The sequence below is a fragment of the Pristis pectinata genome, chromosome 27, assembly GCF_009764475.1.
Source record: "Pristis pectinata isolate sPriPec2 chromosome 27, sPriPec2.1.pri, whole genome shotgun sequence".
NCBI lineage: Eukaryota > Metazoa > Chordata > Chondrichthyes > Rhinopristiformes > Pristidae > Pristis > Pristis pectinata.
Window position 1 is genome coordinate 23,874,287 of NC_067431.1, and position 120,132 is coordinate 23,994,418.

Below are 120,132 nucleotides of genomic sequence, written 5' to 3' on the forward strand. Positions count from 1 at the left end.
CAGATTATTTGTTGCTCCAGGTTCCAGCATCTGCAGTCTCTTGTGTCTCTACTGTGTTCTCTTGCCTACCTATATTTGGCATTTTAATTATTTTTCTCTGAAATTTTCTCACTTTCTTATAGTGTTTCCGTGTTTGAGTGTGAAGTGCATTCAGCATCTGCAATATTTGAGATTTGTGTTGAGATACTTGCCTGGCAACCAACAGACAGTTTTGGAGACACACAAAACAATTGGGTGAAGCTAGTCAAGTGTTAGCACTGTGAGATGTTACATGATAGCTCGAAGTGACTAGTCCAGCCTTTGATGTGATTAGAAGCATCAAACAGGGTCATGCAACCACATGACAGCTTGTTTTAGTTGTGGCATTAAATGTATGATCAAACTCAAATGAGATAAACCCTCCACAGTGTAGGAAGGGTTCAAAGTGCTATTTTGCCTGTGGGGCTGGAAAATCAATGTCTCGGAGTCTGTGACTATTTAATCGGGCAGTACCACACCTTACGTGTGCCCATTGGAAACTATACCCCACTTGTGCCTTGATGCAATATTTTCTGACTGTCGATATGTTTAAAGCACTGTAAAACTTGTTGTTGCTTATTGGGAAAAATTACATACGTCGCAAACTAAAGAAGGAGGCTTTGTATTAATATTTCAGACTTCACTTCGACGTGGAAGGAGGCCATTCAGCCCATCAAGCTTGAACCAGCCCTCAGAGCCACCCATCCATCCCATTGCCCACATTTCCTTGGAGCTATTCTCTCCCACATTCCCATTAATACCCTCCTGATTCTCCTGCTATCCACCTACACTGGGGGGGGGGGTGCAATTTACAGCAGCTGTTTAACCTTTCAGTGAGCTCATTGTTGGGTTCATGAAGAGGGAGTGGATAGTCTGGGTTTGCTTTCCTTGAAGCAGAGGAGGCTAAGGGGAGATCTGACTGAGGTATACAAAGCTATGAGGGGCATAGATAAGCTAGATAGCAGGGAACGTTTCCCCATGGCAGAAGTATTTAAAACTAGAGGGCACTGGGTTCGGGTAAGGGGTAAGAGGTTTAACATGGACCTGAGGAAGCACGTTTTAACCCAGAGGTTGGTTGCAATCTGGAATACACTGTCTGAACGGATGGTGGAAGCAGGTACTCTCACAACATTTAAGGAGCATCAGGACAAGCACTTGAAACACCAAGGCATAGAAGGCTACAGACTGAGTGGTGTCAAATGGGATGAGTATAGGTAGACACTTGAGGGTAAACATGGACATGATGGGCCAAAGGATTTGTTTCTGTGTCTTATGACTGTGTATCTACAGCTCTATAACTTGTCATGTAAAAGATGGCTGCTGTGTCTCCTACATCGTAACGGTTACTGAGTTATTAAATAGCTCAGCCTTGGTGTTATCTAAGGAGGGACAGGCTTTGGTTAATTGGTGTGGTCATGTGCCTATATCTTATGTTCTTATCAAGTGTAGCAAGACCGTGAATCAACAATCATATAAATCCAATCTCGTGTATTAACTATGAAAAGCACGAACTGTTCCCCACCACCCTAGGTCTTTCAGTACTTGTATCATCTCCCATGAATACCATTGCATTTCAGAGTATATTTCCCAAGGCATTCCCATAATAATTAAACAACCTTAAGCAATAACCTGCGTGCTTGGCAACTTCTAATGATGCCTTTGTCTTTTGGTTGCCAAATGTGGATGAATCTGGCAAAGTAATATTTGCTACCTGTTCCTAACATTGTCTGAAAGATAAGTCTGGACTTAGGAAAGGCAGTGCTTTCATTCCCTGAGAGGATATTAGTGAACTTATTAGATTTTTAATGACACTTATATAATGTTCATAATTATTATGTGGACACACAAATGTCAAGATTTATTGAACTTTGCTCCACAACTTGCCAAGGAGGATTTGATCCTTAAACCACGAGCCCAGTACAGCGAAACATTAGACTTCCGTACGTTTTTAGGGAACCCTTTGCAGAAACAATAACATTTGAAGGGGAGGGTATATTCATAAAGGGAGGGCATACATGGGTGTATTTTAGACTTAGAGGCAGGGTTGCAAATATTTTAAACCGAAAATGTGTTGCCTTGAGTTTCACTTCAATTCAAGCTAAACCGTGTCATACATCTCTCCATATTATTCCCAGGAGGGATGGGAGGGCACATGTTGACAAATTGAAATTAGCTCATGTTTTTGATGCATTCAAAGCCTATAATGTGTCCTTGATATAAGCAATGCATTTGTGGGACAAATCACCCTGAAAGCCTTGTGAACAAGTGACATACATTAGAAGTGAACAGAGGTTGTTAATCAGTGTGCCAAACTCATTTGACACCACCACAGCCACTTCTAATCTGAACACCGTTTGACCGTCTCTTAACCTCACAACTGAACACACATCCATCAACAGGAAATATACACCACCAGCGCTATCGAAAGGAATCATAAACTAGCTACAGCATAATTGCTATTTTTTCTAGCTGTTGATACGATTCGATAAATGTTTGGTGCTTTCTATAGTTGTTTCAAGTTGAAGAGCAGCGTTGTAGTGAGTGCTAAATGACTGCTTATTTTCAAACTTTTGTACACACCATTTCCTCTCAGGCAGGAGTGTAATGGTAAGGGTTTGCTTGGAACACAGTGTGACCTGAAGATTGGCCAATGAGCAGGACAAGTAACAGAAGACTAAGGAGAAACAACGAGCAGAGCTCTCTGCAAGAGGTCCCATCCACAAAGGGTAATCGGAGTGCAATTGCCAACAACCTCGGCAAGCAGCAGTGTGCAAAACATCAGCACTACAATTAACACATTTTTGTTGAAATCTGCCACTTGTTACTGCCAGCAGCTAACAAGGTGACAATAGCAATGAATGTTCACGATTCCCTCTCCTACCAGTTTGAGCTTAGAAGAACGAGGGGTGATCTTACTGAGACATACAAGACCCTAAGGGGCATGGCAGGGTAGATATTGAAATGTTTCCACTAGAGGGAGAATCTCAAACGACGGGACATAATTGCAAGACGAGAGGGGAGGTCATTTAAAACTGGGTGTGTCAGAATTTCTCGTAGACGGTGGAATTCTCTGCCCAGATGGATGTGTAGGCTAGATCGTTAGGGATACTTAAGCAGGATATAGATGCATTTTTGAAAGATCTGAGGGGTATGGTGAACTGGCACACAGGAGTTGAGGCCTAGGGCAGATCAGCCATGATTGGTTGGGCAGGATTGAGGAGCTGAGTGGCCAATCCTGCTCCTATTGTATTGCATTATCTTTTTATATCCTACCAAGCTGCAGCTGCAGATGTCTCCAACATCTCACAGTTTGCCATCCATTGTTGTGTCAGGAAGGTCAATGCAGCTCCCAACTCAGAGAGATCTAATTGCCTTTCTCCCTCTCTCCAGAAACCAGCAGGTGAAGGAAGCGCGTGGCTTTAGCTAACCCATCACACGAAGGGTAGCTTCTGCTTGTGCAGCAACAGATGCTCTGGCACCAGGCGGCTGATGCTGCCATCTCTTCCAAGCAGGAATGGATGGGCTCCCAGCTCTGTGCAAAGCCTCTGCCAAGTTGTTGTCAAACTCTTTCATGAACCTTGACGTTTCACACATAAGTTCTTTCAGACTTCCAAACGCACTGTATTTACCTTCAGAGCTCTTCTGCAGGCTCGCTCATCAAATTCCTTAGCTGAGTCCTTGGCAGAACTCTTGCCACAGGTGAACTGTGCAGCTGTGCCATTCATTTGGTTACGGAAATGTTGGCCCATGCCCAGCGGCACACCTCTGTGGTGTCTTCCATGCTATGTGTGTGCACTATCCAAATAATGCACACAGTCAATAAGTTAGCTGGTGTCTCTGAGTGTGAAAGTGAGTGTACCTTCATCATCTCTTCCTCTGAGGGCTCCAGTTTCCTCCCATGTCCCAAAGATGTGCAGGTTGGGAAGTTAATTATAATTCCAAGCAAACTCATCTACAAACTCCTCGACCTGGGACTCAACACCTCCCTCTGCATCTGGATCCTTGACTTCCTGACCAACAGACCGCAATCAGTAAGGACAGGCAGCAACACCTCCGCCATGATTATCCTCAACACTGGTACCCCACAAGGCTGCATCGTCAGCCCCCTACTTTACTCTTTATACACTCACGACTGCTTGGCCAGATTCTGCTCTAACTCCATCTGCAAGTTGCAGATGACACCACCATAGTGGGCCAAGTCTTAAAAAACAATGAGTTGGAGTATAGGAAGGAGATAGAGAGCCTAGTGGCATGGTGCTATGACAACAATCTTTCCTTCAATGTCAGCAAAACAGAAGAGTCGGTCATTGACTGCAGGAAGGGGGGCGGTGCACATGCACCTGCTTACATCAACAGTGCTGAGTTCGAGAAGGTTGAAAGCTTCAAGTTCCTGGGAGTGAACATCACCAATAGCTTGTCCTGGTCCAACCACGTGGATGCCATGGCCAAGAAAGTACATCGGCACCTCTACTTCCTCAGGAGGCCAAAGAAATTTGGCATGTCCCCTTTGACTCACACCAATTTTTATTGATGCACCATAGTAAGCATCCTATCTGGATGCATCACAGTTTTGTATGGCAACTGCCCTGCCTGAGACTGCAGAAAACTGCAGAGAGTTGTGGACATAGCTCAGCACAGCACGGAAACCAGCCTCCCCTCCATGGACTCAGTCTGCACTTCTCACTGCCTCAGTAAAACAGCCAACGTGATCAAAGACCCCACCCAGGATATTTGCTCTTCTCCGCTCTCCCATCGGTCAAAAGATACAAAAGCCTGAAAGCACTTACCACCAGGCTCAAGGCCAGCTTCTATCCTGCTGTTATAAGACTATTGAACAGTCCCCTAGTATAATAAGATGGAGTCTTGACCTCACAATCTACCTTGTTATGGCCTTGCACCTTATTGTCTGCCTGCATTGCACTTTCTCTGTAACCGTTATACTTTAGTCTGCATTCTGTTATTGCTTTTTCCCGTAATCCCTCAATATGCTGATGTGATGAAATGATGTGTACAGATGATACGCAAAACAATGTTTTTCATTGTACCTCGGTACACGTGACAGTAATAAACTCAGTTACCACTATAAATTGCCCCGATGTGTAGGCAAGTGGTAGGATCTGGGGGGATTTGAAATGAATGAGCAGAAACTAAAAGAAATATTGGTGTGAATGGGTGCTTGACAGTTGACACAGACTCAGTAGGCCCGAAGGCCTGTTTCCATGTTGTGACTCCGTGGGGAGAGGTTGTGGAGAGAAGTGGAGGAGGGTTGGAGGAAGGAGGTCGAAGGGTGAAGATTGCGCCATCTTGAACAGATTCAGTCCCATTGCTGGTTCCAGCTTCAGAAACAGCTGCTTCAACAACGGCCAGCATCATCTCCTCCATGGCAGTGAAGACACACGGGATTTGGCTAAATACTTTCCCTGAATCTTCTACACAAGGCAACCTGCCCTTCAAATAACTGTATTCAATTTCAAATGGCTACTTCCTAATGAAAAGGATGTAGACTGGAAAATGATTTGAAAAACTTGAGATGTGTTAAAAGATCCTCGCTTCCATTTTTTTGGAAAATGGAAATGCATGGCAATCGAGAATTGGTCGGATTCCATTCATCACTGCACCCGTCTCTGCTCCCTGCCAGGGAGGTAACAGAGATGAAAGTCAACCCTCAGAAACTAAGTGAGGAGGTGGTGGGTTTTCCTCTGTGTGAGGTCATACAGTGGCCACAAGTACATCTGCCATCAAATGCTTCAGTAAGATGTTTTGAAAAGGCACCTTCTGCAGCACTGCACTGTTTAATGCCTTTATGATTTGGATCTGTTCTGGGTCAGACATTGACCCTGCCCTCTCACGCACCCAGATAAATGGTATTGCTTAACCCCAGTGCTTGCACTATAAGGAACTGTGAACTACTTCAACAGAAAATAAAATCTTACACCACTACTAAAACTATTGACTGCTGTTCTTTTCCTCTAAAGTAGCGTATTTCCTCTGCCTCCACCAATACTTTCTTAAACATATTTTTTTAAAAAGTGGAAATGCATAAATAAATGCATGGAACCTATTTGTTCCGATATTATCAGGAGACTAACCTAAAAAAAGTGCTTATCTTTTCTTTGTATTTAGCAATGCACAGCAGAAGTGGTAGACCACAGTGGACTGAAGTATTTAACTCTGATGATTTTTTTCAATGTGTTGAGTCTTTTTATGTTCCTTGTTTCTCTATTAATGACTTTTATAAGGAAAAGAAAGTTGGAGGGAAATCAAAGAAAGTTAACTCTTTCATCAACTTTTGGTAAAGGAGAGAAGATGAGAAGGGAAGATCTAAATCTCACTCTAGGAAGAGGGCAGGAAAATGAGATTCCATTTTCCTTTGACGTCACAACCACTTTGAGAGAACACACCTGTCTGCTTGTAAAATGGTGAAGTTGTTGAAGCAGAATGGTGAGACTTGCTTTCCCAAAGGCTGAAACACTAGTATTGAAAGGGATAGATGTGCGGACACTCTGTAGACTGGAATCATACAGCAAAGGAGACCATTTGGCCCATCAAGCATGTGCTGGCTGTTTGAAAGACTGATCCAATTAGTTCCCTCCATCTTTCCCACGTATCTGCAATTTGCTTCTTTCCAAGTTTATTCCATTTCCTTTTCAAATTATTATTAAGTCTACCTCTTTTAGGGAATCCATTTCACTGTGAGTTGCTGCATACAAAATAATTTCCTCAACCTTTTTTTAGAAGTAGACCATTGTGCCCATCGAGTCTTGGCCTGCTCTTAGAGCAATCCCATCAATCCCATTACTCTCCCTACCTCCCTGACACCTCTTCCCTTCCGCAAGAATATTAATACCTCCTTGATTCTCACACCAACCACCTGCACCAGGGGAAATTTACAGTGACCAATTAAACTACCAAGCAGCACATCTTTTAGGATATGGGAGGAAACTGGAGCACCTGGGGAAAACCCCCACCATCACAGAGAGTACATGCAAACTCCCCACAGCCAGCACCAGAGGTCAGGATTGAACCTAGCTGGCTGGAGATGTAAGACAACTACTCTTGCACCACTACACATCCCTAAAGTCAAATTGCAGAAATATCTTCAATATAGGTGAATAAGGACATTATCAAGATAATGACAGGAAAAGTAGGCCTTTTGTAATCGTATGTTTTTACAGTGAAGTACTTACCCTAGTTTGCCCATATCCCAAAAATGAAAGCAAACAAGCAAAAAGAAATATCTTGGTTTCAACCTGGCTTCTGCATTGAGTTAACTGATCTCTGCCAAGACCCCAAGGAGAATGATGAGACTTGACTCTGCAATTCTGGGGCAGCCCCTGTTCGTAATCGCTGTGCTGTGATTCCTACTGGGCTTACTCATTGATTTAGTTTGAGGACAAGATGAGTCTCAGCTGCGATGGCCCCGCAATTGATAAGTTTTACTGTCTGGGCCTGTTACTGAGAACCACAGTCACCTATTGGATGAACCCCAGGTGTCACTAACTTCCGTCTAGAGGAGAAGGTTGGATAAGAAATGAGGGAAATAACATCTGTAGCTTGCTTAAGATCCAAATCCACACATTTACTTATTGATCAAAATGGAGATTCAAAGCATGATTGATTTCCATTCCTACATCTAGGGATCATATATACAGGTGAGTAGTTTTCCTGTCTCTTGAGTCAAAAGATTTAGCAACTCCCACTCCCAGGGTTGTAGACAAGAACAACAATATAATGGGTACATGGCTTTGCCAGAGATGGGACCTTATATACGGGAGTCCATCTACGCTCTAATTTGATGCACAAATCCCATAGCACTATTTTGGACATCAGTGAAATTGTCCTTGGTGCCCTGGCCAACAATTGCAGTTTGTGGGAGCTAGATGTATGCAAATTGAAACCTGCATTATCTATTTTAAAACAGAGAAGACACAAAAGTAGTTGATTTGTTTTCTTCATTAGGAGTGACATGGTGGTGCAGTGAGTAGAACGGCTGCCTCACAGCTCCAACTAACAGGGTTCAATTCTGACCTCCGATGCTGTCTGTGTTGAGTTTGCATGTTCTCCCTGTGACAATGTGGGCTTCCAGTTTTGACCCACATCCGCAAAATGTGTAGGTTGGTAGACATTAAATTACCCCTGGTGTGCAGGTAGTGGCAAAGTTTGGAAGGAGTTAATGGCTGTGATACTGCTGCAAGCAAGTTTTCATTGTACCTGTACCTCACCGTACTTGTGCACATGACAATAAGCTCAACTTGACTTGGAATGTAGGGAGAATTTCAAAGAAGTAGGATTAGTGTAAATGGGTGCAGTGGACAGATGAGCCTGTGTCCCTACTGTATCACTCTCTGTGCATGTAAATATGCAGTCAGAGAATGTGTTATTGTTTATTCAAGTTTTTTCAGTTGCCAGACAATGAGATTATGTCTTTGAGCTGAAGAAGTCAGGATGAAATTGCAAGGCTGGATGTGGGGATGTATCTCACACAATAGCAATGTAATCGAGTCCATGCAAACAAATAAGGTTGTCAACTGATTGAGCATATGAGCCTAGACTTGGATGCAGGTTGAAATCTTGGAGAAAGTAAAGTTGTTTCGGATCCATTCACCGCTACAGACATATATTGGGGATGGGATATGCCACCATGCCTTGTCCTTGCGTGATGTAATCGTGCTCCACATGGAATGATCATCTGGTAAATTTATGTTAATTCATGTTTGTCATGTTTGTGATGTGCTCTGCCGCTGCTACAAAAAGCTAGCTTTCATGGCATTTATATAGGTATGTACGCCCATGGCAATAAACTTGAACTTGAATTTAAACAGGCCATGGGCAGAAATATACAGCTTTTACTTTAGTTTATTAAATGTGTAGATTGTATACCAAACAAAACTTACAGTGGTGGGCATTCGCACAATACTCCCACTCCAACATCACTGCACATAAGATGTCATAGATGACACAAACGTTTTAGTCCTTTCATGGTTTGTGTATACAATGAGTTGAAATCGAGGGAAAATTAGGATTATACTGCTATATTGTTCACTTTCGGTTGCAACAGTAAAGTTACTTCATAGAAGTGAGATCTTTGATTATCAAATGACACAAAGATGGCAGTTGTAATGATGATGAACTTATTTATACTTGACGTCAGTGTCCCATTAATCTATGGTTGGGGTTGGGGGTCAGGAAGCAGGCTAAAGGTCAGAGATGTTGGGGGAGGGAGGATGATGCAGTGAAGCGATGGGTTGGGGGGTGGGGGTGGATGGGATAGGGGTTGGCTAGAGATAATTAAGTAACTTAGTTAACCTGCAGGCTGCCAGTTCAGCGTGGCAGTTGGGTAACCATCTTGTCCCAGGAGTTCCTAATGACTGTAGCACAACACAGTGCAGGTTCCTCTGCAGCACTCCAAAAGGAATGTTGTATGGGGAATGATGTCATCCCATGTGGCCCTGGAGCGGAAACTACATTGGAGTCACCGAGGTGCGTCATGACAGGAGCTCCCCAGTTGAATTTTCCAGCTAAGAAGTATGCATGTGGGGAATTGAGTGTGCAAAATTCGGTGTCTGTGACTCCTTGCTTCTCCATGAAGGGCAGTATTTTGTTGTGTTCTCCAAAGTAATCTTGACATTAGTGATCTGATGAGTACTTCAGATATCAATGAACCACTCTCATTATAAAACAACCTCGAAGTGTTATTCATTTCTGAGAGTGAGTTTTTCAATGAACATCACCACTTGCAAGTTCCCCTTCAAGTTCCCTATCCACTGGATGAGCCTAGACCATTGACAGCTGAATGTGTAATATAACACAGGCTCTAAGTTATATTTTATTTCCAAATTCTATATCGATTGACTTATGAATTTCAGAAGAAGAGTGCAAAGCACAGCTGCCATTATATTGCACATCATGTGTTGGAAGCAAATGACAAGTTTCTCCTCCAATTCTAATATGTCCAGGGTCTTTATAGATTGAATTGCTATATGGAGCAACAGTTTGCTGGAGGAACTCAGTAGGTTCAGCAGCATCTGTGGGAGGAAAGGAATTGTCGACGTTTCGGGTCCAACCCATGGCGTCGACAATTCCTTTCCTCCCACAGATGCTGCCTGACCCACTGAGTTCCTCCATCAGATTGTGTGTTACTCCAGCTTCCAGCATCTGCAGTCTCTTGTGTTTCATTTGAATTGCTGCCCTTTCTTTTCCTATTCTATACAATCACAAGGGATTGTTTTGTTGAACCCAAACTAAAATGAACAAGAGCACCAGCATGAAATGGGGTAGGATTCAGTTTTCCCTGCTGGACTATTGTTGAAGACTGGTACTGATTTGAGGAGACAAAAATCAAAAAAAAATCTGAAATCAAAACAGAAAATGCTGGAGGTACCCAAGAAGTCAGGCGGCACCTGTGGAAAGGGAGACATTAACTCTGTTTATCTCCATAGATGCTGCCTGACCCACTGAGTGTTTCCATTACTTTTTTTATTTTTATTTCCCATTTAAGGAGAGGTCTTGAAGCAGAGCCTTAACCAAACTAGTGTGCAGAAGAAAATATCGATAAACACTTGAGGATTTCTTTCACTGATAAGGAAATGTACACTGAGGTGTTTATCTACCTACATGGAAGATCAGAAGCCACTGACATCAGTTCTCGGAAGTGTCAGAATAGCCCACATCCCGGAAAAGCAAAAGATGAGGATAGGAGTCACTTGCTTCCACACATTTGGTATCTCACATCATCTGATTAAAAGGTCCAAAAGGGGTGAAAAGGATCATTTCATGCCAAGATCTGAAACACACTAACCTAGAAGGAGGTAGAAGTTGATTCCAAGAGTAAAAGGGAGCTGTGTGTGTTCTTGAGGGCAAGGAATTCATTAGGTTACAGTGGAATGCAATCTTCAAATCTAATGGGGGCATCAATGACTGCAGCAGTATTTTCATGTAAAAAAAATGGTGTCAGGTATCCACAGCTTCCCAGCAGCATCTAAAAACCTTGGCTTCTTAAAAACGAGACAACCAGCAGAGGATGTCTTCTTGCATAAGATGTGCAATACCTGATTCTGGGGTCAGATCTTGTAGGCCCTGGAATTACTGACCACAGTCTCCTCACACCCATGTTCACCTGGTCCAGAGGCTAGAGATCAGCCTCATTGTCATGAGACGTGTTGGACTGCATTGGCATTCTCTGAAATACAGCTGAGATCTTTAGTCAACCAGCTAAGCCCTGAATCCTCTTTGCTGGCTGCAAAAGATGTGAGGGGTAATTGATAATTTTTAATAGACTTTCGGAAACATGTAAAATAAAATTAAATATCAAATAAATAATTAATATTTAATGATTATTTACAATTTAACTGAGAACACTTTTGAAAATAGAAAATGGAACAAAATAAAGCACAGTAGTGTAGGACAGGCACGATAGTGTAGCGGTTAGCGTAACGCTTTACAGCGCCAGCGACCCAGGTTCAATTCCGGCCACTGTCTGTAAGGAGTTTGTATGTTCTCCCTGTGTCTGCGTGGGTTTCTTCCGGATGCTCCGGTTTCCTCCCACATTCCAAAGACGTACGGGTTAGGAAGTTGTGGGCATGCTATGTTGGCGCCAGAAGTGTAGCAAGACTTGCGGGCTGCCCCCAGAACACTCTACACTAAAGATGCATTTCACTGTGTGTTTCGATGTACATGTGACTAATAAAGAGATCTTATGTTATCTTATAATGTTCTATATCCATCTGAGGAGCAATGTTAATTTCCCACTTTGGATCTATAACACAGTACCTTGGAGAGTGCAGCACATGTGGACTCTTACACCTGTGATGTAGTCCAGACTTTGTGCTTGTTCCTGAACAAGTAAACCCATGGCCAACCCTTTTTGTCTCCTTTCTAAAAGGTCCACACTCTCCTTTGTGGGAGGAACGTGGTGTGATTATGAGCTCAGACCCAGAGCGAACACTGTAGGTTACAGGACCATTAAAAGGGCACAGTTCAAACCATTCGTATCTCATCTTTTGGCACCAGACATTTAAAAGGCCAAATTGGTCATTCTTTTTAATAACGAAGTCCCCAATACAAATCATCATGAGTCATCGCTGTAAAGGGAAATGGTTATATAGTCAGAGTCAAAGTTGTGTAGTCAGGCACATAGCCTCATATGAGCAGCATTCACGAGTAAAACATAAATTAAACATAAATTATACAGAATTTTTACAAGAAAGAACTCAATTAGAGCAAAAAAAAGTAGCAAATCCTTTAAATTATAAAGGTTCAGCCAGACACTCTTACCTTTGAATTCTGTACCTCTGTTAATAGCCAAGGATTGCAGATGATATTGCAACAAGAACATACTGTATAAGAACATACAAAAGAGGAGCAGGAGTCAGGTACCCAGTCCTTCGAACTTGTTCTGCCATTCATCAAGGTCATGGCTGATCTCCTACACCAATACTATTTTCCACCACTATCCCCATATCCCTTCATTCTCAAGAAATCTATTAATATCTGTTTCAAATGAACACAACAACTAGAGTCTTCCAAGGCAGTAAATTCCAAAGGTTTGCCACCCTCTGAATGAAGAAATTTCTCTTCATTTCAGTCTCAAATGGCCTACACTTATTCTGAAACTATACCCTCTGATCGTAGACTCCTCAGCCAGGGGAAATATCCTCTCTGTATTGAGCCTGTGAAACCCTTTAAGAATTTGGTAAGTTTCAATGAGATCTGATCTCCTGAACTCCAGAGGATACAGTCCCACTGCTCAATCTCTCCTCATATGGCAAACCTGCCATCACTGGAACCAGACTAGTGAACCTTCACTGCACACCCTCGACATCCTTTCTTAGGTCGTACTCCAAGTATGGCCTCACCAAAGCCTTATATAATTTTAATAAGACCTCTTCACTCTTGTATTCAAATCCTCTCATAATAAAGGTCAACGTACCATCTGCCTCTGACTTGTTTATTGCTCCTGCATGTGATTTGAATATGTACACCCAAATCTGCAGCAACACCACACAATCCTTCACCATTTAACAAATGCTCTGCTTTTCTGTTATATTCCATAATTTATGAAGATTATCAATGACCTAACTCCATATATTCAAAACCTTTAATGCCTTTGCATAACCATAATTATCAGTATCAGACAAAGTGAACAATTGATGGAGCATCAATTGGATTTGCAGAAGAACTTTGCAGATTTCTACAACCTCTGAGTGTATAATGTTTCCAGAAAGGCTTGGTTCTAATGTTTGGGCTCTTCCCATAGTCCTGTGGGATTGGTGACGGCATGGGAGAAAAGGAGCACCAGTGAGAGTGGGAGCCACCTTTTTGAGAAGGGCCTTGAGGTCAAAAATGCTGCAGTTGAAGTCAAAGTGCAGACTTTGGTGAGCATCATGTCTCAGTGATGGGTAGTGATCAGGTAAGGTATTGTTTCTTTTCTTTCTTTCTTAGTAAAAGAGTCTGCGATAAAGGAAATGGAAGATAGGGCACCAGAAGAAATAACCTCTCTGCACTGAGATTGTGAAACCCTTTAATAATTTTGTAAGTTTCAATGAGATCTCCTCTCATGAATTCTAGAGAACGGTGGTGTGCTCCTCCTGCAGAATGTGGGAGATCGGGGACATATCCAATGTCCCCGGTAACTACACCTGCAGGAAATGCGTCCGTCTGCAGCCCCTGTCTGACTGAATAGAGGAGTTGGAGCCACAGTTGGACTCACTCTGGAGTATCCCCGGGATGTGAAATATGCTGTAGATAGTATGTTGAGTGAGTTGATCAGTCTACTGGCCCAGGAAAAAAGCAAATGGGTGACCATCAGCAAGCGTAATAAGGAAAAGCAGGCGGTGTAGGAGTCTTCTGAGCTCTTTCCCGTGTTGGATACTGTTGAGGGGAATGGCCTCCCAGGAGAAAATGGCAGCAACAGTTCATGGCACCATGGAAGACTTTGTTGTACAGAAGGAGAGGAATAAAACTGGGAGAGCAATGATGTTTGGGCAATTCATTGTTAAACATTTCTGTGGCCACAGATGAGACTCCAGGATGGTATGGTGCTAGGGTTAAGGATGTCCTGGAGTGACTACAGGATGTTCTGAAAGGAGCAGGTGAACAGCCAATGGTCATGGTGCATATTGGTACTAATGACATAGGTAAGAGAAGGGATGAAGTCCTCAAAAGAGCAGGGCCTCAAAGGTTGTAATCTCCGGATTGCTTCTGGTGCCATGAGCTTGGTGGGTAGAGGAATAGAAGGATAAGTCAGATGAATGAATGTCTGAAGGGATGGTGCAGGGGAAGGGCTTTGGGTTCCTGGATCACTGCGACTGTTCCTGGCGAAGGTGGAACCTGTCCAAGAGGGATGTGCTGCATCTGAACCAGAAGTGGACCGACATTCTAGTGGGCAGGTTTGTTAGTGTTATTAAGGAAGGTTTAAACAGAGTTGGCAAAGGAAAGGGGCTCAAGTAGATGTCCAGATGGGGAGGTACAGTCAGCTGGAGGAAAAATGATTAGCAAGTCCAGTGGGCAGAGCAGGTGGGTAAATGCATATGAGGAGAAGACAAAGCTAAATTTCATCTATTTTAATGTAAGGAGTCTAATTAACATGATAGATGAACTCAAAGCTTCAACTAACACACAGGACTACAATATTGTATCACAGAGATGTGGTTGAAAGTCAGGCAGGAGATGGCATTGCGCTGTCAGTCAAGGAATGCATTACTTTAGTATTGAGGAGGATACTCGAGGAGGCGCCTCAAGTGGAGGGCAGACACGGTAGTGTACCAGTTAGTGTAATGCTTTACAGCGCCAGTGACCTGTGTTCAATTCCGGCTGCTGTCTGTGAGGAGTTTGCATGTTCTCCCCGTTTCTGCATGGGTTTCCTCCGGGTGCTCCGGTTTCCTCCCACATTCCAAAGACATATGGGTTAGGAAGTTGTGGGCATGCTATGTTGGCGCCGGAAGCGTGGTGACACTAGTGGCTTGCCCCCAGAATGCCCTAAGCAAAAGGATGCATTTCACTGTGTGTTTCGATGTACATGTGACTAATAAAAATATCTTATCTTATCTTAAATGAGGCTGTATGTTGCCAGACAGGATTAAGGTAAATCCGAAGGCGTTTTATAAGCATATTAAGGACAAAAGAATAACCAGGGAAAGAGTAGGGCTCATTAGGGACAACATGGGAAATCTGTGCTTGGAGCCAGAAGGTATAAGTGAGGTCCTAAATAAATAGTTTTCATTGATATTCAAAAAACGGAAGCAGACTTTACAGTTGGAGAATTCAGTGAAGGGGTAGTTAAAAGTCTAGTCCAGGTCTCCACAAATAAAGAGGAGGTTCTTGATGCCTTAGCACACTTAAAGGTAGATATATACCCAGGCCAAATGAGATTTATCCCAGGCTGCTATGGGAGGCAAGGAAAGAGATTGCTGGGCCTCTGGCTGAGATTTTCACATCTTCTCTGGACACGTGAGGTATCAGATGACTGGAGGACAACAAATGTGATCTCCTTTTTCAAGAAGAGCAGTAGGGAATTGCCTGGCAGTTACAGACCTGTGAGCCTAACATCAGTAGTAGGAAAATTATTGGAAACCATTCTGAGGGACAGAGTTAATGATCACTTAGAAAGGCAGGGACTGACCAGAGACAGCCAGCATGGCGTTGTCAAGGGCAGATCATATCTGACCAATCTGATTGAATGTTTTGAGGAGGTAACGATGTGTACTGATGAGGACTGTGTGATAGATGTGGCTTACATGGACTTCATTATGACCTTCAACAAGTCTCACATGAGAGACTGGATGTTGGTGGCATGATCAGTAAGTTCTCAGATGACACGAAGATTGCTGGAGCTGTTGGTAGTGTGGAGGATCGTCTTAGGCTACGGGTGATATTGATGTGTTGGTCAAATTGGCTGAGAAATGGTAGATGGAATTTAATTCTGATAAATGTGAGATGATGCATTTTGGGAGTATTAGTGAGGCTAGGACTTACATGAGTAGCAGGATTCTAGGGAGTATTGAGCAACAGAGGGACATTGAAATGCAAGTCCAAAGATCCTTGAAGATGGCAACACAGGTAGATAACATGATTAAGAAGGAGTATGAGATACTGGCCTTCGTTAGTAAGGGCATTGAATACAAGAGCAGGGAAGTCAGCCAAATTATTGTGTGCAGTTCTAGTCACCACACTACAGGAAGGATGCAATAGCACTGGAGAGGGTGCAGAGGAAATTCACCAGGACATTGTCTGAGATGGAGCATTTCAATTATGAAGAAAGTCTGGAGAGGCTGGGTCTGTTTTCCCTGGAATGGAGGAGACTCGGAGGCAACAATTATGAGGGACAGAGATAGGACAGACTTCAGGAAATTTTTCCCCTTATTAGAGAAGATATCTTTATTAGTCATATGTACATTGAAACGCACAGTGAAATACATCTTTTGCATAGAGTGTTCTGGGGGCAGCCCGCAAGTGCTGCCACGCTTCCGGTCCCAACATAGCACGCCTACAACTTCCTAACCCATACATCTTTGGAATGTGGGAGGAAACCGGAGCACCCAGAGGAAACCCACGCAGTCACAGGAAGAACATACGAACTCCTTACTAGACAGCGGACGGAATTGAACCTGGGTCGCTGGCGCTGTAATAGCGTTACGCTAACCGCTACACTACCATGAGGTGAATATAGCTAGAGGACACAGATTTAGGTTAGGGGGTAAGATATTTAGAGGGAATCTGAGGGGGACATTTTTCACTCAGAGAGCAGTAGATACCTGGAATACACTGCCGGAGATATTGGTAAAAAGTCCCTGAAGCATTTAAGAAGTGTTGAGACAAGCACTTGAATCACCCAGGCACAGATAGCTGCAGGACAAATGGTGGAAGGTGGAATTAATATGGATGGGTTCCCACTGGTCAGCGAAGATGTGATTGGCTGAACGGTCTGTTTCCATGTTTTATGACTCTATGAAGCCTAGATTCCACTTTCATCAGAAATATTTCTTCTCTATCCTATTAGTCCCCCTTAATATCTTGAAAACTTCAATTAATTCAACTCATAATCTTATGAACCCCAAGGAACATGAACCTAGTTTCTGTAATACATCTCTTGGAGTCTTGGGTTATCTTCCCACTTTCAAAGATACATGTACGTAAAATTGTATGATTTCATTTATGAAGTGACTGGATTACATTTCAAGTGCCACATGCCTTCACCGTCATCGCATTACCAGTCTTTCTAAAGACTGTCATTAGGAATTTACTACGTTTCTGAGCTTGGTATCTCTCCCAGATTTTGAAATTAAGTCCTGGTAAACATTGGTTTTTAATTTATATCAAAAAGAGCAGTGCTTGCAGTACAAACCCCTAGCAAATGACTCTGTGTGCTTCTCTCCAGTCTGAAATACAACCCTTTTGCTCAGTTTCTATCACTTAGACACATATCTACACATCCACAGTCACTTTAGCACCCTGGGTATTAATTTTTATGTTGTCTTTTATGTAGCAAGAGTTCTATATGCTCAATGCAAACATAATGCATCTGCCAGAATAAACTTATTCAATCTAAAGCATTGGCTTTCAAAGAAATCTAAGAACAGCCTGTGTAAACTTATATTTAATATCAGAGATTAATAAACTTGTGAACATACTTTGATCTCAATAAATAAAATTACACAAACTCACTGAGATAATAGTTTAATAATCCTTCAGGTATGTTTCTTTATCACTTTTAGTGATAAAGAAAATTTCCAAGAGTGAGAACTAATTTTGCAATCAGTTTTAAAATCAACCCCTCATGTGGGTTTTGCCCTATAGATACAGGGAAAGTACTAATACATTGGTAAGATTTATAAAGGTTTTTACTGAAAGGGAAAATAAAAGTGTGACTCATCTTACTTAAATTCTATAGTATTATGAATGTTTCATCCATTATTTGACACCCAAATCTAAGAATTTTAGAAAAATGAGAATCAAAACAGAAAATGATGGAAATACTCAGCAGGTGAGACAGCATCTGTGGAAAGAGAATGAGAGATAACATTTCAGGTTAAGTAGGCAAAGACAGTATCTGTCTTAATGTTGTGGTCACAAACAAAACAGGCACAAAGACCCCTTTCAGAGCCCATTTTAATGCACATTTTAAGCAGAGATGAACTTAAAGCTCCATGTTTTGTATTATTCTTGGATGAAATATAAAATAAATTGTCACTGAATAGTGAAGGATAAATATAAATCACCAAGACAAACTATATGGATTTATTCTACTTCATTTATTATGTTCAGCATATAACTTCTGTGTATGGGATGTAAATAAGCAAATAATACAGGTTTACTTTTTGAGTAGAATGAGTGAATGGGGGGAGGGGGAGCTAGGAGGAATACATACATGATATAATACATAATCGCTGATAGAAATTGGGCCATTTAGCAAGGTTGAGTGGGAGGCTCCAATATGTGCATAGCATGAAACGTGCCCGTTCTCTGCACAGCATTTACTTTGTTACAGATGAGGAAAAAGTTACTTAATGGCATTCAAACTGATGACTTAAATTAGGTAATACCTTTTTTAAAGAAAGAAAAATCATATTAAGATTTAAGAGAAATCTAAAGGTAATAAAAGTTGGGAATAGCTCGGAAATAACAATAAGACCCCTTTTTAATACATTGCACTTCATACTTGTTGTCCCTTTTCTTTCCAAATCAAGGACAGGAAAATATCTTTAGAACAGGATGTACTATTTCAGAAAGACTTCACAGGTGCTTCCTTTCAGTATGTCTTTAACTCGCCACTGGTAGACCTTCATTTGTCTGCCGAATTTGTAAACGAGAAGCAAATCTATGCTTAAAACACGGGCTAGTCATTAAACCCATCGTACAAGATTCTCCTCTCTGCATAATATCTTCCAGAACCGGCTGTGAGTGACATGTGCCGTTCAGCTTCTCTCTGTGGTTACGTCGTACTGAGGAAAAACAATGGTGGCCACAAGAGGAGAGATTGGAGCGTAGCATGATGACATCAGCCGCAAAGCGGGACTTCAAGTCTTAGTATTCTGCTTTGCAGTAGTTTGTACACATCTTCCACTGAAGCACTTTGTAAGAACTTAGCAATGTCAACTCTGTCTGCATCAGAAAGACTTGAGAGAGACTACAACATGGCACAGAAAGTGCACTGGCAAAAATGTGAGTACAATTTTACTTTCTTCAAAATACAGAGCAGTTTATGAATTTAAACTTAATTCATTTGCATGTCTCAGGGATTTAAAAGTTGTCTTCAGGTCCAGTAGTTAAGAGCTATGAAGTGTGTCAAATAAAATAAGGAACTTAGCACCTGTTTGACAAGTTACTATATGTGTGTATCACAGTGCAGGTTTGTGCATATTGATAATTAAATAATTATTTTTGTTATAATAAAAACTTTGAAATGTTGTATTGTGATAGGAATACAGCAGTGACTGAAACAATAGCATTCTTGGACTCAAATTTAATATTAGAGATTTATAAAATTGTGAAACTACTCTCTAATTTCAATAAAAAAAATTAAACAATCTCATTGAGATAATGGTTTAATGACCCTTCAGATATGTTATCTGCAGATTTATTTTGTTGATTCGAGTTCATCTTAAATCAAGAAAGATACCTCAAGAAAATACTAAGTACTTTTTAATATACTTTGACAGAATATAGTAATATAGCAGATATGCAGTAGAACTAACAGATTAACTATGTGGATTACACAGCAGCAGGGCACCCATGAATTTTGATAAATATTGGTGGGACAGAAGACATCTGGGAGTAGTCAGCAGATCAGCGAGCACCTTAAAGAGGTAGATTGATTAAAACGTTGGTTCAGAGTTTTGAACACAACAGGTAAAGTCTAGGAGCTTCCTTAATGGAACTCCAGTTCAGATGTAGGTTTCCGCTAAAAAAGCAGGACCCTTTATCTCTGACAGCTCCTGAATGATCTTATGTGAATTGCCACTGTTTGGAGCTTTAATTATAAGCAAATGTTTTGTAAATCTGTGTACCATCGTCTTAAGAAAAAATCACCAGCTATTGAACTCAGTGAATGGTTTTATCTTTCAGTTAGCCGGGAAATTATACCCTTTGATATTAGCTGAAAGACACTTAATGCATTTGTATGGAATAACAAAGGCATTTAATCTATCTATAGTAATTGGAGTAATGTCCCTGTTAAAATACCCAACAGAGTATTTTAATATGGATGAGGTAAGTTTTCGTATCACTCCATGTAGTGTTCCAGTCTTCATTAATCAATTGTTTTGAATTATGGAATATTCTATATTTATTTTTCTAATATCATGACAGTGTGTTGTTAGATTTCTGCACGACATCATATATAAGTTGCATATTTTTTCTGGAAGGTTATTCATTTCCAAGAAGAATGCACGTTGTAAAATTGTATGTCCTTTGCTAAAGAATGGCAAAATATAAATTACCATCTCATATATTTGTCTATTATTTTTAAAAACTTCCACCAGATTTGGAGCCAAGTATGAAAAAGATAAAACATAGAATGATTTCATTATCCATGTTAACACTGATTCTCTGCAGCACTTCTGGGGAAAAACTCTAGTAAAATATGGGTTAGAGTTTGAAGGAAGCTTTACTTTCTGAGTGGTTGTCTTATTCTGCCTAGGCACTCACTGAGTCTCTCAATGTTTTCCAATGTAAAAGCTTAGAAAATGACTTCATTGATTTTCTCTGATAAGACACTTTATCGCATCAAACAGCCACTGGTAAATGTACAATTTTCATTAGTTGATATTTTACTTTATTGATTTTGTTTCCACTATTTTATTCAATGCTCTCTCTAAACAAATATGGAAGACTCTGAACGATCTCCATTAATGAACATGGCCTGTCTAAAATGTTGTCTCATGTTTAACAAAATCATCTGGAATTGAAAGATCTAACTAGCCAAATAAGCAAAGAATTACCCAAATTGAGAGCAGCCAACGTGTCAGCAGACTTCCACAAATATCCAAGAATCATTGAATCTAAAAGTTAGGACTAGTGAAGTGGAAATATCATTTTATGCATAGATCAGTTCGTGGAAGATGCATTAATTTTAGTTTAACTCAAATGAACAAAGTATATATTTAACTGTCAATCAAGTTCCATTGTGGGGTGTTAATATTTTATTTTTCCCCTTGGTTATTGAGGTATGATTCGTGTTAACTCCGATCTATAACATGGTGATCAAATAACACTTGCTTCTCTTAAGCTGAGGCTTTCCATTCTTCTCTATTTCCAATCTGCTTTAAAAGAATTTTCCAGAAGCAGAATGTGCACATAGGAAAAAGATACCAGATATCAAAATGGGTATCTACCGAGGCAAATTGTCATGGTTGGCAAGGACCACGTTCATTTCCAAACCCATTACAATTCAACGTACGATTAAATCGGGCAGACTTTTTCTTGGTGCTGAAAAGGAAGTTCCCTATTTGAAGTCTAAAGTCTAAAGGCTGCACTGAAGTACCTTCCTCTCACAGTCTCACTGTCAAAGCATACCTTCTGTGCAGTTTCAAAGAAACAATTGGACTTTTCAAAGATTGTTACAGCCAGAGAACTTCATCTAAGTTTCTTTCAAATATCACTGCTTGACTTTATTAATTTTTTCACAAAAAATTAGCGAAGTAAATCATATCTGTTTTCACATTAGTTTTTCCAACATTTATCCACTTTTTCCCAACTACCCATGAAGCTCCAGGAGAATACTTTTTGACTCCTTTTCCTCATTCCCCTGCTTCTTACTGGTGAATTACTTCAACTCATCCAGATGTTTTGATCAAGACTAGAAACTCATATCTTGGAAAGCTTGAGTTCAAGTCCACTTTACACATCTCCTTCCACCATGATGTGCATACTTTTAGGAGTGGGAGTGATACTTTATCAGAACAAATATGAATCTAAGTTGGCCAGTTCTTATCCATTAGGAAAGATTAAATGATCACCATTACTGATCCATTGGGTTTTGATCTATTTTCTTCCCAAATGGACAGTCCAGTGGTCCAGCCACTGCCTCATAGCTTCAGTGACCCAGGTTCAATCTTGACCTCCTGTGCTATCTGTGTTCTTAATGTGGCTTGTTCTCCAGTTTCCTCTGAAATCCCAAAGACGTGCAGGTTGGTAGGTTAATTGGCTACTGTTTATTGCTCCTAGTGTTTAGGTGAGTGGGGTGTTGACGGGAATGTGCGGAGCATAAAATGGGATTAGTGTAGGATTGGTGTATATTGGTGCTTGATGGTTAGCATGGACTGGTTTGGCCGAAGGGCTTTCTCCAAGGTGCATGACTGTAATGTGATTAACGGCAACAATTAACCTCCTGATATTGCTAATAAAACCACTCATCCAATTACAAACTCTAAGTGCTCATTTTAGGCACACAAATTTGAAAATGTTATATCAATACTGTGTTCTATATCAATTCTATGTTCTATGTTCAATACTGATCCAAAGATTACTGGGGGAGATCTCAGCCCTTTGCCTTAACTCTTACATTGGTTTATTTGTGGGGAAAAGTTGAGAGGACAAGAGACATGCCCTTTACATTAGAGTCCCATGGTATTGAGCCCCCAAATGTTCAGAGCTGTGGTCACCTGAAGGAAGAACTTGCTACGTCATATGAAATCATGGTGGATGGGAATTGCTTCAGGATTGTTTTAGAAGCAGGGGATCAAAGTACCTGGTTGTGCTCATGAACAGGGAACAAGAGATGGAATCGGTGAAGATTCTAAGAACAATCCATCAAAACTTTTGACTCATATCAAGAAAGGACATTGGCATAAAAGCTTACTAATTTGTATACCAGAAAACTCACTTACAGCAAAGAATAGGAGATAACCTGAAATGATTAGAATGCAGTAACTGTAATTCAAGTGACATTGTTAACAATGAAAGCAGTGAAACTATTAACTGCTGGACACACTAGATTGCTCAATGAAAATTATTTCCATTTATCTCTTTTGTAATAGCTGATGGACATAGCTGCTAGACTGGTTCTATATCAGGTAGTTAGTGAACCAACATAAGGGATAAACCCACTTGGTTATCAATCTACCTGTTGCAATTTATCTGTCCTTGATAGCATTGGAAGAGTGACTATCACTCAGTCATTGTTGTAAGGATACCCATCATTGTGTTGTATAGTACTAAGTGCCAATTAGAATAGAAAAGATTAGGAAGCACAAATCTAGGTATCCTTGAGGCAATGTGGACCATCAACATTTTCAGAATTATATACTACCACAGTCTGTAAACTCATGCCTGGCATCTCCCTCACTCTATCAATACAATCAAGCAAAGGGATCAACCACGGTTTAATGGGGAGTGTAGAAGGGCACACTGGGAACAGAACCAGGTATACTGAAGATGAGGTTCCAAACAGGTGATGTTGCAAAAACAGCATGCAACAGACAGAGCTAAGCAATCTCACAACCAATGGTTCAGAACAAATCTCTGGAGTACTCTTACATCTAGCCTACAGGAGGATGAGACTCCAAGAGCACCCCTTTGCTCAATGATGGCCAACCTCAGTGTATGAGTGCTGAAGGGAAGGTTAGAAATCCCAGATGGCTAATCCATCTCTGTTTCCTCCCGAGAGCCCCACCATCACAGAGGTCAGTCTCCAAACAACACAATTACTCCACATGACAGCAAGAAATGATTGAGAGAAATGGGCAAAGCAAAGGGTTTGGAATCAAACAACATTCTGACTGTAGTGTTGAAGACCAGTGGCCCAGAACTATTTGTACTGTTCACCAAGTTGCTTCAATACAGTTTCACCAGCAGCTGCCTAACAATGTGAGAAATGCTTTGTGTATAAGAGCAGGTCTGAATCTGGATATCGTGCAGTGTGACTTACCTCCTAAGCACTCCAAGCCTTTCCACAATCTAAAAGGCATGTCAGGAACCTGACAGTTTACTCTGTACTTGGCTGAGTATAGCTCCAACAATGCTCAGGAAGCTGAACACTATCTAGAATAAAGTAAGCTACTTGTTTGATAACCTGCCCACCAACAGATATATCAATTGGCTACAGTTTGCACCATCTACAAAATGCACTTGCCTTGGCCAATCTGTTAGTACCTCTCCACCTTGTGACTTCTACCACAAGGAGAATGGGAGTAGCAGGAGGATGAGACCATCACCGTCTGCAGGTTCTCCTCCAAGTCACTTACCACCCTGGCATGGAAATCTATTGCCATTCCTTCATTGTCACTGGGTCGAATTTGGAATACACTATCCAACAGACTTGTAAGAATATCCTTACCAAATGGACTGCAGCAGTTCAAGAAGATGGCTCGTCGTCATCATCTCAAGGGGAATGAGGGACGGCAACAAAAGCTGGTCTTCCCAGCAATGACTGCATCAGGGAAAATTAAAAATAAAATGAGTTGATTGGGTCTGTTTTGTCTGGTTTTTTTAGACACTTCATTCTGCCAGCTATATTATGTTTCAGCTCAACAGTTATAATTTGGCATAATGTTTTTGCTCATGTAAGGATTAATGAATAAGACTTAATCTGTGAAAATAACCCATTGATTAAGTAGAAGTAATGAGAATGAGTAGACCCGGACACCTTGATTATTGAAGCTGAGTGTGATGGTGACTTCTACCAATCCACTAACTTGAAAATGTCAGTACAATGGCAACGTTGTCATGATCACTTCCATGTTACCGTCTGAAACCAGAGAATGAACGCTTGTGCAAAACAAAAAGAACCCGCAGGTGTTCCAGTTTCCTCCCATATCCCAAAGATGTGTTAATAGATTAATTATCTTACTGTAGATTACCCTGGGTGTAGGTAAGTGGCAAAAGAATCAAAGGCAAGTTAATGGGGATGTGATGGAGATAGAATAAGTTGCAGGGCTAGAGGGAAACAATGAGAGGGGAATGTAACTAGTGTGATTGCTCTGCTGGGAGTTGCCAAAGACCAATTGGACTGAGTGGCCTCCTTCTGTGCTGTAATGAGTAAGACTCCAATAATTTTGAATGCATCTTGGCAATGTTACCATGAATTTCAATATGTGAATAACCAGAAAGTACAATGGTCTGCAGAGGTCTGTATGTGGAATTTACTCATACTCCTTGAATGATTCAGTTTGTGGCTTACATCACAATCCCAAGTGAAGATCACAAGGTTCCTTTTCATACACTGTCCTCAACAACCCACAATCCAAGAGGTGTGCAGTTCTAACTGCTCTCTAATTCTGGGACATTTTGGAACTTAAACATCATTCCAGTTTTTACACAGTTAGCATGATAATTAGTGAGAATATCCCACTTGCAAGTTACGGGTGTAAATGTGCTTAATAGTTACCCATTTGAGGTGTCAGATAGAATCATAGAAGGCCACTTGGCTTGATCCATCCACCTGAAACTGCTGCCAATTCATTCTACTTCCCTTCTCTTTCGACATTAGCAAAACAACTGTTGGATATGTTAGCTGCAATTCAGGACAAGCTCTTGTACTGTGTGCATGGATCGCAGCAGTTCATGAAGCTGACTCACCACCAAATTCTCAAGGGAAATTAGGGATTGATATTAACTGCTCGTCTTACCAGCAACATCTTCATTCTGTAAATGAATCAAAATAAACATTCAATACATTCCTAACCTTATATAGAAGAATAATTTGGCCAAGAGCTCTATCCTGATTAATCAGTGGCTATTACAACACACTTATGTGTATCAATTTCAATAAACCAGAGCAAATTAATCAGCCAACACTGATTAGAAGATTTCTCTCTGAGCCTTGGCTTCAGTTCTTATAGCAATGTTTTCTGAATGGTGTATGACCCGAAAATAATATTGACACTTTTTAGCTGCAGCAATTATTTGGGTCTGATGAAAGAAAAACTGGTATGCTCGCACTGTGATATTCAACATGTTAGAATCATACAACGCAGAAAGAGGTCATTGTGCACCTGCCAAATCTCTGAAAGCCTTTTCCCATCCCACAAGGAACACCTGGTCACTAATGGAAAAGAGTTTCTTGGGAATTACAAGGCATTCACCAATCCAGTGATCAGGTTTATTTTTTGGTATCTTGTTAATCTATCTGCACACCGAAACCAGAAAGCAAAAAGTGGACAATCCCTAACCTTTTTTTTTGTTCTCTGACCAAAGTTATCTGTGGTTCCATAAGGAAAAGCAAATTGATGGAGATTGTATGAGAAGGAAAAGCCAATCACATCAACGTTACATTTGGTTTTTGAGATACATATTGCATAAATTATGCAGAGTTTGGCTACTTTGACCATAAGAGGGCTTTAACTCCTGACTTGCTAAACTGTAAGTGTGTGCAGTTTGAGTTTGGTTTCTTTGCACGTTCGAGTGGTCAGAATTACAGTTAAACATGCCTGATGCTGTGCAGAACCTTTCCCCTTGGGAGATCAATTGACGACACCTGCATTGCTGGCTACTGAGTTCTGTTTACTCATCTGTAAGCCCTTCCTCTTTCAGCCTAACTCAAGTGTTCATTCTAATATACTGGACTTGGGGGCGGGGTACATTTGAGGGAAGTAGGTTTAAAAACTCAATGTACTAATGAAAACAATGAGGTTTCTTATCTATCAATATTTTTGAACTTTAGTTTTGGTTGGGTTTCATTTTCTTAAAAACTGAATTCAAAATGAACTCCATTTCTATGGTTGAATGCATTAAGGGAAAATGATACCTGCAAGGATACATCATAACTTCACGTTTCTCTTTTTAATTTGATACTTGGATTGTGTTTCCTCACTTACTGTATCCTAGACGTGTTGTTTTTTATTGCTGTTAATGAATGTCACTCTATGCTTCACATAAGGTGACATTTCATTAGTAACAATCAAAACACAGTGTTAAAGAGAAAGGGTGATTTGCCTGCAGTTGTCTGTACTTGTGGATTTTAATTCAGTTTCTAAGGATGTAAATGGGTTTGTCTTCATGCCAACTGAGTCAATGAAGTCTGATTATAGCATCAGGACACACATAACACTGGAACGCAACAGAATAACACTCCCTGGAGGTAACAGTCAGACTCTACTTTGGTTGGGAATAAGTATCTAGTTTGGGATCTGACTTACATTCAGAATATTGAGTCAGAAGAACTGTTTCAACCTTAGTCAGGTAGACTATAACTAGATGGTTAATTTTTTTGGTTCCATGTTATAGCTTGATTCAGAGATATTGGCAATTCAGATGCTTAGTGCATGTCTTCAGTGTGCGAGCTGATTGAATCCAAGCAGAAAGTTGATTGGCATTTCCAAGCATCCTGCAATGGGAATTACAGCTCAGGTGCAAAACAATCAGCGTCCAATCCATGCTTGACATTTTTACTGCACCATCCATGATGAAGATACAACATAGGCCATAAACAGGAAAGCAGGCTAGAGCCTTATGCGGCAGTCCTTACCTGAGGTGCTGTTGGGGAATCCAGTGAAGAGTCAACAATGGATTCCCTCTGAAGGACCAGATATATCTGAATTCTGCAGTAAAGGTCTTCCACATTTTGGTGAGGGGGCGAGGAAGGGGAATCCTGGCCACTCAGACTGTTTGTCATAGGCATCAACTTCTCTGCCACAGTGTCAGAGAGGCTGGGTGTCTAATCCCAAGTCCAACCCATCACTCCGGCACTGGGTGAATCAACCCCACTGCTTTCAGTCTAGAACCACTGGAAGAACTCCCATCATGGCAGAAGATGGCAAAGGTTAGTTGGTGCCTTTCACACCAATTTTGAAATATTATGTGCTTACTGTGCATGATCACGCAAAAGGCCCAAGCAGTTGCCATCGACATGCATGACGGCTTGCATATTGCGTTTTAGAAATTCCCTCCCTCGAGTCCTCACAAGAAACTAGCACCGCACCATTTTAATGTGCGTTTCTATATGTAAAACAAGTGCTCGCCCAACCTGCCTGAGTCACAAAACCTTAGCTCGTTGTAATCTGCCTGGCAACAAGCCACCAGCGCCCCTCCTTGGAGTTTCATTCATCAGCCAGTTAACTTTAATATTAGGCTAATGGTGACTGCAATACAATCAACTTTACGGACCCTGGGGACAGTGGTTGCTTGTTTGTCATCCTATTTTTCAGGATGAACCATGTTGCGGGATGAAAATTTGACAGAAACAATATTGGGGTAGCTTGTAGAGCTGCAACTTCTCAGCACCAGCGACCCAGGTTCAATCCTGGCCTCTGGTGCTGTCTGCATGGAGCTTGTACATTCTCCCTGTGACCACATGGGTTTCCTCCAGCTCACTCCACATCCTAAAGATATGTGGATAGCCTCAGTAAATTGTCGCTATTGTGTGGGTGAGTGGTAGCGTCTGTGGGGTATATAGAATATAGAACATTACAGCATAGTACAGGCTGTTGGGCCCACAATGTTGTGCCGACATTTTATCCTGCCCTAAGATTTATCTAACCCTTCCCTCCCACATAGCCCTCCATTTTTCTATCATTCATGTGCCTATCTAAGAGTCTCTTAAATGTCCCTAATGTATCTGCCCCCACAACCTGTTGATGGAAATGTGAGGAGAATGAAGTGGGATTAGTGTAGGGTTTGTGTAAATGGGAGCTTGATGGTCAGTGTGGAGTCAGTGAGCTGAAGGACCTGTCCCCATGCTGTATGGTATAAATAGCCAAAAGTTATATAATGCAAATATTTGCCTGGAAAATCAATGTGATTGATTGTGATAAGTACATAGTTCGGAAGGGGAATTACATTGCACTTTATATTGTCCCAGGGCACCCATGCTCAATACAAAAGGGCATGGCTGTAAAGTAATGAGTGGGAGGTTCAGGGGAGATTACCCAGAGAGTGGTCGGGGCATAGAATGCACTGCCTAGGGCGGTGGTGGAGGCAGGTACATTGGCCAAATTCAAGAAATTACTAGATAAACATATGAAGGAATTTAAAATTGAGGGATATGTGGGAGGAAGGGTTAGATAGTCTTAGGCGAGGTTTAAAGGTCGAAACAACATTGTGGGCCGAAGGGCCTGTATTGTGCTGTACTGTTCTATGTTCTGTGTTCTGTGTTCTATGTTCTATGTATGACTCAATGGTCCTTGCCCATTTTCTGCCCAAGGCTGATACAGTTTGGGAGATGGGAATCTGGTTGGTATGGACCAGTTGGGCCAAAGGGCCTGTTTCTGTGCTGTATGACGATGACTCTGACTCCAATTTATTGAGTGGGATTTTCTTTACGGTTCAAAGGCAAGCAGGGTGAACGTATATAAAGGTTCTAGTGTTAGTGTTAGTCTGCTCTAGTGTTAGGAAAGCAATAACTTGCTCTTAAATTGCAATTTTATATACAATATACTAGGGGCAATGAGGCCATGGATGGATTTACAAACAAGGATACAAATTTCAGATTGAAGCTTTGCTGCACCAGGAACCAAAGTGTGCCAGCTGGTGCACAGAGAAAGGGAGAAAGGGGATGGTGCAGGTTAGGGAAAAAGCAGCAGACCATTAGATAAGTTTGGGTTTAGAAAGAGTTCACGGCCCAGCTAGATGCCAGCCAGGAAATGGTTTTGCTTGCTATCTGGAGTGCCATCTACAGTTCCTCAACTTGTTCACATATTGTGGGTGGAATAAATTAAGATGTTGTCACCCTTAGTCTTATGAAAGGAATCCTCAACTGAGTGAAACGCTGGAAGGTTTTCAAAGAATTAAATTCCATGCAAACGATTTTCAGAAGTGCGATGTATGTAATTCCACTTCCGAACTATGTACTTATCACAATCGATCACAATGACTTTCCAGGCAAATATTTGCATTATATAACTTTTGGCTGTTTATACCATTTATAACGCTTACCATTCCTGGACACCGTTCTGGCTTGTTGAAAGGATTCCATTGCATTTTCAACCATGACGGTCACTGTTGCGGGAGAAAGAGGAATAGGAAAGAACCGCAACCTTAAGGAGACCAGGTGCTGGTAGAAATCTTTACCACGCTAAAATGCCTACGTTTCTCAGTGAAGAAGAGCATGCCAAGGCTGTATTCTTTCTTCAGAGACTGACACAGAGGCTGTATTCTTTCTTCAGAGACTGACACAGAGCTCCTGCTGAAGAGCTTGTATCCAAGGTCTGGCACAGCATTTCCTGTTGCCACTATAGTCACTGCCGCCCTCAATTTATTTGCTTACATTTCTTTCCAGGGTGCTGCAGAGGATATCACCAACATCAATCTCCCCTCTCTTCTTGCTTGCATCATGAAAACAATTTCATTTCAATCCCTGCAGCCTGAAAGCAATAGATAGAACTGACATTCAAAAGATTACAGACAACACCCCAAAGTCCAAAGCCTCCTGAACAGTATCCATGGCACCAGATGAGCTCTTTTCTAATTATGTGCAGCGGGAGTGTGATGGTCAATGGATATAATGCCCAATGCTCCCACAAATGTTCCTGCTTTCTAGACAGTTGCCATGACATTGTCACCTTGTGGAAATCCTTCAAAGCCCCATTCTTTGATCAGCTTGGGGACAAAACTTATTCTTTGCACAGTTTGTCATGATCCCATACTCACTAACTAAACAATACTACAGACAGATCAACTTCCCCTTCTACAGCCAACAGACTCCTTAAGTAAAGGTTCTGTTGGTCTGCAGGTGTCTACTGACTTCTGCAATGTAGCACATAAAGAGTGTCCCATTTCACGGTGGTTTGTTTTATGTTGTGCAGTGTGTCCTATAACAAGTGATATTGTGGTAAGGTCTTTGGAATGGGAGGGGTTAGAATATGTGAAGCCAATATATGAGGAGGATCGCTAGCCACCATTGGAGGAAGACCATACTGATAATACTGATGATGGGAGTCTGAGAGTCCTTCACCAACAATTCCACAAGTTGGAGCAGTTCAGCTGAAGAATCCCAGCTCTGTTCTGTTACCAGTTCTGTCCAACGTCTCTTCCAGGTCTTTTGACTGCCAATAACTGCTAATATCTGGAGGCAAAAGAACAATAACATATTAATTTCTTAGCAAATTATGCATTCAAATTCCAAAATGATTTGATTTTTGTGCAGTTACATATTTTTCAAAATATAATAGAACAACATTAGAGCTTGTTAAGAACTGATTTCTGTGTCTGGATATTTTGGAAATGCTTCTGATCAATACCAAACAAGTAGCATCTTATAGAGTCATCTAACATTTTGGCAATAGGTGTAAATAGGAAATAAAAGGGACATTATGGGGAGACTTGCCGAAGAGTTTTCACCTAAACTAGCCCCAGGAATTACAGCTTACATATACAGAGGTACATTAATCCAAATCTATCCACTTTTGAAAGAATATACAGGCAAGACATTGGTCATTAGACTAATTAATATATTCTACAGTAGGGCTAAGTGATCTCAACCAATGGATTGAATAAGCTGTGTACAAATTGAATAGTATGCTTTGTATTGATTAGAACATACATAACACAGTTCATTACTTTGCATGAACAGTGAATAAGAGTAAGACGTGTGAGTTGAATTGCCTGTTATTGTGGATCAAAGCTAATTAACTTGCATGGAGCATGTGGGACGCCTGTTTGAAACTATTTGAGGGGGCATAAACATTGACCTGATGGAAGTTTATAAGATTATGAGAGGCATTGATGGACCACCGGTATCTTTTTCCCTGGGTCAAAATGTCTAATACTAGAGGGCATGCATTTAAGGTGAGAGGGGGTAAGTTCAAAGGAGATGTGCGGGGCAAGTTTTTTACGCAGAGAGTGGTGGGTGCCTGGAATGCGCTGCCAGGGGTGGCGGTGGAGACAAAAATGAAAGAGATGTTTAAGAGGCTGTTAGGTAGGCACATGAATGTGCAGAGAATGGGGGGATATGGACATTGTGTAGGCAGAAGGGATTAGTTTAGTTAGGCATCTAATTACTAGTTTAATTAGCTTGGCACAACATCATGGGCCGAAAGGCCTGTCCCTGTTCTGTACTGTTCTACGTTCTATGTTCTGTATTCTAACTATGGAATACACTGTACATCACACAACCATATTGACTGAACACAGTATTGATTGCAGTGCACATGATGAAAATGATTCTTTACTTCAGCAAGTTTATTTTTTTAATACATTAGCTATCAACTTCCTGTGCACCTAACGTGGTAGTACAAACATCTTAAATGCTTTGTGTGCGACCAAAACAGATATTTTAGAATCAGTGCCTGGCCTGTACCGTAAAAATCAGAATTACTGAAGAAAGGTGAGGTGGTGGAAAACAGACGTCATCGACAACTGCTTACACAGAACTCACTGTGTGAAGGAGAACTGGATTTCCAGTGCTGCCCCAGTTCTATTGCTACCTCTCCTTCTGTGTTATCAGAAACTATTATACTATTGATATTTGTTTTACATCTGTTCCAACTGCCCTGTTACAGCTGTTTCCAACTATGTCCTATTAATTTACCTATTGCAGTGATAGGAAATTAAAAATGTTACCCGAGAGAGAGAGAGAGAGAGAGAGAGAGAGAGAATGAACAGAGGAATGCATGACAACTGTTTTCAACTATAAATAAACCAAAGCTAGCTACCCAAATGCCATTCATAAGCTAAGGCCATTTTCTTGAATTTCTAATAACATTTGGTACAAATGAATGTATTGGAATGTTCCCTGTCAATGATCCTTGCTCATGCCCAGCACCTAGAAAGAGCAAGCAGGATCAGAGCAAATGACTCACAACGATCGTACACACAGCCGTTATCAGTTGAAGCTGGAAACAGTTACTTTCATCACTTTTGCTGCACGCTTGTCCTTTACTCGACATGTGACAATTGCCATTGGAGACGACTGACCATTATTTTCCTTCGAACCCATGAATCACCATCATATTGATTGCCTTGTGAAAGCGGATAATTCCGATGGTGAACGAGCGTGGTGGAATGGATCATTCCGACAGCTAAACTGTGCACACACCTTTTCTTCCATGAGTCGGCACCTTTGATATTGTTCTGAGGGTGTACCACAATATTGCTCAAAGTAATGACCTCCCATTTCCTGCTCTTGAGGGGATCCTGTGCCAAATATGGTTCGTGGTTATATATTTCTCAGAATCATCTATACTTATTTCCTATAATCGTTGCTGGCTCGGTCTTGCTGCTGGTTTGACTTAAGATAAACAATGAACAGGCCCAGTCAACAATCACAGAAACTTAACAAGGATATTATAAACATATTTGGTGATCAGGCAATCTGATAAGTTTCATTGAAAGACTGTATTCAATGAAATTGACAGACTTACCAATATCCGCTTGCTTTTAACAATAAAATACACCATCATACTTTAAATTGGGACTCAGTCAAAGGATGCAGAGTTTTTTAAGAATGCCAATAGGTCAGAGAGGTGCAGAGTGGTTTAAGAAGAGAATTCTGAAGCTTAGGGCTAATTTGGCTATCAGTGATGGTTTAGGTATTGAGTGATGCACAATTAACAAGAACTGGAGGAATGCAGTGATCCTGAAGGGTTGTAGCAGTGGAGAAACAGAGAGGGGCAAGACCATGGGCAGATTTGAACATGAATGTAAGAATTTTGAAATGGAGGAGGAATGTTTGAGGCTCCCCAGGAGAAACTTGGAACAGTCGAGAGTGGAGGTAACCACAACATGCACAAGGATTTGAAGAGCAACTGAGCTGGAGCATAAGTGTAGTCAGGCAATCTCACAGAAGAATGATCTCAGTTGAAGGGTAAGGGGTTTGAAGCTCAACCCGTGGTTAACTAGCACTGTGAGGTAGAAAGATTCTGGTTCTGCCTGAGATGGCAGCCATGGAGGAGGTTGGAAACAGTGACAAGGGAACAAAGGCTTAGAAATTGGAGGCATTTATTCACAAATCACATATAAAAGCCAGTTTCTACAGTTTAAATCATACTCGCCATCCTTGCAAGTCAAGTAGCTTTCAGCAAAAAATCAGACATGATTCCCCTTAGTGCAGCTAATGTTTACCAGGTGTTGGTCATGCAGTGAGTGATATCATCGCATTCCCAATGGCCCTTTCTACAATTACTGAACTACGTTAGTGCCTAAAGCCTACAACCTTCATTTATTAAGGACAAACATAAGGAGTAATCTTTTAGCAGCAGATCGGCAAAGCAATATGTCTCAATGTGTCACTCACAGTCTCTGCCAGAGTCAGTTTTCAATGCTCAGTATGCAAACAGAATACTCGCTGCAATCCCTTAATCATCACAGCATCTCTCTGATATGTACCTCAATGCAAGGTGCTGCAGCATCTGCAAGACATAGCAAGGAGCTCGATCAGGGCACTGTGATGCATGGTCAGGTAGCCACAGACGCTGACCATTGCTGCTTCCCTCACTGCCATGGCAGCCTTAATGCAGCTACAGGTAAGTGTTTAAGCTCTGAATGCCCTCCCAGCAGTCAGTGTGGCATGAGCTTCACAGCTGCAAGCTCTGCACACCCTTCCCGTGTCAACCCCACATTTTAACACATGCAAACCTCCCTCACACAAACCTCCCTCACACAAATCTTAACATACTGTATTTGTACCAAATTTTACCAACTTTTTCACAGCACATGATCAGAGCATGAAAAGAAAGCAAAATTCAATTTCTAACTAAAATTTTTTACCAGGGTCTAACATGAATGGTTGAATAGATTCACTAGAAATCAGAATTTGATGGGACACAAAAGAAGGTAATAAAAAGGTAGAAATAAGAATTAATGATTCTATGAATTCTATGAAGGGAAATTGTTAATGTTTTCACCGACCATAGACCACAATATCTAAAAATCTGATAGGATCCTTAACCACTTTGAGTCAGGAAACCATATGAGGGTCATAAAAGGTTCAATCTTCCTTTGTTCTAATAGAAAGTTCCAGGGAGTAGTTATGGGTGTAAGGGTGAAAACAGCCACTAAGTGAATGTTGTGCTAATAAAACATACCTACTTGACAATCTGGTCTTGCTCTACATTTTGGTGCTAATTAACGATTACTATGAGTTGATCTTTGATGGAACCACTGACATAGTCACCTCTGGGTTTGTCAGTCAAATATTAACTTGCGGAGCACTGGAGCATCTACACAACCATTCCCATCGAGGAGCTAGAATGCCCAGGCTGCTGCACAGTGGAACATATGTATATGGTTCAAGGACTGATAGAAAAAAGGAACATGGGTCCTCAATTGTGGCATTGAAGGACCTGGTAGAGGACGTCCAGAGAGGAATGCCCTGCACTTGTAGTGGGGAAAGCCTCTGTTCCTCATCATCCTGCCCCACCTAGCAGTGACTGCTGCCCGGCTAATGTCTTTCTGCCACTGCATCTCCAGAGGAAGGCAAACTACAAGCAAAATTCCCCTGAATCTTTCTCCTGCTGACTTCTGTAAGGTGGAACTCACTGATAATAAGAGTGGTGGAGGTAGAAACTGTCAGCACAATTATAGATGAGCCAAGGCTTCTACAGATCAGGAGTGGGAAGTGAGATTAATCTCGTCGACCTTTGGCTGGCATGGGTACTTTGGGCTGAATGGTCGCTTTCTATAATTCTATAATTCTACGGAGTAACATAGCACTCAGTTGAACCAGATGTATTAGTGTGGCAGTGTAGGAATATCTCCTGATATTTTCCACAATGCATCCCCAACACTAAGATGAACAAAAGCTGAACATGGTTTTAAATAGGACTTAAAATCCTTTGCAACAACTGTTAATTCTCTGTTTCAGGAGATAGTGGAACTGTTCCAGTCACGTGATGAGTGGTATGTAGGTTATTTTTAATGCTCTCTTGGGATATGAACATTGCTGATATGATAAATATTTATGCCCTTGAGAATATGGGCTAGAAGTTTAATTGTATGGCGCTTTTATTTCAGAGTCTTTGGATGGAAAGAAATGCAATAATAACCACTACCAGGTCACATTGAGTTATTTTGGACATTCAAATGGGTACTTCCCAATGCGACACAATTGCATGTTTGACAGAATTTTAGCATCTGATTCACATGACGTGATGTAATCCCCTTTTGGAATTATGTCAGAAAATTAATTCCCAAGAGTGACCATCATTGACCATGTTTACTTCCTCTCATTTGGACCTCTTGCCCTTCATCACAGTACTAAACCCATCCACCCACCTTCTGACCCACGAGCGTCTGTGGCCCAAGACCTCCAGCACTTTGAGATTTCCTCCACCAAAGCCATCAGTGGAGGATGACCTGACCTTCTAATTGTTGCATCCCCTTTACTACTAACGTTTGCAGTAACGGTCCCACGTCCAAGTAGTCATTGGCACCGTGACAACAACCTTACAAATTCTCCAGCTGCACACTACAAATGCCACGCAGTGGTGATTAGCTGCAGTATTAATCAGTTTGTGGTAAAACTCTTCTCATAGTGCTGTTAGGAAAGGAATTTCAGGGGCTTGATCCAGCAACAATGAAGGAATGTTGATGTACTTCCAGATCGGAATGGTATGTGACTTGGAGGAGAATTAGTGGTTAATCTCAAACAAGGACCAGAAACTCTGGAAATACTCCTCTAGTCAGGTGGGAGAGCAAAACAGAGTTAACGTTTCAGGTCAATGACTCTTCATCAGAACAAAGCCAGCACCTGTTGCCCAGAAGATGGTAGTGAGCTACCTTCTTGAATCCCAGTAATTCTAGTGAAGATCCTCCTACAGTGCTGCTGGGAGGGGGTTCCAAGACTTAGACCCAGTAATGATGAAGGAATGGTGATATGTTTCCAGGTCAGGATGGTGTGCAAGTGCTGGGGTTTCCATGCTCTGGAAATCCTTGTCCTTGTTGGTAGATGTTGTAGTTTTGGGAGGTGTTGCTGGAGTAGCCCAGGTGAGTAATGCAAGGCGTTTTGTAGGTGGTACACATTGCAGTCAATGTGCACTGTTGGTGGAAGGAATGAATTTTGGGGGTGAACCAATCAATTATCTCAGATAGTGAGAAGCTTCTTGAGAGTTGTTGAAGCTACACTCATCCAGCGAAGTGGAAAGTATTCCATCACACTCCTGTCATGTGTCTTGTTGTTGGTGGAAAGTCTTTGAGGTGTCAAAAGGTGAGTCACTTACTGCATGATACCCACTTACTGACTCACTCACATCCACTTTCTAAGATCTAGATATAAACAAGATAAAACTGTAATACCCATTGTATTACTGTACGTAAATGGTCCAATTGAATTTCTGGTCAACAGTGATTCCCAAATCTTTGATGGTGGAATACAGCGAAATGCAATGCTATTGAATGTCAAGAGAAGGTGAATAAACTCCCCTTTGTTGGAGACCATCCATAACTTGGGAGCTTCTGGGTCACGATCCAACTCAGTGTATTCCATGACTGCCAGATCCTTTGACCTTATATACATGCATCTTGTTCGGTCTGTTGTCAGAAAGGAGATGTGAAATGGAGGAAAGAAGGAAAGTGAAGGGAAAAAAAGCCAAAGAAGAAAGATAGAAAGACTTGTATTTACTTATCGCCTTTCATCAGGGTTTCTCAAATTAGGTTGGACAATGGAGCACTTATTGAAGTGTAGTCACATTGCAGTATTGGACATTGATAAAATAAAATGTTATATAAATCCAAACAGGCTTTGTGGTATTGATCCTTCATGTCTAATGGCACTGTTGACAAGTATACTTGTAATTAATGTTGTACTGCTTATATGATAGGCTTCAGATAGCCAAGTAAGACATATTTCCTTTGCATAGCACTACCTGCAGTTTTTGTTTAGTTCAGGCTTTTCTGTATATTTTGGAGATCATGATATTTGAAGAACCTTGGCTAGAAGCTTTCACTTGCCTAAAATTGGTCAACTTATCATTGATAAGTAATTGCACAGGGGCTTTCAATCCTTGTATGACCCATCTACTTATGACATGGTGTTGGTATTGGTTTATTATTGTCACACGTACTGAGATACAGTGAAAAACTTAGTTTTGCATACCGTCCATCCAACAGGACCTGATGTGGGGTTTCAACCAAAATGTCGACAATTCCTTTCCTCCCACAGATACTACTTGACTCACTGAGTTCCTCCAGCAAATTGTTGCCACTGGATTGTTATTTTCAGACTAATTTTAACCTGATGCAATGGAGTCAATGTTGACGACTTCCAGAGTCATTCCCTCCCAGGTGTATGTCACTGTAGCACCACCTCTGGTAGGTCTTTCCCTGCTGGTGGCACAGGATGTATCCAGAGATTGTCATGAGGAAAGAGAAGCAGAATTAAACCTTTAGGTCAATGACCTTACATCAGATGAGATCTTTCATTCAGTTCTGTGGGTTCTGATGAAGGTTTACCAATGTGAAACATTACCTCTGTTTATCCCTCCACAGATGCTACCCGACCTGCTGAGTATGTCCAACATTTTCTGTTTTAGTTTCGTTTTAGGGCATCTGCATTTTTTTGTTCTTCGATTGGGGTGGAGATTCTGGTACGTTTCTGTAAAGTGTGGTTATGTCAGGTATGACTGTGTTAGGCTTTTACTGTGGATCAGATGTCCAAATTTAGACACCAATTCCCACGCACTTGTGAGGTTAGCAAGGCTCGGAACGATATTGTCAAAGTCAAAGTTGAGTTTATTGTCATACGCACAAGAGCATGTGTGCACAGGTGCAATGAAAAACTTACTTGCAGCAGCATCACAGACAAATCATGTCTAAGTTCTATGAATAGGTGGATGCCAGGTGGTCTGTCCAGTTTTATTGATTCTCTGTATTAATGTAACAGCTATGATAAGCCATAATAGATGTTTTCCAGTCTATTTCCATGAAAGAGCCAACCATATTACTGTGGGTTTGGAGTCAGTGTTAGCCATACCAAATAAGGAGAGCAGATTTCCCTCCTTGAAGGACAACAATGAACCCAGTGAGTTTTTTATGTCACTCTGATGGTTCCGTGCTCACCATAAATGGAACAAGCTGATATATTTTCAACATTGTATTCCACCTTCTCAATCCCTGTTTTATCTTCATAATTTTCACTTCATTTTCTAGACAGACATATTTATTTAACTTTTATTTCTAAAGGAATGAACTGACTGGCATAATGGTAACTGCATTTGCTTAATGTAGATTTCAGATGACTACTGGCCTGTGGGAGAGCCACAAGTCCAGTCTCAAGTCTGCTTGAAGCTTGGATTTGTTGTTGTATTTATTGCGTGAGTTCTGTAGCAGTGGAGTTGGAGATTATGAGTAACCTGGAAAAAGCACAATAAGAGCAGGGGGTGAAACCTTGTAGCTCGTAGGGCATGTCTATTTTGATGACCTAGATACTGTAACAGATAGCAGAATAATTGTCTATTACACCTCAAGGCAGATGCATCAGTGTTCTCCATCATCATTCGAAGCTTCTTCCTTTGCCTCATTGCATGCAATCAAGTAAGTGTCATTAGAAACAATTATTTCTGTTAAACATGGGGGCTTTGCAGAGTTTTGGAATAAGCAGCATGAAATTGAAAAAAGTATTCCAAACAAAAAAAACAATCAGACAGCACAGTCAGCCTTGAAATATAACACTGCCTGGTTTTGTCATTAGTGCAAGACCTTCCCAATTTATCTTTAAAGAATTCTAACCACACTTTACAAAAGATCTGTTTCCTATTTTTCTCTTCAGTTCTACGGGCAAACCCATCTGGAAAGCAGACAAGTTTTCTTGGGTTTGTGTGCCTGACAACTTGTGCCTTCTCTCAGTAGTCGCACTGTGTGCTCCAAAGGGAAGGATCTTGCTGAAAAGGTTCCAACAACCTTCTCACTAAGCCCTTGACTTCCATCCACTCATACCATGGTGTTTCCATCTTGCCTTCTGGCATTGACAGGGATGGCCAGAGACTTACTGTATAGTGCAGATCTATGATAGAAACTTATGTTGGAAAATTCCCCTGTTCCATTGGGGATCTGGCATGAATGGTGGTAGAGCACTCCTGCAAGATAGATTTTTAAACAGAATCACATGGCCTTGTAACTTTTTCAGCTCAAAGGAGTGCATGCTTCCTGTGTACACTGAGTGTGAGAAGTTGTTATCCATCCTTCGCTGTTTGATGGAACTGTTCCTTGTTAACCAGCTGTCTTCCGGTCACTCCCTTCTGATCTTTGTCTACTCAGTGCAAAGGGTGACTGGAAACTCAAGAGGACATCCTCATGAGTCCTCTCCTGGTTAAAGTGGCCACTTGGAGGCTATGACTGGCCACAGTTCATACTTCCCCTATCTCCTCCATACCCAATGAACGGAGTTGCCTTGGGTACACCAGCCCTTCCTGGCTGAGGGTCAGGTTGGATGTGCAACAAAGCCTCTCTTCAACTAGTCACTGCTCTGCCAGCTATCATTGCTATTGAATCTAATGTTCCAAAGCTACTTTATAGCAACTCTTTTATAGTTTAATTATATTGAATACTTGCTTTTTAAAAAAAATCTTCCAAGGTAACAAGGCCTGGCTATGAATAACACAGCTATCTTTTGTAACATTGTCAAATGGCTGAACTTGACGATTGGGTTTAAATTTGCATATTCTATAGTGGGCTCAGAAACTTTCTGTAGATTATTTCTTAATAATATCCAATACATCGAAGGAAATAATGTGGATGTGGCAACTTTGCCGACAGCTGCAACCAACCCTTTATCAATACTAAACACAATCATACTCCTATAAGAACTAAAAGCTGTTGTTTTATTATTAACATTGTTCCGGAGATGAAAGTTAAGGTTATTGTTTAATCCTGGCTCAGTTGGCTTTGTGTAATTACTTTGTGTTGACTTTGATTAGATTCCAACATTGGAATCGTTTCTTAGAAACATTTGGTATCTCTACATATTAGCAGAAAGCTTGTCTAAAGTTCCTTCCATGAGTCACTCCTAAATACCTTTTGTGAACTCTCTAGTCCCTTCCATTAAATTACAGGGCTTCTATTCATTGAGTGCTTCTATGTTCCCAGATATGAAAATGGGAACATAGTGAGTCTGAGAAAGAGATAAGGCACTCAGAAACCAAAAAAATGCTGGAAAGAAAACAGAAATTGCTGGGGATATCCAGCAGATCAGTCAGCATCTGTGGAGAAAAAAACAGAATTAATGTTTCAGGTTAATGGGAATTGATTTGAAATGGTAACTCTCTTTGTATTGATGCTGCCTGACCTGCTGAGTATCCCTAGCAGTATCTGTTTTTATTATTGAAGAGATCGTTCTGATTTTTTCCTATTTCAAAAAATAGAGTTTATTCAGAAGTATATACAGTATATGCAAGGAATACAAAATAGTACATGGCTTTCTTTACATTCAGAGTGTCACCTAGTCTATACATTCATAGTGTTGGCAGATCAATAATTTGTAGTGTCATCAAGTCAACACATCTGCTGTACAAAGCACAATGCCACTCATGTGGGCTCTTTGAACAATGCTCCCTACAAGTCTTTGTGAGTCTGTAATACAAGACCCAACCCTTCTGTGTCCAGTAGTGGCGAGGCCTTAGTTTGCAGTCCTTCCAGATAAAGTTATTGTGTTGGCTGCACCAAGCTTCACTCCATCCCTTGGCACATGCCCCTGCAGCCAGGAATGTCCCAGACATCATCATTTCCTTACAGACATCTTGTTGTATTGGAAGAGCAACAACTTTCAGGCAGACCAAGGTTTGCCTTTCACTGAGCTGATGATCTCCAATGGCACTTGATGTTTGTCTTGGTATGCGTCCCTGGGAACAACCCATAGATTAGAGCCCTTTGTTATGTAGCTGTTCTGGATGAACTAGTTGGGAAGTCATGTTACAATTGTACAAATTATTGGTTAGGCTGCACTCGGAGTATTGTGTGCAGTTCTGGTCACCACACTATAGGAAGGATGTGAATATGCTAGAGAGGGTGCAGAAAAGATTCACAGGAATGTTGCCTGGAAAGGGTGGCTTGGGTTATAAGAAGGTTACAGATAGGGTAGATAGTCATAATCTTTTTCCCAGGGTAGGGGAGTCTAGAACTAGAGGGCATAGGTTGAAGGTAAGGGGGGAAAGATTTAAAGAACATCTGAGGGGCAAGTTTTTCACACAGAGTGGTGGATATATGGAAGGAACTGCCAGAGAAAATGGTAGAAGCAGGTACAATTATGTTTAAAAGACATACGGACAGGTACGTGGATAAGGAAGGGTTTAGAGGGATATGGGCCAAGTGCAGGCAAATGGGATTAGTGTAGATTAGCATCTTGGTCAGTTTGGACAAGGTAGGTTGTAAAGCTTGTTTCTGAGCTGCATAACTCTGTGAATCTATGAGCCTAAATACTGCAGACAAGAGCTGCTGTATGGATTAACCGTTGAAAGTCTTGCAATTTTGGAAGTAACCACATTCATAGATGTTTGTAAAACAAAGTTTAGAAAGTGTGGGATAGTCTTGCAGATTACCTCTTGCAAGAATGGTAATACTGCTCTTCCATCTGCATGTTTACAGAATACATGTGGACAGTCCAATGTACCCAGGGGTCAGCATCGTTGAGTATCTTACCTCCTAACCCTAGAGAATCACATTATATCAACATTCATGTAAGTTTTCTAACCCAAATTTATAAAACAGAAGTCTTCAGGCAAGGAACTTATTCAGAATTAAGTTGGGCTGGAGTCCATTGTCCAAATTACCCAAACTATAATTGAAACAAATAAAAACCTTTCTGCTTTAAATATTCGCTCATTGTTAAATGTGGGTATCAGCATTTAATGGTCAGGGGAAATGTACTCTGGGCATGAGTTTCATTTGTAAGAACAATTACCAAAAACCTCAGAGAAATTTATCATAAAAAATCGTAGCAATGAATGAAGCCATTTAGTACATCACATCTGTGCTGGAAAGTCACAATATATTTAGGTGTGAAACTACAGGGGCGTTTACCAATTTATGGGAAACCATAGGGTAAATTCTCCCATTGCAGATAATCACTCAGACACTGCAGTATTAAAGCCCTGTCTACAGTGCATTCTCCCTTTTGACTGACATGTCTATGGATGCATCCAAAAAATTCCTCCCTTTCTCCTTCTCATTAATCCACTCATTTTGTTTATTATTTAATAATAACAAAGAAGGAGGCTATTCAACCCATTAAGTCCATGCCAGCCCTCTGAGGAGCAATCCCATCAGTTTCATTGCCTCTCCTTATTTCACTGTACCCCTGCTTCACGTCCACTCTCATGCACACCCATCAACTCCTCTTTGATCCCCTTTGCTATTAACCTGCAGTGAGGCGTAATTTTGCAGTGGCCAATTAACCTACCAGCATGTATTCGGGATGTGGCACGAAGCAGTGGCAGAAATAACGTGCAGACTCCATACAGATGGCAACAAAGGTCAGGACCTGTGGAGCATCAGCACTACCTGCTGCACCGTCATGTCACCATGTGTTTCCTGATGTCAATGCCTCCCTTAAAATGGGTGAACAGAAGAAATCAATATGAAAGTCTTGTTGTTCTAATTTTCAGCATGGGACAAAATTTCATTTATTTTTTTAAAATAACAGGCAGGCTTGGCATATTTTTAAGCATTATTTTTGACTTTAATAAATTTCAGTTTCCAGGATTGTGCAGAATTAAGGTTATCTGGGCAGACCATTTAAGAATGATCGGCATCCCACTATAATCGCTAGACAAAGCAAAAGGAAATATGCATAAATCAGTTATATGGATCTTATCTACTTTAAATCATTGTGTTCACTTGGCAATTGTGTCATATTTACAAGAAAAAAAAATTTGTTCTGAGCACTGAAGTGCACAGTTTGTGAATTTGAACAACCCTGACCACCTTGGGCTGTCTGCTCTATTTTTAAAAGCTTTGTCTGATGGTTGTTTTGGTAATGAATTCTGATTATGGTCCATAAAAATACATTTTCATTGATATATGAATATGAATTGAAGTTGACATTTATTAATGATAAAAATCTCTTCCTGCTAAATCTAAATGTATCTCTCCTCCCGGAGCTCCAGAGATTCTGAGCAGTCAATCTACAGCTGTGCATTTTGCAGTAAAAGAAAACTTTGGAGTGAACCATACTATAGCAGTGGTGAATCTACTCACATCGCAGATGAGTGCAAATGTGTATTATTGTACGTATGCAAAGTTATGCTCTAGGAATCCGATCAGGCATAAAACAAACCTAAAAGCAGCCTGTTAAAAGAGGTGGCCTGTTGTCTCTGTGGAAACAGATGCAATTGAGGGACCTTATGCATGTTTGAATTCTCCAGCATCAAGGTGATTTGCCTGTAAACCAGTATCAATTATTGTATTCAGGAGAACCAAGTCCATGTGTGATGTAACCAGCAATATTTAAAGGGATCACAGTCGTCAGAGTGTACCATCTATGAAATGCATTGCAGTTTACTAGATCCGAGACTAGAACCCTAGACTGCTCTGACCATACCTCTCAAACCTGCAGTCTCTCCCACCAAGAAGGGCAAGGGCAACAGTGGCTGGGATCATCACCACCTACAGGTTCCCCTCCAAGTTGCACACTATCCTTACTTGCTGGTCCTTCGCCATTGCTGACCTTAAGGTCTTGGACCTCCCTCCCCAACATCACTGTGGAATTAGCTTCACCAGAAGGAATGCAGTGGTTCAAGAAGGCTATTCACCTCTGCCTTCTGAAGGACAATTAAGATTACATCTCCAGATTCAGGAAAATGAATGAATTAAAAAATATACATCACAGAATTTTTTTGTGTATATATATATATATATATATATATATATATATATATATAGATGTACATAATTAGCAAGGTCTGAGGATTTATTCAAATTCTTATTTTTTGGAGGACATTTAATGTGACCAAATATCACTCTTCCTGGCATGCAGGCTTGTATTCTACATGAAACCTCAGAAGGATCCTTCTGAAACAATTAGAATGGATACAGATGCAGATTTAGCCTGTTTGAAAGTGACGCTAATTAGCGTCATCAAAGCTGAACTATTGCTACTCTGCCACTATTTTTGTAAGAAAGAGGATGTCTGGGTTAAAATGAAGGGAACTGAAATATTGATGGTTAGTATTTTTAATATTTTTCAGGTTTTGGTTGCTGTTCGGTCTAAAATAAGACATTAATTTTGGTCATAGATATTAGGCCAAGTTTACGGGAAGGAGTGCACTTGTCCTTCTTAGAATTCACTATTGGTTCTGTTATGACCAAGGGTAAATTTGGATACATTAAAAAAAATCAAGAAATCAAAGTGCTGTTATGGAGTTCAAAGTTAAGTTCCAATTATGTAAAAACTGATAATCTGTTGTGGGTTATTTTAAAGGAATGTACGAATGTAGGTAGCACTTCTCAACAAAAGAGCTTCTTTGACAAAACTCATTGGATTAGTGTAAGTTAGTGGTTGACAGTCGACACAGACTCACTGGGCTGAAGTGTCCTGTTTCCATGCTGCGTCCCTCTAAGAGTGAGTCTAACTACCTACCATTGACATTCAATGGTATTACCATGGCCAAGTCCCCTACCAACAACATACTTAGGGTTACTGTTGATCAGAAACTCTCCTAGCCCAGCTAGTGTGGTTATAGGAGTAGATTAATGTGTATATATCCAGCGGCAACTGACTCACAGGGGTAGTAATCGCACAGGAACCACAACATTTGAAGGTTCCCCTCCAAATTACACACTGGTTGGACATGTCATATCTCCATTCAATATTTCTCCATTCCTTTATTGTCACTGGGTCTAAATCCTGGAATTCTCTATTCAACAGTACTTTAGGAGCACCTTCACCACACAGACTGCAGAGGTTCAAGGAGGTGGTTCACCATGGCCTCTCCATTCCTCTCTTGACAACTGTATGAAACTGATCCAAATTGTTTGCAGACTTGATGTCATTTGATGTTACATTGTGTTTTGATTCATTGTAATGATCATTAGTAACTATCATTAATGCTGTCAGTTTATCTGCTGCCATATCCCCCATCCATGTTTTTGTCATGTCTGTTTATGTATGGCCCTTCTTGTTTTGCTTCCATAAAATAGAGTTCATCCAAAACTTTTCTGTGTCTTAACTTGTATCAACTTCCATTCAACTAACACCCTGGTCTGGGTGACCGACACAAGCTCATTGAATTGGTTGAATGGACGATTTTAAATTCTTATTTTCAGACCTTCGTTGTTATCACTGCTCTTGGAAATCCTTGCAATTATTTTTCAAAGAGACAAAAGGCAAGAGAACTGTCCTATCAATCTCTTATATACCTTCCAGTTTTCCTATTTTGACTCTATTTCATCATGAGCTTACACCATTTCCATGCTTCAACCATCTCTAGTTTCCCAGCTTGGATTTACACAAGCCATTTCTTTCTACTTTATAAATATTCTGTGCTTCTCTCATTTACCTCACCCTAACCCTTTTCCAGTGCTGTCCATCTGTGGTGCCTTTCCATTCCTAGAAAGGCTTTATGCCTTGAACACCAGCAAATGTTACTGGTCCTGGCAGGGGTCTCATGATGCTAATGATAGAGTTGAGGATGTGGCTTTGGTTTACAACATCTGCCTGTATTTACACTGTAAAAGCTTACGTCCAAGATTTCCATTCTAAGTGTTTAACAAGAAGAGTACATATATACATTTTTAATGTATATGATAGTTTCATAGCATAACCACAATTAGATATCAAGACACTTAGAAAATAATATGATCGAGCAGAGTCAACATCGATTTATTAATGGTAAATGTTGTTTGACTAATCTAATGGAGATCTTTGGGGAAATGTCAAGTTGAGCAGATGAAGCAGAAACAATGGATGTGATGCATTCAGATTTTCAGGAATCTTTTGACAAGGTCCCACAGTGGAAGTTAGTGAACAAACTTAGAGCACACAGAGCCAAGGGTAACATAATGGATTGAGAGTTGGTTAACAGGTAGAAGACAAAGAGTAAGGTTAAATGTGTCCTTTTTAGTTTGCCAGTCTGTGACTAGTGAGATACCACAGAGATCAGTGCTTGGGCTTCAATTATCCACAATCTATTACAATAGCTTGGCTGAGGAGACCAAATGTAATATTTCGAGTCCTCTGGTGAGAATGTGAGTGGTGACGAGGATATAAAGGGGCTTCAAAGGGATCTAGACAAGCTGAGTGTGTGGGCAACACATACAGATAGTGTACAATGTATACAAATGTGAGGTTATCCACTGTAGAAAAGATATAAATGCTGAGTATTTTTTAAATGATGAGAGACTGAGAAATGTTGACATTCATAGGGATGTGGGTTTGCCTTACACATAAATCACTGGACTGCTGGTTGTTATTGCTGAAGTATTTGAGTATAAGAATAAAAACAATGTTATAGGGGCTGTCCTCTGTAAACTTTACCTCTGACAGTGCATGTCCACTGGTGTTTGTTTACAATCTCATTTGTTTAGTTGATTTACCAAGTATGGATTCAGCAAATGCTGACATGGAAACCAGGAAAATCTTGGCTTTTATGAAAAGTGGCAGGGTTGGAAAATGAAATATAGACAGAAGGCTTCATAGTGTATCTAATCGTCAAAATTAGCTCTGGATTAAGTACAAATCATAATTACTTCTAACTGGTGCTCAAAGTGGACAAGTGTACTTGGGTGATGTCCAGGCCCTCCCTAATAAGTACAAGTTATGCCTTTAGTTTTAAAGTGGAGCAGATGCTTTGACAAGGTACCACATGGTAGGTTGTCTGGAAAGTTAGAGCACATGGGATCCAGGGCAAGCTAGCCAATTTAATACAAGACTGGCTTGACTGTCGGAGGCAGAGGGTGGTAGTGGAGGGTTGTTTCTCAGACTAGAAGCCTGTGACCAGTGGGGATCAGTGCTGTGCCTGCTGTTGTTCATCATCTATGGTAAGGATTTGGATGAGAATGGCCGTGGCATGGTTAGTGAGTTTACGGATGACATTCAAATTGGTGGTATAGTGGACAGTGAAGAAAGGTACCTAAGATTACAACGAGACCTTGATCAACTGGGCCAGTGGGCTGAGGAATGGCAGATGGAGTCTAATTGAGATAAATGTGAGGTGTTGCATTTTGGTAAGACAAACCAGAGCAGGACTTACACAATAAATGGTAGGGCCCTGGAGAGTGTGTAGAATGGAGACCAAGGGGTGCAGGTACATAGTTCCTTGAAAGTAGCGACACAGGTAGACAGGGTGGTGAAGAAAGTGTTTGGCACACTTGCCTTCATCGGTCAGAATATTGAGCACAGGAATTGAGATGTCATGTTACAGCTGTACAGGACATTGGTTTGGAGTACCGTGTACAGTTCTGGTTGCCCTGCTATAAAAAGGATGTCATCAAACTGGAGAAGGTACAAAAAAAAGATTTTCTGGGACTGGAGGGTTTGGGTTATAAGGAGAGGCTGGATGGACTGAATCTTTTTTCCCTGGAGCACCTGAAGGGTGACCTTATGGAAGTTTATAAAATCTTGAGGGGCAGAGATAAGGAGAACAACCAAAGTCTTTTCTCCAGGGTAGGGGATTCCAAAACCAGAGGGCATAGGGTTAAAGTGAGAGGGGAAAGATTTAAAAGTGAGAGGGGAAAAATTTAAAAGGGACCTGATGGGCAACATTTTCCACACAGAAAGTGGTGAGTATATGGAACGAGCTGCCAGAGGAAGTGGTAGAGGTGGGTACAATTATGACATTTAAAAGGACAGTTACAGGAAGAGGGATATGGGCCAAATGGGTCTAGCTCAGTTAGGTGGCTTGGTCGGCACAGACGTGTTGGGCCGAAGGACCTGTTTCTGTGCTGTATGAGGCCATCCTTGGCTACGAACGCCTGACTTATGGACTCCCCTACATATGAATGAGCCCCATGATATTATTACATTCAAAAGTCTGCCATAAATCAGAAATAGAATCAGAATCAGGTTTATTATCACAGACATATGTCGCAAAATTTGTTGTTTTGTGGCAGCAGTACAGTGCAAAAGACATAAAATTAGAATAAGTTACAAAAGAGGAATAACAAGGTAGTGTTCATAGGTTCATGGACCGCTCAGAACAACATTCATTCCCACAAACAGCTAGTTTCCTCTCTCTCTCCACTTTTAGCAATTGTTCTTTCTTATCAATCTTATGTGCTTTTGATGCCATTCACTAGAATACTGTGGAGGTATGGTTACCATACTGAGTTTTTTTTTGTGTGTGCTTTCCGATCTATGGACATAATTGACCTATAGACATCTGTAAAAACGGGACCCATTCATTACCCATGGACAGCCTGTACTACAATTACAGAGAGCCCTGATGAGAGCACACCTGGAGTATTGTGTACATATTTAATCTCCTTATCTAAAAAAGGAAATACTTCCAAAAGAGGGAGTTCGGCAAAGTTTCACCAGACTGGTTCTTGCAATGTTGGGTTTGTCATAAGGGGAGAGAATGAGTGGGTTAGGACTCCATCCTTGAAGAATGAGAGGTGACTGCATTGTAATCTACAAAGTTCTGAGAGGACTTGATGAGGTATTTGCAAGAGCATATTTCCCCTTGATGAAAACTCTGGAACTAGGGGGCCACAGTCTCAGAATGAGGGTAAGCAATTGAGGAGTGAAATGAGGAGAGGTTTCTTCACTCGAATGGTATGAATTTTTGGAATTCTCTGCTCTGGAAGTCTGTGGAGGCTCAGTCACTGAATACAAAACAGATGAATAGATTTCTGGATATTTAAGGAACCAAGGGATATGGGGATAGGGCAGGAAAATAGTGTTTGCATAGAAGATCAAACATGATGTTGAATAATGGAACAGGCCCAGGGGAATAAGTACCTTATCCTGCTCCTTCTACTTACCTTCTTATTATCACAATACACTGATTCTTTGGATGTCAAGACACTTGGGATACTGTAAGTTAGTTTATAAAAATAAATGATTTCCATATACAACTAGGACCTTTATAATCCAACATCTACTATATCCTCTTCTGGAATTACACAGAATTTTAATTCAGTGTGAAAGGTGACTAACTGCCTTTTAAACTGAACTATGAACTGGAGCACTGGAAAATATTAAATCCCCTCAAACGTGGACAATCAAATAATAAGTCAATGTGAGCAAAGTCCCCATCGTGCTTTGGGCTTGGACTTGGGAACAGTTTACCTCACTCAATATTAGTCCAGAGATTGGTGATCATGTTGTTTCCAACAACAATTCGAGGGGACAAGCCATTTACAATAAATGGTAGGGTACAAAGGAATGCTGATGAACAGAGGGGCCTTGGGGATTAAGGAGGCTGAGAGATAACCTGACAGAGGTATATAAGATTATGACATGGATAGGTCAAAATATTTGTCTCATGGTAAGGGTATAAAAAGAGGGCATAGGTTTAAGATGAGAAGATGGAATTTTAAAGGGGATCTGAGGGGTAACTTCTTACACAGAGTGGTTGATATCTGGAACTCGCTGCCAGAGGAGATGATGGAATCAGATACAAATACTATGTGTAAGAGATATTTAGGCAGGCACTTAAATAGGCAAGGCATAGAAGAATACAGACCTAATGCGGGCACATGGGATCAATGTAGGTGGGTAAAATGGTTGGTATGGATGTGATGGGGCAAAGGGTCCATCTCTGTGCTGTTAAACTCTATGACTGTGAAGCTTTGTGTGGATCAGGTTAAAAATGAGGTGCTGTTAAACTAAATTGGAATCCAATTATTCCAACGCCATTTCTTCAAAACATCTTGTCAGTTTTTTTTATTTACCACTGGTTATTCTTATTATTATTATTTTCATGATTTGACACAACTTATCTTTGAGCTATCTTATTGAGTTTCAACCGATATGCAAACCACAATGTAAGTGGTGTCCCAAGTAATGATGACCGAATGGAAAAAAGTACATTCTCTATGGGCTATCCCCTTGAATTTACATTTAAGATTTAAACTTGTCAAAAGGAAATTGCAATAGAGAAACCATTTCTACCCTAATGTGCAATGTGGCAAATCTTGTTGAGTCAGCATATTACTGCTATGGTAGAGTTGCACAAAGGTGTGATACTTTCATTACGTTTGTACATAAAAAGCTGACTGTTTTCCAGTGCGATATCATTTCATAGATTTTAGTTTCTAAATGAAATTTATATATCTCTACCTTGTTAGGCAGACAGGTAATAGCTGTTGGCAAACTGGCAAAGGAGAATGGCGGAACAGACTCAATGAGCTAAATGGCCCAATTCTGCTCCTATATCTTATGGTCTTAAACTACTTTTCCTGAGATCAAGCATTGAAATAATTATATCATTTTATAAATGGGACTAGATAGGGGCATTGATGATAGAGCTGGAGATAGGGAGCTGGGTGCAGGGAGGGTGAATTAGGAATGGAAATGCATGGTTGGTTCTTTAGTATCAATGGAAGTAAAAGGTAATGACAAATTGATGATTTTTTTGGTATCAAATATGACACATTCATTGTTAAGCTAATTTTTTTGCGTTTTAAGGTAAATATGAGAGGAGGTTGAAGGAAACAGGTTACTTCTTCCACTAAAACAGCAGTTAGGGGAATTCACACGTGTAATATTTTTCTGCTCATATTATCAGCAATCAGTTCTAAGGCTGCTAGACCACACAGGGTGTGGCTTGCAACTCAACAGTAACTCTAGCACCACACAAACTGCAGACATTCAAGGCAACTGCTCAGCACCTCCTTCTCAAGGACGTCTGGGGATGGGCAATAAATGCTGGCCTTGTTAACAAATCCCACGTCCCAGAAACAAATGAGAGAAAAAGTAATTAAGATTGCAAGTTCAAGCTCAACTCCTGAAACTCAGGCATGAACCAAACTGACACTTCAGTGCACTGCTGAGGGAGCGTTGCATCATTAGATAGCACTGTCCTTCAGATGAAACTTGAAGCTGAGGTCCCACCTGCCCTCTCAAATGGACAGAAAAGACACTATTTTGAAGAGCAGGCTCAATGTTAATTCTGAAAAATCACAGTAAAATTGACTACAATTTTACAGCTTGTGGGAGCTTGCTGTGCTCACATTGGCTGATGCCCTTCCTGCATTACAGCACTTCCAAATACCTCATTGGCCATAAAAGTGCTCTGGGGCTTCCTGGGATTGTGAATGGTGCTTTGTAAAGGCAGGTCTTTCTTCTTTCTAGGCTTGCACAGGCATGTGAATAAATATATACACCTACACGTTAACTTTAAGCAGGAATAGCCCACTTCAGGGTTAATGGTAATATTCTACGCAATTAGAACATGGAACAGTACAGCACAGGAGCAGGCCATTCAGCCCACCATGTCTGTGCTGAACATGATGCCAAATTAAACTAATCCCTTCTGCCTGCACATGATCCATATCTTTCCATTCCCTGCATATCCATGTGCCTATTTCTCTGTAGAAAAACAAATGACCTGAGAATATATATTGATTCAACTTAATATTGATGCAACTTAAAAGTTCTTCATTAACTGTGAATTGCTTTAGGATATCCTGTACTTGTGAAAGGTGGTAAGTAAATGTTAATATGTGTTCGTTTAGTGGAAAACTTACCTCTGGAGGTGGAAACTGAGCTTAATGCCTTCTATGCCTTCCCTATCTTGAGGGACCTCATGGGAGAAATACTTGGCCTCTCCCCAAACCCCAGAAGCATGACTGTAGCAGGTGCAGAACCAGTACTGAGCAAGTTCCCATTTAAATCATTGCAAAAGGTTCTGCAAATTTTCAGGTTGCAGAGGTTTACGTTGTTGTGTCAAGGACCACATTTTATATCTTATCAGGTGTAACAAACAGTTTTAATTCAACTTACTGAAATAGTTCATGATATTAGAACCAATTATCACCGCACAAGTGAAAGAGGTCAAAAGGTAGCGAAGGAGTAGCAAGGAAGGGAGGAGGTTATCTAGTAATAAGCTTCTCCCACTCACCACCACCCACCACCCCCCACCCCCCACCCCGGCCACTGATCCCTCACCCCAACACATGTTAAAGCCCATTTTCTTGTTGTAAATTGGTACTCAAGTCTGACAGGGATCCTACCTGAGGAATCTATATTCGTAAAAGCTCGGAGTTCCTGCTGAAGAGACTAAAGTATCACTTTACACTCACAATCAATGAGAACTGACTATCGTTACTTGAATGTCACAGCTTAGCATGCTATTTTTCTTACTTTAAAAGAAATGTGTTTTTCTTCAAGCCTTTGCTGTTCTTTGAATTGTAACTGTGAACTGAGCTGAGGACTTGGCAGGGGAACTGTGTTAAAGCTAAGCCATTTAAGCAGGCTGTGATTCATCTTGTACACGTGAGTTTATAAGAAACAGACTGCAGAAAACAGCGATGTTTCAATTCACACTTCCCACAATGAGGGTCGTGAGTTCTGAGAGTATTGAATAAATGACACTCCTAAAAATGATGGCTCTCGTCATATTCTGCACCTTGTGGTTAAAAGGTGTTTGGGAACTTGCGTATGAACTAGCAGCAAAACAGCAACTTTATCTTTCCTTCAATTTTGCCTCTTCAGACTGTATGGACAGTCGTTTGCAACGACCTTCTTGAAATTAAAAACAGAACTCAGAAGAGTGTGGAGTTTTTTTTTCAAGTGGCATCACTGAAAACAGCCCAGAATTCCCATACGGCCTGAACAATGCTTGCCCCTGAATCAAAATCACTTAAACAAATTATCTGGTCAATGTCACATTGCTCTTTTTGGGATCTTTCTCTGTGCACATGGTCTCCCATGTTTCCTACATTACAACAGTGGCCAAAATGTACTTCAAAGGGCTTTGAGCAGATCTGGGGCTTCGAAAACCTCTAGAGAAATGTTTGCCTTTTTTTTAAAGTTTCTATTTAATTTTTAACCATCAAGAGAAATATATGAAATGCAACATACTTAAATCAGCTGAAGAGCTTCGGAAAGTGGAGCGGAAGGCCTGAAGGAAAATCAGTTGATGATAGCCCTGTGCCTCAACAAAGCAATACCTCCTGGTGTACATCATACTGGCAGCTGTTCTCCCTATCTGCTAGCTCTGTGGAAGAAGCATCATTAGCAGGGCTACAGCACTTTAGCAAGGTCCACCAGAGGTTCTCAATATAATGAGAGATGAACAGTAGTTGAGTTGCCCACATCCTGGAAGCTACAACATCCATGATCTGATACTTGGGAGGTAGGAGATGGTTGCTTTACTTTTGCCAAATGCCTGATCTTCACTTTTTATGCCTTCTTAAAGGCTAAGAGTTTATTATTCTCCTCCTCCTCTGCAGTATCTCTTCTTCACTGTGATCTCTTCCCCTCATGGTCTCCTCCGTCTGATCACCTCTTCTCCCTCGATCTTCTCTTCACTCCCTGAGATCTCCCTCTTCCCCCATGATCACCTCCTCCTTGTGATCTCATCCAACCGCATAATTCCCACCCCGATTGTCCCTCCTGCGATCTCCTCCTCGTCTTGTGATCTCCCCCTCATACCCCGTGTTCTCTGACACCTCATGATCTCCTTCACCCCATCCCCAATGGACTACCACCCACACTACAGTCCATATCCCACAACCTTTGATTTGCTCGACATATCTTCTTCACCTGGTTTCCCACCAACAACCAGACAGCCTGCCAATCATACTTCATAGTTTATATTTTCAAATTCTTTATGACCTAGAATGAGGCCATCCAACCCAATGACTCTCAGATCATTTCCATTAACCTCCTTCACCCACTCATTTCCCCGTAACCTATTGTCTTGCAGAACCCATCAACTCCCCTTGATCCTCCTGTCACTAACCAACACCAACGATAATTTATATTAACCAATTATCCTACCAACTAGCATGACTCATGGGAAGAAACTAGAGCACTCAAGGTAAACCCACATGGTCACAAGGGGAAGGTGCAAACTCCATACAGACAGTGCCGGAGGTCAGGATCGAACCTGGGTCATTGAAGTTGTGCAACAGCACCACTAACGGCTGCACAACTGTGCCACTCTAAATGATGGCTAGATGAAATGGGAAACCTGAATCAATTATTAATTCCATGGGAAGTAATCTTCCTGCGCTCTCCATTGGCATGAGTAAATGTCAGGGCCAACATTTCAGGTCAGTGACATTTTATCAGAGCCATATAACTATAAATGACCTTTCAGCAATGATCTTTGAGGTTAGGTAGGATGACACACTGACTCTGTGTGTGTTGAGCAAGTGTTCACAGGTTTTCTCTGTTATGTACAACTGTGAAGCTTCAGCTGATCATTTCCATAGTGTGGGAAGAGGTGAAGGTAATCATGCTGTAAAACAGGGGAGGGTCAATGGGTTATGGGACATCACAAAGGTTCAACAAACCACAATAGAAGCAGTCATCAGCTTCTTTAAAGGAAGTTATATGCGATTTCTAACCACCCTGCTGCTTCTGAAAGCATTCACTCCCACACTGACCTTGCCATCGTACCGACAGTTGTAAGGAAGGTATGCAATATTTTAGAAGGTCTGTCTACCTGAAGTCATCGATGATTTAGAGGCACAAAAGGCTGCAGATGCTGGAATCTGGAGCAACAAGCAATCTGCTGGAGGAACTCGGCGGGTCGAGCAGCATCTATAGGGGGATAGGAATTGTGAACATTTTGGAACACCCTGATATCGGGTTCCGACCCGAAACATCGACAGTTCCTTTCCTCCCACAGATGCTGCTCGACCCGCTGAGTTCCTCCAGCAGATTGTTCATCAATGATTAAATCATTTCTGCTTAATCTATAAATAATAGTCTAAAATACAGCCATATAAATGAAAATCATCTTCACAGAAATGGTTGCCTTAAGTGATCAAGGTTTAAGACCTTCCAAAGATCGTAATAAAGATCAGCCTACAGCTGGGGGTTGTGTTAGGACAGTAAACAACAGCAGTGAATCATTTGAAGCATGCATGTGTTTGGTGGTTTCTCACTTAGTCAGGTGCACATGTTGTGGGGCGATTCTACATTGCACAACCAGACAAGGCTAAGAGAGGTTGAGGTAAATGTGACTCACACGAAAAGAGAAAAAGTTGGAAATATTCAAGCAGCATGTGTGGACAAAGAGATGAAGTTTCAGGTCAACGACTTTTCATCAGAAGTTGGGAAAATTAGAAATGAAACTGCTTCAGAGCAGCAGAGAAAGTAAGGAAAGGCAGTGGCAACAAAATGGGCTATTATGTGGTAAGGAGGAGAGAATGAGTGACACAAGTCTTGAGCAACTGCTGTATTTTGCTTTTGGATTAAGTACGATTCATTCATTATAATAAATGAATAAGCCAATGCACTTTAAATCATGTAGGAGGGTATTGGTATTGGTTTATTATTGTCACTTGTACCGAGGTACAGTGAAAAACCTGTCTTGCATACCAATTGTACAGATCAATTCATTACACAGTGCTGTTACATTGAGTTAGTACAGAGTGCATGGAGGAGGTACAGGTAAAAACAATAACAGTACAAAATAAAGTGTCACAGCTACAGAGAAAGTGCAGTGCAATAAGGTACAAGGTCACAACAAGGTAGATCGTGAGGTCAGAGTCCATATTAAGGGTGTAAGAGCAGCATTAATGGATAAATATCATGTTTTAGCTTTGACTGTTAGATTCCACTTCTTGCTCTGGAAGTACTGCTACAATGTTAGAAATTTGGAGCTATCACCAGCTAGCTCTTTCAGAATGCAGTGACTCCTACAGTGAGAAAGTTGTTCCCAACTCTTGACATGTGGTATAAAAGATTATAAGCACAGTGGGAAGATAGGAACAGGTAGAATGGGGCAGTGAAGAAGGTGAAAGCACTAGTTTTTATTTGGCTTTTCAAAACAGGGAAGGAAGAGCAAAGGAACTCCCAGAAGATTAGGTTAACATAGGAGACACTGGAAATAAGGCAACACAGATGGGAACGTCAGTGTCACAGAAGGAAAAACTACATTCAACAATATCAGATTTAACCAGCTTGCAGAGATAAGTTGGCCCAAGACAATGGAAGCATTTTCTGGAGCACAAAGTCATTGATATTGACTGAGGAGATGGACAGGGAACTAATGGAACCTAGTAAGAAACAGGACAGTTGAAGGGAAGAGCCTTCAGCAGCTTGGGACATGATCTGCTCTAAAATGGGTTAATTGTACCCTGTGGAGGGTGGAACCTGACAGGCTGGCCAAGAAAATATTTGAAAGTAAGAACCTTGAGAAGGACAAGTACAAACATGTCTTCAATCACACCTGTGCAAGTGAGAGTTTAAGTGTTTTAAAAATTGACCTCTGGCAGCTTTGAAAATACAACTCTAAGAGGATGCTTTGTTATTTTTAGCCCTTCTGTGGGGGGAAGTATAGATACATGTAATGCAGAGGAGAGCAATCTGTCCCTGTGCTAGGTGTCTGAACCCTCCAATTAATCCCACTTATACAAACAGGTAAACACGTCTGCTCTTTCTCCATAGCCCAACAAATGCTGGCCTTTTGATTAGATACTCAATTGCTCTTGTTAAATCTGCTTCCACCTTCCTTCAGGCGAAGATCATTACAACTGTCTGATTAATGGAATTTCTCCCTTATCTCTAGCTACTTGCAAATGATCTTTGGAGCTGTCTTAACTGCCATTAGAAATAGTTTCTCCCTGTCAGGCCATCATAATTTTAGTCACCTTTGACAAACCAAAGATAAATGTGGAGGATGGTGAAGAAAAGCTTTTTTTTTGCACAAGTGTGATAAGGATATGAAGGCGTGAAAGGTAAAGAGTCAATTAGAATGTTCAGGGTGGAATGAATTATGAACTACAGGGAAAATAATTCGGAGGGAAAGAGAGACAAAGTTGAACTGACAGGACTGCTGCACAAGGAGCTGGCAGATGGGCCAAGGTCTCATTCCATGTCAAAACAATTCTATGATTACACGATTAAACCTCCACTTGACTTTCTTTGAGCAACAAATAATTCCAGCACCTGAAGTCTTCTCTCTCTCCACTTGACTTTCTTTGTTCCAAGGAGTAAAATCCCAGTTTTTCTAATGAGGTTGAGGTAGTGGAGGCCAGGGAATGATGAGGCTTCCTGCAGCAATCAGCTTCTACTCATGATCAGAGGGCAGGGTCACCTCACACTGGTGTTTCCATTCTGCTACAAATCTGAAAACTACTTTCATTTGGAGATTTGCCCATTCAAGTCTGTGCAACCAAGTTTTGTGAGCAGAATGCACTAATTCTGACCAAGAAGAACATTTCTAATCTTTTGGAGGTCAAGTGTAAAGAGAATTTTTACAGTTAATGGCAGAACCCTTAACAGCATTGATGTACAGAGGGATCTTGCAGTCCAAGTCCATAGCTCCCCGAAAATGGCTATGCAGGTAGATAGAGTGGTTGAGGAATTGAGTATAAGAGTCAGGGAGTCACGTTGCAGCTATAAAAATCTTTGTTTAGGCCACACTTGGAGTATCGTGTGCAATTCTGGTTGCCCATAACAGGAAGGATGTGAAGGCTTTGGAAAGGGTGCAGAAGAGGTTTACCAGGATGCTGCCTGGACTTGTATGAGCTATAAGAGAGGTTGGACAAACTTGGGTTGTTTTCTCTGGAGCGTCAGAGGCTGAGGGGAGATCTGATAGAAGTTTATAAAAATATGAGAGGCATAGATAGGGTAGACAGTCAGAATATTTTTCCAGGGTAGAAATGTCAAGTACCAGAGGGTATGCATTTAAAATGAGAGGGAGAATGTTTAAAGGGGACGTGTGGGGCAAGTTTTTTTACACAGAAAGTGGTGGGTACCTGGAATGGGCTGCCAGGCCTGGTGGTGGAAGCAAATACGATAGTGGTGTTTAAGAGGCTACCAGACAGACACACAAATATGCAGGAAATGGAGGGATGTTGATCATGTGCAGGCAGAAGAAATTTAGTTTAATTCAGCATCATGTTCAGCACAGATATCATGGGCCGAAGGGCCCGTTCCTGTGCTGTACTGTGCTCTACATTCTATGTTCTTTTGTATCTTGATGGTGCTTACGTTCTGGAAAATGTTAAAATCAGTCATAAAGCTGACCGATGATTGTACAGCCACCCTGTGGTTATACTGCGCAAAGAGGATGGAAGTAAAGGACCATGGACTTATTTATGAGCAATTTCCGGATACACATAAAAAAGGAGCTAATGAATGCTATTGAGATAAAGGCCTCTGCAGTTGTTACATAAAGAGCCCATTGAGACAATATTGACATCTGATAAAATAAAGTAGGGATAATAAAAATTAAGTTCATATCAAACTCGCCCTGTATCAATTAACACATCAAAGTACAAACGTACAAAGGGACTTGGGAGTACTTGTGCAGGATACCCTAAAGGTTAACCACTAGGTCGGATCGGCGGTAAGGAAAGCGAATGCTATGTTGGCATTCATTTCGAGAGGTATAGTGTATAAAAGTAGGGAAGTGTTGATGAGGCTCTACAGGGCACTGGTGAGGCCTCATTTGGAATACTGTGCGCAGTTTTGGACCCCATATCTTAGGAAGGATGTGCTGATGTTGGAGAGGGTTCAGAGGAGATTGACGAGGATGATTCCCAGAATGAAAGGGCTTACGTATGATGAGCGTTTGTCGGCTCTTGGACTGTACTCACTGGAGTACAGAAGAATGAGAGGGGACCTCATAGAAACATTTAGAATGTTGAAAGGACTGGACAGAGTAGATGTGGCCAAGCTGTTTCCCTTGGTGGGTGAGTCTAGGACCAGAGGGCCCAATCTTAGAATTAGAGGGTACAGGTTTAAAACAGAGATGAGGAAAAATTTCTTTAGCCAGAGGGTAGTGAATTTATGGAATTCCTTGCCATGTACAGCAGTGGAGGCCAGATCATTGGAGGCGTTTAAGGAGGAGATAGATAGATATCTAATTAGTCAAGGTATCAAGGGATATGGGGATAAGGCTGGAAATTGGGTTAGAACAGTTGTTTTTTTTTTCTTTTTTTTGCGCTCATGGAGCAGACTCCCCCCCCCCCCCCCCGCCCCCCATTTCTCATTTCTTTTTTCTTTTTCTTTTTTCCCCTTCTCTTTGGAGCAGACTCGATGGGCCGAATGGCCTACTTCTGCTCCCTTGTCTTGTGATCTCGTGATCTTGTGAGTTGATAGAGTCATAAAAGGTGCAAAAACTTTCTGAGGTTCCTATCAGGAAGAATACAATGGAAAATGTTAAACATAAGTAGATGAATGTTAAATATATGTAGAACCTTTGTGGGACCACACAAGGAGTTTATCCAATGTTCTGGTTTCTTTTCTGCAAACAAAGAGAATCAAAGCACAGGAGAAAGTGCAGGACAGATGTAAAAGGATGCTACCAACGTTTGGTTAATATTAAATATTTAAGTGTAAATCTGGGGAAGCTGGTTCCAATTGTACTTTAATCCACTACAACTGTCACAAAAGAAGCTGGAAGTTCCACTCAGAACTGCAGGTATTTACTTCCGTAATTGTGGGAAAATTCAGAATTTCCATGTATTTGTCCAAACTAGGGTGTCCCAAGCTTCACGCTGATAGTTCCCTGACACTGGACTACCCATGGAAGGCTGGCATTTTCGGTGCAGCACTATGGAGATACCTTTTAGATGGCACATTAAATTGAGACCACACCTGCCCTTGGAGGTGGGAGTAAAAGGCACAGTTTAAAGAACAGCAGCAGGGTTGTTGTTGCCACCGTCCTGGCCAATAATTACACCTCAACAAACATTAGTCACTACCTCATTTTTGTTTGTGGAAGGCATGCTGTGCATTTATTGGCTGCCCTGTTTCCTACAGTACGACAATGGGTACATTGCATTGATTATAAAATGCTTTGCAATATCTTGAAATTGTTAAGGGCTCTTAGAAGTACATTTCTTTTCACAGTTACAGGTGCATGGATGGGAATCCAAACCTTAACTCTAAGCAGGAATGCATTCATAGCACTGTTAATATCCTCTACCTCATTAAAGAAAGCAAGGATGTGATTATATTTTGTGATTACTTGACATGAATCACTGATCCTCAGGACAGACAGAAATGCAGATCTCCCCCCTTTTAAGCAAATGACATATTCCAGTTACAGGGAGCTAAAGGACGGACCTGCTGGCTCCCTGTTTTTTATAAGCTTCAACAGTGAAGTAAATTATTGCAAGAATTTCATAACTGCCAATAAAATTCATGGTATCAGTTACAATCAATATTTGTACATTTGTAGAAATGATCTAATAATTCCTTGGAATAGTTTGAATTTGTGCCAATTTATTCAATCCATTTATTCAGTACCAGGAAATCAGAATCCTTTATTGAAAAGCAAAAACTGACAGCAGCTAGAAATCTGAAATAAAATACTTCAAGTCAATACTTCTGTTAACTCTGTTTCTTTTTCTACATATGCTGCTTGGCCTGCTGAATATATCCAGCATTTTTTCCTTTTAGTTCACCCTCAATCCTTTGGATTGATCTCACTCTGGCACCCACAAAACATTCAATAACAGTGGGAACTTGATAATAACAACATGAAGATCCGTGGTCTTCAAATTTGAAGACATCAAGTTGGATCTCAGTTGTCTTGATACTTGCCTCAGATAATAGCCAAGTACTTGTAAGGAAAGAATATCTAACTGCTTATCCCATTGGTTGGACCTTTTGCCCAGCCATCAGCTAAAACAGGTTTTGTCCCACAAATTAGCACATGTATGAACACATAGATATGAACCAATTAGGAGCAGGAGATAATTGCACCTTCAGAGATAATTACATCTCAACAAACATTGCTGATTATTTAGTCACTACCTCATTTTTGTTTGTAGAAGCGACTGTTTCCTACAGTACAACAACGGGTGCTACAATGGTTACATTACATTGCATTCAGCTTCTCAAGCCTCCTCCGGCATTCAGTGAGATCATGCTTGGTTTGATTGTAAACTCTGCTCAACATTCCCACTAACTTTTCATCTCCTTGTTTATCAAGAATGTATCTACTTCCACCTTAAAAAAAATTCAAAGACTCTACTTCCACTGCACAGTAGTGTAGCGGTTAGCATAACACTATTACAGCGCCAGCGACCCGGATTCAATTCCCGCTGCTGTCTGTAAGGAGTTTGTATGTTCTCCCCATGCGTCTGTGTGGGTTTCCTCTGGGTGCTCCAGTTTCCTCCCACATTCCAAAGACGTACAGGTTAGGAGCTGTGGGCATGCTATGTCGACGCCGGAGGAGTGGCAACACTTGCGGGCTGCCCCCAGCACATTCTCAGTAACGCAAAAAGAGCATTTCACTGTGTGTTTCAATGTACGTGTGACTAATAAATAACTATCTTATCTTATCTTATATCTTATATTATCTTATCTTTGAGGAAGAGTCTCACCCCTCTGAGTGAAAAAAACTTCACTTCTTCCCTGTCTTTCTTAAATGGGTGACCATTTATTCTAACTAGTGATCCCTAATTCCTCCACAAGAGAGAAGACCCTCTCCACATTCACTCTGTCAAGACCCCTCAGTATCAGTTAACTGTACTCTGTTAACTCAATCACAATTATGCATTTAGGCCTTGATGACTGACAGAACCAACAGTGTGTCTCCCTGTGTCCTTAACTATATGAGAATTGAAAAGGAGTTAAAGTGAATTTTAACAATACCTAGTCTAACAAAGTGCAGAATTGGGAGGAAAACGTGATTTGTTTCAAAGAAGTAAATAAAGAGACAGAAACAATATTAGAAAGAAATTTAATCATTTAAATTTTCATGCATCTTTATGTAAGTATGAAAGAATCTTTATGTAAGTATGAGACCTGACCTTTCTGAATCCCTACCTTTCTAAGTAGGAGAAGAAGAAGCAGCACATAGCAGTTAGCATATTGGGGTTCAATTCCCACTGCTGTCTGTAAGGAGTTTGTACGTTCTCCTTGTGACTCCATGGGTTTCCTCTGGGTGCTCCAGTTTCCTCCCACATTCCAAAGACATATGGGTTAGTGGACAACATGGGTGTAATTGGGCCAGAAGGACCTGTTACTGTGCTGTATAAATAGTGATATTACCAGAATAATCGGGTACTTCCACATTGAACATCCCAATGTTAACTTCTTGCAACAAACTTAATTGGTAATTAATGCACTGATTTCTTGAAACTGATGGGAAGGATGTGGAAGGCCCATGACATTTATCAAAAGGTAGAAGGTTCAATGCTGTATTGAGGTCCAAAAGTCAAGGATATGTTGCAAGGCAAAAGATATAGTAAAATCCTGCATGCACAGTTCAGGCATATTGAGTGATAACACACATGAATTAACCATGTGTCCCACACCTTCACTCTGTTTATCTTGTCCCAAATTTATTATAACTGTTACTCTTTCAGTGCTTGCTGCACATCTGCTAAAGGTTGCTGAATGCATTAGATATCATGGGATTATGAGGGATATGATATTTAAAATCATTCACTCAAGATTTATTTCTTCTGTTTTTCCAGCTTCTTCTGACCAGTCACAGCAGCGACCTTATTTAGGTGTTCGTGTGAAAGATCCTGTAAAGGAACTGCTTAAAAGAAAGAGAAAGAATGTTGAGAACACTAATACGACTTCAAGCAGCTCAGTAAGCACCTGCAGTAGTTATTGCATTGATTTGTTAGTATGTGCTGTAAGCTTGTTTTAAGCATTTAATCAGGCATATTGAGTGCTAACACGGGTGAATTAACCATGTGTTCCACATCTTTAATCTGTTTATTTTATCTCAAATTTATAATAAGTTACTCTGTCAGTATTCATTGGCTATTCACTAAACATTCGATATCATGTGTGAGATTATCAGGCGTATGATCTGCAGAAGTGATGATCAGTTGATGCTCTCATTAATGATATCTCCTTTACAATACCCCAACGCACCTTGCAAACCAGGAAGTACTTCTGAAGATTAGTCACTGCTTTAATGCAATTTGTACACCACAAGAGCCCAGACATTGTAATGTGTTAGTCACCAGATAATCGGTTCAGCTGCTGTTGTTTGTAGGCTAAATATTAGGGAGGATTTTCCTCAAGATAGTGCCAAGGAGCCTTCACACCTACTTGACAGGTCCTCGGTTGTTGTCTAAACTGGGCACCTGCAACAGTGCAGCACTCTCTCAGTGGCTCAGATCCTCGGATTGGGGAAGAAATGCTCAAGCACAGAATAGTGTCGCAGGGAAGGAAACTATTTGGCCCATCGAGTCTATGCTAGATCTCAGAACAACCACCTCATCTCCCACTCCTCCCTGCAACTTAGTCCTCTGTCCAATACCTCTTCAACTGCCTACTAAAGGCATTGATTGATTCTGTTTCTGTCACCTTACGTGCAGTGAGTTCTAGATCAGAACTATTATCTGAGTGAAAACCTTTCCTCACATCCCTCTTGCCTCAAATTTTACTTCTGTGCTCCTTGACCTTGCAGCATCTGCTCATTGGAACAGCTTCTTTCCACGCACCTTGTCAAGACCCGGTCACAATCTCAAACACCGCTGTCAATTCCCTTCTCAACCTTCTATGACCTAAAGAGAACAACCCTACCTTCTCCAATCCAACCTTCCAGCTGAAATCCCTGTCCCTAAAACTATTCTGGTAAAACCATAACATCATAAGATATAGGAGCAGAATTAGGCCATTTGGCCCATCGAGTCTGCTCCATTGTTCAATTCTGGTTGATTTTTTTTCAACCCCATTCTCCCGCCCTTCTGCCCGTATCCCTACGAACCTATCAATCTCTGCCTTAAATACACCCAATGACTTGGCCTCCACAGCCGTCTGTGACAACAAATTCGACAGATTTACCACCCTCTGGCTGAAGAAATTCCTCCTCATCTCAGTTTTACAGGGATATTCCTTTATTCTGAGGCTGTGCCCTCAGATCCCAGGCTCTCCTACTAATGGAAGCGTCCTTTCCACGCTCACTCTATCCAGGCCTTTCAGTATCCAGTAGGTTTGAATGAGATCCCCCCTCATCCTTCTGAACTCCATCGAGTATAGGGCCAGAGACATCAAATGCTCCTCATATGTCAAGCCTTTTATTCCTGGGATCACTCTTGTGAACCTTTGACACCCTCTCCAGAACTTCACATCCTTCCTAAAGTGTGGTGACCAGAATTAGATGCAACAACCTTCGACATTGCAGGTTACGGAACATGGCAAATATAGCAGATGGTTACAGTTTAAGTGGTGTTTTATTTACCAAGTAGCTTCATATTGGTACAAGTTTCAGCATCATCTGTCTTTCAGTCTCTGCAGTCTTGCTGCTGAATTTGACCAGTTCTTAGTAAGGCCACTAGATGGAGTGTCTCACTCTCCTGAAATGGCTCCTGTTGAGGAAGGGAATGGGTTCCATAGGCAAGCTCTGAACCTGGGGCAGGGTTACTCACGAGGACTGTAACGTACTGTAGTTGCTGGCCAGTTTTTATAGCACTTAGTAGCCAGCTGTCGTAGAATCAAAGAACCCTACACTGGTGGCACAAAAGATTGCAGATGCTGGAATGTGGAGCAATAAACAAACTGCTGGAGGAACTCAGCAGCTCAGGCAGCACCTGTGGAGGCAAAGGGATGGTTGACGTTTCAGGTTGAGACCCTGCATCAGGACTGAATGTGTAAAGGGGAGATGGCCAATATAAAGAGGTTGGTGGGGGTGAGGGGTAATGCAGGAGCTGGCAGGCGATAGGTGGATCCAGATGAGGAGGGGCTGATGGACAGATGGAGTCAGGTGGGCGAGGGAAGGGTGGAGGTAGCGACAGAGGCCAGGAGGTGATTGGTGAAGATGGGAAAAGGCTGCAGATTGTGGAATCTGATACAGAAAGGATGGTAATGAGTGGAACCAGATAAGGGAGGGATGGTGGGCAGATGGGATCAGTAGGGGAAGGGGAGAGGATAGAGCACCCACTAGGTTGAGGGTGTGGGTGATACCAGGTGGGCGAGGGGAAAGAAATTGGGTAACAGGGGGCTGGGTGGGAGGGAGGGGCGATGTTTGGAGAGAAAGTGTGTGTGAGAGAACCTGAATGGATCAGAAGGATAGAGAAAGGGGCAGAGGGAGAATAGGTGAGTGGGAATTGGAGAATTCAATGTCTATGCCATTGGATTGTAGACTGCTCAGGTGGAAAATGAGGTGCTGTTCTGCTAGTTACAAACACTGGGATCTCACTTAACACTCGGGATGTGTTCCTGGGAACAAGAGTGCTGCTGGAATCAGTGCTAAGAGGAGTCATTATAGTATTGTCGTATCCGGTTACTTTCAAATCCGCAGGTTCTTTCAGGAGTCCAAGAATGAGTTTAAAACAGCTTGGTGCTTCGCAAAGTTTTATTGGAAAAGTTTAAACAAAGAAACAGTCACAGAGCACATGGCACTAGCTTTACTACTGGGAGATGAGTTGTGACAAAAGGAACTAAAGATGAGCTAGGGCCGAGGGTGGGGAAGAGAGTAAGAGAGAGATAGAGGCAAGATTAGCGAGAGAGATAGAGGCAAGAGAGAGAAATAAACAAGAGAGTAACTAACAATTTATACCTGAGATAAGAGGTACTCTTATACCTAACAATAGTCCAGTCAGGAAGCCTGTTAGATGCCTGTAGCAAAACCAACCAATGAAAAAGTATGATAGGCAAACCAATAAGCTAGGAAGCCGCCATTCCTTGTACAGCCACTTGAGGTGTATTAAACACTATACGTTAAAAAAAAACTACTTAAAACAGTTGAATTCAACAGCATTAGATATAGAGAGCTGAGTTACTAACAATGTTGCTGTGCTGGGTACCTGATACAGACCCCCATCAACCTCTCTAAACAGTAATCCCCTCCAAATCAGGAGAAGTGGCTGCAGTGTGTACCATCTACAAAATGCACTGCATTTACTCACCTAGACTACTCCAACAGCATCTCCCCAAACCACAACTTCTACTGGCAAGAAGGACAAGGGCATCAGGCCAACTGGAACATGACCACCTGCAGCTTCCCCGCAACACCCCCCCCCAATCCCCCCCACCCCCCCCCCCCCCCCCGAACTTGGAAATATATCACTCTTCCTTCATGCTCACTAAATCCTGGAGTTCCCTACCTGACAATAATGTGGGAATACTCTCACCAGTAGGACTGCTGCCATTCAAAAAGGCAGTTCATCACCACCATCTCCATCACAATTAGGAAGAAACAATAAATACTGACAATGCCCAGATCCCCAACACACTAGTTTTATATTGCAGTGTTCCATTGCTCAGAATTTTTTTATATAGTCAATGACCAGAGAGACAAGGAAAGGAAGGAAATTCGAAAGTTAGCAGCAAGGTAGAGCACCTAATTAGAAAGGCCGCTGAAATGTTGGCATTCATTGCAAAGGGAAGAAGCTTTTAAGTGGGAGATCTTGCACAACTGCTGAGACCGCACATGAGTCGTGCTGTTTAAGGAAGGATGTACTGGCAAAGGAAGCCGTTCAGAGGAGGTTCATTGGGCTAGAGGGTCATTCAGCTAATCTGTGGAAGGAAGAGCATGTCTTATAAGGAAAGGTCAGGAATCTTGAGTTCATACTCATTGGTATAGAAGAATGAGAGGTGATATTATTAAAACAAGTAAGACTCTGAAGTGGCCTAACAGGGTGAAGAGATGTTTACGGTCATGCAGGAGTCTGGATCAGGGAGCATAATTTCACAATAAGATGTTGCCCATTTAAAGCAGAGAGGAAGAGGAATTTCTTCTTTCAGATAGCTGTGAGTCTTTGGCATTCTTGACCCCAGAAGCATTGTAAATTGAGTCACAAAATGTATTCAATGGCAAGCTATTGAAGTCGAGCAGGGCCAAGGGTAATGGGTAACAGGCAAGAAAGTAGAACAAAGGCCAAGTAAAGAGCAGCCATATCCTCTTTGAATGACAGAGGAGTCACAAAGGTCCAAATGGTCAGCTCCTGCTATTTCTTATGTTCTTGTGTTCTGATAGATAGATTTAATGGCTCCAAGTGCTGAAGTCAATAGTTCAATGCAGGACATTGACCTGTAGAACAAGGAAGGGAAACTCCAGTTCAACAGATGTGCCCTGCTCAATAACCATGGGCATGAGATTGCAATTCAGTGAACAGTGCACTGGCCCACCACACAGCAGTCCATACCTGAATCACATTCAGCATGGAACAATAAAGACCAAAGCTTAATTTCCTCTTCTTCAGATGTCAAAATGTCTCAAATAAAGTGGGCTATTGTTGAATGAGTTTTTGGAATTTATAAAATTTCATGCAGCAGAACTTTTCACCAAACACATGGTGAGGTATCTTGAGTATTGCTAAATGAATCTGCAGGGTGTTTATATAGTTCCAGTTACAGAACCACAAGGAGTGCCCACTGGAATGCAAATTAAAAATCTTTCATTCCTGTCTCTACCTGGCTATGGAATGCTTAAGGTTAACTAGTTCTATTTGGTTCTCTCTCACTATCATGGACTGCATTAATGCAGACCAGATAAATATTTCACAAGTACTTCCCTGACCCTGTTTCTGCATATTTTGTAGAGTTGTCTATCTTATCCCAACCACAAGTAATTTGGAGTAATTTATCATTGGCCAAATGCCCCCCTGAATTTGTTTACCAAGATGGGAACAAAAGTTAGGTTCACCTTAAGACTTCAGAGCAGAGATGGATGAGTTCCAGAGAGTGGATGACGGCTGGATTATGGAAAGAACGCAGGAGTCAATGCTTTTAGTTGTGTCAATTACTTAAATCACCTGGAGTTTGTTTAAGTGTATTTTATGGAATTTCCCAGGAAAATCTCCCTAAAGCTATCAAGAAAACTCCAAAAGAATAAAGTTACTGAGTTTTTCTTTCTATGCAAGGCTTTGCCTCTTTTCTTTAATTGACCTTCCTCAAGTGACAATGTGGTTGGAGAGAATGATGGTGGGTTGACGATGCATGACGGCTGAATTGTATCTGGGCAGCGAGACTCCTGACTTTGGTTTTGGGACATTTGTATAACTGTCAGAGCTTGCAATGGTATCGCACTTTCAACATGGGAAGACATGCCAAGATATGTTGCTGGAGTGTAATGTTACCTAGCTAAAGTGGCAGATATTAGGGAAGGTGACTAAATAAGGTCAGCTTTGAAGTGATTTAAGGAAATGTTCCAATAGCTCAGATGACTGAAGCATGAAAAAAAGGAAAGAAGCATGCACAAGAGGTGAAGGAATGGAGAATGATTATTGGTATTGGTATTGGTTTATTATTGTCACTTATACCGAGGTACAGTGAAAAACTTATCTTGCAAACCGTTCGTACGGATCAATTCATTACACAGTGCAGATACATTGAGTTAGTACAGAGTGTATTGAGGTAGTGCAGGTAAAAACAATAACAGAGTACAGAGTAAAGTGTCACAGCTACAAGGAAGTGCATTGCAGGATTAAAGGGTGTTAGGGCTGGAAAAGTATGCAAAAAGATTGTGCCACAGAGGATTTTGATAACATGGATAAGAATTATCAATTGTAAAATTACTGCAACAGCTAAACAGCTATCAAGGAACACAAAGTGATATGCAGCCAAAACATGTGCAGGTTAGAATCTAGACAGCAGAGTATTGGACAAACTCAGACTTATGAAGAATGGAATACATCAGACCGGTCAGGGTAACACTGGGGGAGTTTAGCCTGGGTGCAGCAAAAGCACGAATGATTGTAAGCTAAGGAAGGGAGAGAGACAAGTTAAGTTAGAGAGATAGACATATGAGGTCTTTGCAATAGAAAGCATACAGGGTTGGAAGGTGAGATAGAACTCTGACATTACAAACAGTCATTCTAAGCCAGTAACTAGGGAGTGGGATGGAGTCAGTGTTAATAGAATGAGGTTTGTAGTAGGATCAAGGTGAATGGTTTCTGTTCAGCTCGAGGAAATTGTAGCACATGCAGGACTGAAGTCTAGCAACACAGAGTGGAGGGAAATGATGGTGAGACAGAACTGGGGGTTGCCACTGTAGACCTGGAGCCCACATAATTGATCTCATTGCCCCTTACTCCAGGTTTACATTGCAAAATTTCGTCCTGGTACATACCAACAGGACAACTATAGTGCAAGTGCATTTACAGTCAATAGAGAATATTTGTTCAGAGTAGATCAACTTATGACTCAAAGGCCACAATTTTATTTTTTCTAGAAAAACAACAAATACAATGATCATGTCATGACTCCCATTCACCTTAGTGAATATCTTCTCCTTGAATCTCCTTCACTGTTCTTCACAAGTTCAAGTGCTTGAGTTAGTATCCAAGGAATATGGGAGTGATTTGAGATGGAATGCAGTCACAATTTTTATGTATGAAACCCAATGAGGATCACTCTGCTCTGATATTATTCTTACCAGCCCATTAATTTGAATTCATTGCAGATGAGAAAAGATACTAATCGCACTTCTTAGAGCAAAAAATCTTGTATTTACAGCAACAATATTTGCTATAATTTTTCTAATTGTGTATATTTTTATGTCAAGCAGATGGTTTTGCCACATCTCTCAATGACATGCTATTCACAAATAGGTAAGATCTAAGGTACATATTTATTGCATAAACAGTGTAATCTTGACATTTAAAATTGGCACAACTTTTATCGCCAAAGATATCTCGTTGAGCTAGCGTTATTTTAGTTCTATTGTGTTTATGTCATGCATGCCAAGTATTTTGACACAAAACGGTAACTAATATTCATTATATCATTTGCTTTCCTATGAGGACAGTCAGTAAACAGAATACTTTTCAACTCATTTTTATCACCAGACACCAGAGTAACAACATTTAAAAGGTACTTGAAAATGTACATGGATAGGAAAGGTTAAGAGGGATATGGGTCAAACGTAGGTAAATGGAACTATCTTAGATGGGAATCTTGGTCGGCATGGACCAGTTGGGCTGAAGGGCCTGTTTCCATGCTGTATGACTCTATGACACTGTGTTAAATAGAATCACTCCTAATGATGTCTCCATGTGCTGTTGATTGGGACTGAGACATGATTACTATACTGAGGAATGGACACTTTTATGGGAAGGAAGTACATCTAGATACTGCCCATTGTCTTAACCAAGCTCTTCTTGAGCTCTTGCAGCCAACAAAGTGAGGAATCTTTCAGGCACAGACTTGCATTAGCTTAAAATGGAGAATGAGGGTTTCTTTGTTCCTCTGTCTCTAAGCCAGCAATGGGGAATACTGCAGTAGGAAACTAATCTTAGACTAATGTCCCTCTCAGCACTGAAATCAGACACGCAGATGACACAGCATGGAGGTGTCACAGGAGACTCAAGGGAGAAATAATAAGATTCTAACTTCATAAGAAGCTCTTTTTTTAATAAGAGCGACTTTTACAATAGGAAAGCATTATTGGTGTCAGGGTGGTCCCCTGGGCTAGTTTTAATAATCTGGGGGGGGGGGGGGCGCGGGGGGGAGGAGCTAGAGAAGAATTCCATGGAATTTTAACCCCAAAATTAGCTTGTTTCCTTATTTCACTTCTCTGGTGTGATCAGGTGGCTTCAGGTCAGGTAGAATATATAATATGGCATGTGAGGTATCAGCAGTTATCAGTTCATATGCTGCCACGTTGCTCTGTATTTAAAGCTGGATACCAACACTTGAACTGTATTGTTACTAAAACTAATGAGGAAAATAGATTCCACTTCAAAACTAGAGACTGAGCCGTCATCAGGCTCGTCGATGCTTTTTACATGCTTAAGCTTTCATTAAATGTAATAAAAATATCTTAATGCATGGCATGCCCATCACTGTGGCCTTTATAAGGGATTATGCATACTGTCTCCAACAGAAACATACCCAGTCCATAGTCTGCACAGGGGTAAGTTAGTATAGTGATTAAATATTCAGAGGCCTTGTGTATTGATCCTGAGACATATGGTCAATCCTGTCATGGCAGTAATTAAATATTTTTTTGGAATGAAAGAAAAACTAGTATTAGTAATGGTGACTGTGAAACTGTAAGATTGTCATTAAAACCCAACTGGTTGATGGATATCCTTCAGGGATGAGAATTTGCTCTGTGGACCGACCAGTGGCTTGGCTGAGCAGCAACTTCTCCATCCCGTGAACTAACAAATATAAAAAATCTGATTTACAAAGCTGGAGATTAAAATTAATACAAATAGCTGGAAGAACCATTTTTAACTGAGGAATGCATGTTGCAGCATTGGAATCCAACATTTATACAATAAAATCGCAGAATCATTATGATGTAGAAGGAAGCCATTCAGCCCATTGTTTTCAGGCCAGTTCTTTGCAGAACAGTCTATTCCCAGGCTGTTTCCCCACAGTCTCCAAGTCCAAAACCAATTTTCTTTTAAAATCCCTGATTGACTGTTTCAACCACCCTTACGTGCAGTGAATTACAGTTCATAACCAATCTCTGCATTAAAAAAAACTCTACTCTCTTACCCACCCTCCCCATCCCGTGACTTTTCCCCATCACTTTGTGTCCCTGATCTTTAAGCTTTCTGCCAATGGAACAATTTATCCTCACTTACCTGGTCTAAACCTTGAACACCTACATCAAGTCTCTTCTCAACCATTTTTGTTCCAAAGAGAATTAGCTCAGATTCTTGCGTCTAACCTTGTAACTAAAATCCAATATTTCTGGAACTATTCTAGTCAATCCCTTCTGCAGAGCTTTTATATTCTTTCTAAAGTGTGTTCACCAGAATTGAATGCAATACTTCAGTTCTGGCATAACTAGTATTTTATAAAGATCAAATGTAATCTCCCTCCTTTTGTACTCTGTGCCTCTATTTATAATGCTTGGAATCCCATTTGTTTTACTAATCACTCTCTTAATATGCTCTGCCACTTACAAAGGCTTATGCACCTGTAGACTCAGAGCCCTCTACTCCTGCCCACACTTCAAAACTGTGGCATCTAACCCATGTTTTCTTTGCACGCTCTTCTGCCAACACGTATCACTTTACACTTCTCTATGTTAAATTTCATCTGTCACTTGTCTGTCCAATTTCCCAGTCTATCAATTGCAGAATATTATGGTTTGCTTCACCTGCTTAACACCCCTCCAAGCTTGGCGTCATTTGCAGATATTTTAAATTTTATGATATTCAAGTCATCAATGCACATCAAAAGAAAGAGTGTGATCCCAGCACTGATTGCTCCAGTTCATCACCCTCCCCTGAAGCCAGAAATTGGAGAACATAAATTGCAAGAAATACTCAACATGTCAGGCAGGAACTATGGTGAAAGTTAGCATCACATTGACCTTTCATCCAAGTTGGCAGAAGTTAGGGAGGAAACAAGTTTTATGCTGCAGAGAACGAGGGAGACAAGAAACAGGGAGGTCTGTGAACGACCCCTCCTTTATTCTTCCCCATCACCACATCTTGGTTTTTAATCTTTCCGTCTCCCCCCCCCCCCCTTTCTTTGCTCCATAAAAGATGGTTTACCTTTAACTTTTCCAGTTCTGATGGAAGGTTATTGACCTGAAATATAATCTGTCTTTCACTCTCCAGAGATACTGTTTCACTTGCTGGATATTTCCAAATTTTTATTATGAATTGTTTGCTTTTAATGGCTTTTGAGCAGTTTCAGCCCTATAGTAATTATGGTATAGAATTTTACCAAACAGAATCCGTAATATGCGGAAAGTTTATTGTCACCACTGTTCAATTCTGATCAATGCTGAGAATTAATGTGTTTTTAAATTTCTTGCTAATTTTATCTAACTTTAGGACATCCTGTGTTCCATGAGGCAGATGTTGCTTCATCATCAGTGCAACATGCTGAAGAGGGAACCTTTCACACTACATGGCTGCCTCAGCCGTCTTCTGCTAACCTACAGCCGATACCACAGTGGTCTCCTTGCCCCAATTACACCTCGCACGATGCCGTAAACTCATCCTACATGCAAGATATGTGCATGCAGCCTGCCTGTCCCAGCTATGCAATGGTGGGGCCCCCCTCAGTGATGTCTTACAGTTCGCAGCCATTGCTGAGCAACTTTGGAGTGAATTGCCAGGTAGGACATGCTTGGGATTTTCATGTGCTCACACAAGGGTAGAACAAATGGGATACACTTTTGATGCCTTGCCAAAGTCAGAGTCCATTCAAGTTTATTGTCATAGGCATACATACACAAGGTATAAGTGCCATGAAAATTAGCTTTTTACAGCAGCAGCACAGGACATTACAAACATGACAAACGTGAGTTAACATAAACTTAAGTTAACGTAAATTATACATAACTTACATAGAGTCGTATAGCACAGAAACAGGCCCTTTACCCCACCATGTCTACGCCACCTGTTTTACGGATCTGCATTAATCCCATTTACCTACATTTGGTCTATAACCTTCTACGCTTTGGCAATTACTCGTCTAGATACTTAAATGTTGTGAGAGTACTTGTCTCCACCACCTCTTCAGGTAGTGTGTTCCCGACTCCAACCATCCTCTGTGTGAGAAAACTTCCCCTTGGATCTCCACTAAACCTCCACCCTCTCACAGTAAACCTCTGCCCGAGCTCATTTAGGAAAGCAATTCTATTGCTGCAAGTTGCAGATCTGATTCCCTGCACTAAGATGACCATTTGTCAGCCTCAGGAGCAGGAGAACAGGAATAGGTCAATTGAGCTGGATCATGCATTCTCTTAGGCGGGTCACTAATAGGGCTACAGTCATAACAGCTCCACTCTGTCGGAGTGAACATGGAGTAAAACTTCTCACAGTCCATTCAGTTCACCTTGTGCATCTGTGTGTGGAGCCACTTTTATTTTTGTGACATCATCCAACCCCTAGAGGGAAGTGATAATACGATCACAACATTTCTTAAGGCAACTATGCCTTTTAAAGGATGACGTCTTCCCCTTGAGTATGTATGAAACATACACAAAACATGGTCAAAAATAGTATAACAATACAACAAAACTATGTACCAAACACTTCATAATGTTTAGAGACATAAGAGACTGCAGGTGTTGGAATCTGGAGCAATACACAAGATGCTGGAAATGAACAGTCTCGACTCGAGACATCGACTGTCCATTTCCCTCCATAGATGCTGGCTGACCCACTGAATTCCTCCAGCATCTTGTGTGTTACTTTATAAAGTTCACCTGTCACTTTTGTGAATGATGCAGCTCAGTTTGTGCTGGAGTATCAACAATAGACTGTAATAGGTGGGGCCTCCTGCACCAAATCAGATTCAGTTTAAGAGGAGCAACTGGTGGATTCTTGTGACATTCTTGACATTACGCATCTTCCTTCACTGTGTCCTCCAATCACTTTCTTGTCCTGGCAACCTGCTTGATATGAGATAAACCTGGGCAGTTTTTCAGAATGAATGCTCATCTTTATGGCAAACAAACTACTCTGGATCACCAAAGAACTTTGCCTCTTACTCATATGGAATATTGATAATCAAAATGGTGAAAGGTTACTGAGGACTAGTGGGAAAATGGAACTGAGGCTACATCGGATCAGCCTGGCTGCAGGGTCTCAGAGGCCTACTCCCCGTCATGTCTGCTTCATGTATGAGGAGCATTTGATGGCTCTGGGCCTGTACTCAGTGGAGTTCAGAAGGATGAAGGGGGATCTCATTGCAACGTACCGAATATTAAAAGGCCTGGATAGAGTGGATGTGAAGAAGATGTTTCCATAAGTAGGAGAGGATAGGATCTGAGGACACACCCTCACATAAAGGGACGTCCCTTTAGAACTGAGATGAGGAGGAATTTCTTCAGCCAGAGGGTGGTGAATCTGTGGAATCATTGTCACAGACGGCTGCGGAGGCCAAGTCATTGGGTGTATTTAAGGCAGAGATTGATAGATTCTTGATTGGTAAAGGGGTTAATGGTTATGAGGAGAAGGCGGGAGGATGGGGTTGAAAAAACATCAGCCACAATTGAATGGTAGAGCAGACGCGATGGGCCAAATGGCCTAACTCTTATGGTCTTATGGTTATTCACAGTGTGTCATCGTCACATTCTCCTTTCTATCCATGCTGAAAGGTCCTGATCAATATCCCTCATTTAACCAACACCATCAAAAGTAGATTATTATCATTCACCTCTGTTGTTTATGGAATCTTACAATGTATAAATGGCACATTTTTCCACATTTTTCTACTGACACTGAACAAGAGTTTAATACCACTACAACGTTTTGAAATATTGATCATATTCTTGATATCCTTTATTCTCTGGGTTCTATATGTAACTTTTAAAGAACTAATGTTAATTGGAGTACTGCGGCCATTCAGACTTAGTGACACGTTTATCCAGCTTTGTATTTAGGAGACAGAAAGTGAAAACTTCAACTTGACTCCTTATTTTCACCTGGTCAGACTTCCTGTTAAAAGCGTGCTCTGGGTCAGCACAAGTTATACATAACTAGGGAGATCCCATTTGCAAAAAGCATGGAATTTTAATACTAAATATTGACTTGAAGGCATAAGCAAATTATTAGGTGAAAATATTTTCTTAACAGATAAGGAAAATGATTTCTAAAAACACAATTCAAAATGGTGAACTTTGAACCTATGATTCCAAAATCTATTGTTGTTACAATTGTTATTTCCAATGTAGATAAATGACTAGCAAGCAGAGAGAAAAAAATTGTCAGAGTAGGCTGGATCTGCAAATAAAGATAACAGACTTATACCTTCAAGGTACTTCACTCGAGTTATCAATTTTAATTTGAAACCAAAGGTCAAAAGGAGATAGCAAGGTGATTGGCCTAAAGGTAAGTTCTAATGAAATGTCAAAAGAGAGGAAAGAGAGGTAGAGAGATCTATGAAGAGAATTCCACACTTTGGTGTCTTGAAGCAGGAACATACTGATAAAGTGTGTAGAAATCAAATGAGCTGTAAAATGCAAAGTCCTAGGAAAGAATAACAAACAGCAGCAATCTAAGCCAAGGGCTATTGTTCTACTGAATATGAAGCAACAAGCAGATGGGATCAGAAGCACTGTTAAGGCATCTCACAGCAGTAAGCACAGCAAACAGGATCTGTTTAAGCAGAGGAAGTCACTTTGGTTTTGCAGGGAACAATGGTCCGATCCCAGCAGGACTTCTGTACACTGAGAACCAACGTAGACTTGATGGGCTGAATGGTTTCTTTCTATGTCACAAGAAAAAATGTAACTGAACCAGGAGTTAGAATTAGAGAGGAGAGGGGAATACCTATGAGTAATGAAATGGGTTTAGAGGAGCATTTGAATATTGACAAAGAGTTTGCTCAGGAACGATGTTATAGTGATAAACATTCATACTTTAATTACTTAATGCAGCAGTGGATGATTCATGGAATGAGCTGACAGGAAGGTCACCAGGCACTGAGTGTGTTAATACGTACAAGAGTAAGTTGGATAAGTCGTTGGCCAACAATTTGTCGTCATGGTCTCCCAGACAATAGGAGTAGGCAAGTGGTCGTGCACTCCTTTCGTCCATAGCATCGTCTACACCATGCTGTGTGATCCAGGATACTGAAAACTAAAGGCGGAGGGGCGGGGGGGGGGGGGGGGGGGGTGCTTAGATCCTGAGTAAATGTCATGCAGAACAAAAAGTAAGAAAAAGTGCAGAGGACGTTCACCAGGTTGATTCCGGAGATGAGGGGGTTTAGCCTATGAGGAGAGATTTAGTCACCTGGGACTATACTCGCTGGAATTCAGAAGAATGAGAGGGGATCTTATAGAAACATATGAAATTATGAAAGGGATAGATAAGATAGAGGCAGGAAGGTTGCTTCTACTGGTAGGTGAGACTAGAACTAGGGGACATGGCCTCAAGATTCGGGGGAGTAGATTTAGGATGGAGGAGAGGAGAAACTGCTTTTCCCAGAGAGTAGTGAATCTGTGGAATTCTCTGCCCAGGGAAGCAGTAGAGGCTACCTCATTAAATATACTTAAGACAAGAGTTAGATAGACTTTTGCATAGTAAGGGAATTAAGGGTTATGGGGAAAAGGCAGGTAGGTGGATCTGAGTCCACAGCCAGATCAGCCATGATCGAATTGAATGACAGAGCAGGCTTGATGGGCCAGATGACCGACTCCTGCTCCTATTTCTTATATTCTTATCACATTACAGTGATAAAAGTGTCAGAAGGAGAAAGCTGGGACTGATTAACTGTTAGATAAAGTGAGGCTGATCCCATAGATTTAATCAGCACATTGAAACGCTGATTAAAAATTTGCTGGGTTAATACTCCCTCAGTGTTTTTGCAGCTCAGCTGAAAATAATGTCAACGTGTACTTTTTATCCACCTTTAACCTAATAAAACGTCCCAACATGTTAAACCAAGCCACATTGGAAAATGTTGGGGCAGAATTGTAAAGAGAGGTAGTTTTAAGGAGTACTCTAAAGGCATAAAGGGAAATGCCAATATTTAGCAGGGAGTTCTCAAGCTTAACAACCAAAGACAGATCCAACCAGATCAATTCCTGTTCCTGTGAACCTCAGCTGAGTGCAAATAAGGAAACTGAACTTTTGAACTGCTTTAGAACAAGAGTTAAGGCTCTTGATTTTGTGGATAAGCTTTGGAAAAAAAATATAAGGCTAGATTTTTCCGAGTGTTCAAAAATGATAAGGTAGCTGATATTGCTATTTCATTGATGTATGTCACTGCAATATACAACAGACAAGGAGATGGAGTCTGCCTCAGTAAGGTCCAAATTTGTGTCATTCAATTATCTTTCGAGTTGCAGATGCTCGCAAATTATGGTGCTGTGATTTAGGTTTTATTGATCTTCAAACAGATTGCCAGTTGGGACTGGAGACACAAGAGACTGCAGATGCTGTAATCTGGAGCAACACACAAAATGCTGAAGGAATTCAGCAGGTCAGGACAGTCGACCTTTCGGGTCGAGACCCTTCATCTGGACTGGAAAGAAAGAGGGGAGGTTGCTAGTATAAAAAAGTAGAAGGAAGGGGTGGAGCAAGAGCTGGCAGGTGATAGGTGGATCCTGGTGAGGGGGCCAGAAGAGGGAGAAGATCATTCCCACTCTGCCCCCTTCCCTCATCACCTGGATCCACCTATCACCTGCCAGCTCTTGCTGCACCCCTTCCCTCCAGCTCTTTATACTTGCAATCTCCCCTCTTTCATCCAGTCCAGATGAAGGATCTCAACCTGAAACACCAACTGTCCATTGCCCTCCATAGATGCTGCCTGACCCACTGAGTTCCTCCAGCATTTTGTGTGTTGCTAGTTGGGATTCTTTTCTTTAGAATGGAGTTGACTGAAGGGAGTTGTAAAATTATGGGGTAAGTAGAGCAAATAGGAAGGAGAAATTTGCCGTAGCAGAGGAGTGAATAATTAAGGGGGATAGTTTAAAGGTACTTGGTAAAAGTTTTCTCGAGGAGTTGAGAAAAACCTTTTCCGTTCTCACAATTGAGTATCTGGAACTGACAGCCTATTTTAGGAAGGAACCCTCACTGCATTTCATAAGTAATTTGATGCAGATTGATGTGCTGTAACCAATGGACTTATACACACAAGGTAGGAGTAGGAATAGGCCACCTGGCCCCTCAAGCCTGTCCCATCAATCAATATGATCATGGCTGATCTAGTCCAGGCCAGAGGGAGAAAGTGGGATTACCTCCTTTCCAACCAGTATGGACATGATGGGCCAATTACCTCATGTTCCACAAATTTCTGTAATTCCATAGATTTCAGAACCAATTTATAATGCATACACACCACAATGCTGCCCATTTAGCACAAACATGACAAAGGATTAATGTCTACGCTTTACTAATTTTACAAATATAAAGATATTAATGCAAGTAAGTGCAGGTATTTTAGAAAAGGACTTTCATTTATTTAGCATCGATCACAGTCTCAGGACGTCTAACGAGTTTTACATCCACTGATGAGCCTCTGAAATGTAGACACAGTTGTAACGTAGGAATGGCAGTAACTTGTTTATACACAGCAAGGTCCAACAATGAGCAATAAGTTAAAAGGTCAGATTATCTGGCTATTAGGGACATTGATTGAGGGTAAAACATTTTTGAGGAACTGGGGGTGCGGGGGTTGGGTGGGGGCAGGTGGTAGTGAGAAGGGAGAACATGGCTACTCTGAATTGGTACCACAAGATCTGTTGTGCCTTCTGAAGAAGGCAAGCAGTGACTCAGTGTAAAGCCTCATTTGATCAATAGCTCCCCCAACAGCACTGACTTGGAACTGCATTAAGTCAACAGGCCAGGTTGCGTCTGAAGTGGGATGAATCTTCAGTCACCTACCCAGTGACAATTGGAGCATGGCTAGTAATCCAACAGAGGATAATCAATACATTTATCAGTGACACATAGCTATGTTTTGAAGGGAACTATCATTTGATAAAAGCTTTTGTTTCTCCACAGTCAAGGACCCCAACACCGGCTGGTATTCCACAAATGGATCTTTCGGATCAGCAGCCAGCACTCAATCATTCTTCTTGGAGCCAAGCCCTTTCAGCTCTACCAACATCAGGGGCACCATGTCAGACAAACTCCCTGCAGTCTCTGCCATCCCAGTTTGTGCCTCTAAACGTTTCTATCTCTGAGCCAGGACTTCTGGAGCTGGAGGATGCCAGGAGAACCATTGCAAGCATGGCCATTGAGAAACTGCTGCAGCAAGATGAAGACAATGACACGTATGTTACTTTACAATAGCAGTGGAAAACAAAAAGGTCTAGAATGAGTAAGAGTGAGGTGAAAATACAGAAAGCCACAGCAGTATTACTCTTTAAAGGGGGCTATCAGAGAGTGTTTGTGGCACGTAACTCCTATTGCTAACATGAGATCTTGTCACATTGCTTCTCACATTATAATTTTCAATAACTAGATTAAATGCAACGATTTGAAACTAGGTAGATGGACCTCTTGGTGTTTGCTACTAAATATAAGCCCTACATTCCTAAATTCCTATTTTACGATTGTTCATTTAGAAATTGGATCAACGGTGCTGCTTAAGAGTTAAAGCAAAACCAGCAGCTGTATACCATTAGCTATGATCAACATTGGTATGTCAACAGCAACTAGACCTACATATTGCATGTTTGATAATTGTCTGTCAGATATATTTTACCAAACAACAGCTTTAAGGAGTTTCCTGCTGTACATGCAACAATCTGTCACTAGCATTGAAAAGCACTTACTAACACTTCACATTTAACATTCAGCACAAAGAGTAATTTTAAAATGCCCCAAAGGTGCGTTTCCATTGTCACTGGTCTTGATTTAGTGGAAACTGCATGTTTCAGACTGACTGTCCTCTGTATTTCTTATAGTGGGAGGATTTGAATTCATGTAATGCACTTAGTTGCAGCAAATGATGATCTTTATAGGATGACTTAGATATTAGCAATTTCTTTTTAATATAAAGTATTATTCCAGATTAAACCCCTGCCAAACTCCAGCCAGAATTTGTTTAACCAAACTTTAAAAAATCTCTAAGGCATCAAATGCAATTATGTTAAGAGTTTATAACTAAAAATCACTAGTTTAATTTCAAAATAGAGAAGTCTTTGGCCCATGAAAATTAGTGAATAAGTTGTTATTTGTTGTCCTCACTTGAACCCATGCAACAATTCTTCCCTGGAAATTGAGAACCATACAACAACAGTATCTTGTTCCAAGAAAACTTCAGTCATGCACCACTTTTAGAGATTATTTGAAAAGCAAATTCTCTGTTAAAGTTTTCAGAAATATTCCACCAAGCCATTTTTGGAATGAAATGAAAAGTGAGATATGCTTCAAATCCCCATCTTGATAAAAATATTTCTTGATAAAAGTGTTATTCAATCCACATTTCATTGCTCAGCACACCACCATCCCAGATTATGTAAACTGTCTTTCACATGGTAGTCACTCACAACAAGAGGAGATTGAAAAGTGTTTAGATTTCATAGCAACTGAATATCCAAACTCATCTCCATTAAATTTATCATGAAATAGCAGCTAAGTGTTCTATTCTGCTTTCAAAATTGAGTTCTATTGACTATGTTGGAATCAAATTTAGAAAGCAAAGTAGAACACATGACCTAGGCTATTTAGTGCTACCTACCTGATTGAATTTCTAGGCTTCTTCATGCTTATAAAGAGAAGATAGAAAAGATTACGAGGGAGAAAAGAATAGGTTCTATATTTGATTAGGGAGGTTCACATGGAGCATAAACACCAGCAGAGATCAGGTGGGCTAAATGGCCTTTTTCTGTGCTGTATATTTTTTGTAATGGTATAAAAATAGCAATGATTTGTTATGTTTTCTGTTTGAATTACCAGGGTTAACTTGATTTGGAACTGTAAATAGGATTTATCTTTGAATGCTGTATGCTCATTAAAGTAATAGGACTAAAGGAGGAAAATGTTTCTCTACATACCATTATTGTATCTCATTTCTTGAAGTTCTAACTGTGTGTGCATTTGGTTTTTGACACAATGTGGTGAATTTTAAACAGCCCAGAGGTAGATTAGCTGACACTGTACTTAAGAATACCTGTTGTTGCAAGCAATGAGAAATTGACCTTAAGAAGTCTCCACTTTATTGGCTTTTTCAAGTCTATGCCATGCACCCACCGCTGATGCATCTGTGATATATCTGCTTTCAATTACATTTTATGTGTTTATGATTGAAGTCATATTCTCTGTTTTGCCAGTTGTTCCAAGGTAATCAGTAGTGTGAACACAATGATGTACTGCATGACTTAATACTTTGGGAAGTTAATATTTTACATTATGAAGAAGCTCATGGCAGTCTTGAGATTAGGGTACATGTTCAGACAGGTGCAAAGGAAAGGTGGCTTTCCCTTCTCTGGCCTTTGTTTTAACAGATCTGAGGATTTTTTTAAATTTCTGAGCTTTCATTTTTCTCTCTAATCAGGAAGGAATGGGGATCCACAGCCAATATCACAAAGATGCAGTGTACTGGTGGACCACAATCAAAATTTGGTCCAGGACTGACTCCTCCCAAGGCAATATCCCCATTTCTAGATTGCTCTTTTTTGAGCTGACGCCTTAACCAAGATCTGAAACCTACACTGAGGAAGTTAATATACTGATGTGCCAAAGTTTCTGTTACTTAACAATAATGAGCTTACAGCCATCAATAAATCAAATTCAGGCTAGACTTCTTTAACCCAAAAGTAGATAAAAATGCATAATACTGTACCATAAAAAGAGGTTGTGGCAAACAATGTGGGTGCAATGAGAGGGAATCTCGACTAAACCAGGGAGGAAAAGGAGTTGGAGAAAGTTACAGAAAAGGACTGGAGTAACAAAACTCTGGTTAGACCACACTTGGAGTACTGTGTCCAGTTCTGCTTGCCTCATTACAAGAAGGATGTGGAGGCATTGGAGAGGGTGCAGAGGAGATTTACCAGGATGCTGCCTGGATTAGAAAGTATGGATTATGAGGAGAGACTAAAGGAGCTAGGTCTTTACTCATTGGAGAGAAGAAGGATCAGGGGAGACATGATAGAGGTATACAAAATATTAAGAGGAATAGATAGAGTGGACAGCCAGCGCCTCTTTCCCAGAGCACCAATGCTCAATACAAGAGGACATGGCTTTAAGGTAATTGGGGGGGGGGGGGGAGAGTTCATGGGAGACGTCAGAGGGAGGTTTTTCACCCAGAGAGTGGTTGGTGCATGGAATGTGCTGCCTGGGGTGGTGGTGGAGGCTGATACATTGGTCAAGTTCAAGAGATCGTTAGATAAGCATATGGAGGAATTTAAGATAGAGGAATATGTGGGAGGAAGGGGTTAGATAGTCTTAGGAGTGGTTTGAAGGTCGGCACAACATGGTGGGCCGAAGGGCCTGTATTGTGCTGTATTGTTCTATGGTTCTATGGTAAACTTGCATGGAGAAAGCATAAGGTGGACCAAATGGTCTGTTCCTGTGCTGTGGCCTTAATGTAACTTAAACCTTTGTTTAAAATGCAAGTGTTCTTTTCCTCTGAAAATCAAAAAAAAACTGCAAATGCTGGAAATCTGAAATTGAAACAGAAAATGCTGGGAAAACTGAGCATGTCAGACTGCATTTGTGGAAAGAGAAATAGTTAACATTTCAGGTCCAGACCCTTCATCATACCTGAGAAAGAGAAACATACATTAGTCTAGGTAGCAGAGAAGGTAGGGGAAAGAGATGGGTGGAACAAGGGTGGATACGCTGAAATAATGTGGAAGTTAAGATAAGATTAACTTTATTTGCTTGTATAATGTGTTGCCAATGTTATGTAGTGTCAGTAGTTGCTAGAGTCAATAATCAAAGAGGAAATAACCAATCGCTTAGAAAAGCTGGATGTAACCAAACTTATCCAACATTGATTTATAAAAGGTGAATCATGTCTGTCAAATTGGCTCCAACTCTTTCAAGATATGACAGGGCGAGTTTATAAGGGCAATCTGTAGATTTAGTGGATTTAGATTTCCAAAGGGCATTTGATAAGGAGCCACATAAGGGGCTGGTGCATAAATTAAGAGCCTAAGGTATTGGAAGAATTGTGTTTGCATGGATTGAACATTAGCTGTCAGATAGAAAGAAAAGCATTTACTCCAAATGTGTCCTTTTCAGGCTGGAGGGATGTAACCAGTGGAGGACCCCATGCATCAGTTCTTGTTTATTATTTGCACTAAGACCTGGAGGAGGGAACGAAACGTTAGGTTTCGAAGTTTGGCGATGATACAAAATTAGGTGGAGGACATATTGTGATGAGGCCATTGTCACTCAGCAACAGGATATAGATAGATTTAGTGATTGGGCAAAAACCAGGCCATTGGAGTTTAATGTGGGGAAGTTTAAAAGGAATCAAAAGATGAGTTATTATCTAAATGGAGAAGGACTGCAAATGAGTGAAGTCCACAGGGATCTAGATGTTCTAGGGCGTAAATCACAAAAAGTTAGCAGGCAGGTCCAACAAATTGTTAAGAAGACAAATGGCATATTGGCCTTTATTGTAAAGGTGTTGGAGTTTAAAAATGGGGAACTTTTCTTACAGTTGCAAATGGTGTTGATGAGGCCACAGTGCTTTGGCAAGGACAGTAGTTATTACCCATACCTAATTTCATTAACTGAGTAACTTGCTGAGCAAGTCAAAGGGCATTTAAGAGTTGAACATAACGTTGCATGCTCTGGAGCCAGATTCAGACTAGATAAGGATGGCATGTTCCCTTTAACAAACAGATCTTATAATGAAGTTCTAAGGACAATTGATACTGACTCCATTACTAATTCTGAAATTGATAGCTTTAGCAGAAGAATGCGTAATGCTGTAGAAAGTGGTTGCAGCAAACAACGTGGATGTAATGAAAGGGACTCTCGATTAAACAGCAGGGAAAAATTAAACCATTGTGGAATTAAGGGACATAGGGAATTAGATCACAGACCAGCCACACAAACAGGCTTAAAAGACTAATGGATACTCCTCTTTCAACACAGCTCCATGTCTGATATTATTCATGCTAAATAATTTTTTTATATTCCAAATTTACTTAACTGGATTTGAGTTTCCCAGCTGTTATGGGGCTCTGAGGATCATTACTCCAGGTCTCTGGATTTTTTGGTGAACAATGCGAGATCTCACTCTGATTCTAAATAATTGGGAATGCAACACAAACAAACGAGAATATGGCTTTAATTTATCTGATCATAAATAATATATTCCTTTTGAAATATTTATAGATGTGTTTGTGCTCCATGTAAGATTACCCTTGGTCATGTGGACCACCTGTAAAAGCCAATAAATGGTGTGTTATCTTGAGAAATATGTAAAGTGAGACCAAAATAAACACACATTTGCACACAGCTTTCCTTCAGTCTCATGAATTTTTGGCTCAGTGAAGAGGAAAATCAAAGTAAACGATTATGGAAAGTTAATCCATCTCAATATCAATAAGTTTGCAGACCTGAGGTGTAGCAGTTGCAGAACTCACCTGTAGCAAGAACAGCAGCTGGGGAATTTAAATTTAAGTAAATAAGTAACTCCAGAATAAAAGGATGGTGTGGAGTAACCATGAAATTACCATATTGTTGTAAAGGTATATCTGGTTTGCTATTCTCCTCCAGGAAAGGAAATCTGCCATTCCTAAAATGGAAAACCTGAAGGATAATGCTCAAATGATTAATACCTGAGCCACCAATAAAATGCATTGGTTTCAAAAGTTCTGAAGGTTGAACACATGGCTCAATGAGTGATGGGCAGATAGAGGTTTCAGTTCATGGGTCATTGTCATACAGTCATAGAGTCATACAGCATCCAAACAGGTCCTAGGGTCCAACTGGTCCATGCCGACTGTGATGCCCAGCGAGCTAGTCCCATCTGCCCATGTTTGGTCCATAGCCCTCTAAACCTCTCCTATCTATGTGCTTATCTAGATTGGCAATAGGATTGGACACAGGCTTCACTTAAATTGGGTTAGGAAGGGATGTTCTGGGAAAGCAGTACCTAGAGTTGTAGAAAAGACCTTACAATTTAAAAATAAGGTTGTGCTGAGGGAAAAGTTATGGATATAAAAAGTCAAGGTAATATCAAAAGTACCACAATGATCACTGATAAGCTGAGTATAAGAAGAAGCAACAGAATTTATTGATAATAGGGCAACATTGATCAAACTCAATTCTCAGAAATATGATAATAATCTAAAATTAAAAGCTCTGTGTTAGAATACACAAAAGAACACAAGAAGATAGGAGCAAGAGTAGGCCATCTGCTCTCTCAAGCATTGCCCACCATTTAATAAGATCTCCTCTCCTGTGCCAATTCTATACAGCCACCAATTCCTCAGTATTTCAAATATTTATCTGACTCCTTTCCAAATAGTTCCAGTGATTCAGCTTCTACAACCCTTCAGGCTAGAGACTTCCAGAGATTCACCACCTTCTGAAAGAAGAAATTCCAGTGATTCCTCAGATTTAAATAGCCGCCCCTTTATCTTGTAATTATGTCTCCTCATTCGAGAATCTCCCCCTAGTGAAAACATCTTAACATTTATCCTATCAAGCCCCCTTAGGATCTTATATGTTTCAATAAGATCACCTTTCATTCTTCTAAACTCCAGAGCATGGAGATCTAACTTGTTTTAGCCATTTATCCCAGAAATTAGCCTAGTGAATCTCTTCTAGACTATCTTCAATGCTAGTACATCTTTTGTTAATAAGGGGACCAAAACTGTATACAGTACTCCAGGTGCAGCCTTATCAACATGTTGTACAATTGTAACAATACTTCCCTATTTCTGAACTCCAATTTGCCAAAGATAAGAGATAAACTAAAATTACTTACAGCCACTTTATGTCTTCAACTGGTTCACAATCATTTCTGATAACATTTGATGTGTATTATATATAACTCTGTTTTCTAAATGTTAATCTGTGGGCAAGTGGGTGGGAAAGATTAATGTATATTTTAATCATTTACTGTCATTTTAAATGTTAGATATCAACAAATTAATGGCATTTATAGAAAATAATTATTACTGTGCAAGTCTGATGTTAAGTTCCTTCAGCACACAATGGGTAGATTCATGTGTGCTTGTTAAGTTTTGTCATAGTCTTCTTGTAAACACCACAATTACATTTGACACTGTTCTCACTTCAACACTGGTTTACTTTGCATAAAATTCTTCTTTGCACGATCGAATCAGTGAATCATACTGCAGGAAAACAGGACCTTCAGTCCATCGAGTTCATGCCAGCCATCAAACACCCACCCAGACATCCCATTTTTATTCTCTCCACATTCTAATAGCCATATTTACGTTTTAAAGGAAAGAGAGGGTAGAATTTGACATGAACACATTAAGAAATAAATGACCGTGTTGTAAGATACAGAGGAGAATATCGTTGACCAATTTAAAGGGGTTGTATTGATACACGTTATTGATGGTGGGAGTGAAAGCCCAACAGAAGCTCAGCACTTCAGTAAAGCGGATTCAGGAAGATCAGAGAGCATGTCACCCACATCTGCTTTCATGATCCTGGCAGCTGAATATCTGATCTAGGAGTGGGTGGTCCATCTTCCTTCAACTATGACAGAGGCAGATCTGTAGAAAGAAGACAGAAAATACATCAAGTAATGGGAGTGTCATCTCTCAAAAACATAATTTGCACAATCTTAATCATCATTCTTGAATCTATCCTTATCCCATAGTCATAGGGATACGTGATAACCTTCTTCCAAGTTTCTATCAGCAGTGCCCTTAGAAAGCTGCAAGGAGGTGCATTAGAGCTGCCCTGTCAGTTCCTCTTTCCATGCGATACATCCACTCTTCATTCAATTCCTCTCATAAGACCAGTGGAGACCAGTCATGCGGTGAATAGGAAGAACACATCGCTTTAGTCTTTAATGCCTCATGCTGGAGTTTCTGTGCACTGCACAGTGAAGAATTTTTTTAAAGGCAGTTTGCCCATCCATCAGTCTCAAAAAGGGAAACAAAGGAGGCAATCGGTCTAACCTGTAATTGTATGATTTATTCTCTTGCAGAATCCTCCACATCTACGCAGCAAAAGGTATGCGGGAGCACGCCTATGCGGCCGCTGAACGAATGCGTGAGCTCAGAAGACTTGATACAAAAGAACACAGAGGAAAGGTATAAAAATCTTAACGCACTCAAAGCCAACATCGAAAAAGTCAAAGTTTATGGTCATATATACAAGTACGTGTATGCACAGGTACAACGAAAAACCTAATTGCAGCAGCATCACAGGCACATAGCATCAGAGACACAACATTCACAAGGAAAACTTAAATTATACAAAATTATACAAGAAAGAACACAATTAGAACAAAAAAAAGTCCATTGTAGTACGATTCTCTTTAGTTAGCCTGTTTACTTGTAGAAATAATTAGAATTTATGGTAAATACACCTCAGAAGCACAACTTTTAGTCCACCTTAATGTTTATACTCAATACAAATCTCATCTTGTCTTTCCATATCCTGCTCTATCCCAGCTCTCAGGCTGGGAAATCTGACCACTGAGTGTGTGCTGGGTAAAACCTGGCACAACCATAACAGTCTCCTTCACATAAATGGGAGACCTCAGCTGCTAAGTTTTCAGTGTTTTAGTTGCAATGTGTTTTTTAGCGTGCAAAAGGATATTTAGTGCATTAAACATTAAAAAAAATGTTTGAACCATAGTTTTAACAGGACGCAAGTGTTAGAGAATGTAAGGAACAAGCAGACTGGACAGAGGCAGCCAGTCAGAGATTTCAGGGAATGATATGTGTGTTAATATGTAGTTATAATAAAGAACTACAGTTCCCAGTAGACAATGCAAAGGGTCACATGGGGGAACAGGAGGTGGCTGTAAAAAGAGAGGGAAAGCAAACCAGTCTGGTGTTGGTTAATAAAATGTTCAGATGTTAAACCCACGTGAAGTTTGTCTCTTGATGAAGAACAAACATAACAATATATCTTCCTCATATCCATTTATTCATTACTTCATCATGTACTTATCCAGCTTCCTTTAAATGCTTCTGTAATATTGATCTCAATGAGTCCCTATGGGAGCAATTTACAACTTCTCAGCACACTAAGAAAGGTTCTTTGCAATCCCCGGTTTGACTTCTTCATGACTGTCTGCAGTTTTTGTCCACCCCACAAGTGGCACCAACTGATAGATGAAACTTCTAAGATACACAGTTGTCCCGCACATACCTTATCCATGGGGATCAACTTGCTGCACAAGAGGGTCCACATCCCATTTGGCCACATTCTTCCATTGTAACAGGGCCAAGTGCAAAGTAATCAGGTCGCATTGTCAGAACATTCCCCACCCACAAAGGCCGCTGACAGACATAAACCCAAGCCCCAGCACTGTCTTGCCATATTTTCAATATTTCCGAATGTCCCTATTAAAAATTAAATAAGCAAAGCAATTAAAATATTTTAAAAAGATATTAAACATTTTCTTAAAGAAATTAAAATATGAAATAATCTAAAAACCCTTCCAAATCATTACAAATATGGCAGTAAACACAAATAATTTTAAAAAATGTCTTACCTTCCTCAGAAAAGTAAAATCTCCATAGGCTCAGACTTTGCATTTACCTTGGCCTAGGTTCCATAAGTGGAATTTCCAATATAAAGGCTGGACAATACCAGAAAAATCACGCTCAAAGCAGTTCATAACTTTAAGTACACCTATTGGGTCTGCCACTTCTCAGCCTTCTCTTTATACAGAAAACCAGCCTAATAGTCCTTTCCTGACTGGCATTCCCTTGCATTTTTGGTACTTATAAATTTTTTTGCATTCTCTCCAGTATCTGTGTGTCCTTTACATAATATGGTGATCGGAATTAAACAGCGTACTCCTGCAGACTCAAGAGACTGCACATGCTGGAAATCTGGAGCAAAAACAAATTGCTGGAGGAACTCAGCAGGAAAGTGACAGTTAACGTCCAGATGAAGGGTCTTGACCAGAAACATCGACTGTCCAATTCCCTCACAGATAGTATTCCTGCAAATGGGTCCAATGATTTTATTTTAATATGTAACTGTTTATCGATACTACCCACTTGACAATCCTGTTGAGTGCTACAGAACTACAGCAAATCAAAATAAAGAAAGATTTGCTTTATAGTGCCCTGCACAATCTCTCCAAATGCTTCACAACCAATCAGGTACTTTTGCAACATAGTCTCTGAGCTGAAACGTTGACTCTGTTTCTCCGATGCAGCCTGACCTGCTGAGTATTTCTGGTATTTTATATTTTTATTTTTATTTTATATTTCTAACTTCTGCAGTTTTTGATTTGCCCTTACTGGACTTTTTATTTACTATAAAAGCTCTTACACTTTTATGTGCCTCAATAATCTACTCCACTTTCTGTCTTGCCTTTCTTTACCAATTTCTTCGTCCTCCTTTGCTGAGTTCTAAAATGCTCCCAATCCTCTGGACTTCTGTTGTTTCTGACAACTTTACAAGACTCACTCTTTGATTAGTACTATCTTTAATTACTCCTGTCAGCCATGGATGGATTACATTTCCTTCAGGGTTTTAGTGCCTTAAAGGAATATACTTATTTTGGAACTTCTCTATTATTTCTTTAAATGTAAACAATTACCATTCCAACATCCTACCCTTCAATATATTCTCCCAATCAGCCATTACCAACTATCCTCTCGTATCTTCACCCTTAATTTTTATAGAGTTAGGAACCTAATTTTACACTGAACCATATAACTTTCAAACTCACAAACTCCCTGCAGTGTGGTGACCAGAACTGAATTTATACTTGACTACAGAAGTTAAGAGGTGGTCCAATTAAAATATTTAACATTGTTAAAGGATTTTATGGGTTGATCAAGAGGTTACTTCTTCCAGAGGGGAGTTCAGTATCAGGGAGCTTAACAAACTTGGAGCGATACTATACAGGGACCTTATCAGGAAACAATTCTTCACACAAAAAATGATGAAAATCTAGAACTCTCCATCCAAAATGCTACTGAGTGTAGGTTCAATGAAAATTTCATAACTAAGATTGATTTTTCCTTAAGATTATTTATGGAAAAGGAACTCCAAGCCAAATAAATAAGGTAAAGGTACAAATCAGCTGTGAATTAGATGAATGGCAAATAGGCCCAAGACACTAATTGACCTTCTTCTCCTGTTTGCTGCTATTACTTGTACCTTCTTGTATTGCCAACTATGCATTTTATGATGTTCCTAGACACCCCTATTGGTTGCTGTGGTAGCTAATCAACCTCTGATTGTACGAGATCTGATTATGCTCGGTGCTGATCTGAATGCTGTTGATGACAAAGGGTTAACTTTTCTCCACCTGGCTGCTACTTATGGCCATCTGAGCATCATTCAGGTAAGCCTATCCATTTGCTTGATTTTCTTTAAAACATAGGCTATGTCTAATGCTATCAATTACAGTAATTCATGCTCTTAAATAATGCACTTATCCAGTGTTCCAGTTGAGTACATTCACCATGTCTCATATGATAAGGTGGTAGAATTAGACACTTACAATCTGGAAGTGTGGACATTGCAATGTGTTTGTGCAAAGTATGCACAGTAACTTATGCAAAATAACTTAGTGTATTGATGGAGTGTTGGTTTCCTTCAATGGACTTATTTGTTGTTAGCTCTGCAAACAGTGCAGTGGTGAACCAAAGAATTTATGCCATGATGCTGTAATTTACTGAACTAGATACTGGTTAGTAAATGGAGACAGATGCTAGAAACTAAAGCCTTCTCCTCTTTATATTGGCCATCTCCCCTGTCCACTCTCAGTCCTGAAGCAGGGTTTCTGATCTGCCTCAAGTCTCAGATGTTAAAACACAAGGGAGTGAGGAATATGGAGAACTGAATCACCTGCATGTATTGTACCTGAACAATAAATTGGATAGAGTAACGTCAACGTTTTTAAATTTGTTCCTTCATAGTATGTGGACATTACTGGTAAGGTCAGCATTCTTGACCATCATAATTACCCCTGATCTCAGAAAGTTATTTCAGAGGGACATTTCAATGAACAATTAAGCACTGGAAGTTTCAAAAGTAAATATGTCAAGTGTGATTCAAACACATCAAAGCACATTAGAAAGTCTTGTGATCCAGGCAACTCTGTTGCTACCTTCCTTAAAACCTTATGGCAGTATTACCAAAATTCTTTCTACTTCACAGCAATCAGATTATGAGGTTATTTGCATATTGGCTGACTGAAATATTCCACACTGTAAATACCCCCAAGGACACCTGGGTTTCCATTAGCAACAATCATGCAGTGGCTGCCAAGAGATAATAATTTTAACCAGCACTCCCTTCAAAACATTGGAACTTCATCTGCATATTTTCATGGTTGAAGGGTTTTGTTCTAAGTTATTTTTGCCAACATTTATCAGCACGATATGTGAAAAAAAACTTAAGAAAAGCTACAGAAATGTGAGCTGGGTGTGATGAATTTTTTTAAATATGATCTTTCTTTTGATCGCTGGCTACCTTGGTTGACCTAGTGAGTAAAGGTCTGGTCTGATCTGAGCTGGACTTGAAGCACACAAAATTTGGGATAGACTTTGACCTGGAATGCAGAGCAAGTAAGTACGTGCCTCTGATGAAATCCAGTTGGAGTTTGTGATCAATCTCACAACAAAAAAAGCAGAGAACTGCCTGTGCTGGCTGATGGCATTAGAGAAACGTGCCATAAAAACAGAAAATGCTGGAAATAATCAATAGGTCAAATAACATCTGTGAGAGAAAAATAAATATTTTGTGAAAGGCACATTATTGTTTGGCTAACTTGATAAAGAACATAATGCAACGAATGTTATGTATATGAACTTTCAAAGATGTCTTGTACTTATGGCAAATTAGAGTTGCTTGCCAAATTGAAACCCATAGAAATAAACCAGTAGACGTATTTAATGGATTAATTAGTTAAGCATCAAAAAGCAGAGAATAGAAGTGAACAGTCGTTATTACGAAGTCTGGTGATATTCCACGTGGACTGGTTCTGGTCCCAGTGCTCCTTTGATATATATACATGACTTGGGTATTCACACCATAATTTCAACGTGTGTCAGTACCATGAAATATGGAAATACAGTTAAGAGCAGAGGGTAGAAAGAGTCTGCGGATGGACCTAGGCAGACTGGTAGGATGTCCAGACATGCAGCAGAAGCAATTTTAATACAGGGGTGAGTGTAATAATGAAATTTGGCAGGGAGTTTTAGACAGGAAATGTAAACCAAATGGTGCAACTTTAAAGTATGCAGATAAATGAACACTAATCTTAGAAGATGGCAGGACAAGTTGAGATATTGTTCGAAAAGCATTTGGAATCCTTAGTTTTAGTAACAGAAGTACAATGTACGAAAACAATCCTAAATATCTCTGGTTAGGCCTTGGCTGGAATATATCCATGCACTACATTTCTAGATGGACATCCCGTGTCAATCTTTGCAAGTGGATGTTCCAGAGTTGTCACCATGGAGATTTATTGGAAAGATACCAAGGACTTATTTATAGTGAGAGATTAGAGAAATTGGTGATATTCTACTTAAAGCAGCTAAGGTTAATGGGAGATTTAACAAATTCATGAACAGTTTTAATAGAGGAAATGAAGGAAAGTTGTTTCCGCTGACAGAATGCTACAAACAGCAGAGGTTTAAGTTAATTTTAGAAAAACCAGAGGCTACGCAAAGAGAAATATTAAATCTCTCTTCATTCACTAAACCCAAAATCTCTGGAACCGTTGTGGTGAATCTTTGCACACTCCCTCAGCTGGCATGTCCATCTTTTCTTCATAAGGGTGGTGTGGTCTCACCAAGGCCTTGTATAACAAGACTTCTTTACACCCCTTTCTTAATCATTTTCTGATGAATGTTAGCAGCTGCTCTCTTAATTGCCTGTTGCACTGTTATGTTGGCCTTCAATGACTTGTGTATAGATATATCCAGGTCCTTTTGAACATCAACACTACCCAATCTCTCACCACCTAATAAATACTTTGCTTTGCTGTAATCTGCATCATAGTGAATAGCCTCACATTCTTTCACATTAAATTCACCTGCCATGTTCTTGCCTATTCACTCAGCTTGTCAATGTTTCCTTGAAGAGTTTTTGAACCCTCCTCCAAACTCATGATCCCAAATATCATCAGAAAACTTGGAAAAATTATATTTAGTCCCTCAACCAAATAATTGATGCAGGTTGTGAATTGCTGGGGCCCAAGCTACAACCTATGTGTTATACCACTCGTCACACCCCACCTGACTGGGGGCAATCCATTTATTTTCACTCTTTGCTTTCTGTCCAATAATTATTTCTTAATCCATGTCACCATATTACCACCAATTCCACATGCTTTAACCTTGTTAATCATGATCATGTGCGGGATCTCACTGGGAATCTATCTTATCTACTGTATTAGTCATATACTCAATAGATGCTGCCTGACCTGCTGAGTTCCTCCAGCACTTTTTGTGTGTATTCCTCAAATAACATCATCAGATTAGTGAAGTGTGCTTTTCCTTTCACAAGTTCTTGTCGGTTCTGCTTAATCTTATGATCCTTTACACGGAGCTTTACTAAAGGGTAAAGATTCCACCATTTACCCTTATATCAATGTTAGACCAAAGGTGACTCATTTAGTATGTTTTTCTCCCTATTTTCTAAAAATATTGGGCTTACATTCCCTACTCTCTAACCCACAAGAACAATTCCAGAGTCTACAGAACTTTGGAAGTTGATAACCAGAGTGTCTATCATCTCTAAAGCCACCTCCTTTAAAACTCTGACATATAAATCAACAGGGGCTTGGCATTTCTCACCTTTCAAGTTCACTGACATCTTCAGCACTGTTATTTGATTTATATTTAATTCCTTCAGATTCTCACTCTCTTTACAGCGGTGACAAACATATCAGGCAGACTTGCATACCTTCTTTCATGAAGACAGACGCAGATGGTTTAATTACTCTGTGCTTTCTTATTTCCTATTACAAATTCTCCTGTCTCCATCTTTGAAGGGTCCACAGTTGCCATTTGCTGGTCTTTTCCTTTATATGTACCTGTCGAAGCTCCTAACATCCATTTTCATGTCTTTTGCCAGTAAGCTCTTGTGTTCGATATTGCCTTTCTTTATCAATTTCTTGGTTCCCCTTTGATGTGTTCTAAAATGCTCCTAATCCTCAGCCCCTTTGCTCTTTCTCACGTTAGAGTTCACACTATCTTTACTTTCCCTTGTCAGCCATGCATGGATCATAGTTCCTGCAGAGTTTTTGAGCCTTAAAGCAATCTATACTTCTTGCTATCTATCCATTATTTATTTAAACACTAATGCTAAGTATTGTCAAGGATGCCTGCCACCCTGGCCATAGGATTGTCTATCTTCTACCTTCTGGGAGAAAATACAGGAGCTTGAAAGTCCAGATGACCAGACTCAAGAACGTCTCCTCCACCACTGTTATCAGACTTCTGAACAAATCACTTTTTTCACATTCCCTTCCCGGTGATACTTAATCCTACCTCTCTTCGTTGTTCCATTATTGTCACTTTAGCATTTCTCTTTGCATTACGTCAGATTACACGACTATCTTTCATCCATTCTGTTGTTTTGTGCTCGTTGCAAAATTTATTGTTGTATTCATTATTACCATGTATACTACTTTTTCTCTGAGTTTCATGTGAGCAAGGAATTTCATTGCACCCTGACAACAAATAATCTAATCTCATCTAATCATTACCAAGTCACCATCATCTTTCAATATAGTCTCCCAAACAAGCACATGCCTTCATAGTTTCCTATGTTTGAATTTGAGCCCTAGTTTTCAAACTCAAAACCAAATTCTGAGGTTGGAGGTGTTGTAGATAGTGCAGAAGGTTGTCATAGGTTACAACGGGATATAGACAGGATGTAGAGTTGGGTGGAGAAGTGGCAGATGGAGTTCAATCCAGGAAAGTGTGAAGTCATACACTTTGGAAGAATGAATTTGAAGGCGGAGTGCAAGGTTAATGGCAGGATTCTTAACAGTGTGGAGGAACAGAGGGATCTTGGGATCCAAGTCCATAGGTCCTTCAAAGTTGCCATGCAAGTTAATAATATGGTTAAGAAGGCATATGGTGTGCCAGCCTTCATTAGTTGGGGGATTGAGTTCAAGAACCGCGAGGTAATGTTGCAGCTCTATAAAACTCTGGTTAGGCCACACTTGGAGTATTGTGTTCAGTTCTGGTTGCCTCATTATAGGAAGGATGTGGAAGCTTTAGAGAGGGTGCAGAGGAGATTTACCAGGATGCTGCCTGGATTAGAGAACATGTCTCATGAGGAAATGTTGAGCGAGCTAGGGCTTTTCTCTTTGGAGCGATGCAGAATAGTGTTACACCACTCATAAATAGTGTTACACCACTTTCCCATTTGCCTGTTCTTCCCAAATGTCAAATATCCTGGAGCATTTAGTTCCCATGGTGTACTTGGTAATGGAACAGTTTGAACTTAGACACACACACACAATGTGGAGATTCTTTCATCTTCCATTCATGCATGAAGCTGATGACTCTTTCTTAACCTTCCTATCAAACCAAGGCCTCAACTTAGGTATGATAGGAAGGAATGAATAGAAAGAACTATCCTTTCCTTCATATCATAACTAGTTTGAAGACTAGGGATTTGAACACAGTCCATCTTTTAAAATCTAAGCATTAGTAAGCCACCAACCAATGTAGATCAGTGAAATAAATGGCTCATAATGAACCTTTTTGCCTTTTTATCAATACTTTTTTCAGGTATTGGGTGTCAAAAGGCAGAAGATGTAAACCTGATTGCAACTAAATCAGCTGTGATCTTACTTAAAAGATTTCTTTGCAACACAGTGGGATATTTGTAAAGATGCAACAGCTGTCCTTGGTATCTTTGCAAGTGCATTTTCCTTTATAATCAACAGTGCCAAAATTTGCTCCAAGTCACTTTCAAGAAGTATTCGATATGGTAATGTATACAATGGAACTGAACATGAAAAGCAGAATATACCGCTCAGCCATTACTTTGTACATACAAGCAACCAAGAATGCAAGGGCAAGTGCAGGAACTTAAATGTGACTGTCTTTTGACATGCTGTTTGAACAGATGCTTATCACAAATACATGCACATATACATATATATGCCCTTCCTTAATGTGCTTAATGTTTATTGGGGTGAGGGCTGCCATGCTTTGCTTTCCTTTTCCCTCCCCCAGCCCACACATGAAGACTATATTTTGTGAAACAAGTTCCAATTTGTTGCGCTTCAGAAACATACAGATCATTTCAGCTTCCAGTTGGGTCTCTGGATCATCTCCAACTTCAATTCCTCCATCACTGCAGACCATGCCTTCAAATGCGAAGAAGAATATTTTGCTATGTTAGGGTTCTATTTGAATACAAGTTGATATTGTTCTCTCAAATGTTAAACTGACAGAAGGTTAAAATGATGTCTAGACTGGGCTTAGAACCCATAATATGGCACATTTTTTTAAGAAAAAAGAAACACGGTAACAGAAGAAACATATCTGAAAATGAATCACATACCTTCAGGCTCAATGCCAGATCTTTCATCCTTGCTCTCTTCAGCCAATAACCAAATACCTTTCATGGTGGTTTGTCAAGTTGAGGCTGAGCACATCCATGGAATTATAACTCTTTGCTGATCTGATTCAGGTTATGCTTCAACCTTATTGTTCATTTAGTTCTCACTAAATCTATTACCAGGGTGCTGGCTGCTTCTTGGCCATTCATTCAGCTGCTACCATTATCCCATATAAAGCAGGGAAAGCCCAAAACATGACTAATAAATGTCAAATTTTACAATGCATGGAGATGAGAAAACAGGCAGATTGTAAAGCTTGTTTTCAGCATGGTCACTGTGACACTGGTTTTTGTCCAACTGGATAGCTGTTCTTCAGCTTGATAGGCTCAAGCACTTTCTCAGTGAGAAGGCTTTCCAGAGAGTATGCAAGAAAGGATGCATGCATTAAAACAGCTACATGGCACCATTTCTCCATCTGTAATGAAGGATGGGCTGATAGTGAACACAGTATTGGTATGATGTTTGAAGCACTGAGTTACTGTCTACTTGGTAGGCTTCAACACTGGATAGAAGGTCCAGAAATAATTCTGAGGCATTGGCCCTGTACATGAATTGGATACAAATGGTGGCATTAGGGCACCTTTTCTCTTGACTTGCTTGAATCCCCCCAGTTCCTGCTTCCACAATGCAACCACGGGCCCTACAAAGTCAGATGACAGGAACTTATCCAGGAATTAGCAGAAACGAGGCAAAGGTGGATGGAAGGCTGGGAGACACTCCTGCAGAGGTGCATTGGGACCCTGCTGCTCTGGAGCAACATGTTGTCATCCCTGATGCACTTGCTCCTCCTGCTTTGTTGGGAGAAGGGGAGAGAGAGGGGAGTGGGAGATGCTGTAGCCCATTTCCAGACAGTCATTCCCAACCGATCCCACCTCCACATCAAGCAGCATGGCCTGGTGTTTATCCTTAGCAGTTTGTTTTATTCAGGGTATTGATCTGTTGGAGGAACTCAACATTCCTGGGCTGGGAGAGATCTGGGATCAAATTCCTGGAGTCGGAAAAATAAGTTGAATTATGTTCTTGGTATAGGAGGATTTCAGATCATATACCTGGGCCATATGAAGGCATGGATTTTAATTTGCCTGCCTCTATGAAATTTACAGAGAAATGTTTTTTGACCTATCATATGTGATCTCAGTCAAACTTGTTTGCTTTTACAGATGGTCATAGCAGCAGGAACATTGGTGGATTTGGAGGCACGAGACTTTGAAGGTATGTAATTATTGCTCAGGCATTTATGGTTTGGCTTCATTGGCTGTATGAAACCCATGTTGATCCTGATTAGAATTTCTGCCAGTGAAGCACAGGCTGTCCCAAGGTAACAAACAGGTTCTGTTTACAAGTTCAAGTTACTTTATTGTGATTCATCCACATGTTATAAAAACACACAGAGGAACGAAATGTCGTTTCCCCCAGACTCACACAACAGAGGACATACATAGAACAGAGGACATACAATAAATGCAGACAAAAATATCGTGCAAGTACAAATAGTGCAAAAAACAGTATTTACAGAATAATACAGAATACAAAATTAGTGCAGGGTTAGTGCTTACAGATGTCCATAAGTTGATTTTGTCTATAAGTCAAAAAATACACAAAAACGACTCAATACAGTCATCCTACCTGCAAAGTATTGTAATGAATGGCATCAAAAGCACATAAGACTGATAAGAAAGAACAAAAAGTAAAAGTGGAGAGAGTGAGATAAAATTCATTCTGCCACTTGTAGGAACAAACATATGTACGTACATCAAACTTTTGAATTTAATAATATTATGAGAACTCATTTACATATGGGAGTGTCTATAAATTGAACATTCATAACCCAGGGATGGCCTGTACTCTTGTCTTACAGGGGATTATGTGAAGTTTTTTTTAAAATATAACCCATGGAGAGTTGGATTAGTGTTTTTCTCACCACCAGCATCTATTTTGTAGCTCTTATATTCCTTTATTTGTGTTTTCTCTCTCTCAAATTGTCTTCAGTTCAAGCTCTTACATTCCTTTGTTCATGTTCTCTCTTCCTCACTGCTCCCATTAACCTATCAACCAGATGAATTCACCCACAGCAACCCTGGCCTCCTTTTGTTACTCCCCTATCATCTCTGTATTTTAAAACTAACTTGTTTTCTCTTTATCCCAATCCTGATGATGGGTCTCTGACCTTAAACATTAGCTTCATTTCTTTTTCCACAGATGCTGCCTGACCTGCTGAGTGTTTCCAGCATTTTTGTTTTTATTTCAGATTTCCAGCATCTGCATTGTTTGGATATTTATTGCCATGTACAGTTGGACTGTTACATAAAATCTCCTTTCCAGGCATTGGTCTAGAACTTCTGGTGAAACATAGGCCCCATTGGAGTGGAGTTATCCTCAGGTGCTAACACAATATAAATAATGCATAAATATTGACTACCCGGACAAAATCAACCCAACATCACCCAACTGATCAAGACTATTTTCAACTCCATGTCCACTGTCAGGTTTCGTCTAGATAGAATAGTTTGTTTAAGGTCCATTCATTCATTGTTGACCTTTGTGTAGTTTGAACAGATGAAAAGCATTCAAGGGCATAGATCCCGATTTGCTGTAATGATGTAAAATAAGTGATGGTGCTATGGCCACCCACTTTGTGACACACTAATTTCCATTTCCAATTACTTTGATTTCCACTCTTGCATATTGGTGAAACCTAAACCAAGCCAGACAGTCAGATTCACCAGCATCCAACCACTCGTTGATGCAGCTCGTTACTTACGTAACAAGCAACATGCCTCAGGTTTTGGCACCGGGGTCTCAGTATCTTATATTTATACAAACAACTTGAATGAAAATATCAAAGGTATGATTACTAACCTTGCTGATAACAAAAAGGCAGGTAGGAAAGTAAGCTATGAAGAGGACATAAGGAAGCTACAATGGGATATAGATGGGTTAAGACAGTGAGCAAATATTTGGCAAATGGCATATAGTGTGTGAAAATCAGGTATTGTCCATTGTGGCAGGAAAAATGAAAAAGAAGCATAATATCTAAATGGTGAGGGATTGCAGAGCTCTGAGGTACAGAGGTATCGGGGTGCATGATTCGCAGACGGCTAATATGCAGGTACACCAAGTAATTAGGAAGGTTAACAGAATGTTATCATTTATTGCTAGGGGAATTGAATATAAAAGTAAGGAGGTTATGCATCAGTTTGGTGCGGAATATATCTGCAGCTATTGTGTACAGTATTGGCCTTCTTATTTGAAGAAGGATGCTACAGTGTTGAAAACAATTCAGAGGAGATTTATTGGACTAATACCCCGAAGGAGTATTCTGTCTTATGAGGAAAGGTTAGACAGGCTAGGCTTGTATCCACTAGAGTTCGTAAGAATGAGAGGAACAACTGAAAGATAGACGATCCTGAGTCACCTTGACCGGGTGGATGTGAAGATGTTTCTTCTTGTGAAAAAGTCTAGAACTGGGGAAGGGGTGGTCACTGTTTTAAAATAATGGAATAATGGTTTGCCTACTTAAGACAGACATAATGCAAAATATTTTCCTTTTGTGGACTGGGAATCCTTAGAACTCTCTTCCTGATTGGGCAGTGAGAGCAGAGTCTTTAAATAGTTTATAAGCAGAGATAAACACTTGATAAGCATGATGTGAAAGATTATCACAGGTAAATGGTTACGTGCCATTCAGGTTGCTGTCAGATCAGCCACGATCTCAGTGAGTGGCAGAGCAGGCTTGAGGAGTCAAGCTTGCTCCTACTTTGTGCATTTGTATATTCACCTTTCACCAGATATGCACCTAAGTCTGAGAAGTGGTGAGGGGAGAATGACTGATGGCCAACATTTCCATTTGGAAATGTCAGCCATCAATCAACATGATTCTAGCCATAAAAATTAACCTGACTAACATTGCAAGGTTACAAGTTGATCAATTGAGCAGTGCCCTTGCAAGTACTTGTCCAATTCTGCTTCATGGACTAATAATCTAGTTGTTTTTAAAACATATGCAGAAGACTTCCTTACTCTTAACCACCCTTAACCGCCAGAAAGCCTCCCTACAATTGCAGTCTTTGTCTTATTGTAATGCCATCTATGCTGATATCTTATCTGAGACAGTAGCCAGAGTGTGCCAAAAAAATAGAATAAAACATAATTTCCTTATGCTGAATTCTGCCAGGTCACGTATGTCCACAGGTGATGATAGTTATTAGTAATGCAATATTTATGTGACAGATATTATCAGATAATAGCAAACTGCAAAATCTCTTCTCCTCCCAGAAAACAACTGGGACAAGAGCGATACTAAATAATTGTCAGTAAAAATCATTCAAGCTGATTTTAATTACACCATCATTATCGGGTTTTGGTCATGTGCTTGAATATCTCCTTATGTGGCTCGGTCAACTTTATGGTTTGATAAAACTCCTTTGGATGTTTTTGCCATGTTAAAGGTTTTATACAAACACAAAGTTGATGTTGGTTGTCTGCATGGGAGCAACAAATACAAAGTGCTGGAGGAACTTAGCAGGTCAGGCAGCATCTATGGAGGGAAATAAACACTCGACGTTTTGGGCCAAGACCCTTCTTCAGGACCTCATCACCACTTGTAGACGTATGTGATCTTGCAGAATTCAAAATAAAGAAGTTATGTCTTTGAGTCCTGATGTAGGGTCTCAGTCGGAATTGTTGACTCTTTATTTCCCTTATTAGATGCTGCCTGACCTGCTGAGTTCCTCCAGCATTTTGTGCGTGTTGCTCCAGATTTCCAGCATCTGCAGAATCTCTTGTGTCATGTCTGCATGGGACTAACTGCCAGTTCTCTTTGTGTTTTAGGGCTCACTCCTTTGCATTGTGCAGTCATTTCTCATAACTCCGTTTTTCGGGAACTCTTTTATGATCATGATCTGACGCCACAGAGACAGAACGAGTTACAGTATAAAGCCGATCAACTTCAATCCTGTATCCGTTTACTGATAGAAATGGGAGCCTTAATAACCAGCCAGGTAACTTGTTTACCAGAACTGCCTAACTGTTGAAAAACAACTGAATCAACTCTTTCTCAGGCCTATCCACCAAGATATATATTTTCTTATGCTGTTATTTACTATATTTACAGGAATAAACTATTCTATTATTTTCTAAAAGTGTTTGCACGTTCCATAGACTTATGAAAAACCTTCACACATACCTTGTCCAGCATTTGCCAGAAAGTTTGAGACTTCCAAGTTCACACATGGAGACATGAATTTCCCAAACTTGCTGGCGCTTGCATGGGGAATTTTCTGGAAAATCGTGCCTTGTCATTCTGTGCGCACTCCCACCAGGCAGGAAACCAAGTTTTCTTCACTGTTCCCCAACCCTTAACCTTCTTCTCATTACCAGAATATGGGTAACGATACATTTGTTGCCTATGTCTGATTGTGCTTTGGTGTGGTCTCCCCCGAATAGCATTTTTTAATAAAAATTCAAGAGCCAGTTTAATGCAAATTGCAGGGTGGATAATTGAATGTACATTAGTGGGGCTATCAGTTAAAGCCATTATCAGTAAAACCTTGCCCTGGCTGGCCTATATGTCACAGTACTTTGGTTGTCTCTTAATTGCCCTCAGAAATGACTCGGATAATCATCTGTTTCTTATTTATTTGCTTCTGTAAAGTGGATGTCACTGGCAATGCCAGAATTTGTTATCCATCCCAAATTCTCCCTGAACTGAGGAAGCAGTTTGGAGTCACATATATGCTAGATCAGGTAAGAATGGCAGACTTCCCTCCTAAAAGACATCAATGAACCAGATGGGTTTCTACAACAATGGTTCATAGCTGCCATTCAATCCCAGATTTATTTAATTATTGAACTAAATTCCCCAGCTGCCGTTGTGGGATTTGAACTTGTATCCCTGGACGACTGAGCTAGAACTCCTGGTGCTACATTTCTGTACTCCTTTGAGGGATAGCTCAAAGGTCATTAAGGATGGATAATAAATGAATAGTGGAAATGAATATAAAACAGTGGCCAATTCATCCATCTTTAATGGTGATGGTTGAAAGAAGAATGTTGTGACAGGAGTTTTAATTGCCCCTCTTTAACTAACAACGTCAATCTTCTACATGCACCTCCCCTACATCATTGCCTCAGTACGGCACACATTTTATACTCAGCGTGGAACCTGATACAACCACCTCTCGGAATCAAGTATATTAACATCTGAGCTAGGGTCATGCTCTGCATTTTTAATGCACAGGCAACTCCATGGGTTGCACAAGTTGATAGGGTGGTAAAGAAGGCATGTGGCATTGAGTTCAAGATTCAGGAAGTTACGTTGCAGCTTTATAAAACTCTGGTTAGGCCGCATCTGGAGTATCACATTCAATTCTGGTCGCCCCCTTATAGGAAGGATGTGGAGTTTTTGGAGATGGTGCAGAAGAGGTTCACCATGATCCTGCCTGGATTAGAGGACATGTGCTAAGGGGAGAGGTTGGACAAACTTGGGTTGTTTTCTCTGGAGCAGCAGAGGCTGAGGGGAGACCTGATAGTTTATAAGATTATGAGAGGCATAGATAGAGTAGACAGCCGGTATCTTTTTCACAGAGTTGAAATATCTAATACTAGAGGGCATGCATTTAAGGTGACGGGGGTAAGTTCAAAAGAGATGTGTGGGGCAAGTTTCTTTACACAGAGAGTGGTGGGTGCCTGGAATGTGAACGTGCTACCAAGTGTGGTGGTGGAGGCAAATACAATAGAAATGTTTAAGAGACTCTTAGACAGGTACATGAATGTGCAGAGAATAGATGCATATGGACATTGTGTAGGCAGAAGAGATTAGTTAAGTTAGGTATTTAATTACTAATTTGTGCAGCACAACATCGTCGGCTGAAGGGCCTGTTCCTGTGCTGTAATGTTCTACGTTCTAGTATAGCACTTAACTCAAGAAAATCCTCACCTATAGGTTTCTGGATAGAAATGTAAATTCCAACCCCTTTCCTTTCTGTAAACAGGATGTGAAGAGCAATAAAACAGTGGTGCACTTCGCTGTTCAGGAGGGAAACCTTTTGCTGCTGGACTACTTCCTGAAACTCAGTGGTGTCAGGTCACCTGAATTTGTCAACATGAAGGTTTGTGATGTTGACATGTCCATTTGTATAATGATATAACTGTAGTGATGTAATACATTGATTACATTCTTTGATAACATCATAGTATCTCAATTTAATTAAAATAATTTAGCTGTTCGTAAGGAAAATTAAGCATTTAGTAAGTTTTGATGACTTTGCAGCCCATTAAATACTCAGTAATATTTTCTGGTATGATCTGGAAGATAAGTTTAACACTGCAACTCTCAAGCCTGGTTAGGTCCATTCGTTACAAAAACAGATAAAGCCAGACTCTCAGCAAGTCAGGCAGCATCTGTGGAAGGGAAAACAGAGTCAGTGTTTCAAGTCCATAGTTCTTGATCATTAACCTGAAATGTTTCTTTTTTGTTTTAAATTTCCAGCACCTGTGGGTTTTTTTTGCCTCTATTGCATTGAAAATCTTCTCCTTATCCTCTACTTATTTTCACCAGGTCAAAGGTATAACTGTAGTCACTCACATGCGACTCCCAAGCAAACTGTCCTACTTGTGATTCAGTCCTTTCAGTGTTTCTCCTTTATCCTGTCCATTGATTATTTCATTGATGCTGCTTCCCTGCACATGCACAAAACTCAAAAATGTCATTATCATTGTTGGTAATTTCCACCCTGGTTTTATTTTGTCATACTCTATATTCGACAGCTCCTTTCCCTTTTTTGACTTTTCTATCTGCATCTAAGGAGATAATTACAAACCAATTATCCATTAAAAGCCCACTATCTTAACTACACCTCCTCCTACCCTGCTTCCTGTAAGGATTCCACTCAGTTGTCCCAGTTTGTCCATGTCCATCATCTCTGTTCTGAAGATGAGACTTCCCTCAACAGTGCATTCGAGGTGTCTTCCTTCTTTCTTAACAGTGGCTTCCCCTCTACCCTGGCTGAGAGGGGTCTCAAATGCCTGACCTCCATTTCTGACAATTCTACTCTCGCCCAGTCTTGTCACAAGATAAGATAAGATATCTTTATTAATCACATGTACATCAAAACACAGAGTGAAATGCATCTTTTGCGTAGAGTGCTGTGGGGACAGCTCGCAAGTGTCGCCATGTTTCCGGTGCCAACATAGCACGCCCACAACTTCCTAACCCGTACGTCTTTTGAATGTGGGAGGAAACTGGAGCACCCGGAGGAAACCCACGCAGACGTGGGGAGACACTTACAGACAGCGGCGGGAATTGAACCTGGGTTGCTGGTGCTGTAATAATGTTATGCTAACTGCTACACTACCGTGCTTGCCCTCCAAAGCAAGGATAGGGTTTCCCTTGTCCTCACCTTCAATCCCACTCGCCTCCGCAAGCAATGGATGAGCTTTCAAAATTTCTGCAGCCTTCAACAAGATTCCACTGCCAAACTTCCCCTTCCCCCTTCAGCATTTTAAAAGGACCATTCTCTCCATGATTCCCTGGTCAACTCCCCAATAACTGTTCACCTTCTCCCATCCTCCATGTTTCCATACAACGGCAGGAGATGCAGCACTTGCACCTTTTCCTTATTCCCTTCCCACCATCCAGTAACCCAGGTGAAGCAGTGATTCACTTGCACTTCATCCAGTCTAGCGTTTTGCACCCTGTACTGATGATGAGGTCTCCTCGACATCGGAGAAACCAAATGCAGTTCCAGCATGATCTTTTTCTCGCTCTAATGCTCTAATTCATCTTCCCCTACTTACACACGGCAGAGAGATCAGCTCTGATTAACTAGTATTCATTTCCCTTGCCATGGACAGCACTGAAGACAATCGTGTTACCTGAGACCTTATCACAGATATCCCCTTACATCAGAATTGGCAGGTGTTAAATTGCAGTGAGGGAGAACAGTGGAGCGAACAAACATTAGCTCGGTTTTCCTTTCTGAACAGATGCTACCTGACCTGTTGAATATATCCAGCATTTCCTGTTATTTCATATTTCAAGGAACTGCTGTTTCATGCATCTCATAGTTCCGGCACACTCTTATTTTTCTTTGTTCATGGAAGATAGAACAGTACAGCACAGTACAGGCCCTTCGACCCACGATGTTGTGCTGACCTATGTAAACCTACTCCAAGTTCAACTTAACCCTTCCCTCCTACACAGCCCATAACCCACCATTTTTCTCACGTCCATGTGCCTATCTAAGAGTGTCTTAAATGTCCCTAATGTATCAGCCTCTACCATCACCCCTGGCAGTGCGTTCCAGGCACTCACCACTCTCTGTGTAAAAAAACTACCTCTGACATCTCCCCTACAATAGTAACCACACGTAAAAAGGTTGATTGACTGTAAACTGCTTTGGAACAAACCTAGTAGAATATGAAAAGTATTTGAAGTCTTTCTTTCTATTATCATGTAGTCATTCATCTAGATTCTTCCAACGCTCAAACTTAATTCTAATCTTAAAAGTGTCCTGAACCAATATAAACTCATTTTCATTGGAGACAGAGATGCTGTAATCTGGAGCAAAAGACAAACGCCTGTCGTGGGGTCTCGACCTGAAACGTCAACCATCCCTCTGCCTCCACAGATGCTGCCTGACCCGTTGTGTTCCTCCAGTAGTTTGTTCTTTGCTTCTCATTTTCATTATCTGGAGACATCCTTTTCTACATACTTTATTAAGGGGAAAGTGCTATGGATTGGCGCCAGTTCAGAACTTAACTACCCCTCTTGTTACAAGTCCCATGGGATCTTTACATTCATCTTAACGGAGCCTAAATTTTAGTCAAAATTATGTGCAGCCAGTCTGAAATCTGGCACTGTAGACTAGCTGCCCACAGGAAAGACAACCCACTTTAGAAAGAAATGTACACTTGCACAGATCCCTCTGGAATTCAGCAAGGAACAGAAGCTGCATTTATCCAAAAAGGGAAACAGCAACTTAAGTTTACTTTGTGCCCTTCAAACCTTCCATTGTCTCAAAGCACTTTACATCTACTTGGTGTGTTATTACTGTTATGTTGCAGGATGCATGACAGGCAGTTGTTTGTACAGCAAGATCACGAGGGGGCTAACACGAGGGAGCATAATTTTAAGGTGATTGGAGGAAGGTATAAGGGGGATGTCAGGGGTAAGTTTTTTACATAGAGAGTGGTGGGTGCGTGGAACGCACTGCCGGCAGAGGTTGTGGGGGCAGATACATTAGGGACATTTAAGAGACTCTTAGATAGACACATGAATGATAGAAAAATAGGGGGCTATGTGGGAGGGAAGGGTTAGATAGACCTTAGAGCAGGATAAAATGTCGGCACAACATCGTGGGCCAAAGGGCCTGTACTGTGCTGTAGTGTTCTATGTTCTATGTTCTAAGATCGCTGTTGTCTTTCCTTGTTTATGGAATATAGGCATTGCCAGCAATGTTAGTCTTTGTTCTCCAAACCAAGTTAACTTTCTAGGTGTTTTCACAGGGCACAAGAGATCTCCCTATGATGGGTCTGAAATCACATAAATGCCAGACGATGCCAGATTTCCTAAAGGTCAGAGTGAATCAAGTAGAACATAGAACATAGAACACTACAGCACAGTTCAGGCCCTTCAGCCCACAATGTTGTGCCGACATTTTATCTTGCTCTAAGATCTATCTAACTCTTCCCTCCCACATAGCTCCCCATTTCTCTATCATTCATGTGTCTATCTGAGAGTCTCTTAAATGCCCTCTGCAGGCAGTGTGTTCCACGCACCCACCACTCTCTATGTAAAAAAACTTAACCCCTGACATCCCCCTTATACCTTCCTCCAATCACCTTAAAATTATGTCCCCTCGTGTTAGCCATTGTCACCCTGGGAGAAAGTCTCTGACTGTCCACTCGATCTATGCCTCTTATCATCTTGTACACCTCTATCAAGTCACCCCTCATCCGCCTTCTCTCCAAAGAGAAAAGCCCTAGCTCACTCAACCTCTCCTCATAAGACATGCTATCCAATCCAGGCAACATCCTGGTAAATCTTAAGAGTAGTCTTACAACATTCAAGTAGTTCTTCACTGAGAGATTGTGGAAGTGCTGCACTATCAGATCTGCCTATCTCTTAGATACCACTTTCTATTAAAACCTTATCTACTCTCAGGATGGTATGCTTAGTTTTCTGGCTAATTTTTAACCCTGCTCAGCACTGAGATAACAAATTATCTGGCCATTATTACACTGCTGTTTGTAAAAGCTTTTGAGCAATGTTGGCTGTCACATTTCCAACACTGGAACAGTGCCCAGGTGTCACAAAACACTTAATTGGCTGTAAAGTGTTCACAGATGCCCTGAGATCTTGAAAGATTTACAAACTTTCAGAAATCTTCCAAGGGTTGGCGAAATCTTGGAGATTTACTGAGGAAGCATCAGTCTAATCAACAACTTAAAATGTACCAAGAGAATAAAACTAATGATTGGTGTGAGGCGTGTTCAGGCACCTGAACTAGTTGCTCCCGGTTCTTTCCTTAGCAATTAATCAGCAAATATTCATACAAGTCAGCTCTTGCATGAGCAATGTTGGCTGACATTTCTATCGGCCTGTTGCTACGGGATGGTAAGCCCTAGAGTACACAAAGTCCTTTGTTTCTGGTGGAGAGGGAGAAGTTTGGTGTTCCCCTTGTCCGCATTACCTACACCCTCCTCTCTTCTCCTCACACTGTTCTGACTTTTATTATCCCCTCTCATTATGGGAAACGAATACTCACCACTTGAAACTGTCCATGATGTGATTGCACTGGAGAGAGTGCAGAGGAGATTCACCAGATGTTACCTGAATTGGAGAACTTCAGTTATGGGGAGAGATTGGATAGGCAGGTCTTGTTTACCCTGGAGCGAAGGAGGCTGAGGGGTGGCCTGATAGAAATATCTAAGAATATGAGAGGCTTGGATAGAGTAGTCATAATCTTTTTTTTCCCATGGTAGGAGTATCAAAAACAAGAAGGCATAGGTTTAAGGTGAGAGGAAGCAGTTTTAAAGAAGATTTGAGGGGAAAAAAATATGCACAGAGACTGTTGATATCTGGAACGTGCTGTCAGAGGAAGTGATAGAATAATGTAAAACCACTATGTTTAAGAGACATTTAGGTAGATGCCGACACAGGCGAGGCAGAGAAGCATATGGTCCTAATGTGGGCAGATGGGACTAGTGTAGATGGACAAATAGGATGGGCGTGGTATGCTGAAGGGCCGGTTTCTCTGCTGTACGACCCTATGACTCACTGATTCTGTGACTGAAATCGGTATTCACTGTAAGCAAGGCAGCTCTAGCCACCAGTCCCTGCCCTACCACACTGGGACTGCAATGCACTGCACCTCATTCAGAGGAGATACCAATGACTTGCAATGGATTGTGTGTGCCCAGAATACATTTCTTAATCGTAAAAGTTATAAAATATTGAACTGTAGATCTATATATAGCCTCACGTTTACAGTGTGTAATTTCAATCTGTGAATTCTTAACTTGCTTCCATTTGAGTTTGTCTGATATTTAGTTAGAAGACGTTAATCCCTCTTTCAACATACCAAGCGATCTCATATGCATGCACTAAGCATATTATATCATATTTTAATTGCCAGATGTCTGAATTTAACTATTTGGAAAGCAAAGCTGAAAATCCTTGTTAATACTGGTAACTTGTAGTGATAGTAAAGTGGAATTGGTCACTCATCAACCATCCCTTTAGTTTTCCTTATAGAAACATTATATAACATGCAACCAATCTGACACTGTCTGTTTGTCACAGTGGCCTAATGCTACAATTACCACCATGTCCTGGATGGAAAGGATAAGAATTAATCCTGGACACCCACTGGTAAAATGAGAAAAGCACTTTATGAAATGTGCAAACGCAATCAAAAAGGCAAAGTAAAAAACAAGAAAAGGCAATTTCTTTTTGCTTTCTTCTAGGCTCATGGTAACACAGCTTTGCACATGGCTGCTGGTCTTCACAATGAGAGAAATCAGGACAAAATAATTAAACTGCTCCTATACCATGGGGCAGACCCCAGCATTCGGAACCTGGAGAATGACCAACCCATTCATCTGGTGCAGCCAGGGGAGCAGGGAGATCAGGTGAGAAAGATCTCTTGCTGGCATTTCATCCATTTCTTGCATTGGTTGCAGCTGTTGCACATGGCCCCCTTACATCTGTCCTTGACCAGACGCATTGCAGTGCAACCATCTGTAAGGGGTAAGTTTCCTTTAAGGAATGTCCTGCTCATCCACATAGCTTTAACAGCAGAGCCACAGAAAATGTATTCTTTTCCCTCAGTTCCCACAGCTATTCGTGATTCCCTGTGAGAATCCATGCCCTGTTTCGGATGCCATTGTCAGTTTTAACTCCATGTCGTAGCAGATAATATAGGTAATAAAAAGCTCAGTAGATAAAAAAACATAAGAAGTATTGGAAGGAGAATGGCTCCTCAAGCCTGTTTCATCATTACTGAACTTTGATACAAACTCCTCTTTCCCACCTGATTGTCATATCCAGATTTGTTCAAAGACTTCCTGAGTGAAATGGGACTTTGTCTTTGTAAGATATCTTTATTAGTCACACTTACATTGAAACACACAGTGAAATAAATCTTTTGCGTAGAGTGTTCTGGGGGCAGCCCTCAGGTGTCACCACGCTTCCGGTGCCAACATAACATGCCCACAATTCCTAACCAGTACATCTCTGGAATGTGGGAAGAAACCCACGCAGACACGGGGAGAACGTACAGACTCCTTACGGACAGTGGCCGGAATTGAACCTGGGTCACTGGCGCTGTAATAGCGTTACACTAACCGCTACAGTACAGTGCCTGCCTTCTTGCTTGTCTTGAGTTCTTTGCTCCTACATCCACAGCACAGAAATAGCCCACTGCTTCCTGATGGTGTTAATGATGCACATAAGCCTCCAGCCACTCTACATCTCACTCCATCAATGTATCCTATTCATCACGTGTAATCCCGGCAATTCACCTCCAACAATGCCCTGAAAAAGTTGACAGGTGAAAGTTTTCCAGTTACCTCATCACTGTCTCTGCAGACTGCAGTTCTCCTATCACCTGGGGATGATCCTTTACTGCACACTGAGGAGTTTTAGCTAACTATTGTTGAGCAACTTTCCTATATCCAAGCTAGACCTGCTCTCACTGTATCTGTTCCTCATGCACTCAAACCTATTAACTTTAGCAAAAAAAAATTAACCTCACCAAAATCAAGGCTGCCACTACAGATTACAGAATAACACAGACCTTCTATTGAAAGCAGCAGTTCACTATGATATTGATTTACTCGTTATCTGTCTGGCACCAGATTCTACTATTAAGCACAAGAAATAAGTTTGATTGATGACTTGAAGCTTATTGTGAACCTGTTTATGGCTTTCCAGATCAGGCATCTCTTGAAGAAAGGACGAGTTGGCTCAGGGTCAAACCAACGAAATGCTACGTCCTAGGAATGTAGTTCAACCTGGACTCAAATCAGTCCCACCCTCTCACTCCTGCGGGATGAATGCATACCTTATATTAGGAATGTTTTAACATGCACTCATCTGCAAAACTAAAGAGTTTCATTCCCGATGTAATTTATCAGTTATCACTATGTAACAAACTATTGAATACTCCTTCCAGCAGACATTTTCCTTCTCATTTACTATTCCAAGAGACTTGTGATTCTTAGTGCATCCATAAAACTTGTACTTAATTTCTTTAACTTCTTTCAGAAGGTAGTCCCAAAGTCCTTTACAGCCAATGAGGTCTTCTTTTTGTCAGATTGTAACAGCATAGTTCAATAGAGCAGTTCAAAGGAGAAGTATTTACATTCATTTTTAGAACAAATACAAAATATCAAAAAAAAGTCATAATAGGTATGCAAGTGAGCAGTCAGATTTACTAATGAGCAAATCAGAAATGACTAAACAACAACTAATGCAACTGATCCAGAATTTGGTTTGCTTTTGCAAAGTAAGTGCAATGATCGAATATTGATTCAAAATTTCTAACTAGTGCCAGCCAAAACAGTCTGACACATCACTACTGAGCTTAGAGATGAAATAAACTTATCCAGAATCCCCACATCTGACCATGATAAAGTAGATTCTGATGGACAATATGTATAGGGAAATGTAGGATGAGATAGGATCCAGACCAGTTTTGATAATTACACCCCCCCACCCCACCCCCTTCCCCACTCACCTTTCTAATTCCTGTACCTGGGGTGAACAGCTGAACAATGCTAACTGTCAGTCTGGCAGAGGAGGAGGAATGGTGACATATTGAAGGACCAGAGTGCAGCAGGCAGTCCCAGAAAGTCATCCAGCCAGGGATAACCTCAGGAGAGGAGGGAACAACATAGAACATAAAACATTACAGTACAGTACAGGCCCTTCGGCCCACAATGTTGTGCCAACATTTTATCCTGCTCTAAGATCAACCTAACCCTTCCCTCCCACATAACCCTCCATTTCTCAATCATTCATGTGTCTATCTAAGAGTCTCTTAAATGTCCCTAATGTATCTGCCTCTAAATAGAAAAAAGAGGGAAGCAATAATTTCCAAGCATGAAGCCATAGCTTTTTAATAAATAAAGTTGAGTTGGCTGATTTGAATAATGGGATAATTTTATATCTTTGTACTTTCCTTTATTTTAGTAACTTTAATTATATTGGCTAAATTAAATCACAAAGTAATTGTAATCTCTCTAATTTTGAATTAACAGGAAGCCACAATGAAATTATTGAACAAAGAAAAGAATTAATGGTTATTTAAAAGATTTCTAAAAATCTAATTTAAATCAATTTTGGTACTTTATTATCATTTTGATTGCATTAGATCCTAGTCTGTAGCACATAGCTACATAAATGTCAACCACCATGGTAAGTCAATGGCAACACAATAGGCCAAATTCTGCTGCCCACATTCACCACTTCCCCATGCTAAACCTCATGGTGATATGTAGCAGCACCATGATGTACATTGTACAGGCAGTACATTGTACAGGCAGCCTCCACTCTATGTGAGACTGTGAGCGGCGAATGGACCTCCGTAAGTGGATCCATGCTGTCAGAGGTGTTTCACTGCTTTTAAATGCCTACATTTTATATTAGTTAATTTGTTTTGTTTTAAATAAAATTAAAAATGTAATAACATAACATCAATGATTAAAATACATTAAACTACTATAAATGAATTAACAAAGTAAAAATAAAGTTTAAAAATCTTAGCAGGCACTAACTACTGGCATTATGTTGGAGGGCCAGATGTGAATTATTTCCGGCCCCTCAGCCCGTCGCGATCCAGAACTGCCGCGCACTCAATGATGAGCAGGAATTCCAATGCACTGCCATCAGTGTGCATCGGACTTCTACATCACAGTACAGTCAAAGACTTACAGCACATCCAGGGGAATGTGGGAAGCAGTGAATACTGGAGGTAACTCCCACTAAATCAAAGCAGATTGTTACAGTCTGACCTCACCTGTCTGTTAATTCCTTGGCTACAAGGATCTTGTTGCTTATAGAATAACTTTCTCGATATGGTAATTTTCTCCACACCTGGAATGATAAAGAACCATAATTTTTGAGCAGAATTGTCTGGCTTGCAAGAATTAATTTCTTGAGACAGTGTCAATTTTGCTTCAATCAGTAGGATTTTTACTTGTAAGAACTCAAGCACAAAAATATCAGTTGATACTTCAGTGCAATACCGAGGAATGCTGTGCTGTCAGCAGGCCAACTCTCGGATAAGACGCCCAACCAAGGGATTCTTCTGAATCTTCTCAAGTAAATATAAGAGACACCTTGGCACCATTTCAATTAAAAGTAGAGGAGTTCTCACTAATGTCCTTGCCAATATTTGCTTGCAAGCCAGTATTATCAAAACAGGATGTTTAATAACTGCCATATTGTGGTATTACACAAGTCATGTTACAACAGTGACAATGTTTCAAAAGTACATCATTGGCTGTAAAGTGTTTTGGAGCATCCTATGGACCAGAAGGAGCCAGTGCTATCCCAGGTAGTTCCTACTTCAGTGCAGGACATGGGAGTAAAACATCAGCCACAAAAAACAGGAGTTGTGGCAGCTTTCAGAACCCCAACCCAACAGCCTCAGAAAAGACCTGGACAAGATTAACTGACAGAAACTGAGAAGAAGACAAAAGTGGGGGGAGAAACTTTAGTCATTAGTGCTGAATGGGTTTGAGGTTATTAACTGCTAGTTGTTATTGCCTCCTGGTATTCAGTTCCATTGATGTGAATGAAGTCATTGACGTTATTGTGGCCAAGTGTCAGAAGCTGAATACAACTGATAGCCAATACTCTCACACTTCTTCACGGATGTTGACCGAAGATGAATTCCTCCCCACCATGATTACTTCCCCTTTCCTAAGTCTAATGAAAAAAACCCATCAGAGGTTGCGCCTCATCCTTGGCCTGTTTCCAGGAAATATGCCAGAATATCCCACCACTGCTTCTCACTCTGGTTCCTCACCACCCTCTTTTTGAGGATATTAGAGTCACTCAGCTGCAAAGCACATAGTGTATCCACAACCTACAGAGCTGAACTCAGGTCACGGTTAAGTTTAGACTTAAAAGCAGGAATTAGAGGAACTTTTCTTCGTAACATTTTCATTACCGATCATAGATAAGGTCACTGCCATGGCTAAAAAAAGTAGAAGAAAATTGTGCTATTACCTGTACAAAATGTTACTATTATCCAGGAACAAAATAGCATTATTTCCTTTTCCTTCATGATTCTGTTAGCCATAATCTAAAACGACTTTATCAGTACTTACTCATCTCTGGCCTTGGGCCTTGGTTTTAGCATTACCCAGGCCTTTGAATGGGGTACTAACGGATTCTAAAATGAATAAATTGCATCAGGGTATGTTCCAATGCAACTCTGGATACTTTGCTAAGGTGTGCATAAGGACACAGGTATAACGGAATTCCCATTTTTGATTACTCTCAAAGTTCTGTGATTATCATTCTTGCACCTGAGAGTTTTCAATAGCATCAGTTTCAGTTAACTGGGCCCCAGTTCCTGAATTTCACTGCATTGTGAACCATGCCTGAGGACAACGCCCTGCTAACATTGATTAAATAAATAAGCTGGGATAGGTGCAAGCTGTGGTTACTTGTTAACACATGACCAGTAACATCCCATGGTGTCAAAGGCAATAGTACACCAAATTTAATATCCTCCCTGATAAATCAAGTGCGTTATCCTGAAAATTAGACATTTTGCCACAAGTACAGAGATTGTTGCCCAGAAAATACTTCTGGTGGTTTTAGCAAATTAATTCTATACATGGCCTTTTTGTGTTTCAAACACTTTTTTCTCTCGGTTGCAGTCTTGTTTTCTTGATAAATATGCTGTGCACATTCAATTTCATGTAACTTAAGGTTGCCAGAAATAGCTTCATGGCAATTTTTTAAAATGGTCCTTTTCAAACTAATTTAAAAACTTTCTTAAAGCGGTTGAGAAATGTGATATGAATTTTATCTGCAAACACAGGTTCTGTCTTTACACCATTGATATTTATCGGCTCGATCAGAGAGTCTTCTAATTTGGGTGGATGCCAAGTATAGTTTTGCAGTTTGAAGTAGTTCAAGGGAGTATAACACAAGTCAGAAAGACTTTGGGATGATATAAGTTTCTTCATCCAATATGTGGATGTCCACGAACATGGCATTTTCACTTATGAGATCAGGCCTCAAACAAGAAAGGATCATCTCACAGCTTTTTACCTTATTAGATTTTCAATTTGTCTGCCTTATTTTTGTTCATTATTTATACATGAAACCATATTTTCTTCAGTTTGGCCCATTGTTTGGCTCCATATTTTCTCTTTCAGGGAATCAGTGCTGGTGGCAGTAACTCCCTTTTCTACACATCTGTGACAGATGTGTGGATCAGGTTAAAGCACAACTTTTTATTATTATTTCTGTGAAATGAATTGTTGATTGTCATACAATCTGAGATATAAATATATATTTAGTATTTTTGTATAGATCAAATTTGATTACACTGCATCAGTGTGGCAGGGCTATTTTGCTTGCCTGCATTTTGCTTTAGGATATCACCGAATTCAGGTTAGACAGCATACAAGTCTGGTGTGCTTTATCATTCTTTAGAACAGCATAACAGTAAGCAATGAATAACCTTTCATGACAATATTATTACAATTTTGCAACAATAGATTAAATTAGGAATTAGCTCACAAGTCTGTGAACAAAAATCTGGAAAGTGAAATTAGTCTCAATTAATCTCTGTCCAACTTGGACATGATGGGTTAAAGAACTCCTTCCATTTCAGTGTCATAAAATTCCAAGATTCTCTGATGATTCCAGTTGTTAACAATGAACTTTTTGGAAGGCATTCCTCTGTGTCAAACATACATGCCTCTCAGCTCAAAATTGTTTCACAGAGATACATTCTATGGACGAATCCGTCTTTAAGAAGCTTGAAATTGCCAATAGTAATTCTATGAGTATTCCTTGCCATAAGTTTAAGAGAGAGGGTAGACATTTATTCCATCTTTTTCATGTGGTTTCCTGTCTGCTCCAACATATAGAAATAAGATGCTTGTTACTTGAAAGCAATTGATGTTTGCTATTACCCTGAACAGGGTGGATGAACCCTGTGGTGAAATAACTTTGTCAGGACTCAGTTGAGAAGGAAGTTAACAATGTTCACTGTTTTGCACTTTAAGTTTGAAATGTGCAATTTCATTATGAACAAACTTAAACTGACCCACCTAAATCTGGTAATTCCCCCACAAAGACTATCAGGGCAGCTGTAGTAGTGGTGCACTTTTGGAGTTACCACGGAGGTAGATAATTGATGCACAGTAGAAGGAGATTTGCTCTCTTTTTAACCTTTGATATATCTGATCTGGAAATGCTGGATATTGACACATTATCTCAGAATTAAAATGTTTCCTGCAATCGCTATTTTACAATTCACCCAAAAATTCCAGTGATCTCAGAAATTTTATGCAGTTTCTAATCTGGTGTTGCTTCAGCAGTGTTTGTATCTGCTGCTTGCTTCAGATCAATAAGTTTTGATGATATGTTTACCATGATGTTGCAAACTGAATCTGACATTGCCCTTGGATTTGGGATATCACAATCTTTCTTGTATTTATTCTCGATTCCTGATAAAATTATTTCTGCAACAGCAAGCTTAGCTATTTTTGTGGTTATGGGAAATAGTTTAAACGTGAGTTTGTTATTCTTTATTAGAATATCATTTATTGTGAACCACAATGTAACATTTTGCTGGTTTAACTGGCCTTTTCATCTGTATGCATATTGATAACAATGCATAATAAATGTTGGCATTCTTGAAAGAATTCCTGGGTACTGTTTCATGCTACTCTATTTTTATATGTCTTGTTTCTTTCCTGAGTGTCAGATGACTTTATAACATACATCCAGTGAAGTCATTATTAGCTGTTAAGGGCACTGCAATACATTGTTATGATCAGGTATTTTTATTTGAAGGAGTATACTTCCCTTCCTACCACTTCCCAGAAAACATACCATCTGCGAAAAAGATGACAGACCTTGTGGACATCTGTTAAGTCTAATCACTGCTAATCTTGGCTCGCCATCAGTAATATACAAGAGTGCCCAAATTATCAATGGCCATTTTATTACCCCTTTTTCTTATAGGACTAAACTCTGGGAATTGTGTCCATTTCTGGCCACCAAGACAAATGAAAATGCTTAAATGTGCAGGATAAAACTTTGAAAGACTCCGAATGGTCTGATTTATGAGGAAACTGCAGCTCTTTCAAAACCTCAGGCTCAATCTTGGGAGGAATGAAGCCATCACCTTGGGGCTTCTGATGGATTCCACACTCTTACTTGGTAATCCCATAAACCTTGCCAATATCTTGTGCTAAGACTCTTTACAACCTTCGTCCTATACTCAACCCAAGGGAGAATTTCTGGCCCAAAAGCTTCTCCACCACAGATCAACTACATCTGCCACTTTAAAATTATTTTTACAATTAATATTTTATTATTTTCCATAAGGATTGTTGTTTACAAAACTACCACATGAAGAGACTAATGCAACAGTGTGGTGATCTTTTTGGCGTAGGAGAACTAACTAGGATGGAGGGAAGATGCTGAACCACAAAGGCAAACCATTCTCAATAAATCTGTGCAATTCATAACCTTGAAAAGGTTGACCTCTGCGCCACCTTCCTTCCGTCTGTGCAAGGGCACTTTTTCTGATCATGAGGAGGAGGCTAAAACAAGCAGAAATGTTTCTTGTTCAGAGGTCATAGTCTTTTCCCCAGGGCTAGGGAGTCCCTCACTAGAGGGCACAGATACAAGCTAAGAGGGGAGAGATTTAAAAGAGACCTGAGAGGTTATGCAGAAGGTGGTAAGTACCTGGAATGGGCTGCCAGAGGAAGTGGTCGAGGCGGGTACAATTGCAACATGTAAGAGGCAGTTGGATAGGTACATGGAGGGGAGGGGCTTGGAGGGTTATGGGTGGAACACAGGCAAGTAGGACTAGATAAGATAAGGTAAGATACCTTTATTAGTCACAAGTACATTGAAACACACAATGAAATGCATCTTTTGCATAGAGTGTTCTGGAGGCAGCCTGCAAGTGTCGCCACACTTCCAGTGCCAACATAGCATGCCCACAACTTTCTATCCCGTACGTCTTTGGAATGTGGGAGGAAACTGGAGCACCTGGAGGAAACCCACGCAGACACAGGGAGAACGTACAAACTCCTGCTGAGGTCAGCATGGACCAGTTGGGCCAAAGGGCCTGTTTCCGTGCTGTGTTACGCTATGATTCTCTGACTCTGGGTCGGACTTCTTTAAGCAAGGAGTCACTCATCAGGCATTCAGAGACAGAATATCAAGCCATAAATATTGATTGAGTCAATGAGACATGCAGCACAGATACAGGCTCTTCAGCCCACTCTGTCCAGGCTGACCACTGAGTACCCAAACTCACCTCATTTCCCAGCACTTGGTCTGTAGCCTTCTATGGCTTGGTGATTCAAGTGTGTATCCAGATGTTAAATGTTGTGAAAGTACCTCCTTCCACCATCTTCTCAGGCAGTGTGTTCCAGATCGCAACCACCTCGAGATGGAAAAATTCTTCCTCAGATCCCCTCAAAACCTTTCACTCCTCACCTTAAACTTAAGCCCTCTGGTCTTAGATGCCTCTGTCATGGAGAAAAGTTTCTTCATA

General features: G+C 40.7%; 1 protein-coding gene across 1 annotated transcript; it reads left to right on the forward strand.

Moving 5' to 3' along the window:
- Positions 1-18,755: 18,755 nt before the first annotated feature.
- Positions 18,756-112,361, forward strand: LOC127583600 (NF-kappa-B inhibitor delta-like). Its single transcript, XM_052039722.1, has 12 exons — positions 18,756-19,176; positions 63,316-63,437; positions 70,311-70,353; positions 73,546-73,832; positions 80,173-80,444; positions 88,271-88,376; positions 91,460-91,606; positions 99,019-99,070; positions 102,689-102,858; positions 104,851-104,967; positions 110,828-110,992; positions 112,296-112,361. Exons 1-12 carry the CDS (start codon positions 19,104-19,106, stop codon positions 112,359-112,361), a joined length of 1,620 nt encoding a protein of 539 aa, XP_051895682.1. The 5' UTR covers positions 18,756-19,103.
- Positions 112,362-120,132: the final 7,771 nt, after the last annotated feature.

What these genes read in the sequence shown, in the direction of transcription:
- LOC127583600 (XM_052039722.1), top strand. Translation starts at nt 19,104, where the DNA reads ATGTCAACTCTGTCTGCATCAGAAAGACTTGAGAGAGACTACAACATG. An exon ending in GAAAGTGCACTGGCAAAAAT is followed by an intron (nt 19,177 to 63,315) that starts GTGAGTACAATT and finishes CTGTTTTTCCAG; the next exon opens with CTTCTTCTGACCAGTCACAG. An exon ending in CAAGATGAAGACAATGACAC is followed by an intron (nt 80,445 to 88,270) that starts GTATGTTACTTT and finishes ATTCTCTTGCAG; the next exon opens with AATCCTCCACATCTACGCAG.